The sequence below is a fragment of the Bos mutus genome, chromosome 18, assembly GCF_027580195.1.
Source record: "Bos mutus isolate GX-2022 chromosome 18, NWIPB_WYAK_1.1, whole genome shotgun sequence".
Taxonomy (NCBI): Eukaryota; Metazoa; Chordata; class Mammalia; order Artiodactyla; family Bovidae; genus Bos; species Bos mutus.
In genome coordinates, this window is record NC_091634.1 from 17242786 (window position 1) to 17386964 (window position 144179).

Consider the following 144179-nt stretch of genomic DNA (forward strand, 5'->3'; position numbering starts at 1 on the left):
TGTTCACATCTGCTAATCCCAAACTCCCATTCTACACCCCGCTTCCTCCAGCAACCACAGGTCTCATCTCTGTGACTGTGAGTCTTTGTGTGCCTCTTTCAATACAGCTGGGAACTGAGAGCTGTATGTCCAAGACAGGTTTCTGGGTTTCGTTTACCTCAAACCAGTCTGGTGCACTTGGCCTACTCCTGAAAAATAAAAGTGATGATGATTTCTAACTAACTAGGCTCTGTGAAGATGTAATCATTTGATGCATGAAACTGCTTAGCACCTTGCCTGAGTTACAGTTACAAGCTCAGAAAAAGTCAGTTATTAGGATCTTTCATTTAATAGTGTCAGTCATGATGCATAGTATCTCCCAGATCCTTCTGAACTCAGAAAAAAAAGTTTATGTTACTGTCTCTGTCTCTACTCTGCATCCTACCCTTTTCTATCTGTTCATCCATACTCTCATTTGTCAGATGGAAGCAGTCCCTAGCTGCCTTGTCTTCCTGGCCCTCCTTTACTGTGGAGTCGCAAGGAAGCCTTTGGTTTTGTCAGGCCCACATCTGGGCAGCTGAGAACCGGTGGAGTCACCAAGTGTGTTGACTGTCACCACTGCAGAGTCATGGTCTTGCCCCTCTCCTGCTTCCTTGGCCGTCTTCAGCCAGTTCATGTATGTGTCTAGTCCCTTCCATAGCTCAATGGCATCTCTCCCAAATATTTAACGTTCAGTTGCATTCCACCTGTTCCATCAGATCCTTCATACCTTGGAAGGAAATCATGATCTTGCCCACTCCACTTTCCACAGTGTCAGTGGATGGTCCTGTTATTCAGACAGTTGAGAAGGTGGGAAATGACCTTGTACAAACTGTTGGAGATATGTCTCTGGGACTTGGAAACGGCGAACCTGAAAGAACAACACTTGGACAGTCTCCGCAAGGACTGACAAGTTTATTTCTGCAGTCAAGCCTTTTTATAGGAGCAAGGAACAAAGAGCTTAGAGCATACAGCCAGCAGAACACGTACAAGGCTAGGATATAATCAGTAAAAGATACTTCAAGGAACAGCGCATTCTTAACGACCCATGTATTTATCCATGACCCATTTTCTCAAGCAATGTCTTTAATGTTTAATTGTTAAATCTTGGCGCCGAGCATAGCCAAAGGCAGGAAATGTTTTTCAGCTATCAGTACATAATGCCTGGGTACTTCTGGCCCTTCGCCATTTTCCCATGGACTTTCTCCTTCAAGGCTATTTAGCACTGTACCTCCCAACACAAACATTCCACCTAATCCAGCATTCAGCCACCATCATCTTGTTTATGTTTTTCACTTTGGGTGAATCCATCACCTCCACCACCTCCATGGACTCCAACCACAAACCTCCTGATCTTAGCTCTCATTATCTTTTGCCAAGATGATGCCAAGACATTTCTGACTGGTTAGCCCACATCAACTGTGTCTTTGGTCAGCTTGGTCCCATGTATACAACCACTGATCCAAACATTCACTCCCTGAGCCACTTCATGCCCTTTTTTCTTGCTTTTCAACCTTATAGATTATCTCTGTCTTGTACCTATAGTTTCCTTTCCCAACTTTGTGGAAGAGGTCTTGCCCCCTGCAGTGGCTACTTCCTGCACCAGAGAATAAATCACAAATTCTGCAACTTAGGAGGCGTCTCATGCTTCCTTCTAGAAAGGTAACCAGTACTTAGACTCTGTCATCACAGATTAACTTTGACTGTTCTTGAACTGATACAAATGGAACCCCACAGTTTATTCTGTTATGTCTGTCTTCTGATCTTCATTATACTGTGAGAGTCCTTCTTGTGGTTGTATATAGCTCACCTCTGTTCTTTCTCAGTACTCAGCAGTATCTCATTGTAAGTATGTCCATTCTGCCATGATTGCCATTTTAGTTTTTTCATGTATCTGATTTATGGACAGTCTCTTCATGTTACTTTGGGATACTCATTTCTGTTGGAAGTTACACAAGATAGGCATGACTGGGTCTTAGGGGGTGTGTGTGTGTGTGTGTGTGTGTGTGTGTGTATAGCTTGAACAGAAACTGTCAGACAGTTTTACAGAGTGGCTGCACCCTTTCATGCTCCCACCAGCCATGAATGAGAGTGCTCATTGCTCCATGTTCTCATGAGCACTTGGTATCTTCCCTGTTCCTTTCTGATGCCCAAGGGTGAGGTGGCTCAGAACCATAGCATTGAAACCATTCTTGATGTGGTTGTAGCTTTTATCCTAATTGCCAAATGTCACAGCAATAATGGGCTTCCCAGGTGGCTCACTGATAAAGAATCTGCCTGCCAAGCAGGAGACCTGGATTTGACTCCTGGGTTGGGAAGATCCCCTGGAGAAGGAAATGGCAACCCACTCCAGTATTGTTGCTTGGGAAATCCCATGGACAGAGGAGCCTGGTGGGCTACAGTCCATGGGGTCTTCGCAAAGAGTCAGATATGACTTAGTGACTAAACAATAATAGTAATAACAGTAATGGCCTTCAATTTGCTAAACATTCATCCTGTGCCAGGCACTATGCTGACTATTTTATTAAAAAATATTTTTCTATTTCTTTTTGGCTGTGCTGGGTCTTCGTTGCTGCACATGGGCTTTCTCTAGTTCAGTGTGCCATCTTATTGCAGTGGTTTCTCTTACTGTGGAGCATGGGCTCTAGGCGCACAGGCTTCAGTAGTTGCAGCATGTGGGCTTAGTTGTACATGTGGGATCTTCCTGGACCAGGAATCGAACCTTTGCCCCCTGCATTGGCAGGGGGATTCTTAACCACTGGACCACCAGGGTATTTTACAGATGTTGTCTTGTTAACCCTCATGGCAGCTAGCGAATTAAGAACTGTGCATCTCCCAGTGTTTCAGATTAGGAAGTGGTGATTTAGAGGCAATTAATAATTGTCAGGATGACTGTGCCTGGTACAGGCAGGATCTGAACTAAAGTCACAGCCTACACCACCACGCTGTACTGGTTTCTGATGCAGCAGAAACATGTTTCACTTTCTTTGTCCCTTAGTCCCAGTGGTCCCTCTTCTCCAATTCTGATCAGAGGCCTCTTACTCTGATTGCCTCCTCAGTATTTGCTTTGCTGGGCATCTCATGGCTCTTTCTTCTTTCAACTGTGATTAATTTCCCTTAATGATGCACCTCTACTTAATTCTTCAGTGCATGTATGTTGTGTCCATGTTCATGCTGTAGTGTAGGTGGGATAGTTAGGTATTCATTGCTTTTTGGTGCTTGTATCATACTAAACAGTGTGTATGCACTGTTTCAGTGCACTCTCATGGTGATTTTTGAGACTCTGCTTATACTCTGATTTGTCGTTGAGGGAGCAGAAGCTTGTGGAAGTTGAATGACTTGCTGAAGGGCAGAAGACTAGCAAGGGGTGTTGCTGGGATTTGAGCCCAGGTTGATTCTCCCCAGGTGCTTGACAGTAACCACAACCCCCAGATGCTTGACATTAACCACAATACTGTTCGGCATCTCACATCTCACATAAACCTTGTTTTATGTCACATTCATCACTTGTCATTGTACCATCATGTTTATATTTATACTTTTTCCAGTCATTTATTTATTTCCTCTAAAAGATTACCATTAGCCAATGCAAGAACAGGAAGGAGTATAACTAACCAGTATCCTACCTCAGTCTGTATGTTTCTCCCCTTTTCCATCTTCTCTCTTCTTGTTAATCACTGTCTTGAATTTACCTTAATAATTTCATTACTTTATATGTGGGAGTGTTTTGTATTATAAATTGAATTTCTTTTGTAGATTGTGGTGCCTTTCAGATTTTTTTTTCTTCTGTTGGATTTGTTATTTTGCATTTTTCAAACAATTTGTCTTTTTCATCTGGCTGTCAATTCATTCCTTAGTTTAATTATTATACCTGTTTATAAGCATACTTAAACAATATATTAAATGGTTTTCTGTTTTTTAACTTCTGATAAGTGTTTATCATAGTTCATGCTGCTGCTGGAACGTGTAGCTTTCAAATTCATTTGTTGAAATCCTCACCTCCAAAGATGATGGTGTTAGGAAGTGAGGCCTTTGGGAGGAGAAAAAGTTGTGAGGGTTCAGTGTCTTATCTGGTAGGTTCCCTTCTACCATGTGGGGACACAGCAGGAAGGCACTGACTATGAATCAGAAAGAATGCCCTCACCAGGCACGGGATCATGCTAGCACCTGAATCCTGGACTCCCCAGCCTTCAGAATTGTGAGAAACAAATGTTGCTGTTTGTAAGCAGCCCAGGCTTTGGTATTTTGTTGCAGCAGCCCATATCGACCAAGACGTTAATGTAGTTTTCTGATACATGCTTTTAAAAAATTTAGCGTTATTAAGAATCATGATGTGTGAGCTGTAGATTTTTTTCCTTCTCAAAATATTGTTATATCAGTATATCACAATGTACTTATTGATTTTTGTGGATCACCTGTTTCCATAATTATATCCAAAGATTCTGACCATACTACATTTTTCAATGAAAAGATACTTGTTTCCTATTTTTTTGGTGGTCGCCCACTTTGCTGCCATGAAGATTCTTATATGTATGTAATCATGCACGTGTAATATTGTATGTGTGTAATCATGTAATCTTGTATGTGTGTAATCATGCAGGTGTGTGGGAGTTTTAGCTGTAACTCTTCCTATGAGTGGAGTGACTGGAAGATCGAAAACAGCTTTGCAAGATGTTGCCCAATGTTTTCTAAAGTGACTTTACCAACTTAACTTCACCAGTAATGGATGTGAGATTTCACAGATCTCATGCTCTCCCACACGTGATAGTTTGAGACTATCATAATTTTTGCCAGTTGAATGAGTGCTAACTGGTTTCTCGCTTTGGTTTTCATTTGCATTTACCACATTACTGTTGAGGTTGAACTCCTTTATCACATTTTTTTGGCCAGTGTGTATTTTCTGTGAAATATAAGTTCATGATCTTTTGCCTGTTGTTCTACTAAAGGTTTTGACTTCTGGTTTAGATTTTTAAGAAATTTTTTAATATACTCCTTATATTAATATTCTATTAACTATATATGTTACAGATATGTTCTAGTTTTTTACTGTATCTTTTGTCTTTTGTTTACCTGTCTTTCATTGAATAGAACTTTTTATGAATACTTTTTGACAATTTATGTAGTAATTTCATGCAGCTGTTCAGCTTTGGTGTTGCCACTTCGTTTTTCTCCTGTCTGTTTTGTTTGAGATAAATCATAATTGACATGAGATTTTTTTTTTTTTTTACCCCCCACAAGTTCCCTTTATATTAGCATTAGGAGAATTCATTATTAAGTGCAGTTGCGATGAAGGAGAAAAGAACCAGGTTAACCTGGTCCTTTGACTAAACTGACTCCATTTTAAAAGGAAGGAAACTCCATCTTGCATTCTCAGTGAACTTTGGACTATATATCTGGTAACCATAGAGACAACATACCCATGGCCGAGCAAGCCTCCTGAATGGACAAACACCAGACCAGGCTGACCTCCTACCTAGACTCCCCGGAACCAAGAAGAATGTAATAATCCACTATGTAATCAATCACCTTCTGTAATCTTTGAAATGCCCATTGATGTGGGCTACACTGCATGACTAGATGACCTTTGGAGTGTGTCACGACTGTAACCTGATTGTATCTCTTTCTAACATTTTCAAGAGCAGACTTGAGAAATTTGGGGATGTGGGCTTGGGCACGTATACTTTAGGTATAAAAGGTTGTCACAAATTTTGGTCAGGATCCCTAGCCAAGAGGAAACTCTGCTTTGGACCCGCCGGTGTAATAAACTGCATTTCACTATCCGTTGTCCTTCTGAGTGAGTTTGCTTCCTGAGGTGTTTGGCTACAACATTTGGTGCATGGGCTGGGAAGCTCCTCACTTTGAGGAGACAAGTCCTGTTTGGGGCTACTCGGAGGCCTTGCAACTGGGATCTTCTAGAAGGGGGAAGGCGCCTTGCCCTTCTGGAAAAATCCCACTTCCTGGCACCCGGACCCCTCATGTTAAGTGAATAGTGGACAGCAGTAAAGGGAACTGAACACTCAGGTGAGGAGGTTCCCACCCAGAACGGTGGAAGAGGGGCCCTGATCAACCCCCTGGGAGGGAATGGGAGACACACACTGACCTTGAATGTTATAAAGGAGGTGATGTCCACGTGGTCTGGTGATAAATTGTTACCAGGTGATTGTGAGAGGGCTTTTGAAGGACAGAACTTGGGTGAATGTTACAAAGGAGGTGGTGTCCACGCCCGTGTTGGGGTAAATTGCTACCAAGCAATTGCAAGAGGGCTTTTGGGGGAAGAAACTTGGTCTTTGTGTGCTCATATTCTACCCTCCCCTAGGAGGTGTCCCATTTGCTGTGAAATTCTTAATCCTCTCAGGACTGTCAGGTGAGAGGGAGGGGGATATGCAAATGAATATGCAAATTGGCCTTTCCAGGGGTAGCCTGGGACGTGGGATATTTAATCCATCTATGTTTTCATCCACACCCGATCAAGCCCACTAAGAACGGATTCTTAATATCAGAGGAGAAACACTCTAGGACCACCTGGTGTTCTGGTTTAGCCATGCCGACTGGCAGGTGAAGACACGTGGATCTCCTTTCTCCCTCTGGGATTTGGCAGGTAAGGCTCTTCTCACCCCAATTAGGAAAGAGGCGGAATGGCAATTTAAATGTTTCATTGAGTGGAAATATTAGAAGTACTTAGGATGCCAAGAACTTCGTAAACAGAACAAAAAGGGAAGAAAGAAGATCCAAGAAGGTAAGCGAAATGGGAGAAAGTGAATCTAAGGCAGCTGTATTGGAGTGCATGATTAAGAATTTTAAAAAGGGATTTGGAGGAGATTATGGGGTGAAGATGATGTCTAACTGGCTCCACGTACTCTGTGAAGTTGATTGGCCCTCTATGGGAGTTGGATGGCCATCAGAGGGCACCATGGACTTAAATGTAGTAAAAGCAGTCTATGCAGTGGTCACAGGAGAGCCAGGACACCCGGATCAATATCTGTATATTGATTCATGGTTGTGGTTGACTCATGATCCTCCCCCTTGGGCGAGATTCTATTTCCCTTCAAAAAGGGAAAGGAAAAATATTAATGGCACAAAAATTGATTGATGACAAAAAAGAAATTCTGCAGGATTCAGATGGAGACCATCTGCCCCCTTCCCCATACTGGATAATGAGCCTGCCACCTAATGCTCCACTGGGACCGGAGGCCACCTTAATACCTGATCCAGAGCCTGCTGGGGTCCCAGCAGCTGCTGCTCCCCCGTCAGCTCCCCTGGAGTTCGTAGAGCCACCATCTCGGCAGGCTCCAACCCCGGTGGTAGAAGCCAGTGCTCCCAGGATTCAGCCTCAGCCGAACCTTCTAAGCTATACCCTCCTCTCCTGGTGAGTACTGACCGGAAGAGGGAAGGAGACTGGAATCAGACAGAGGCTGTGCTCCACTAAGGAGCTGGGGGAAAGGGCCCCGCTACAAATGTCCCTCAGAGATTTACCACAACCTCTGGTTCAGGGAGCAAATGGTCACTACCACCAGCCCCCTGTAGCCTATTATTACTAGCCATTTTCCTCTACAGGTATATTAAACTGGCAAAGACATATTCCACCCTACGCAGAAGAGCCACAAGGCATGATCAGGCTGACGGAGACTATTTTTTGAATCCATTGTCCTAAGTGGGACGACATACTTCAACTGCTAGTCTCCCTCTTCAGCACTGAAGAAAGACACAGGATCCGTACTGAGGCTAGAAAGTGGCTACGAGAGATGGCCCTAGAGGGTATCGCAAACCCGCAGAGGTGGGCCGAATTAGCCACTCCTGATGAAAGGCCCAATTGGGACTATAACACAGAAGAAGGAAGGGGCCACCTAGAAAGATATCAGGTGGCTATTTTACAAGGTCTCAAGAGGGGGGGCCCATAAGCCTATGAATGTGGCAAAACCTACTGAGGTGATCCAAAAAGAAACTGAGTTCCATACTGAATTTTCTGAAAGACTATGTGAGACCTATAGACTTTATACACCAATAGATCCAGAGGCCACTGGGTTTCAGATTGTGATAAATACAGCCTTTGTATCTCAAGTCTATTCCAATATTAGACACAAGCTCCAAAAGGCAGATGGTGTATTAGCCATGACCAGCTCACAAATAATTCAGATTGCTGATAAGGTGTTCAGAAACAGAGACATGGAGGCAAAAAGGGAAGCTGAGAAAAAGCGGAGAGAAAATAGTAAGAGAGCAGACCAGAGGATTGCGGTACTGGCTGCGGCTTTGGGAAGGCCCCTGTCTGGGCCTTCCCCCAAACTCCCATCCCCTCCGAGTCAGGGCTGGTCTCCCAGTAAGCCTCCTACAAGAAAGCCCAGGGCCACCCTGCAACCAAAGCAATGTTCTTGATGCCGGGGATTTGGCCACTGGGAAAATGAATGCCCTCAGGGTAATGGGGAAAAGGAACTAGCATCGGCTATTACAGGGCTGGCCGAACTAGAAACTGAATAGGAGTGTTAGGACTCAAAGATGCAAGGTCCCCAAGAGCCCATGGTAAAATTAAAAGTGGGGGACCAAATTATTGACTTTATGGTGGACACTGGAGCAGAAATGTCAGTGGAGACCGAACTGGTGGCACCCCTCTCAGTAAAGGCCACTGCCATAGAAGGAATAACCAAAGAAAAGTTGCTCAGACCATTCTGTCTACCCAGGAAATGCCAGATGAGGTGGGGAATCAAGTGACTCATGAATTCCTGTATATTCCTGAATGCCCAGTAGCTCTGTTGGGGAGAGACTTGTTGTCTAAATTGGGGGCACAAGTGACCTTTTCCCCCCAAGAAAAACCCACTCTCTAGGTGGGTTCAGCCACCTATTTGCTCTCCCTCTCAGTAACCCCTCAAGAGTGGAGGCTACGTGACCCTCTGAAAGGAAATCCAGACGGGCTAGACAGCCAAGTTTGAGTAAACTCGGGGAGTTGGTGATGGACAGGGAGGCCTGGCATGCTGCAGTCCATGGGGTCACAAAGAGTCGGACACGACTTAGTGACTGAACTGAACTAGACAACGGAGGGAGAGAACTGATCTGACAATTCCCTGAGGTTTGGGTGGAAGATAACCCCGCCCCGGGCTCGCCAAACATCAAGCTCTGGTGATAATAGAACTCAAACCTGGTGCCATACCAGTCAGAAAGCATCATTATCCACTCCACTGGAGGCCCGAGTCGGCATCTTGCCACATATAAATAGGCTACAGCAGGTGGGCATCCTGATTGAATGCCAGTCACCCTGGAACACATCCATCCTGCCAGTTAAAAAAGAAGGGGGACAGGACTATAGGCCTGTACAAGACCTCAGACTGGTCAAACAGGCAGCCGTGACTCTACACCCCACTCTTCCTAACCCCTACACCTTGGTCAGCCTTTTCCCACTGAATGCTAAGATCTATACTTGCCTGGATCTGAAAGACGCATTCGTCTGTATCCACATTGCTCTAGTATCTCAACCCATTTTTGCCTTTGACTGGGAAGATCCAGCAGGGGGCACCAAACAACAACTCACTTGGACTCGCCTCCCACAAGGATTTAAGAATTCCCCAAACATTTTCAGGGAAGCCTTGGCTTCTGACTTGGACTCATTCCAACCAGAAAGGTTTAGATATTGGCTGCTACAATACGTGGGTGACTTGCTGTTGGCTGCCGAAAATAAGGAGGACTGCTGGAAAGGAACCAGGCTTTGCTAGAACTGCTGAGGAGTTCTAGCTGTCTGGCTGTCGAGTCTTGAGGAAAAAGACACAGATCTGCAAGGAAGGTATTTGGGGTTCGTCCTAAGAGACAGCAGAAGACTGTTGAATCAGTCCAGAAAAGAAGTAATCTTGAGAATCCCCTGACCAGAAACCTGACAACAGGACCAGAAACCTGACAACAGGTCTGGAATTTTTAGGAGCAGCTGGATTTTGTAGGATTTGGGTCCCAGGATACTCTCAGATGGCCCAGCCCTTATATGAACCCTTCACAGGGCCAGAAGGGGATTCACTAGGTTGAACTGAAAGACAACAAATGGGCCTTTGAAAGATTAAAATTGGCAATCACATTAGCACCCTTGTTGGGTCTGTCAGAACTTACTAAGCCGTTCACTCTTTATGTGCCTGAAAAGGACAAGGTGACTACGGTATTAACCCAGTCTATGGGGACATGGAACAGACTGGTGGCCGACCTCTAGAAATGGCTGGACAATGTTGCCACCGGGTGGCCCCAATGCTTACAGGCGATTGCTGAGGTTGCCTTACTAGTCCAGGAAGTGACCAAGCTGACTTTGTGCCAGAACTTAACCATAAAGGTCTCCCATGAGATCAATGCTCTCCTATGAGGGGACCCCCACAAATGGCTGTCAACATTCCAGATTACTCAATACCAGGGACTTTTATATGAGAACCCCTATGTTACTACTGAGCCTTGTCAGGCCCAGAATCTGGCTACCCTCCTTCCTGTGGGAGAAGGTGGACCCTCACATAAGGGTGGGGAAATCCTGGAAGAAGTCTATTCTAGCAGACCTGACCTGAGACACCAGCCAATCCCAGACCCAGATTGGGTCCTGTACACTGATGGTGCCAACCTGGTGAAACGAGGACAACAGTTGTTGGGGTATCCGGTAGTCACAGAAGAAACTATCATTGAGGCTGGCTCCCTGCCATCACTGGTTTGCTCAGTGGGACGAATTATGGACTCTAATTTGGGCCCTCCAGTTGTCAAAAAGTAAGAAGACAGACATTTACACTGACTCCGGGTATGCCTTTGCTACTTTGCATGTACATGGGGCTTTATATAAAGAAAGAGGGCTCCTGACAGCTAACAGAAAGGACATTAAGAACAGGGAAGAAATCTTGACTCTGCTGTATGGGAGATGCTGTATGGGAACTGGAAAATGTAGCAGTGATGCATTGCTGGGGTCACCAAAAGGAGGACACCCTGCAGGCACAAGGAAACTGACTGGCAGATAAAATCGCAAAGGCATCAGCTGAGGAACTTGGGGCCAGTGGCGGTGGGTTTATTAGAACCTTTGTGCTCTCAAAAATGCTTGAGTTGGTTTCAACTCTCCCGCAGTATACCCTGGCCCAAGATCAACTGGCTGAGACAGAGAGGGCCGCCAAAAATGAAAAAGGTTAGTGGAAACTGCTGGCTGGGATGTTGCTGGTGCCTGAAGCATTGACCCTCTGCTTAGTGTCTCAGGTTCATCAGACAACCCACTTGGGGTATGAAAAAATGGAAGAATTAATTGGAAATATTTCTTAATTCCACGGCTTTCTTCCTTGTGTAGAATGGAACCCCAGAACTGTTCTGCTTGCTTACAGGTCAATGCTGCCCCTGGACATAAGCAGAAATCCCTGGGAATACAGTCAAAGGATACCCTGTCCTTTGAATGTTTAGAGGTGGGCTTTACTGAAATCAAAGCTACTAGCATTATCGCTATCCTACTGGTCATGGTATGTACCTTCTCAGGTTGGGTGGGAGCGTTTCCCACCCGAACTGAAAAAGCAAATGAAGTGGCTTGTTGTCTGATTCGAGAAATAATTCCCAGATTCGGGTTCCTGACTAGCATAGTATCAGACAGTGGCCCTGCTTTCTAGCCGACTTAATTCAACAAGTTTGTAAAGCTGTAAATGTCAAATAGAAATTACACATAGCATATTGGCTCCAGAGTTCCAGAATGGTGGAAAGAACTAACCGAACTCTTAAGGAGACACTCTTAAAATGGATCATAGAGACTGACTGTTCATGGGTGGACTTGCTTCCAGTGGCCTTGATCAAATTAAGAGTGACCCCACATTCCCATGGTTATTCTCCTTATGAAATTGTCTACAGGAGACCCCCTCCCATGTGAGGCAGGTGTCGGAAAATTTGCCACAGGTAAGAGGGGGTGGGATTTCACAGCAAATGGAACAGTTAGGTAAAGTAATAAACCAGGTAACTAAATTTGTCCAAGAGAGGGTGCCGCTCCCTCTTGGGGAACAGATTCAGGAGTTTGTGCCCAGGGATCAGGTGTGGGTCAAGGACTGGAGACATAACTCCTTAGCCCCACATTGGAAAGGTCCATATACTGTTGTTCTAACTACACCTATGGCAGTTAGAGTCACAAGTATTACTCTCTGGATCCATCATACGAGAAGAGGACATACCACACAGACCCAGAGGACGCCGAGTGGACTATACAGAAGGACCCCACTGATCCCCGTGAAACAAAGGTCAACTTAAAAAGGAAGGAAAAAAGACGAGGCTCTACAATCAACTCCTGCTACATGGACTTTCTGGTATCATGTTGGGTCTAGCCATAGTTTTAGCACAAGACAATGTTTTCATTTCATAGGCACGTTCCTATGCTGACTTCCATAACAAATCTCATTGCTGGGTGTATGGACCTATGCCCCTGTCCATCATGGACGGAATTCCATGGGGGATATCACCTCTTCAAAGGGGTGACATGCCTAGTTTATGTGATTTTTTTGCTTCAGACAAAATGACAAAAGCTGAGTGCAGAAACTGTAATTACATCAGCCACTATCCACTGGTGCGATAAAAAGGCTGATGGTCTGACAGAAAGCCATGAGATACATTTTAATTATACTCTTAGCTCAGAAAATGCTTAGCCAGCAGGTCCAACCAATCAAAAGTTAAGAGGTATTTTGGTCAGTTTTACCAGATATGGGATGATTACATGTGGGTTACTCCAGAAAAAGGACAACTTGTTATGATAGCTGACATTTGCTGGGAACAAGATGTACACACTATTGGATATAATAACTGGATGATAGACAAAAAGAACTTAAAGCCAATGGGCTTTCTACAGACAGAACAGTGCTATAAGACCTATAAAGTTACTTATGATCCCAATCAATCCCCCCAATGGCCTGGGAGAGACTAGAAATTCAACCCCAGAATCAGGTGGATTGCCCCTAATGGCACTCATTGATTATGTGGAACCAACCTGTGGCCATGGCTGCCCCCAGGATGGATAGGAAGATGTACTTTAGGTCTGGCCTTTGCCCATGGAAACATTAGGCCAATAATACAGAAGCCTTTAAATCTACCCTCCCTATGGGCCAGATGGTCACGATTGGTTTTCCATTGGTATGATTATTTGGCTGCTATATTTGTTCCTTCATTGGGCACTAAAGATATGATTAGGGTTGAAGCCCTAACTAATTTCACCCAAAGAGCCCTAAATGACAGCCTGAGGGCAATTCAAGCATTAAATACTAAATAAATACAGATGAGAAAAGCAGTAATTCAAAATTGGATGGCTTTAGATGGACATACAGCTGCTCAAGGAGGGACCTGTGCTATAATTAAAGTTAAATGTTGTGTATATATTCCTGATTTATTTGTCAATGTATCAGCCGCTCTAGATGATGAAAAGTCAGGTAAAAGCTATGTCTGATGATAATCCTCCTTTTTGGACTTCTGTTCTATCATGGATAAAGGGTGATCGGTGCAAAACTATATTAACTATTGTTACAGTTGTTGTATTGATTCTGCTATGTGGACCTTGCATTCTCCAATGTATTGTCAACTTTGTTTCACTGAGATTGACTTCATTCACCCAAGTATATGCCAGAAGACCTAAGGTATAATACATTCCGATGAATGATGCGCACCTTGGAAGTAGAGAGCATCAAGAGGGGGGATGAAGGAGGAAAGAACCAGGTTGTCTTGACTAAACTGACTCCATTTTAAAAGGAAGAAAACTCCATCTTGCACTGTAGGCGAGCTTTGGACTACATATTTGGTAACCATGGAGACAACATACCAATAGCTGAGCAGCCTCCCGAACGGACAAACACTAGACCAGGCTGACCTCCTACCTAGACTCCCCGGAACCAAGAAGAATGTAATAATCCACTATGTAATCAATCACCTTCTGTAATCATTGAAATGCCCGTTGATGTGGGCTACACTGCATGACTAGATGACCTTTGGAGTGTGAATCACGACTGTAACCTGATTGTATCTCTTTCTAACATTTTTGAGAGCAGACTTGAGAAATTTGGGGATGTGGGCTTTGGCACGTACACTTTAGATATAAAAGGTTGTCACAAAATTTGGTTGGAGTCCCTGGCTAAGAGGAAACTGCTTTGGACCCGCCGGTGTAATAAACTGCATTTCACTATCTGCGTTGTCCTTCTGAGTGAGTTTGCTTCCTGAGGCGTTTGGCTACAACAGTGATACAGTATTTGGCTCAGACAGTAAAGAATCTGCCTGCAATGCGGAAGACCTAGGTTCGATCCCCAGGTTGGGACGATCTCCTGGAGGAGGGCATGGCAACCCTCCAGTATTCTTGCCTGGAGAATCCCATGGACAGAGGAGCCTGGTGGGCTATATAGTCCATGGGGTTGCAAAGAGACATGACTGAAGTGACTGAGCACAGCACAGCACATATAACAACCACTGTGTAGCTTTTAAAGCCACCTTCAAAAGTTCATTTTTAAGTAAACTTTTAATTTTAAAATTATTTGAGGGTTACAGAAAAGGTCTATTAATAGTACAGGGTTTCCATATACTTCTTTCACATATTACTCCTTATGTTGATATCTTGTATAAATATACCACATATGTAAAATTTCATTTATTAACTAATCCACAGACTTTTGTCCTTGTCTGGTTTTGATATCAGGGCGATGCAGGTCTCATAAATGTGTTTTGAAGCACTCCCTTCTCTTCAATTTTCCAGAAGAGTTAGAGAAGGATGGGTATCAAATATATCACAAATGTGATACTCTTTTGTTGGACTGACCCTTTTATCATTATGTAATTACCTTGTCTCTTATTACAGTCCTTCTCTTAAAGTCTATCTTGTCATATATAAGAAAAGCTACTCCAGCTTTGCTTTGGTTTCCATTTGCAAGAGATATCTTCTTCCATTCCTGTCCTTTTCAGTCTTATTTGTGTCCTTACATTGGAAGTGAGTCTCTTGTAGGCAGCATATAGATGGGTCTTGTTTTTTATTTTTATTTTTTATGTCTTGTTTTTTAACCATTCATTCTCTCTATTTTTATTTTGAGAATTTAGTCTATTTGCATTTAAAGTAATTATTGATATGTATGTATTTGATGACATTTTGTTAACTGTTTTCTGGCTGCTTATAATACCTCTGTTCCTTTCTTCCTCTTTGCCCTCTTCACTTGTGATTTGATGATTTTCTGTAGTTGTATACAATTATTGCTTTCTGTTTATTTTTGCTTAAACTCACTTGTAGTTTAAGTGAGGCTTATATGAAACAACTTATATACCAGTCCATTTTAAGCTGAAAATTATTTGTTTGCATGCATTCTAAAGTTCTACAGTTTTACTTTCCTTCCAACATTTTGTTTTTGATGTTACCATTTACATTTTTTTACCTTGTATACCTATTAACAAACTATTATAGTTATTTTTTCTACTTTTGTCTTTTAATTTTCATACTAGCTTTATAAGTGTTTGACCCACTACCTTAACATTATTCTGAATTTTACTATATATTTATCTGTATCAGTGAGATGTATAGTTTCATATATTTAACTATTACTAACTAGCACACTTCTATTGTAAAGAAGTCCTTTTAGCATTTCTTGTAAGTCCAGTCTAGTGGTGATAAATTCCTTTAGCTTTTACTTGTCTGCAGGACAGTTCTGAAGGACAACCATGCCTGGTAGAATATCATTGGTTTGTTGTTGTTTAGTTACTAAGTTGTGTCTGACTCTTTGTGACCCAGTGGACTGTAGCCCATCAGGCTCCTCTGTCTATGGGATTTCCCAGGCAAGAATACTGGAGTGGGTTGCCATTTCCTTCTCCAGGGATCTTGCCAAGCCAGGGCTCAAACCCACGTATCCTGCTTGTCAGATGGATTCTTTACCATTCAGCTTCCTAGCATGGTTTTTCCTTTCAGTACTTTGTATATACTGTGTCATTCCCTTCTGGCCTGCAAAACTTCTAATGAAAAATCTGCTGATAATCTTATGGGAGTTCACTTATATGTAAGAAATTATTTTTCTCTTGTTGCTTTTAAGGTTCTATCCTTTAACTTTTGACACATACTATAAAATGTCTTGGTGTGGGTCTCTTTTGGTGGTCTTATATGGAATTCTCTGTGTTTCTTGGATCTGAATGTCTGTTTCCTTACTCAGGTTGGGGAAGTTTTCAGTCATTATTCAAATAAATTATCTTTTCCTTTCTGTCTCTTCTTCTGGAATCCCCATAATGAAAATGTTGGTCTGCTTTATGTTGTTCCATAAGTTTCTAATTTGTCTTCACTCTTTTTCATTCTTTTTTTCTTTCCGATGTGCTGACTGTGTGAGTTCCACTGCCTTTATTTCCGATTCACTGATCCTTTCTTCTGCTGCATCTAGTCTACTGTTGAGCCCCATTATTGTATTTCATTTCAGTTACTGTATTCCTCAGTTGTGTGACTTTTGTTTGGTACTTGGGTATGTTAGGTAGGTAGAATAGGGAAAAGGAGTCCAAAATGGTGGTGGCTAAAAGACAAGGAAGGTCCGAGGACCAGAGTGAAGACTTCATGCAGAATAAACAGAACAAACAGCACTCCTGGCTAAGCCCAATTTGCATAGGGCAGGCCCAGGTGGAGGAAAAAACATATAAAAGGAGGAGCCAAAGTGCTTTCTCTCAGACTCTCTCTCCCGCGTGCACGCGCGCTCTCTCTCTCTCTCTCTGTCTCTCTCTCTCTCTCTTCCCCCGCTCCCTCCCCACTCACTCCTCCACTCTCTTCTCTTTGAGTCTTGGATTCTCCTGCTATCTTCTAAATAAAATGGAGCTGTAACACTAATTTGCCTAAGAGCTGTAGCACGGTTTGTCCAAGACCCGAGAGCTGTGACATTAAAGCAGAGGGCTTTAATGTCCGTCACTCCGAATCTTTGTTGTGACGAGACAAAGAACCAAGGAACATACACTCGTGTGACATCTATGGTGCCGTGACTCGGATATAACCTGGCTGAAACAACCTCTGTGCGGAAGAGGCCAAGCACAGCAGGAGCCCAACTCAGCGAAGCTCCCACGCTAGAAGCGGAAGGCGAAGAAACCCAGGGCAAGGGAAGGCCCATCATGCTGGAAACCGGGACAACGAAAAACAAACTCAGCAGAAAGCTCACACGGCCCAGTCTCAGATTCCAGAAGACCTCCGGTTAAGGTAAGAGGTCCTCACTCCTATGGCTGGAGGGACCTTTACAATCTCTGGTTTCTTGTTTCCTCGAACCTCCCACAAACAGGCGGGCAGCAGGGGCACAATTGAGGGACTCTGGAGAGGCTACTCCTCAGCATGTCCCAAAGGTGCTATCTGCTGAGCCCCAGTAGCTGTTACACAAGCCGGTGGGGGTTCTTCTGTCCTTTCTCTTCTCTGTGCCAAAGATTAGACCAATGAAACTGTGAGCACCGGTCAGATATTTAGCAAATTTTCCAGCCGGCTATGAAGGGGATTCCTTGGCATGTTTTCCCCAATGCTTTTTCCTCCTGTCCTTCAGCTCTCTCCCAGGACTCAAGCCTGGCCAAAACTAGTGAAACTCAGGCTCTGATGTCTCATTGCAAAAATTCATTGAAAGACAAAGCGATAAGAGGTAGATTTGTTAGAATCCAGAGAGAAGCCACCCTTCAGGGTGTGAACCATTGCTGAGGGCAAGGGCCATGGTATTAGGCCTGGCTAGGTTTTGTGAGGGGATGGAATTCATATGCTAATGAGTGAGAGGATCATCCCAGCCATTGGGGAACCACCCACTCCTCCCTCTTTTACCTTGTGCCTTGGAGGTGTCCTGCCACCTCTGGGTGTGTCTGTTGGCTTATTGATTGGGGATTAAGGTTTACTTGAAGTTGACTTGTCATCTTGGACCCAACTGATTTTAATTGGTTTACATTATACCCTTGTGCTATGTCATTCTTTCAAATGCCCCCTTCCCTCCTGTTTCATGCTCTTTTCCTGAGCCCCATCGAGACCCACAAGGCTGCCTCTACAATCTTCTGGAGAGACAACCAGAAAATAGTTGGCCTTGGGAGGGAAATACTCTGTAACATTTCCCCCCTCTTGAACCCCCTAATCCTACCCAATACTGGTCACACTGGAGATCTTGGGGATGCCCAAACTCCAGTCCGGGGGATCCCAGGAGGTCATCACGCCTTGACCTGCCTAGGGATCCGTCTTCGAAAGGTTGTCACGCCTCAACCTGTTCGGGGATCCTCTAGTCCCAGGGGTTCCAGGAGGTCATCACACCTCGACCTGCCCAGGGACCCAATCCTCGGGAGGCCGTCACGCCTTGACTTGCCCGGGGATTCGATCTCTAGGAGGCTGTCACGCCTCAGCCTCTCTGGGGTTCTGCACCCTGACCCGGGGACGCCTGGCTCTCAGGTTGCAACAGTTCTGGGTAGGATAAGCTTCAGAAAGACTCACCCCTAAGGAAGTCCACCCATGGAAACATAAAGAAGCCTATTACTTGGGGGACTGTGCCCAGTCTCAGCAATAACTCAGGAGCCCAATGAGAACCCCATTGCCTTTCTGGAGAGGCTAAAAGAGGCACTCCAAAAGTTTACCAACCTGGACTTAGACTCTTATGAGGGACGGGTGATTTTAAAGGACAAATTCCTGTCCCAATGTACATCAGATATCAGAATTAAGTTACAGCAGCTACAACAGCAGGATCCTGCTGCCTCTTTAGATGAGATGGTCCAGACAGCCACTAATACCTTTTATAACAGAGAGCAGGAGAAGGAGGCCAAGGCCCAGGAGAAGGAGAGAAAGAAAGAGACAAGGCATGCCCAGATGCTGGCCGCCCTCCAGAGAAGCCCTATGGCAAACCCCGAGTCCTTGAGGGACAAGGCACTAGACAGATGCCTGATCTGTAGACAGGCGGGGCATTGGGCCAAAGAGTGTCCAAACCGTGACAAGTCTCCTAGAACAGCTTGCCACAAATGCCATCAACTGGGACATTGGGCGGCACTCTGCCCTCGGGACCCAAGAGCCTCAAGGTCAAGTGCTAAGCCTACCCTCACGATGGTTCAAGAGGACTGAAGTGGCCCGCTCCAGCCAGCCGCCTGTCACAGATAACCATCACGGGGCTGGAGCCAAGGGTGCAACTGGATGTGGCAGGTAGGTCCGAGAATTTCTTGGTTGACACAGGGGCTACCTACTCCGTCTTGATCTCCTACTCCGGAGCCTTCTTCTCCCAAACCTGTACTATTTTGGGTGCTATAGGAAAAGCAACTACTAAAAGATTCACCCGAGCACTTCTTTGTTGCTGGGATGGACAAATATTTTCCCACCAGTTTCTGGTGGTCCCTGAGTGTCCTACCCCCTAATTGGGAAGAGATACACTCACTAAACTGGGGGCCACCCTTGTGATGGGAAGTTTTTCAGCCCCTAGAGCTCTACAGCTCCTGGTTACTACTGAAGAACCCATTACACCTTCAATAGGGACCAAAAACTATGGGAAGACAAAATTAACCCCCAGGTGTGGGACCAGGGGATTCCTGGACTAGCCCACCAGGCTGAACCGGTCATCATTGTCCTCCGAGATCCCACTCGGTTTCCTAACCGGAAACAATATCTTCTCAAAAGAGAGGCTTGGGAGGGACTACAGCCTTTAATAAATAAATTCCTTGCTTGTGGGCTATTGGTCCCCACCAGTTCACCATGTAACACCCCAATCCTCTCAGTAAAAAAAAAAGATGGAACCTGGCGAATGGTTCAAGATCTCCAGATCATAAATGAAGCTGTAGTCCCCCTCCATCCCACAGTACCCAATCCCTATGTAATCTTGGGAGAAATCCCACCCAGTGCCAAGTGGTTTACAGTCTTGGATCTCAAAGATGCTTTTTTTTTTTTTTTTGCATACCACTGGCTAAAGAATCCCAATACCTTTTTGCCTTTGAGTGGGAGGCCCCAGGAGAAAAACACCAACAGATGACTTGGACAGTATTACCTCAGGGGTTCAGAGATAGCCCCCACCTGTTTGGACAGACCCTTAGCTGGGATCTCTTAGATCTGGACCTGGGACCTAATGGGAAAATATTACAATATGTAGATGACCTACTAATCTGCTCTCCAGATGAGAAAAGTGCCCAACAACATGCAATTCAGGCTCTAAACTTCTTGGCAGAAAGGGGATATAAAGTCTCCCATGCTAAGGCACAGATGGTCGAGACAAAGGTCACTTACCTGGGAGTTCAGATTACACATGGGTCCAGGAGGCTGTCCTCTGATCGGGTACAAGAAATCCTCCAGTTGCCCTCCCCCATGACTCGAAAACAATTGCGAGCATTCCTGGGGCTAACTGGTTATTGTGGAATCTGGATACCCAACTATGGTCTAATTGCCCAGCTCTTATATGAAAGCTTAAAGGGACGAGATGATTCAATCTCACTAATGTGGGGAACTCCTCAAATGGAGGCAGAGGCTACACTAAAACAGGCCATAACTCAGGTACCTGCCTTGAGGTTGCCAGACCCAGAAAAAGCATTCCAACTTTATGTCCATGAAAGAGAGGGAATAGCCTTGGGAGTGTTAACTCAAAGGTTGGGATCTGAGCCCCAGCCTGTAGCTTACTTATCCAAGAGGCTCGATCCAACTTCCCAAGGTTGGCCCCCCTGCCTTCGAAATCTTGCAGCTATTGCAATCATGACAGAAGATGCTTTAAAACTCTCCTTTGGGGGCAAACTATTTTTACCAGCCACCAAGTAAAACAACTCCTAAATGGGAGAGGCCATTTATGGATGTCTGATCAAAGAATCCTCAGATATCAAGTAATGCTGATGGAAAATCCAGGCCTCACTATATCCCCTTGTGAGGTTCTTAACCCAGTCACCCTCCTACCTACCCCCGAGGGCTGTCTCCCGTTTCACTCTTGTCTAGAAACCTTGGGCCACTGGACAAAACCCTGAGAGGGATTGTCAGAAGATCCTCTGACCAATCCTGAGGAAATCTGGTACACTGATGGAAGCAGCTTTGTCTTGGATGGAAAAAGAAGAGCCGGGTATGCAGTAGTCTCCAATTTTGAGACCATAGAGGCTAAGCCTCTGCCACCAGGTACTTCAGCCCAATTAGCTGAGCTCATAGCCCTGACTTGAACTTTAGAGCTGGGAAAAGGAAAAAGAATAGCCATTTACACTGACTCCAAGTATGCCTTTCTGGTGCTACATGCACATGCGGCTATTTGGAAAGAAAGGGGCCACCTGACCACTCGAGTGTCTCCAATCAAATATGGTGATCAGATTCTTCAATTCTTGGAGGCAGTCCATCTGCCCACTGAGGTTTCAGTCTCCCACTGTAAAGGACACCAAAAAGGGGACACAGAAGTGGCACGAGGGAACCAAGCAGCTGATCAGGCAGGCAAGATTGCAACATTACAGAACCATGACCTAATAGGGATTGCCACCTTAGTTCCACAGACTAATTTGCCAGAAACTCCTTCATATACTGAAGGTGAAACTCTTAAAGCTAAGAGCGAGGGCTTTCAAGAAGATCATATGGGGTGGTTCCAAAAGGAGGGACTCCTTTTTCTTCCTGGAAACCTCCAATGGAAGTTGGTTAACTCCTTACATGCCACTACTCATTTAGGAGAAAAGGCCCTCCAAAGATTACTAGAAAGGTCCTTTAGAGGAACAGGCTTCCAAACAACTATAAGACAGGTGGTCTCCTCTTGTCCCACTTGCCAGTTAAACAACCCCCAAGGAGCTCGAAGACCCCAGCTGGCCAAGCCCGTCCAATGATGTGGGGCCTACCCAGGAAAGGACTGGCAGATGGACTTCGCCCAGATGCCACTTTCTCAAGGGTATAAATACCTATTAGTTAGGATAGATACATTCACAGGATGGATTGAAGGCTTTCCCACCCGGACTGAGAAGGCTGAGGAGGTGGTAAAAAAACCTGCTCCATGAAATCATTCCAAGATTTGGTCTGCCCAGGTCATTACAAAGTGACAATGGGACATCATTGACTTCTAAGGTCACCCAAGGGGTCTCAAAAGCATTGGCCATTACTTATTATCTCCATTGTGCCTGGAGACCTCAATCTTCAGGAAAAGTAGAAAGAGCCAATCACTTCTTAAAATCAGCGATAAAAAAGATAACCCAGGAGGCCTCCCTGGGATGGAAGGAGGCTTTATCAATAGCTCTCCTCCGCACCCTCATTGCCCCTAAGGAACAGGTTGGTCTTAGTCCTTATGAGATGCTATATGGGAGACCTTTTGTTTATGTCAATGACCTCTTCCTAGATCCAGAGGTTCAGACCCTCCAGTCTTATACCATAGCCATTGGGCAATTCCAACAGGATATACGCTTGTGGGGTATGAACCAGGACCCAGAAGATTCTGAAGAGTCACCACTATATGCTCCAGGGACTCAAGTCCTAATTAAAGTCTGGAAAGATGGGTCCCCAAAGGCTCAACTCCAGCCCACATGGAAGGGCCCCTACCCTGTAATACTTTCTACCCCCACAGCAGTCAAGGTACCAGGACATGACTCCTGGATTCACTACTCACGAGTCAAGCCATGGAAGAAAACAGAAGAGGACACTCAATACACATGTGAGCCCCTGGGAGATCTCAGATACCTATTCAGGACTACCAATGAGTGTCATTCTAATGAACACCCCCAAAATCTGGTTTCTGGGGATAAGATTTCTCAAGATAACTCTAAAGAGCCAACACAGCTTGACAGAGACTGTACTCCAAAATAGACAGGAGATAGATCTTCTGATCCCTGAACAAGGAGGGACTTGAGCTATCCTGGCCATGTGAATTTAAAATTGACCGATGTCCCTACTAGTCCTCGTTATGCTATATTGATGATGTCTATGATTATTCCATGTACTGTCAATTGTCTAACCTGTTTTGTCTCTGCCCAGGTCAACCAGCTACAACATGCAGTGCCAGTTCAACAAAGATATAAAACTACAGCTGACCACGGAAAATATCACACACCCTTGGACACTGCTATAAGGACTCTGAGGATTGAGACTAGCAAGAGGGGGAGGCCCAATACCCCTCGCCACCCCAGTTCAGCAGGAAGTAGCCAGAAAGACCTTGACGCCCCTATTTCCAAAGAATTGGGCCTCCCATCTCTTAGGGGAATGTTAGGTAGGTAGAATAGGGAAAAGGAGTCCAAAATGGCGGTGGCTAAAAGACAAGGAAGGTCTGAAGACCAGAGTGAAGACTTCAGGCAGAACAAACAGAACAAACAGCACTCCTGGCTAAGCCCAATTTGCATAGGGCAGGCCCAGGTGGAGGAAAAAAACATACAAAAGGAGGAGCCAAAGTGCTTTCTCTCAGACTCTCTCTCCCGCGTGCACGCGCTCTCTCTCTCTCCCCCCACCCCCTCCCGACTCACTCCTTCACTCTCTTCTCTTTGAGTCTTGGATTCTCCTGCTATCTTCTAAATAAAATGGAGCTGTAACACTGATTTGCCTAAGAGCTGTAGCACAGTTTGTCCAAGACCCGAGAGCTGTGACGCGCAGAGGGCTTTAATGTCCGTCGCTCCAAATCTTTGTTGTGACGAGACAAAGAACCAAGGAACATACACTTGTGTGACAGGTATATTTTCTATTCTTTGTTTAAATTTTATCTATTCTTCTCCTGAGCTCGGTGAACACTGCTATGACCATTATTTTAAACTATTATGTAAAGCACTTACCTCTGTTTCATTAAGATCTTTTCTGAGATTTTATTTTGATCTTTCATTTGGAATACATTCCTGTTTATTCATCTTCCTTGACTTTCTACAAGAGTCATTTTATGCATTAGATAAAATAGTCACCTCTCTCAGTCTTGAAAGAGTGGCCTTGTGGAGATAAGGCTTCCAACTCTGCCCTAATTCTTTGTCCTCTCAAACCTTTGTGATTGTCTAAGCAACCTACTTCATTTTTGGTGGCTTCCAGTAGTTGAGGGTGTGTCAAGACCTATCAGAATCCCAGATGAGAGGACCTCAGTCAGTACCTAGATTCAGGCTGATTGGAAGCCAGACTCCCACACAGCAGCTTTTACAGTTTGGAAATATACCTCCTCCAAAGGAATACTAGAAGATAGGTATTTCTGTCCATTCCTCTACACTGAGCCTGGAGTGATAGCCAATTAAGAACTGTTTATTTTCTACCATCCCATCAAACTCATAAACATAAGCCCTGTTAGCCACCAGAGCCAGGCAATTATGGTACACCCCGTGTGGCAGTCATAAGAACTGGGACACACCAGATGTGTCTACAAGCTCCCTACTGGGTGCATTCTAGAGTACAGGAAGAGCCGAAGATAAGACCCATCTTCTGAGGTTTCTGGAGTGGATTATAGATGCCCTTAGATCTGTGTTTCTGAATGTCAAGTTTTAAGCCAACTTTTTCAATCTCCTCTTTCACTTTCATCAAGAGGCTTTTTTGTTCTTCTTTGCTTTCTGCCATAAGGCTGGTGTCATCTGCATATCTGAGGTTATTGAAATTTCTCCCGGCAATCTTAATTCCAGCTTGTGCTTTGTCCATCCTGGCATTTCACATGATGTACTCTGCATATAAGTTAAATAAGCAGGGTGACAATATACAGCCTTGATGTACTTCTTTCCCAGTTTGGAACCAGTCTTTTGTTCCATGTCCAGTTCTAACTGTTGCTTCTTGACCTGTATAAAGATTTCTCAGGAGGCAGGTAAGGTGGTCTGGTATTCCCATCTCTTTTAGAATTTTCCACAGTTTGTGGTGATTCACACAGTCAAAGGCTTTGGCATAATCAATAAAGCAGAAATAGATGTTTTTCTTGAACTCTCTTGCTTTTTCGATGATCCAACAGATGTTGGCAATTTGATTTCTGGTTTCTCTGCCTTCTCTAAATCCAGCTTGAACACCTAGAATTTCACGGTTCATATGCTGTTGAAGCCTGGCTTGGAGAATTTTGAGCATTAATTTACTAGCGTGTGAGATGAGTGCAATTGTGTGGTAGTCTGAACACTCTTTGGCATTGCCTTTCTTTCAGATTGGAATGAAAACTGACCTTTTCCAGTCCTGTGGCCACTGCTGAGTTTTCCAAATTTGCTGGCATATTGAGTGCATCACTTTCACAGCATCATCTTTCAGGATTTGAAATAGCTCAACTGGAATTCCACAACCTCCACTAGCTTTGTTTGTAGTGATGCTTCTTGAGGCCCACTTGACTTCACATTCCAGGATGTCTGGCTCTAGATGAGTGATCATACCATCATGATTATCTGGGTCGTGAAGATTTTTTTGTATAGTTCTTCTGTGTATTCTTGCCACCTCTTCTTAATATCTTCTGCTTCTGTTAGGTCCATACAATTTCTGTCCTTTATTGTGCCCATCTTTGATGGACTATTCCCTTGGTATCTCTAATTTTCTTGCAGAGATCTCTAGTCTTTCCCATTCTGTTGTTTTCCTCTATTTCTTTGCATTGATCACTGAGGAAGTCTTTCTTATCTCTCCTTGCTATTCTTTGGAACTCTGCATTCAAATGGGTATATCTTTCCTTTGCTCTTTTGCCTTTCACTTTTCTTCTTCTCATAGCTATTCGTAACCCCTATTCAGAGAACCATTTTGCCTTTTTGCGTTTCTTTTTCTTGAGGATGGTCTTGATCCCTGCCTCCTGTACAAGGTCATGAACCTCCATCCATAGTTTTTTTTTTTTAATATAAATTTATTTATTTTAATTGGAAGCTAATTACAGTATTTTATTGGTTTTGCCATACATCAACATGAATCCGCCATGGGTTACATGTGTTCCCCATCCTGAACTCCCCTCCCACCTCCCTCCCCATACCATCCCTCTGGGTAATCCCAGTGCCAAATCGCCAGTCCAGGTTCGATGCATGATACAGGATGCTCGGGTATGGTGCACTGGGACGTCCATAGTTCTTCAGGCACTCTATCAGATCTAAACCCTTGAATGTATTTATCACTTCCACTGTATAATCATAAGGGATTTGTTTAGGTCACACCTGAATGATCTAGTGGTTTTCCTTACTTTCTTCAATTTAAGTCTGAATTTAGCAATAAGGAGTTCATGATCTGAGCCACAGTCATCTCCCAGTCTTGTTTTTGCTGACTGTATAGAGCTTCTCAATCTCTGGCTGCAAAGAATATAATCAGTCTGATTTCGGTGTTGACCATCTGGTGATGTCCATGTGTAGAGTCTTCTCTTGTGTTGTTGGAAGAGGGTATTGCCATGACCAGTGCGTTCTCTTGACAAAACACTCTTAGCCTTTGACCTGCTTTGTTTTATACTCCAAGGCCAAATTTTCCTGTTACTCCAAGTGTTTCTTGACTTCCTACTTTTGCATTCCAATCCCCTATAATGAAAAGGACATATTTTGGGGGTGTTAGTTATAGAAGGTCTTGGAGGTCTTCATAGAACCGTTCAACTTCAGCTTCTTCAGCATTACTGGTTGGGGCATAGACTTGGATTATTGTGATATTGAGTGATTTGCCTTGAAAACGAACAGAGATCATTCTGTCGTTTTTGAGATTGCATCCAAGTACTGCATTTTGGACTCTTTTGTTGACTGTAATGGCTACTCCATTTCTTCCAAGGGATTCTTGCCCACAGTAGTAGATATAATGGTCATCTGAGTTAAATTCACCCATTCCAGTCCATTTTAGTTCACTGATTCCTAAAATGCCGATATTCACTCTTGCCATCTCTTGTTTGACCCTTTCCAATTTTCCTTGATTCATGGACCTAACATTCCAGGTTCCTATGCAATATTGCTATTTACAGCATCAGACTTTGTGTCCATCACCAGTCACATCCACAACTGGGTGTTGTTTTGTCTCCGTCTCTTCATTCTTTCTGGAGTTATTTCTCCACTGATCTCCAGTAGCATATTGGGCACCTACTGACCTGGGGAGTTCACCTTTCAGTGTCCTATCTTTTTGCCTTTTCATACTGTTCATGGGGTTCCCCAGGCAATAATACTGAGTGGTTTGCCATTTACTTCTCCAGTGGACCACATTTTTTCAGAACTCTCCACTATGACCTGTCCATCTTGGGTGGCTCTACATGGCATGGTTCATCGTTTCTTGATGAAAGTAAAAGTGGAGATTGAAAAAGTTGGATTAAAACCTAACATTCAGAAAACTAAGATCATGGCTTCCAGTCCCATCACTTCATGGCAAATAGATGGGGAAACAATGGAAACAGTGAGAGGCTTTATTACTTTGGGCTCCAAAATCACTGCAGATGGTGACTTCAGCCATGAAATTAAAAAATGCTGCTCCTTGGAAGAAATGCTATGACTAACGTAGACAGCATATTAAAAAGCAGAGGCAGTTTGCCAACAAAGGTCTGTCTAGTCAAAGCTATGGTTTTTCCAGTAGTCATGTATGGATATGAGAGTTGGACTATAAAGAAAGTTGAGCACTGAAGAATTGATGCTTTTGTACTGTAGTGTTGGAGAAGACTCTTGGGACTTCCTTGGACTGCAAGGAGATCCAACCAGTCCATCCTAAAGGAAATCAGTCCTGAATATTAATTAGTAGGCCTGATGTTGAAGCTGAACCTCCAGTACTTTGGCCACCTGATGTGAAGAACTGACTCATTGGAAAAGACCCTGATGCTCGGAAAGATTGAAGGCAAGAGAAGGGGATGACAGAGCATGAGATGGTTGGATGGCAGCACTGACTCAATGGACATGAATTTGAGCAAGCTCCAGGAGTTGGTGATGGACAGGGAAGCTTGGTGTGCTGCAGTCCACGAGGTCACAAAGAGTTGAACACAACTGAGCGACGGAACTGAAGTTAGATCTGTGTTTAATTAGAAGCCTTTCCCTTAGGCTACAACTAGAAAGATACGCTAATAGGCCTCTTTCACAGAAAGAGTAGGCTCCTTAATCTGTTGCATCTCTCCTCTGTCTTAGGTAAGGTAGCTGGTTAAGAACTCTTTCTGTTTGTTACAGTCCTGTGGGACCTGAAGTGTATGCCCTTCTGGTGCCAAGGGATCTAGAAATGTCCTCTGGGCTGCAGCCACAAAAACCAGGGTGCCAGATGAATGTACAAATTCCTTTCCTGGAGATACCAGTAAGATGGACGAGGCAGAGGAAGAGCACAAAGATGATTTGCATTGGCCTCTGTGTTTAGAGAATATTTCAGTAGGCCCTTGTGAAAGTGAAAGTCACTCAGTCATGTCTGACTGTTTGCGACCACATGGACTATACAGTCCATGGAATTCTCCAGGCCAGAATACTGGAGTGGGTAGCCTTTCCCTTCTCCAGGGGATCTTCCCAACCCAGGAATGGAACCCAGGTCTCCTGCATTACAGGCAGATTCCTTAACAACTAAGCTGCAGGGGAAGCCCAAGAATACTGGATTGGGTAGCCTATCCCTTCTCCAGCGGATCTTCCCAACTGAGGAATCAAACCAGGATCTCCTGCATTGCAGGCAGATTCTTTACCAACTGAGCTATCAGGGAAGCCCCGAGGTGTGTGGCCCTTAGATGTGTGTTAAATTAGATGCCTGCTCCTGAGGCGAATGCCTTAAGATAAGTAAATAAGCCTCTGTCACGGAAAGTCTGTCCACTTTTCAGTCATGGGCTCTTGTCATGGGCTTTGTGTGGGTGAGTCCGTACTTGCACACCCTTTAAAAACTTTCTGAGCTTGCATTGTGGCTCTCATGGACACAATCCCCATTAGTTTTAAAATATTTATTTATTTACTTGGATGTGTTAGGCTGTAGTTGTAGCATGTGGGATCTTTCATTGTGGTGCATGGGCATCTCTCTAGTTGTGGCCACAGGCTCAGTTGCCCTGCAGCAGGTAAGATCTTAGTTTTCGGACCAGGGATTGAACCCATGGTCCTCTGCTTTGCAAGATGAATTTTTAACCACTGTCTCACTGAGGAAGTCCCCTCTACTTTCAAAGTTAGTTGCTTTGGGGGCTCACCTTTCAGGTGCAGGTGTTAAAAGTTGGGATGTCAGATGTATTTTTCAAATCCTTCCCTGCTCGAGGAAAAGCTCAATGTTTAGAGTTTCTTCCCAATTTTGAGTCACCATGCTGGGGGTGGGGTTTATAACAAGACTTGTCTCAGTCCCTTCTACTCACTGTCATGTAGATATATTTTCTTTCACTCGGTGTGTAGGAGTTGCTCAGGTAGTTTGGAGTTTATTCCAGAGGAAATGGTTTCATACTTAGCTGAAGATATGGTGTATCTGTGGCAGGATATGAGTTCAGGAGCTTCCTAATTTACCATCTTGAACCTCCCACTAGACATATTTTTAAAAATATCTACTATGTATCATTATCCCAATTAGAACAGGTAGATTCTAGAATTCATTTGGAGTTCCATGCTGTGGAAGGAGCTCCCAGAAATGGCTACTGCCAGAGTCTATGTCCCTAGGATGAGTCACAGCCACTTCTTGCCTCTCTGGGAGGCTCTCCAAGACCAACAGATACAAGTAAAAAACCTTAAAAGTTTTATAGCAATTTGGTAAAGTATACCTCAGTTAGCAGAATTGAATCATTTATCTTTTTTTTTTTTTTTCTCCTCTTACCTGATCCATCTAGAATTTAGAAACTCAGAACTAAAATCTCTACTCCCAGAGGAAGATCTCAAGTAAGATATTAGCATCCACACACACCCAGAATTCTTCAAGGTTTAGTGGAATTAGGTAAAGAGACTCCTTTTGCCCAAGCCAAGGAAACTTCTGTGGTGACTACTGAGGTGCTAACTAGTTTTGCTGTGTTCAAAGCTGAACTCTTCCATCTGCCTATTACTGAAAAAGGCCTGAATCTGAGCTATGATAGATTCTCTGAATTTCCTGGCACATAGACTGACCCTCACCCTCCCATCCTGCCAGACCCCTTGTACAAACACCTCAATGTTAAGAGTTTTTTTTACCTTATCCAGAAAATAAACAAACAATGGATCACTATCTTAATACCAAATAAAGAAACAGAAAATTAAAATAGAAGATACAACTTATGGAAATGCAAGGATTCAAAATAGCCAGAAGAAATCTGAAATAGATAACTTCTCTGGTGGCACAGTGGATAAAGAATCCACTTGCCAGTATAGGGGATACAGGTTTGATCTCTGGTCCAGAAAGATTCCACATACCGTGGAACAACTACTGTGCCCTGACTACTGAGCCCACACTCTGTAGCCTGAGAGTCACAACTAATGAGCCCCTGTACCATAACTACTGAAGCCCATGCACCCTAAAGCCAGCACCCTATATGCTGCAACTACTGAAGCCCTCATGCTCTGGAGCCTGCATGCCACAACAAAAGACTCCACGTGATGCAATGAACATCCTGCATGCTGCAACTAGGAGCTGATGCAGCCAAATAAATTAAAAAAATAGACAGAGCACAAACAAAACACTCATACGCAGTGGGTGGGAAGGTAAAATGCTATAACCACCTTGGAACACAGTTTGTCATGTCATAAAAAGATACACATGAACTTCCTGATTCAATGTATTTATCATGTTCTTTATTTTCTGTATTTTCTGATGTTTTGACATCTCAAGAAGCTTGCTGGAAAGATCACCCCTCTCAGGGCTATCCCATTCTGGAGATAGCAATGTGTTTAGCCAGAAATAGGTCTCTTAAACACAAACTAATCCAAATCTATAGCCCCAAACACTGATTAAGTCATACCGCAAGCCAATATTTCCCCTGCCCTAAATCCACACAAGGTCACAGACAATCTGAGACCATTTCTTTAGTCCAAAACTTGCTGTGGTTATTCAAACCAGCCAATCCTAAACTGTTTATTCTGCCATGCCTTGTTTCTCCCATGAAAACCCCAATAAAAGCTGTGGCCTCTGCTTTCTCCACACTTGTTTTCTGCCTTCTGACCAACAGTGATGATCTCCATGTAGCCACAACAACAAAGAACAAACATCCCTCATCATCCAGTTATACAGAGATTAAGCTGTGTAACTGCAGCCACCACCAATGGTGTACCTTGAGGGGAATTCAGGATGAAAAAACAGGATGAGGCATGCTGTGCTTTGGATTAAACAGGCCCTAGATAAGTAGATGCATATCTCAGGAAAAACTTTAGTGACTCCAGATTCCTGCATCTTCTCATACACATAAAAGCACTAAAATCTTTAACTTGAGATACCTATTCTTTGTGTTAACAGTTATCTTTTACCAAGATGTACACTTGACTACATGTATTTCATAGCCAAAAAATTCATATATATACACTGGCTCCTCTATGCTTTTGGAGCAGTTCCTTAGAGCTGTCTCCTAGGCTATAGTCCTCAGTAAGACCTTGAATAAAACTTTAACTCACAACTCTTATGCTATGTTTTTCTTTAAGTCGACAAACCCAACAGAAAGACTAATACATGAATGTCCACAGCAGCATTATTTGCAATAACTCCAAACTAGTATCAATCCAAAGGTCCATTAAAAGATGAATAGAAAAACAAATTGCGATATATACATACAAGCAAATACTAGCATCTAATAAAGCAAATGATGTACCCGTACATGCAATGGGGAGAAATCTGAAAATAATTATGATGTGTGAAGCGAAAAAAAGCAAAAATGAATTTGTTATTTAATGTTAAATGTTAAAACATTTTTAAATTCCATTTGTACAAAAGTCTAGAATTGGAAGTTTTTAGTGAAAGACAGTAAATCAAAGGTCATGGGAACAGGGTGCAAGGGAGGGAGGACAGGAGGGATTATAAAGGAGGATGAGGTAACTTACAGGGTTATGAATTTATTAAATATCATATGTGTACAGATACAGATACTGTGCATGCATGCATGCTAAGCTGCTTCACTTTTGTCCAACTCTTTGTAACTCCATGGACTGTAGCCCACTAGGCTCCTCTGTCCATGGGACTCTCCAGACAAGGATACTGGAGTGGGTTGCCATGCCCTCCTCTAGACGATCCTCACAACCCATGGATTGAAACTGCATCTCTTATGTTTCCTTCATTGGCAGGTGGGTTCTTTACCACTAGTGCCATCTGGGAAGCCCTGTGTATATGTCTATCAGATCAGATCAGATCAGTCACTCAGTCATGTCCGACTCTTTGCGACCCCATGAATCACAACACGCCAGGCCTCCCTGTCCATCACCAACTCCCAGAGTTCACTCAGACTCACGTCCTTCGAGTCAGTGATGCCATCCAGCCATCTCATCCTCTGTCGTCTCCTTCTCCTCTTGCCCCCAATCCCTCCCAGCATCAGAGTCTTTTCCAATGAGTCAACTCTTCGCATGAGGTGGCCAAAGTACTGGAGTTTCAGCTTTAGCATCATTCCTTCCAAAGAAATCCCAGGGCTGATCTCCTTCAGAATGGACTGGTTGGATCTCCTTGCAGTCCAAGGGACTCACAAGAGTCTTCTCCAACACCACAGTTCAAAAGCATCAATTCTTCAGCGCTCAGCCTTCTTCACAGTCCAACTTTCACATCCATACATGACCACTGGAAAAACCATAGCCTTGACTAGATGAACCTTTGTTGGCAAAGTAATGTCTCTGCTTTTCAATATGCTATTTAGGTTGGTCATAACTTTCCTTCCAAGGAGTAAGCGTCTTTTAATTTCATGGCTGCAGTCACCATCTTCAGTGATTTTGGAGCCCCTCAAATAAATTCTGACACTGTTTCCACTGTTTCCCCATCTATTTCCCATGAAGTGGTGGGACTGGATGCCATGATCTTCGTTTTCTGAATGTTGAGCTTTAAGCCAACTTTTTCACTCTCCACTTTCACTTTCATCAAGAGGCTTTTTAGTTCCTCTTCATTTTCTGCCATAAGGGTGGTGTCATCTGCATATCTGAGGTTATTGATATTTCTCCAGGCAATCTTGATTCCAGCTTGTGCTTCTTCCAGTCCAGCGTTTCTCATGATGTACTCTGCATAGAAGTTAAATAAACAGGGTGACAATATACAGCCTTGACGAGCTCCTTTTCCTATTTGGAACCAGTCTGTTGTTCCATGTCCAGTTCTAACTGTTGCTTCCTGACCTGCATACAAATTTCTCAAGAGGCAGATCAGGTGGTCTGGTATTCCCATCTCTTTGAGAATTTTCCACAGTTTATTGTGATCCACACAGTCAAATGCTTTGGCATAGTCAATAAAGCAGAAATAGATGTTTTTCTAGAACTCTCTTGCTTTTTCCATGATCCAGTGGATGTTGGCAATTTCGTCTCTGGTTCCTCTGCCTTTTCTAAAACCAGCTTGAACATCTGGAAGTTCACGGTTCCCATATTGCTGAAGCCTGGCTTGGAGTATTTTGAGCATTACTTTACTAGCGTGTGAGATGAGTGCAATTGTGCAGTAGTTTGAGCATTCTTTGGCATTGCCTTTCTTTGGGATTGGAATGAAAACTGACCTTTTCCAGTCCTGTGGCCACGTCTGAGTTTTCCAAATTTGCTGGCATATTGAGTGCAGCACTTTCACAGCATCATCTTTCAGGATTTGAAATAGCTCAACTGGAATTCTATCACCTCCACTAGCTTTGTTCGTAGTGATGCTTTCTAAGGCCCACTTGACTTCACATTCCAGATATATATATATTCATATTCCACATATATATGCCTATAAATATGATAAAACATCACACTTTATACCTTAAATGTTTGCAGTTTACTGACCACCAATTGTATCAATAGAACTTTCAAAAAATGATTTGACATAAAAACCTGGATCTCCTGCTTCTCTTGAAGAACTGGAAGATTTGACTAACTTATTTACTTGACCATAACTATTCTCATCCCTTTTGTGGGACTCTGTTACTTCAATAAAAGGAAAATAAAAGGAAAGAATGACAAGCAACAAACACTGTGAGTCACAGAAGTCACATTCTTGAACTACAATATGTCTCTTCTTTCAGTCTCCATTTTCTTGCCTACAAAGCCACTTCAAAACAGTGGCTTTGAAGTAAACAGTCCAAGTAACCCCAGGAATCCAGAAAGCTTTAAGAATTTTTGCTTTGCCAGTGACCTTGTCCATAGGAAAAATGTAAATCTAGAACTCTGAGAGCATCTATTAATGCTCATCCCTCACAACTTTAGTGACCAGAATATTTTTGGAAGCACTTTAGATGGGGTATCCTCTTTAGCTGGGTGTGTGAATCTAATCACAACCAGTGTGTGAATGTAATTATGATGGATTCCAGTGACCTTAGAACACTCATGATTTCCTCCAGGGAAGAGGGGAATATAGAGGTGTGCCTTTCCTGGGCATACTGGGTAAACTGATGCACATTTGGATCAGGAAGATCCCCTGGAGAAGGAAATGGCAGCCCACTTCAGTACTCTTGTCTGGAGAATTCCATGGATAGAGGATCCTAGCAGACTACAGTCCACGTGGTTGCAAAGAGCTGGACATGACTTACTGACTGAGCACACCCAGAGGAGAGAAGACTTCTGCCACAAGTACTGGCAGTGATTTAACTCAGGCAAGGGCCTTGGGCAGGTCGAACTGCAATACAGATCTGGGAGTTTCCCACATAATTGGTACTCACAGGGAATCTCCCCACTATGGATGTTCAGATGTATGATATAATTTTTGGTTGATGGCTAATTTATAAAGACTACTCTCAGAAATTCTCCTGCTGTCATTTTCACTGACTAAGCAAAGAGCAAACATCCTGCACTGCAGAGGCCTTTCTCCAGTTTGAACTTTCTGGTTATAAATGAGGAAAGGCCATTAGCTTAAGGCTTTTCTGCAGTGTGACTTCTCTGATATTTAATGAGCTGGTCTTGTGGCTAAAGAATGTCCTACATTCACGGCATTCATAAGGCCATTCTCCAATGTGAATTCTATGGTGTTAAACAAGGCTGAAGGTTTTCCCACACTTGTTGCACTCATGCTTTTCATCAGTGTGAACTCTCTGGTATATGATAAGACTAGACTTATGGCTAAAGATTTTTCCACATTCAATGCACTAATACGGTCTTTCCCTCATGTGAGCTCTGTGGTGTTCAACAAGCCTATTTTTGCAGCTAAAGTCTTTCCTGCATTCACTGAAGCTATAATGCCCTTCTCTAATGTGAAAGTCTCCCTGCATTCAGTGCTTCCAGGTGAATTCCCCTTGCTGTGAGTGGTCTGGTGCTGGAGAAGGCCTAAGTTGGACAGGAGGTCCTTCCCACCAGCCCCACACATAAAGGGATTCTCTGACATGTGGACTCTGCAATTCTTAGCAACAAAAGCCAGACCTCAATCCTTCTGATGCATTTCTCTTCACTGTGCTGGTGAATGCTTACAGTTCAGTTCAGTTGCTCAGTCGTGTCCGACTCTTTGCAACCCTATGGATAGCAGTACACCAGACCTCGCTGTCCATCACCAACTCCCGGAGTTTACTCAAACTCATATCCATTGAGTCGGTGATGCCATCCAACCACCTCATCCTCTGTCGTCCCCTTCTCCTCCTGCTTTCAATCTTTTCCAGCATCAGAGTCTTTTCCAATGAGTCAGTTCTTCACAGGGTCTTTTCCAATGAGTCAGTTCTTCACATCAGGTGGCCCAAGTATTGGAGTTTCAGCTTCAACATCAGTCCCTCCAGCGAATATTCAGGACTGATTTCCTTTAGGATGGAGTGGTTGGATCTCCTTGCAGTCCAAGGGACTCTCAAGAGTCTTATCCAACACCACAGTTCAAAAGCATCAATTCTTTGGCGCTCAGCTTTCTTTATAATCCAACTCTCATCATCCATATATGGTTACTGGAAAAATCATAGCCTTGATTAGACCAACCTTTGTTGGCAAAGTAATATTTCTGCTTCTGTTAGGTCCATACAATTTTTGTTCTTTATTGTGCCCATCTTTGCATGAAATGTTCCCTTGGTATCTCTTATTTTGTTGAGGAGATCTCTACTCTTTCCCATTCTGTTGTTTCTCCCCATTTCTTTGCATTGATCACTGAGGAAATCTTTCTGATCTCTTCTTGCTATTCTTTGGAACTCTGCATTCAAATGGGTATATCTTTCCTTTGCTCCTTTGCCTTTCACTTCTCTTCTTTTCACAGTTATTTGTAAGGCCTCCTCAGACAACCATTTTGCCTTTTTGCATTTCTTTTTCTTGGGGATGGTCTTGATCCCTGCCTCCTGTACAGTGTCATGAACCTCCATCCATAGTACTTCAGGCACTCTGTCTACCAGATCTAAACCCTTGGATCTATTAGTCACTTCCACTGTATAATCGTAAGGGATTTGTTTTAGGTCACATCTGAATGGTCTAGTGATTTTCTCTACTTTCTTCAATTTAAGTCTGAATTTAGCAATAAGGAGTTCATGATCTAAGCCACAGTCAGCTCCCAGTCTTGTTTTTGCTGACTGTATAGAACTTCTCCATCTTTGGCTGCAAAGAATATAATTAATCTGATTTCGGTATTGACCATCTGGTGATGTCCATGTGTGGAGTCTTCTCTTGTGTTGTTGGAAGAGGGTGTTTACTATGAGAAGTGCATTATCTTGGCAAAACTCTATGAGCCTTTGCCCTGCTTCATTTTCTACTTCACGGTCAAATTTGCCCGTTACTCCAGATATTTCTTGACTTCTTACTTTTGCATTCTAATCCCCTGTAATGAAAAGGACATCTTCTTTGGGGTGTTAGTTCTAGAAGGTCTTAGAACCGTTAGTTCTAAGAACTTCAACTTCAGCTTCTTCAGCATTACTGGTTGGGGCATAGACTTGGATTATTGTGATATTGAATGGTTTGCCTTGGAAACAAACAGAGATCATTCTGCCGTTTTTGAAATTGCATCCAAGTATTGCAGTTTGGACTCTTTTGTTGACTATGGTGGCTACTCCATTTCTTGTAAGGGATTCTTGCCCATAGTACTAGATATAATGGTCATCTGAGTTAAATTCATCCATTCCAGTCCATTTTAGTTTGCTGATACCTAAAATGTCAATGTTCACTCTTGCCATCTCCTGTTTGACCACTTGCAGTTTGCCTTGATTCATGGACCTAACATTCCATGTTCTTACGCAATATTGCTGTTTACAGCATCAGACCTTGCTTCCATCACCAGTCACATTCACAACTGGGTGTTGTTTTTGCTTTGTCTCTGTCTCTTCATTCTTTCTGGAGTTATTTCTCCACTGATCTCCAGTAGCATATTGAGCACCTACCAGCCTGGGGAGTTCATCTTTCAATGTCCTATCTTTTTGCCTTTTAATACTGTTCATGGGGTTCTCAAGGCAAGAATACTGAAGTGGTTTACCATTCACTTCTCCAGTGGACCACATTTTTTCAGAACTCTCCACTATGACCCGTCCATCTTGGGTGACCCTACATGGCATGGCTCATAGTTTCATTGAGTTAGACAAGGCTGTGGTCCATGTGATCAGATTGGCTAGTTTTCTGTGATTGTGATTTTCAGATTGTCTGCCCCCTGATGGATCAGGATAAGAGGCTTATGGAAGCTTCCTGATGGGAGAGACTGACTGAGGGGGAAACTGGGTCTTGTTCTGATGGGTGGGGCCCTGCTCAGTAAATCTTTAATCCAATTTTCTTTTGATGGGTGGAGCTGTGTTCCCTCCCTGTTATTTACTTGGGGCCAAACTATGGTGGAGGTAATGAAGATAATGGTGACCTCCTTCAAAAGGTCCCATGCAGGCACTGCTACGCTCAATGCCCCCAACCCTGCCTCAGGCCAGCACCGACCCATGCCTCCTCTGGAGACTCCTGGACACTCATGGGCAAGTCTGGTCAGTCTTTTGTGGGGTCATTACTCTTTTCTCCTGGGTCCTGGTGCACACAAAGTTCTGTTTGTGCCCTCCAAGAGTCTATTTCCCCAGTTCTGTGTAAGTTCTGGCAGCTCTATGGTGGGGTTAATGGCGACCTCCTCCAAGAGGGCTTATGCCATACCCAAGTCTGATGCACCCAGAGCCCCTGCCTCTGCAGCAGTCCACTGCTGACCTGTATCCGCACAGGAGACACTCAAACTCTGTTCTGTCTCCATCTCTGTGGGGTCTTTGGGTCCTGGTGCACACAAGGTTTGCTTGAGAAGGTGCTGGAGAAGGCCTAAGCTGGAGAGAAGGCCCTTCCCACCACTCCCACACATAAAGGGATTCTCTGACATCTGGACTCTGCAATTCTTAGCAACAAAAGCCAGACCTCAATCCTTCTGAGGTATTTCTCTTCACTGTGATGGTGAATGCTTACACTGAACCTGAATTGTTTCCCACATGCTTCACACATATGCAGTTTCTTCATAGGGTATATTCCTTGGTGCTCAGTCAGGTACAAAATGTCTCAAGACTGGGCCACACATCCCACAAGGTTGGACCTACCTTGTGAGCCCGGAGTTAGGGCATGCCTTGAGAAGGTGCCTTCTCATCCTCCATTCAAAACCAACAACCTGAAAGCACAGAAATGTTGGGGAAGCACACATAGACTCTGTGGGAGGGGGCAGTCCTATCACAAATGTACTTCTTACAAACTCAGAAATCAGCACATAGGACTGTAAGGAGGTCAGAGGGCTGAAGTGAGGATGAGAAAGGGTCTGCTGTGCAGTTCCGAGCCTGGCAAGATCATAAAATGGGGAGGTCTACTGTGAGATACAGATACACAGAGGTGAGATACAGTACAGGAAGGAAAGGCTGGGTCTCCAACTCACTTTTCTATGAATGGCTTTTAGCGGGGGCTTGTCTCCTGGTGACAAGAGCACTGAACAACAGAGGAAATTGACAGCAAGCAAGCAGCTGGTGTTCGTGGACTGCTTAGACTATGTCTATAACTCTCATTATGTGTAGCTCAGTGTTGAAGAACACTTCAAAGAGAGCAGTGGAGAGGAACAGGGCAGACATGAAGTTTGGACAGGTGTCAAGTAACCTTGGCCAGAAATCAAAGTAGAAATGATAAACAGGCAAAATGTCAAAAACAGGTTCAATGTAGAAGTTAAGCTATGGCCCCTGACATTGGTATGAAAACAATAGATGCTGGAGAGGTTCTTGGTATGATCTGAAGACAGCCCTGGCATGGAGCTATCCCACTACCCAAGGCCAGTTCCCCTTTAGGGCCCTCTTGCCATGTCTGGAGTCATACCTTCCCTGTCAGGTACCCACATTTCTCCATGCAACTCCAGTTGGGTAACAACATAGAACCTGGAAGATGCAGATCTTAAGGGAAAGAAAAGGCTGGTGAGTATACAGCACTGGTGCAGAGCAACACACTCCATAACCATAAAAACCACCACCACCAACAACAACAAAAACCAACAACCCAAAAAATCAATGTTACAAAAAGAACCTTGGAGGAGTGTCTTACAGGAATAGCACAGTGGTCCTTCCAAGTAGTGACCATATTGGTGCCTCCAATTCTTGGAACAGTCAGGCATGAGGAAATGCCAGCTAGAGGGAAGGGGGCAGAATCTGAGGCAGAGAGGTACAGTGAATTTGGACAGTCACTCTGCCAGGGTGACCAAATCTTCAGGATCCATTGGTTTCACTGCAGACTTCCTACTCCCATAATCTTCCCGGCAAGCCTTCAGGGATGCTGAGGGATCGCCTGGGAGAGGATGAGAATATACACTCAACACTGTGGTCTGGTCTGGTACCCACAGCACCTAAGTAAGAAAAAATTGGAAGGGAGCAATGTCCACAGTCTGGCTGTTAGAAGAAAAGAGGGGTCCATGGAGACACAAGGAAGGAAAGAACTTAGTCAAGGATGCTGAGTTGAGGCCACAAATGCAAAATTCTCCAACATCACATCACAGTACAGGAGTCTCTGAGTCACATCAGGAAGCTCCCACTCCTCCTGAGACAAGTCCACAGCCACATCCTCAAAGGTTACACTGTCCTACCATGATGGGGTGTGCAGTGTCCCTGAGCAGCCTCTCTCACCAGGACAGTTAGTCCCACAAACATCCACTCCCTGCCCATCCTCCTCTACAGCTCCAACACTTAGGATATTACCATGCCCAGAGGCCACTGGTGCCAATGAGAGAGTAACAGGCAGGAAGGCCAGGGGTCTGCAAATGGAGAAAATAGGCTGCATGTGTCAAACATTTTTTTCTCTCTCTTAAGTAGCAGGAGGAAACAAACTACAAGTGTTACACTTTTTTCCCCTTCTCTATACAAATTTAAAAAGAGGTTTCTTTTAAAATTCTGTGTTGCTGTAATGATACCTGGTTCCACCTGAACTTAACTTTTTAAACCTTGAGCTAACCAATGTATTTTTCTCGCAGAAATGTTTGTCTTAAGCTGTGTTAATAAACTATGTATTTACCCTAGACTCTGTCTTCAAGTCGGTTCTGCCTAAGACTTAGAACTAACTTGACAAATCAGTATGTTTTGCTTATGCAAATGTTCTCTTAAGCTATGTTAATAAGACTACCTCTTTGCTTGGGAACCTGCCTTTCTTCAAGATTCATGTCAATCGTTTTTTGGCCTGGGACAGCTCACCTTGTGCCAGTGTTATCCCAAAATGCATGTTGTGGGTGACGGGCCTGGTAACAGTCTCTGAGTTTTGAGACATTTCCTTTCTCTAATAAGCAGCCTGCTGGTAGCTATAGAGAAGGAAATGGCAACCCACTCCGGTGTTCTTGCCTGGAGAATCCCAGGGACGGGGGAGCCTAGTGGGCTGCCGTCTATGGGGTCGCACAGAGACGGACACGACTGAAGCGACTTAGCAGTAGAAGCAGTAACTATATAACATCCAGCTAAAGACTAGCAGGGGGAGGCACTCTTTTTGTCCCCTTCTGATGTCTATGTCAGAAGCTTTCTCTATCTCTTTTATACTTTAATAAAACTTTATTACACAAAAGCTCTGAGTGATGAAGCCTCATCACTGGCCCCGGATTGAATTCCTCTCCTCCAGAGACCAAGAATCCTGGCGTCTTTCACAGCTTAGCAACAACCTTCTATTGAAGACAATAGAGTATAAGGATTAGGCACCACAGGGTATAAAGGAACTACAGCCTCATTTATTATTTGTCAGTCTTGAACTAATCTCCATTTATCATTTGAGATCTTTATACCCAAAATAGGCATGTAGAATGGACTGTTACAGGCAATTAATAGCCCCTGCTCCTTTAAATTCTCAATGATAGGTTTTAACCCTTCCTTAACCTCAGGTTTCAGTGGATACTGCTTCTTATGTGGAAATAAGTGCGGGTCTTTGACCTTGACAACTACAGGAATAGTATTTTGTGGTCAACCCACAGATTTTCCATCAACCCACACTCTAGGATTATTTACATTTTGTTCAACTAAAGGGAGAGAAAGGGAGGGCTCAATATTCATGAAAACAGAGGCATGGACCTTGCTCAGTATATCCCTCCCCAAAATGGGTGAGGGAGACTCTGGCACGATCAGAAACACGTTTGAAAATAGCACAGGGTCCCAGCTGCTGCTTCGAGGATGGCTGAAATAATAACATTTGGCTCACCCAGACAGTCCCATTATGGAAGCGGATGGGGGAGAAAGTGGGACAGGGGCTTCAGTAAGCACAGAGTAAGTTTCCCGAGTTCCAAAAGGAAATCGATGGATTGGCCCCCAACAGTTATTAATACCTGGGGTTCCCCAGGTGTAATTATGCTGGGAGCTTGTGTGGGGACCCCCAGGCAACTTCAGTCCTGATTGTCTTGAGAGTCCAACCCCTGGGTCCTATGCCTCTGGGTGCAGACTCTCCTCCAGTGTGGTCCCTTGCAGACCAGACGTGGAGCCGGGGGTGGCTTGGATGCCTGAGGGCAATCCTGCTTGAGGTGTCCCTTCTTTCCATAGTAATAGCAAGTCCATCTTTTTTCACCTGGATCCCTCCAAGAATTCTTATCAGACTGTTTAAGAACAGTTCTGACAGCCATTACAAAGGCTTCCACTAGTTCCTTTGCCTTTCTCTGCCTTTCTTTCTTTTCCTCATATTCCCTGCCTTAATAGACTGTCTTAGCCAGTTGCAACAGATTATCTAGACTGATTTGGTCCATATAGCTGTTTTAATAGATTATGGCAGGTATCTGGAGCCAACTGAGTGAGAAATCTATCTTTTAAGATCACTCATCCCTCTTCACTTTCAGGATCAATCTCAGTGAATCTGCAAACAGCTTCCCTCAGCCTATCTAGGAATTTACCAGGAGCTTCCTTCTCCTCCTGTTCTATGTTTGCCAATTTGGCATAGTTTAAAGTCTTAGCATGTGCTTGCCCGAGTCCTTCAAGAATACATCTGACAAAATGACTCTGATCCCATCTTCCTTTATTATTCCCAATCTGGTTCTATAGTTGGGACTACCTGATTCCCAGTAGGGAGGGCGGCTGTCTTGTCCTCCCTCTTCCTTACTAATTCATTACCAAGCCATTCATCTCCATAGGCAATGGCTTTCCCAAAACTCAAGTTTTTGAGTCAGGAGTTACTGTTTGTCCCAGGATATACATCACATCCTTCCAAGTAAGGTCATAGAGTAACACCTTAAAACTTCTAATATATTTTTCTGGGTTGTCTAAATAGTCTCCCAGATCCTCCTTGATTATTTGTATTTCTTGATAGGAAATGGGCTTATTAACTCTCATAGACTGATTATTTCCCCTGGTGAGTTCTTCATGAAGAGGCAACAGCTTGTGTGGCTGTTCCTCAGCCTCTCTGGCTGCTCTGTGCATATGATCCCAAGGAAATATATATGCTCTGTGCATATATATCCCAAGGATAGATTGGAGAAATCTGCTTTTCTTTATCTCTTTGTCTCCTGTCCTCCATCTCATCCTGTATTTCACCCTTAGTTTTTTGCTGTCTGAGCTTCTCTTACTTTGATTGTCTGAGTTTCTATTAAAACTAAAGTAGTTTGAGGTTGTACTGAGATGTGTTGTTTGGACCTCTACTTGGGCAGTTTGAATCTTAGTTTGGGTTTTTACCGAGACCAAGGCAGCCCTTCTGGGTGGGATGGGGGTGGGGGGCGGGTTCCCACACTTTCAGTTTGTTCAGTTTGGAGCCCCGGCTACGGGGGCAAAGTAGGAGGACAGGATGGAGCTGAAGATTTAATACCCAAATCTACACCCTTAGGACAAAAGGCTGGCATGTCTCACAGAGAGAAGAAGGGCAACACATTTTCTACTTCTACCCATTTCCCTTGTTTTCTACAGAACCAGTCTAATTGTAAAACAGTATTATAATTAAGAGACCCTCCAACCAGCCACCGTTCGCCATTCTTCGATAGATATTGTGGCCATGCAGTATCACATAGGAAGATCAGATGTGTCTTCTTTAAGCTCTGGGGATCAAATCTACTCGAGTTTTTCAGGATATAGTTCAAAGAGGGCGAGGCTGGAATTGTTAGCTCCCATGTGTAAGAGGAAAAAAGTGACCAGCACCATCTTTCCACTGGAGGCACCCCCCCACCCCCGCCTCCGCCAAGATGGGGGTGTAGACAGACTTTCCACTGAAGCTTTCTTTCCCTGGTCAGACTTAGTCTGTCCCTTACCAATGCAGGCACTGTACTTGTCCTCCTGGTTCTACCACTGAGGCGGGTGGAGATTCTCCAGGGGTAGACCTGATGGCACCCCAGACTAATTAATGTCCAATTCCTCACCATCAAAACATTTATCGCCTCTGATGCCACTTGGGGTGCAAACAGAGTAACCTTCCAGAATGCCTCCCAAGCTAAGACCACTGGGGGAAACATTATTCTCCTGAGTGCCTATACACATCCCTGAGTATATTCCTAACCACAATAAGACTAGTATGAACATAAAACTAAGATGTTCTTTCCAAGCATCACCATATAGATATAAGCGATAGCAAAAGAGATGGTGAAGGGCTGGCCAGTGAGGAAAAAGTGATTTTGTCCTTGAGTTATTAAGGCCAGTCCTTCCAGTTCATTCCCACAGATTCCACAGAAAGAATATCTAAGGAGTTGGGACAAAAGCCACTGCAGAGCCTTCCCTTGTCCACCAAGAACTAGTGTTACCAAAGGAAGAAGGCCACTGTACTTTCTATCTGAGTAACCTTTAACCTGAGAGATGCTCTTGGAGCTAGAGCTCCATCTAGCTTATGAACTTTCGACTCCTAGTGAGGCTAGGCACTTTCTGACTACTATTTCAAGTTTGATAACTAAGTAACAATACACAGTAACAACATAGATCACAAGTCCCTTGAAAGTCTATGATCTGACAGATTAGGTTAGTAGTTCTAATTCCCAGGAAGTTATGAAATGGTCAAAGAGACCACGAAAGGAGAGTTCGGTCCACATGCTTTGTCCATCTCTGGCCATTCCCCAAAGGAGACATTGGGTGCCTCTTGATATTAGCAAGTCGGTATAATCCCCCGACAGGGTTTCTGCCATAAGCCGTATGAGGTCACCATGGAATCACAGATTAGGACCCAGCTCTTGGTTCACACATGTGTGTCTCTTTGAATCAATCACACACACAAGCACACTGTAGAGTTAGTAAAGTACAGTAGAAAATGAGTTTGATAAGAGAAGAAAGCACTAGATCGCCAAGCATCCTTACCTTTCCCTGAAGAGTCCCAGACAAGCCAAGATGAAAGGTTGTTGCTGAGTCACGAAAGACACCAGGATTCTTGGCCTGATTCAAAAAACTATTATTATATCTTAAATTATCTTTGACTCTAGCCATATGTTTTCTGTCACAAACACCAGACTTATAATTTTGTTGAAATAACTGGTGAGAGCAAGTCTCCTTTTACTTCAAGTTTCTTGAAATTTCCTTGGAGGCTACCCTGGTGGCTTCAGTAAAGAATCTGCCTGAAATGCAAGATATCCGGGTTCAATCCCTGGGTCGGGAAGATCCTATGGAAAAGAGAATCACTATCCACTCCAGCATTCTTGCTTGGCAAATTCCATGGACATGGGAGCCTGGCAGGCTATGGACATGAGTGAGCAACTAACAGTTTCACTTTTGGTTGATTTCAAGAATTTAGTTTGGGGGAGTAAACAAAGATAAATGTAGATGAATTTTGGAATTGTTGACATTTCTACAATGTCAATTCATCTCATACAAGGATATGATTTAGCTCTTTATCTATTAAATTTTTATTTTGTACTTTTCAAAAAAGTTTAGACCTTTTTAGTATGACTTGAACACTTTAATACAAGGTCTGGCAGAGCATCCAACACTTGATAGATGTAAAGTCAAGGTGTAGAAAGAGTGAATGGGTGAATTTAAAAACCTAAGTCTAGCCAGCATGTCAAAGAAGAGCCAGGACTCAAGGTCCTGGCCAATTAGCCCCAAGTACCAAGTTCAGCTTTCAGTATGTGATTTTATTATGCCTACCTGGCCAGAAGGTAGAGAGATTTTTACCAGTTATGCCACTGTTTATGTGGGTCATGCTGACTATAGCCTGATATTGCACTAGACCCTAGGAGTCAGATAAAATCTAGGCCCTTTCTTGGAGCCTTACAAATTTCCTGTGGTAATGCAACTACCCATTCATGCTCTTAGAAGTAGGCTGGAGGGTTCAGGATGTGTTCCCATGTGGCACATTCTGCAGTTCGCACTTACAGCATGAGATGTTTCCATGGTAACAACATTCCCACTGGGGTAGCTTCTTCCATCTACTCCCTTCTTCCTGGTTCAACACTTCATGGGGGTCCTGATCCCCATGGCAGGACCAAAAACACCAGTGGTACTAAGTGTTCCTGAAGAAATGATGGCTCCTCAGAAGTCACTCACCTAAGATGTAGAAAATAGTAGATGCCACTGGGAGGGAGAAGGGACCTGTAATGAAGTTGCTTAGTCTTTGCCTGAGACACCTGTCAATAACCAGAGGGACAGTTAAAGGATTAGAGGCTCTGCCACTGTGCTAAAGGTCAGAGTGGGAGACATGCTATCTGTGGCCATGGACAACACTTTAATCCTTCCAGGCTGCTGAAGTAGGGGGGTTGTGTACGTGTTATTTTGCTTAATGTTGATACCCAATCCCCATTCAACAGATGACAGAACGACTTGATAAAGTTGCCACAAACTTGCCTATGGTCCCACAGCTTGTCAGGGACAGGGCCTAGGTTTACTTTGTTTTGTCTGACCCTAGTCCCCATGCTCTCAATGATCACATGTGTCACTTCTCACCATCTCCCAAGACCTCCTGGCTCACATCCTCCCCACAGCACAAACACACACACTGGGTACACTGAGTAATGCTGCAGTTATTTTATTAGAGTCAGACTGATACAGGACACATCAGGTGGGACAGGTGTCTGGATTCCAGCTTCAGATGAGAAGGAAAACATGGTAGGAAGTCCAAGTGCAGGCTGGCATCCCTGGCATAGATTATCTCAGCAAAGATGTCACACTGAGACCTAATCCTAAACCAGTGTTCACCACCGAGGGCAACTTATAGCCAGTGCAGTCTTTACTGAAGATGATGGAAAGCTGGAAGGGAGGAGGAGGGACAGGATATGAGCCCATATCCAGGCTATCCTGTCTCCCCAGAATCACCTCATGCCTCACCCTCAGGGATTCAGCCCCATCCCCAGCAAGAACCTCTGCCCACAGACCCACCACTGGAGAGGGGGTTGCCAGCAGGCACCAGGGGGAGGATGGCTCCCTAACAGCTGAGACACATGCACCAGGAGGGAGACAGAGCCACCAGCCAAGTCAGGAAGGGGAGGAGATGGCAAGGGTCAGCAGGGCACAGCCGGGACTTGTCCTGAGGGAGGAGCAAGGTGCTGGAGTCTGGGTTTGGGTCACATCTCCTGCACCTTGAGCCTCTTCTGTCAGGAGTGCTGCATGGACAGAATGTGCATGCAGGTGCTGTAAACAACTCCATGTGCCCTGTGAGCTTCTATTAGTGATTGAAACTTGGCTCATGGCAAACTTCTCATTTTAAACACTTCATTACAGAAAAATATGCAGAGACAGACTATTCAGAATCTCCAATACTGTCTGACAAGAACAAGAAAGAAAAGATAGGCCATCAGTAGATACATTGCTAGCTCAGGTGAGCAGTCACAGGTACCTAGAAGCTTCCTCAGGAGCCTCAGGCACCAAAACACCACAGTGGAAAATCAGGCTTGTAGACATGGAGCCCATTTCAGTGGAAATGGGGCTCTCAGCCCAAGCAACGGCCAACAGAGTGGGAGCAAAAGGAGGTGACAGGATCACAGGCCAGAAACTTCACAAAGCCGGGGAGTCCCATGCTGGAAAGAGACTCTAAAGACAGGGGCTCCTTTTCAATATTCCTAAAATAGATCTGGGGCTTCTTAGGTGGCTCAGCGGTAAAGAATCTGCCTGCCAAGCGGGAGACATGGGTTTGATCCCTGGGTTGGGAAGATCTGCTGGAAAAAGAAATAGCAACCCATTTCAGGATTCTTGCCTGGAAAATCCCATAGACACAGGAACCTGGGAGGTGACAGTCCATGGGATTGCAAAGAGTTGGACATGACTTAGGGAGTAAATCACCTACACCAAAATAGAGCTGACAAAACTACACATGTGTGAGGTGAATGCTTCCCTTCCTGCCAAAGATTAAAATTCTACTCCTCCAATGCTGGCTCCAAAACCGAAGAGGGGAAAAAAAAAAAAAAAAAAAACACATGAATCAACACACTTGGCCTATTGCACTATTATTCCTCTCTCTGTGACCTGACTGGCATGATACAGACATACTCAGTAACAAGAGTCTGGATGTGCAGGTAGACTGCGCTTGCATATTATAGGTGCTGTGGGGGTGTAAGAGCTCAGTCGCTTCAGTCATATCTGATTCTTTGCAATCCACCAGGCTCCTCTGTCCCTGGGATTTTCTGGGCAAGAATACTGGAATGGGTTGCCATTCCCTACTCCAGAGCATCTAAATGACCCACAGATGGAACCCATGTCTCCTGCATTGCATGTGGATTCTTCAACACTGAGCCACTGGGGAAGCCCATTATAGGTGCTGTAGGGTGGACCAAAGGTTTATGTAGTTCTCTGTTAATAGCTCTTGTCTGTCACACATCCCAAGACAGCAGAATTCATTACCATGTGGCATACTGCACTATGCATACAAGTTCTCAGAGTGAGGGCTGGGGGAGAGTAGATTACCGTGATTCTCAGATGATTCAACCTGTTCACAGGTCCATTCTCAGTGAAGCAATCCTGGATTTTTTCTAGTCCTGCTTTTTCTGCATCAGTAGCTTCAACCAAATCGAGGGTTTTGTTCAACAATGGCGGTGGTAATGCAAGGGTTACAGTGGTAAGGACTCCATAAAAAATAGGGCAGGCTTCGGCTGAAGGCACAACAGAAAACACCTTGTCACAAGAATAACCAAGGTAGAAGGTTCCTGTTTCCCATGATCTGATAGAAACTCACGCATCCAAAGATTCAGACTCACCTCCCCCAGGGACCTGCCCTCTCCCAGGACTGCTTACATCCTAGACAGAAGACCTTCCCTATGAGGCACTCTCAGCAGAGGGAGCAGCAAGAGGAGCTAGGCCTGGAAATCCCTCCACCCTTGACCACCACCCGCAGGTATACCAGCCTACTTCCTCCCTTCCAGTGAGCACCATTACCCTAAACAAACTATCCCCCAGGGTGTGTGCAGATAATGACCCATCCAGCTCCACACCACCCCCTCCATTCAAAGACTGAAAGCCTCAGGGAGTTTGTGCCAGACTCCTGGGCACTGATCTGCCAGCTTCCCTCAGAATCTGCCCCTAGAAGTGACTTGGACAGGACTGGGAAGGATGCAGTGAGACAGCACCGGGCAAGGATCAGGAGGGCCATCCAGACCCTCCTTCCTACCCTCACGAGTCTCAAAAGTCAGCTCTCTGGTCACCAGCAAGGCCAGCACAAGCAGTGCTCCCTTCATTGTGGCGGCAGCTGGAGTGCTCTGCTCAGGGCAGGGTTTCTGTTGCTTTATAAACCACAAGCTTCCTGAGCCCAGCCCACATCCCTCCCAGGAGGACCAAAGGCCTGTGGCCATACTGCTGGCACAGGTGGCTTCCTAGGTCCTTGGGGGTGTTTACTGTCGGAAGCCTTTCCTATTCTGAGAGCAGAGCTTCTGGAGAACATGTGGGGATATCTTTGCCAAAGACCAAATGGAGCTGACATTTCTGACTCCATTTGGAGCCAAGTGCTTTGTTGTCCCAGCCCAACCATCATCTGTTTTCCTGAGCATCCATCCGCCAGTCCATCCTGGTTCCAAGGGCAGCACTCTCTCAAAATGAGCAGATGGAATTACAGGAGGGCCAAAGACAGCTCTACAGCACTGTCAGGTAGAAAAAAGTTCATCCAGAATTCTTCCTTTTTTCCCCAAATTTAAGTCCTGGAGATAAGAATGCTGCACTGGGCCTTATTGAAGCCCCTGAATATCTTAACATCTTACTGAAGCTCCCAAATATCTCTAGACAGGGCCCTGATGACTGGTGGACAGTAGCCTTGGGCTCTGAATCATTCCGATCTAGGAAGTCTCAGGACTTAAGTCCATGTGGGTTTTTTCAGGGGCTGGTAATTCTGCAATTTTGAATCATGCCACCAGCTTTTCTCAAATATTCAAGAGACAAAGTTCCTATGTGCTAGACCCCTAGTGGCTCCAGTCTTTCCCCTTCTACTGGCTGTCCCACCCTCCTCCATCTGTGAACCTGGTCTCAAGAGATGTTTGGACTTCAGTCTATCCAGAGGCATCAGGGAGTAGCTGTGGGGTTGTAGAGTTTATCTCCTGGGGCAGAGGCTCTGAGGTCCACCCGGAGGGCTGGGTCCACCAAAGAGGGCAGTGCATGTGGGCAAACTCTATCAAGAGACAAACTCAACCTTCCACGCTACCAAAGCAGTTTTTTGGGACAAAGAGTTTGAGATAGTCCTTAAAAACTCTAGAAGCAAAGTCTGAGAAACTCCCAGTGGCCAAACCGGAAACAGTTTGGAGACAAAATAAATAAAAGAGAATTAGATGATAACCCAAAGTATAAAGTAATATGTATCAGTCCATACTGATATACATATCAGTTCAGTTCAGTCGCTCAGTTGTGTCTGACTCTTTCTGCCCCCTTGGACTGCAGTACGTCAGGCGTCTCTGTCCATCTCCAACTCCCGGAGTTTACTCAAACTCATGTCCATTGAGTAAGTGATGCCATCCAGCCATCTCATCCTCTGTTTTCCCTTTCTCCTCCCGCCTTCAATCTTTCCCGCATCAGGGTCTTTTCCAATGAGTCAGTTCTTCACATCAGGTGGCCAAAGTACTGGGGTTTCAGCTTTAGCATCAGTCCTTCCAATGAACACCCAGGACTGATTTCCTTTAGGATGGACTGGTTGGATCTCCTTGCAGGCCAAGGGACTCTCAAGAGTCTTCTCCAACACCACAGTTCAAAAGCATCAATTCTTCAGCGCTCAGCTTTCTTCACAGTCCAACTCTCACATCCATACATGACCACTGGAAAAACCATAGCCTTGACTAGACGGACCTTTGTTGGCAAAGTAATGTCTCTACTTTTTAATATGCTGTTTAGGTTGGTCATACTTTCCTTCCAAGGAGTAAGCGTCTTTTAATTTCATAGCTGCAACCACCATCTGCAGTGATTTTGGAGCCCCCCAAAATAAAGTCTGACACTGTTTCCACTGTTTCCCCATCTATTTGCCATGAAGTGATGGGACCAGATGCCATGATCTTCGTTTTCTGAATGTTGAGTTTTAAGCCAACTTTTTCACTCTCCACTTTCACTTTCATCAAGAAGCTTTTGAGTTCCTCTTCACTTTCTGCCATAAGAGTGGTGTCATCTGCATATATGAGGTTATTGATATTTCTCCCAGCAATCTTGATTCCAGCTTGTGCTTCTTCCAGCCTAGCATTTCTCGTGATGTACTCTGCATATAAGTTAAATAAGCTGGGTGACAATATACAGCCTTGACATACTCGTTTTCCCATTTGGAACCAGTCTGTTGTTCCATGTCCAGTTCTAACTGTTGCTTACTGACCTGCATATAGGTTTCTCAAGAGGCAGGTCAGGTGGTCTAGTATTCCTATCTCTTTCAGGATTTTCCACAGTTTGTTGTGATCCACACAGTCAAAGGCTTTGGCATAGTCAATAAAGCAGAAATATATGTTTTTCTGGAACTCTCTTGCTTTTTCAATGATCCAGCGGATGTTGGCTATTTGATCTCTGGTTCCTCTGCCTTTTCTAAAACCAGATTGAACATCTGGAAGTTCACAGTTCGTGTATTGCTGAAGCCTGGCTTGCAGAATTTTGAGCATTAATTTACCAGTATGTGAGATGAATGCAATTGTGTGGCAGTTTGAGCATTGCCTTTCTTTGGGATTGGAATGCAAACTGACCTTTTCCAGTCCTGTGGCCACTGCTGAGTTTTCCAAATTTGCTGGCATATTGAGTGCAGCACTTTCACAGCATCATCTTTCAGGATTTGGAATAGCTCAAATGGAATTCCATCACCTCCACTAGCTTTGTTTGTAGCGATGCTTTCTAAGGCCCACTTGACTTCATATGCCAGGATGTCTTGCTCTAGGTGAGTGATCACACCATTGTGATTATGTGGGTTGTAAAGATCTTTTTGTACAGTTCTGTGTATTCTTGCCACCTCTTCTTAATATCTTCTGCTTCTGTTAGGCAAATTTGGCCTAGGAGTATGGAATGAAGCAGGGCAAAGACTAATAGAGTTTTGCCAAGAGAATGCACTGGTCATAGCAAACACCCTCTTCCAACAACACAAGAGAAGACACGACTGAGCGACTTCACCTTCCAAAGAGAAGAGGAGTGGAAGGGGAAAGTAGTGCAGAAACTTGGCAAACACACAATCAACTAATCAAGGCTGATATTTCCAGTGGTAACACACACTGCTGTCATGTGTACACTGATTAAAGGGCACTTCTCCTGTGTGGTGTCTTCTTCAAAACCCAAAGTCTGAGCCCACTGTACATTATGAGAACCACAGCACACAAATTCAGCTTGAGGGTCCCTCTACCATCCTTGGCCAGTTCCCCTCAAGACTACCAAGGCCATAACAGAGTAGGGGATAATGAGTAATCCACAGAGGAGAGGATACTGGGGACACATGACAATGAATGCATTGTGTGTAGTTGTGGGTTGGATCCTGGAACCCAAAGTGACATTAATGGACACTCCGGTGAAATCCAAATAAAATATGAGGTTCGGTTAGTAGTAAAGTTTCAATGTTTTTTCTCAGGTTCGGCAAATATTTGCAACTACTTTATACATCACAAATTATTCCAAATGTAATGTTATTAATAACAAGTTGACACAAGAAGCTCAATGTGGTACTGTGTGAAAAGCTAAAGGGATGGGGTGGGATGGGAGGTGAGGTAGATTAAAGAGGCAGGAGACATACCTATGCTTACAGCTGAGTCATGTTTTATGGCAGAAGCCAACATAGTATTGTAAAGTAATTATCCTCCAAGTAAAAAGACATTAAAAAAACAATCTGCATTGGGAAATGGCCACATCAGTGGCATTCCTCCATTGACCCTGACCAGCTCTTCACCCTGATGTCACCAAATGTCCCCACGATTTGGGGACATCTCAGAGGATCCTGTAGCACCTTTGGAAGGGCACTTGGCTGGATTTATAGCAGCTACCTGTGTTACTCAGCATTCTAAGCCCTGGCTCCTCTCCTCACAGAGCTGCAGACGGCATCGGGGGCAGTGTCTTCTGAAGGACAGGAGGCATGGGATCCATGGGCAGGGGTCCCACCACATAGAAATCCTGCCCCTACAGACAAAGAGCCAACATGTGCAGCCTGGGCCATGTGGTGTTCACCTTCCTGCCCAGGAACCTCTGAGACACATCTGCAGCCACCTGAGCTCCTGATGGGGTGACCTCCAGAGCAGTGGCCCTAGGCAGCAGGAGCCATGGAGAGGAGGGGCTCCATGAAAATCAGCTGACACTGCAGCTCAGTACTTGGTGACTCTTTGCCAAGAGCAGTTACCGGATGTGAATCCTATTTGGCATAGAGTTCTGACTGTGGTCATACATTGTGTCCCAATTTCAGATCATGTCTTCAGTAAACTTTAATCCATTGCAGGTGACTCACAGAAATAACAGCCAGGTGCCTCCAGCCAAAAGCCATTTGATTCTGACTTATGAAATATTTTAAATCTTTACCTTATTTATTTTCTCCCAGGCAGTATTTATAAGCACATGCTATAGTAAATAAAACTAAAAAATATTCTCATTTATTGAATCCAGAAAAGTGGAATATTACTGTCATTATTCTAACAAACATTGTGCATCATCTACTGAATGCTGGGCCCTCTCCAATCCTGGGGATGCTGCAGCACACAGCACAGCTCTCGCTCTCCTGCAGCTCCTCATCACCTAAGAGGGAGTTAAAGACAGTGACCCCACAGGAAGAAGTGCTCTGGGCGAAGATGAAGCAGGGGGAGAAGACAGAGGGCTGTAGGGGGAGGAGCAGAGGGCAGCACGCTTTGATATGAGGCCTCAATAGTCCAGGGAAATCTGTGCCCTGTGATACTTGAAGACACCTGAAGGATGAGGGAATGAATCATGCAGCCACTGAAGGAAGAGCCTTCCAGGCCAGGAGGGCTCCCCATGCAGAGTCCTTGCTGCAGGAGCATACTTGGTCAGGTAAAGGAGCAGACAGGAGGCACTGAGGGAGGAGAGAAAGGCAGGGATAAGTTCATAGAGGCGGAAGCAGTGCAGGGCTGGTTGTGCAACTGGCCCAGACATTGTGGCCTAGAGTGGGCCTGGCTTTTCCTCAAGTGGTAGCTCTGGAGAGGAGATGGGGGAACAGTGCAGAGACACTCAAGAGTAGAAAGAGGTTGCAGAAAATGGGTGGACCTAGAGACTGTCATACTGAGTGAAGAAAGTCAGACAGAGAAGCAGACACATCTTATGACACCTTTTATATGTGGCATCTAAAAATACATAATATAAATGAAGTTATTTATAAAACAAAAAGAGACTCACAGACTTAAAGAACGAATTTTATAGTTGCCAGGAGAAAGGTGAGAGATAGTGAGGAACTTTGGGATGGACGATGCTGTATTTAAAATGGATGGCCAACAAAGACCTACTATTGCAAGGGAACTCCGCTCAGTGTTATGAGGCAGCGTGGATAGGAGGGGAGTTTGTGAAAGAATGGATACATGTGCATATATATGGCTCAGTCCCTTTGTTGTCCTCCCGAAACTATCATAACCTTCCTAATCGTCTATAATCCAATAAAAAAAAGTCTCAAAAGAAAAGAAGAAAGAAGTTGCAGAAAATATTTCTGTGTAGAATGAGATACTATCAAAGTTGCCAAGTGGAAGGACTTGGTCAAGAGAAAACTAGAAATTTCTGAGCCAGCACTAGAAGAGTTTTCCAGCTTCCAGAAACTGATTCAGGGGAAGTGGCCCAGCAGAGGCCACTGACAAGATCAAGGACACAGTGATAACAGCAGGGCAGGGCAGGAGCCACCAGAGAGCCTGACCAAGGGGTCAGGCCTTGTGCTCTGGCTTGCCTGGCACTTACTCCCTGTGAGACCATTCCTAAGCTCAGAGTCCATACCAGTCTGTTTCTAAGATCAAGTGTCGTTCTGACGGGCTGTCATAGGCCAGCATTCAGGAGGCCTGATTTTTGAGCATTTTTGCCCTATTTAGTCAACCTGGGGATTTTCAGTTGTTAAGTTTCCTGTGTCAGCTGTCCCTCCCACAGAGCCTTCCAGTGGGGAGGAGGCTGAGCCAGTGCCCTCTGTGGACTCAAGGACTAGCATCTTGCCAACACACACAGCTCCTCCTGTGCAGCCTTGGGAAACATCAGGCTGTGGCCTGGCAGAATCTTCCGGAAAAGGAAGCATCCGACACAAGGTCCCTTGGGGTGAGGACAAGCACAGGTATAAAAGGGGTCCAGGTGAGTAGGGAGCACCTGCCCCCAGCACCATGATGCAGGCTGGAGCTGTCCTGCTGCTCTGCGCTGCCTTGCTCCTCATCACGGGCAGAAGTGAGTGGCTGCGACCTGGGCTCCCCCAAGGGTTCTGACACTTTCCCAGGGCAGCACTGAGCATGTCCAGAGGAGAAGGGAAGAGCGTGTTCTGATAAATGCCTTTCAGGGCATGACCCCTTATCTTTCTGTTTAAGACTGTGACATCTGCCCAGCAGTGAGGGAGGATGTTTACCTGTTTGTGAGGGGGACCCCTGAAGAATACATTGCTAAAGTGAAAGAATACAACACAAACAGTGCGATAGTGGCCAATGCCAGGAGGCTGAAAGACAGAGTTGATGAGAAGTTGACAGAAGAGGATAAGCAGAATGCTTTCAGTGTCCTGGTAGGTCAGGCTGTGTGTGGATGTGCCTGTGTGTGGGCACTGGGAGGTGTTGGGGGGAGGGGATCATTTCCTCTCCACCCTGGCTCTTCCCTGAGAACCTGAGAGCAGAAAGAACCTCATGAATGTGGAGGCAGAGAGGATATGGCGGACACCCACAGGGTGGGGAAGGATCCTGCAGGAAAACTCAGTCTAGCCCTGGAGCTCCTGAGTTGGCCCTGAGTGCTCAGCTCTGCCTGGTCACACGCCTGGGACCCTCTAGGCCCTTCTGACTCTGTGGCGCCACCTACCCTTGGAGTTAGGCCCTCAGCACTGACCTCCTTGACTCCAGCCTCTCCAGCAGAGGAACCTGAATCTTCTGTAATCCATTCACATTGAGTCTTTCTTTTCTCCAAACATCAGTTCTTTCCCTCCTGCTTTTAAGTTCCTACTCCACCTCACTTAACCCTACATTTCTCATTGTTCCCTGGACCCCAAAGGGACATTTATGCCTCACATGCCCTAAGAGAAGGCTGCTTCCAAAAGCTACCCTCCTGCTCTCCCCAGGCCTGGGATGCCCAGAATTGAGGATAAGGGTGAATCCTCTCTCTGCTGCCCTAGAGGTGGTGAGACAAGGAGCTATTTCAGCTCTTAAGTATACAAGGGCCAGAGGGAGGAAGCAGACAGGGGTCAGCTCATCCCTGAAGACTCCCAGATGTCACTCCAGAGCTCTGCCAGATGGTCCTCAACAGTGTCCTCCATTCTATCCCAGAAGACTGCCCTCAGCCCTCTAGGGAGACCCCACAGTCTCTGTTCCATTGGAGGAAAATTCCCTGGGACATATCCACCTTTACCTGCTCACATCCAGAAGCCTCCCTCCAAACAAACCTGCAGGCCCCTCCCCTGTGTTCAGTGCAGCTTCACATCTCATCCAACCCTGAGGCCCCACAAGATTTCTGCACTTCCTCTTACATAATAAAATATACTCAAGTTCTCTCTGCTGATGGAACTGTCCCTGCCAGGAGCCCAAGGAAGTCACTTGGCTGATCACTAAGTGGTGTCAGCAACCCACCATGTCCAAGTGTCTGAGTAGGTAATACCAGAAATAAAAGGCCTTGCAATTCACAACAGAGTGCTTACTGGAGATTGGGTTTTGGGGGTTGGGGAGAGGGAGGACATGGCCACAGTGGAGACCACCAGTGTGCCTTCCACCTGCAGCTGGATTTCAATGATGTGAGATGCTGAAAGATAGTGAAAGTGTTAGTTGCTCATTCATGTCCAGTTCTTTGTGACCCCATGGATTGTAGCCCAACAGGCTTCCTTGTCAATGGAATTCTCCAGATAGGAAAGAATACTGAAATGGGAAGACATTCCATTCTCCTGGAGATCTTCTGGACTCATGGATCTCACTTTGCAGGAAGATTCTTTACTGTCTGAGCCACCAAATGTTGACCTTTCACAAATTCAATAGGTGGGGGAGGGTTAATGATCATTACATCAGCCAGAGTGTCTGATCACTTCTGTCAACAGGACCCACAGGTTAAGAGCATCATCCACCAAATTTCTTCCTCCCAGCAATCTCGAGGGGTAGGAATAACCATCCTCATCTTACAAGGGAGAATCTGAGGCTCAGAGGAGGTAAAACATCTGCTGAAGATACATAGCTTCCCCCACCCATCCATGCTGGGGAGATGACGTCTGCTGTGGTCACCCTGTGACTGTGCACATATTATAGTCCTTCTTTGGGCCTCTGGTTTCCATGAACAAAATTGAACTACAACCAAAGTAAAATAATGGGTGAGAAGGGACCCCTCTCCTAAGCTCCTGACAGGAGAGGAAGAACAAAGGCTCAAGGTTCATGTGCTGAAATCCGTCACTCCTTGGGCCTCAGTTTATCCTAAATACAACCCCCAAGTTGTGGACTCAGCTCCTTCCACATAAACACACACTGAGTTGGGTCTCATGCTCAGAGTGGACGTCCAGGTGTCTGGGGCTTCTCGCTCCTCCTATGCCTCTGCTGCCTGCCCGTGAACCTGATCCCATGCTCACGCTGTCTGATTCTTCTTCATCTGGTCCCACCCGCTCTCTAAGAGCTTCTTCCCACCCAACAGCCCCCTCCAGAAAAGAGTCTGCTGGGCTTACCACACAGGGCTGGGTCTAGGATGGGGAATCTCTAAGGTCCTCATAGTTAGAAGGCTTAGGACAGGTCCCCAAGATGATTCAGAGCTACTGCTTCTCCCTGTGGAGGGGACCCTGGGAGGTGCAGGGGAGATCTCCTTGCCTAGAGTGACAGTGGGCCCTTGTCTCTGGCCACCACTCCACCCCCACTAGGCTCTGTCTGGGGGCTCTTCTAAGATGGAGACCTGCCTCTGTGGGAGCTAAGGTGAGTTGAGCTGGTGTGAGCAGGTCCTGGGGCAGGGACCCTTCTCATTATCTGACCCAGGATGTATATTCCACCCCACCCCCAGCCAACTGATGTAAAAGCTCCAGAGCTTCTGAAAGGACAGTTGCCACCCTGATGAATTAAGTGATTCTTATAATGTCTTGAATATAGACTCACCCTGCTCTGCAGTGAGTGTACAGGTGTTATGGGGGATCTATCCAAGGATGCGGCAAAGACAAGGGAGGGGCAATTGGTCCTCCTGGGACAGACAGACAGATAGGTCCTCCTGGCTCTTGCTCAGCTGCACAGAGCTCCCTGGGGCTGCTGAGGAGACACCTCTATATTGCCCATCTGTCCCCTCCCCTCTCCCTGCCTTCCTCCAATCTACAGCACCCTTATCTAATCTGAAGTTAGTAGAAAAGGGAGCATCTGATTTCACCCAAATCCTTTTCTGTCTGACATGCAAACCTCAGATGGGTGGGAAGGTAACACTCAAAACCATGTGGCTTTTGTTCTCTGATTCTCACATGAATTTCCATCTGAGATCATAGAAACCCCACTCATTTCCACCTAGGCCACGCTGAATTCACCAGCAGCTGTGTGAATCATCCTTCACTTTATATAATCTCAGGAAAAATATTATACTGGAAAACTATGGATTGATACCATTCATAAACAAATATACATAAAAAGTTAACACAACCTTAGGATATCAAATCCAGCAGCACATAAAAGAATTGGCACATAAAGACAAAGTGATGTTTCTCTTGGGAATGCATGTTTGGCTTACAATTCGAAGTCAATCAAGTAAGTCCCCATATTAACAGAATACTGGAGAAAAGTCATATGATCATCACAACAGGTGCAGAAAATATGTTTTAGAAATTGAAACATTCACCTAGAGGAGTGGGATGGGGTGGGAGGTGGGAAGGAGGTTCCGAGGGAGGGGACATGTATACACCTATGGTTGATTCATCTAGATGTATGGCAGAAACCAACAAATATTGTAAAGCTATTATGCTAGAATTAAAAGTAAATAAAAATTTAAAATATCAAAACATTCATAATCGCAAGATTCGGGCTTAAACTGAAGAAAATAGGGAAAATCCATAGACCTTTCAGATATGACCTAAATCCAATCCCTAATGATTCATTAAATAGTGGAGGTGACAAATATATTCAAGGGATTAGATCTGGTAGACAGAATGCCTGAAGAAGTATGGATGGAGGTTTTGTAACATTGTACAGGAAGCAGTAATCAAAACCATCCCCAAGAAAAATAAATGCAAGAAGGCAAAGTGGTTGTCTGAGGAGGCTTTACAAATAGCCAAGGAAAGAAGAGATGTGAAAGATAGAGCCAACAAAATCCAGAGAATAACAAGGAGAGAAGAGGATGCCTTCTTTGATGAACAAGTCAAAGAAACAGAGGAAACAATAGAATAGGAAAGACTAGAAATCTCTTCAAAAAATTGGACATATCAAGGGAACATTTCATGCAAGGATGAGCATAATAATGGACAGAAGCAGTAAGAACCTAACAGAAGCAGAAGAGATTAAGAAGAGGTGGCAAGAATACGCAGAACGATAAAAAAAAAAAAAAAAAATCTTAATGACCCGGATAACCAAGATGGTGTGGTCATTCACCTAGAGGCAGACAGCCTTAAGTGTGAAGTCAAGGGGGCTTTAGGAAGCGTTATTCTGAACAAAGCTAGTGGAGGTGATTGAATTCCAGCTGAATATTTAAAATCCTAAATGATACTGTTAAACTGCTGTACTCAATAGGTCAGTAAATTCAGAAAACTCAGTAGATGCCTCAGGACTGGAAAAGGTCAGTTTTCATTCCAATCCCAAAGAAGGGCAATGTCAAAGAATCTTCAGACTATGGTACAATTGCACTCATTTCCCATGCTAGTAAGGTTATGCTCAAAATCCTTCAAGCTAGGCTCCAGAAGTACATGAACTGAGAACTTCCAGATGTATGAGCTGGGTTTAGAAGGGGCAGAGGAACCAGAGATCAAATTGGCAACATATGTTGGCTCATAGAAAAACCAAGGGAATTCCAGAAAAAAATCTGCTTCTTTGACTACGTAAAAAAAAAAAAAAAGCCTTTGACTGTGTAAATCACAACAAACTGTGGAAAATTCTTAAAGAGATTGGAATATCAGCCCACTTTATCAATCTCCTGAGAAACTTGTATGCAGGCCAAGAAGAAACAGAACCACACATGAAACAATGGACTGGGTCAGTAATGATAAAGGAGTTCATCAAGGCTGTATAATGTCACCCTGCTTATTTAACTTTTATGCAGAGGAAATCATTCGAAATGTCCAGGTGGATGAATCACAAGCAGGAATTAAGATTGCCGGGAGAAGTATCAACAACCTCAGATATGCAGATGACATGACTCTAATGGCAGACAGTGAAGAGGAACTAAAGAACCTCTTGATGAAAGAGGAGAGTGAAAAAGCTGGCTTAAAACTCAACATTCAGAAAACTAAAATCATGGCATCCAACCCCATCACTTCATGGCAAATAGAAGGGGAAAAAAAAAAAAAATTTATTTTCTTGGGCTTCACAATCACTGCAGATGGTGACATAGCCTTGAAATTAAAAGACGCCTACTCCTCAGGAATAAAAGCTCTGACAAACCTAGGCAAGATATTTAAAAGCAAAGACATCACTTTGCTGACGAAGGTTCATATAGTCAAAGCTATGGTTTTTCCAGTAGTCATGTACAGATGTGAGAGTTGGACCATAAGGAAGGCTGAGCTCTGAAGAACTGATGCTTTCGAATTGTGGTGCAATGCAGGAGACCCCAATTCTATCTCTGGGTCGGGCACAGGGATAACTCTTCTGGAGAAGGGTTAGGCTACCCACTCCAGTATTCTTGGGCTTCCCTGGTGGCTCAGACAGTAAAGAATCTGCCTTTAGTGTGGGGTCCCAAGTTTGATCCCTGGGTTGGGAAGATTCCCTGGAAGAGGGCATGGCAACCTACTCCAGTATTCTTGCCTGAAGAATTCCCATGAACAGATGAGCCTGGTAGGCTATAGTCCATGGGGTCACAAAGAGCCAGACACCACTGAGTGACTAGGCACAGCACAGTGACTGAACAACAACAACAATGTTATACCTGAATTCTTACTGAATAAATTATTTTGAAGAGACTCAACAGTCCCATTGTTCTTAGTCACCCAGTGGTGTCCAACTCTTTGTGACCCCATGGACTGTAGCCCGCCGGGTTCCTCTGTCCATGGGGTTTCTCCAGGCAAGAATACTGGAGTTGGTTGCCACGCCGTCCTCCAGGGGCTCTTCCCATTACCAAAAACAAAAAAGAAAAATGAACAAAAAAAAACTTACATAGGGAAGAGGAGCTAAGATGGCAGAGGAGTAGGACAGGGAGAACATTTTCTCCCCCACAAATTCATCAAAAGAACATTTAAACGCTGAGTAAATTCCACAAAACAACTTCTGAATGCCGGCAGAGGACATCAGGCACCCAGAAAAGCAACCCAAGTCTTTGAAAGGAAGTAGGAAAAAATATAAAAGACAAAAAAAGAGACAAAAGAGGGAGGGATGGAGTTCCGTCCTGGGAAGGGAGTCTTAAAAAGAAAGAAGTTTCCAAACACCAGGAAACCTTCTCACTGCCAAATCTGTGCCGAGCCTTGGAAGCACAGAGGGCAACATAACAGGGAGGAAAAATAAATAAACAATTAAAACCCGCAGATTGCGAGCCCTACAGTAACTCCCCCAGTGGAGAAGCAGCGCAGATGCCTGCACATGGCACTAGCAAGTGGGGGCTGGGCAGGGAGGCACTGCGCGGGCTGCATCGCTTAGAGTAAGGATCTGACCTGAATACCCCGAGCGCTATCTGAGCAAAATAATTTGGGCTAGTAAACCAAACTGTGAGATATCTACCACGCGAAAAGCCAGCCCTAACCTAAGACACAGCCAGGCCCGCACATGGAATAAAGGACTGAACAGAGATAGCCGGCTGCAGACCATCCCCCTCCAGTGACAGGCAGCCAGAGCCAGAAGGTGGCAATCGCAGCCCCAGAGAGACATTATAAAACTGCAAGCAGGCTTCTTTGCTAACTAAAACTTCTTGGGGGTCTGGACGGTCAACATCCGCCTGAGAAGGTGCGCCAGTTGTACACCTAGATAACGGAGCGCCAGGGAGGCGATAAGTCGCAGCAATCGCGCTCGCCAAACACCTCATCACCTGAGCTGCTCAGACCTGGGAAGGGCACAAAACGCAGGCCCAACCAAGTCTGTGCCTCTGAGGACTACCCGAGTGCCTGAACCTGAGTGGCTTGGACCCAGGAGGTGCAAGAAGCCCAGGGCCGGCCACGGATGGTTCCCGGCGGAGCAACCTAGAGCCTGAGCAGTGTAGGCAGGGAGGCTAGATGCGCCGTGAGCAGGGGCAGACCCAGTGTGGCTGAGGCACTGCGAGCACACGCCAGTGTTATTTGTTTGCAGCATCCCTCCCTCCCCACAGCGCGACTGAACAAGTGAGCCTAAAAAAAAAAAAAAAGTGTCCACCACCATCCCCTTTGTGTCAGGGTGGAAACCAGACACTGAAGAGACCAGCAAACAGAAGAAGCTATAACAAAGGGAACCTCCTTGGAAGCTACAGGCAATAGATTAAAACCCTGTGGTTAGTACCGACTACATAGGAAGGGGCCTATAGATCTTGAGAAATATAAGTCGGACCAAGGAACTAGCCGAAAATGAACTGACCCCACAATACCCACAACAAAACCAGAAAAAGTCCTAGATATATTTTTACTATTTTTACCATCATTTTTTCTTTCTATTTTTTTTAATTAAAAAAATTTTAAGTCCTCTATTATTCCTTTAATTTTCACTTTTATAACCTACTATTACTTAAAAAAAAAAAAAAAAAAAAAGACCCTATTTTTTTTTAAAGCAAACTTCATATATATATTTTTATAATTTTGTGACCTTGTTTTTTTTCTTCTTCTTTCTTTAACATTGTATTTTTGGAATTCCAATCTCTAGATTTTTAATTTTAGCTTTTTGGTATTTGTTATCTATTTTGTACCTATATTTTTTAAAATAATTTTTGTGACTTTTTTCCCTCTTTCTTTCTATTCTTCTTTTATATAACATTGTATATCTGAAATTCCAAACTCTACTCTAGATTTTTAATTTATGCTTTTTAGTATTTGTTATCAATTTTGTACCTATATTTTCTTTATATTTTTGCGACTTTGCTTTTCCCCTCTCTCTTTTTTTTCTTCTTCTTTTTTTTTTTAACAGTGTAATTTTGAAACTCCAAACTCTACTCTAGATTTTTAACTTTTGCTTTTTGGTATTTGTTATCAATTTTGTACCTATATTGTCTTTATAATTTTTGCAACTTTGTTTTTGTTTGTTTTTTTCTATCTTTCTTTTCCTTTTTCTTTTCTTTAAAATTGTATTTTTGAAATTCCAAACTCTACTCTAGATTTTTAATTTTTGCTTTTATATATTTGTTACCAATTTTGTACCTTTAAGAACCCAATCTTCAGTACCCATTTTTCACTAGGGAACGAGATTACTGGCTTGACTGCTCTCTCTCCCTTTGGACTCTCCTTTTCTCCACTGGGTCGCCTGTGTCTCCTCCCTAACCCCTCTCTACTCTACCCAACTCTGTGAATTTCTGTGTGTTCCAGACGGTGGAGAACACTTAGGGAACTGATTACTGGCTGGATCTGTCTCCCTCCTTTTCATTCCCCTCTTCTATCCTCCTGGCCACCGCTGTCTCCTTCCTCCTTCTTCTCTTCTCTGTATAACTCAGTGAACATCTCTGAGCAGTCCAGTTGTGGAGTGCACATAAGGAAGTGATTACTGGCTAACCCACTCTCTCCTCTATTGATTCCACCCCATCTCATTCGGGTCACCTCTAACTCCCTCCTCCCTCTTCTCTTCTCCATGTAATGCTGTGAACCTCTCCGGGTGACCCTCATGGTGGAGAAACTTTTCACCTTTAACGTAGATGTTTTATCAATGGTGCTGTATAGAAGGAGAAGTTTTGAAACTACTGTAAAAATAAGACTGATAACTGGAAGCAGGAGGCTTAAGTCCAAACCCTGACTCCAGGGAACTCCTGACTCCAGGGATCATTAATTGACAGGAGCTCATCAAACGCCTCCATACCTACACTGAAACCAAGCACCACACAAGGTCCAACAAGTTCCAGGGCAAGATATACCAAGCAAATTCTCCAGCAACACAGGAACACAGCCCTGAGCTCCAATATACAGGCTGCCCAAAGTCACCCCCAAACCATAGACATCTCATAACTCATTACTGGACACTTCATTGCACTCCAGAGAGAAGATATCCAGCTCCACCCACCAGAACACCGACACAAGCTTCCCTAACCAAGAAACCTTGACAAGCCACCTGTACAAACCCACACACAGTGAGGAAATGCCACAATAAAGAGAACTCCACAAACTGCCAGTTACAGAGAAGACACCCCAAACTCAGCAATTTAAACAAGATGAAGAGACAGAGGAATACCCAGCAGATAAAGGAACAGGATAAATGCCCACCAAACCAAACAAAAGAGGAAGAGATAGGGAATCTACCTGATAAAGAATTCCAAATAATGATAGTGAAATTGATCCAAAATCTTGAAATCAAAATGGAATCACAGATAAATAGCCTGGAGACAAGGATTTAGAAGATGCAAGAAAGGTTTAACAAGGACCCAGAAGACATAAAAAAGAGTCAATATATAATGAATAATGCAATAAATGAAATAAAAAACACTCTGGAGGCAACAAATAGAATAACAGAGGCAGAAGATAGGATTAGTGAATTAGAAGATAGAATGGTAGAAATAAATGAATCAGAGAGGAAAAAAGAAAAACGAATTAAAAAAAATGACAATCTCAGAGACCTCCAGGACAATATTAAACGCTACAACATTTGAATCATAGGGGTCCCAGAAGAAGAAGACAAAAAGAAAGACCATGAGAAAATACTTGAGAAGATAATAGTTGAAAACTTCCCTAAAATGGGGAAGGAAATAATCACCCAAGTCCAAGAAACTCAGAGAGTCCCAAACAGGATAAACCCAAGGTGAAACACCCCAAGACACATATTAATCAAATTAACAAAGATCAAACACAAAGAACAAATATTAAAACCAGCAAGGGAAAACAACAAATAACACACAAGGGGATTCCCATAAGGATAACAGCTGATCTTTCAATAGAAACTCTCAAGCCAGGAGGGAATGGCAAGACATACTTAAAGTGATGAAAGAAAATAACCTACAGCCCAGATTATTGTACCCAGCAAGGATCTCATTCAAATATGAAGGAAAAATCAAAAGCTTTCCAGACAAGCAAAAGCTGAGAGAATTCAGCACCACCAAACCAGCTCTCCAACAAATACTAAAGGATACTCTCTAGACAGGAAACACAAAAACGGTGTACAAATTTGAACCCAAAACAATAAAGTAAATGGCAACAGGATCATACTTATCAATAATTACCTTAAACATAAATGGGTTGAATGCCCCAACCAAAAGACAAAGACTGGCTGAATGAATACAAAAACAAGACCCCCACATATGCTGTCTACAAGAGACCCACCTCAAAACAGGGGACACATACAGACTGAAAGTGAAGGGCTGGGAAAAGATTTTCCATGCAAATAGGGACCAAAAGAAAGCAGGAGTAGCAATACTCATATCAGATAAAATAGACTTTAAAGCAAAGGCTGAAAAAAAAAAAAATAAAGCAAAGGCTGTGAAAAGAGACAAAGATGGTCACTACATAATGATCAAAGGATCAATCCAAGAAGAAGATATAACAATTATAAATATATATGCACCCAACACGGGAGCACTGCAATATGTAAGACAAATGCTAACAAGTATGAAAGGAGAAATTAACAATAACACAATAATAGTGGGAGACTTTAATACCCCACTCACACCTATGGATAGACCAACTAAACAGAAAATTAACAAGGAAACACAAACTTTAAACGATACAATAGACCAGTTAGACCTAATTGATATCTGTAGGACATTTCATCCCCAAACAATGAATTTCACCTTTTTCTCAAGCGCACATGGAACCTTCTCCAGGATAGATCACATCCTGGGCCATAAATCTAGCCTTGGTAAATTTTAAAAAATTGAAATCTTTCCAAGCATCTTTTCTGACCACAATGCAGTAAGATTAGATCTCAATTACAGGAGAAAAATTATTAAAAATTCCAACATATGGAGGCTGAACAACACACTGCTGAATAACCAACAAATCACAGAAGAAATCAAAAAAGAAATCAAAATTTGCATAGAAACAAATGAAAATGAAAACACAACAACCCAAAACCTGTGGGACACTGTAAAAGCAGTCCTAAGGGGAAAGCTCATAGCAATACTGGCACACCTCAAGAAACAAGAAAAAAGTCAAATAAATAACCTAACTCTACACCTAAAGCAACTAGAAAAGGAAGAAATGAAGAACCCCAGGGTTAGTAGAAAGAAAGAAATCTTAAAAATTAGGGCAGAAATAAATGCAAAAGAAACAAAAGAGACCATAGCATAAATCAACAAAGCCAAAAGCTAGTTCTTTGAAAGGATACATAAAATTGACAAACCATTAGCCAGACTCATCAAGAAACAAAGGGAGAAAAATCGAATCAATAAAATTAGAAATGAAAATGGAGAGATCACAACAGACAACACAGAAATACAAAGGATCATAAGAGACTACCATCAACAATTATATGCCAATAAAATGGACAACTTGGAAGAAATGGACAAATTCTTAGAAAAGTACAACTTTCCAAAACTGAACCAGGAAGCAATAGAAAATCTTAACAGACCCATCACAAGCAAGGAAATTGAAACTGTAATAAAAAATCTTCCAGCAAACAAAAGCCCAGGTCCAGATGGCTTCACAGCTGAATTCTACCAAAAATTTAGAGAAGAGCTAACACCTATCCTACTCAAACCCTTCCAGAAAATTTCAGAGGAAGGTAAACTTCCAAACTCATTCTATGAGGCCACCACCGCCCTAATACCAAAACCTAACAAAGATCCCACAAAAAAAGAAAACCACAGGCCAATATCACTGATGAATATAGATGCAAAAATCCTTAACAAAATTCTAGCAATCAGAATCCAACAACACATTAAAAAGATCATACACCATGACCAAGTGGGCTTTATCCCAGGGATGCAAGGCAAAACACTCTCCGACATACATCACATACATCCTCTATGACCCACCTCCCAGAATATTGGAAATAAAAGCAAAAATAAACAAATGGGACCTAATTAAATTTAAAAGCTTCTGTACAACAAAGGAAACTATAAGCAAGGTGAAAAGACAGCCTTCAGAATGGGAGGAAATAATAGCAAATGAAGCAACTGACAAAGAATGAATCTCAAAAATATACAAACAACTCCTACAGCTCAATTCCAGAAAAATTAATGACCCAATCAAAAAATGGGCCAAAGAACTAAACAGACATTTCTACAAAGAAGACATACAGATGGTGAACAAACACATGAAAAGATGCTCAATATCACTCATTATCAGAGGAATGCAAATCAAAACCACTATGAGGTACCATTTCACGCCAGTCAGAATGGCTGCGATCCAAAAGTCTACAAGCAATAAATGCTGGAGAGGGTGTGGAGAAAAGGGAACCCTCTTATACTGTTGGTGGGATGCAAACTAGTACAGCCACTATGGAGAACAGTGTGGAGATTCCTTAAAAAACTGGAAATAGAACTGCCTTATGATCCAGCATCCCACTGCAGGGCATACACACTGAGGAAACCAGAATTGAAAGAGACACGTGTACCCCAATGTTCATTGCAGCACTGTTTATAATAGCCAGGACATGGAAGCAACCTAGATGTCCATCAGCAGATGAATGGATAAGAAAGCCTTGGTACAATAACACAATGGAGTATTACTCAGCCATTCAAAAGAATACATTTGAATCAGTTCTAATGAGGTGGATGCAACTAGAACCTATTATACAGGGTGAAGTAAGCCAGAAAGAAAAACACCAATACAGTATACTAATGCATATATATGGAATTTAGAAAGATGGTAACAATAACCCTGTATAGGAGACAGCAAAAGAGACACTGATGTATGGAACAGTCTTTTGGACTCTGTGGGAGAGGGAGAGGGTGGGATGATTTGGGAGAATGGCATTGAAATACGTATAATATCATATATGAAACGAGTCGCCAGTCCAGGTTCGATGCACGATACTGGATGCTTGAGGCTGGTGCACTGAGATGACCCAGAGGGATGGTATGGAGAGGGAGGAGGCAGGAGGGTTCAAGATGGGGAACACATGTATACCTGTGGCGTATTCATTTCGATATTTGGCAAAACCAATACAATATTGTAAAGTTTAAAAATAAAATAAAATAAAATAAAAAACTAATATAACAGCACTCAGTCCCATCATTTCATGGCAAATAGATTGGGAAAAAGTAGAAGCAGTGACAGATTTCATATTCTTGGACTCCAAAATCACAGCAGACAGTGACAGCATTCTTTAAACTAAAAGATGTTTGCTCACTGGAAGGAAAGTGATAACAAAACTAGATACAATATGAAAAAGCAGAGATAACATTTTGCTAACAAAGTCTATATGGTTAAAGCTATGGTTTTGCCAGTAGTCATGTATGGATGTGAGAGTTGGATCATAAAGAAGGCTGAACATCGATCAATGGATTCTTTTGAATGGTGGTGCTAGAGAAGAGTCTTGAGAGTCCCTTGGACTGCAAGATCAAACTAGTCAATCCTAAAGGAAATCAAGTCTGAATATTCTTTGGAGGGACAACTGCTGAAGCTCCAAAACTTTGGCCACCTGATGCAAAGAGCCAACTCTTTGGAAAAGACCCTGATGCTGGGAAATATTGAGGGCAGGAGGAGAAGGGGGTGACAGAGGATGAGATGGTTAGATAGCATAAATGACTCAATGGATATGAATTTGAGCAAACTGTGGGATATAGTGGAAGACAGAAGAGCCAGGTGTGCTACAGTCCATGGTGTTACAAAGAGTGGACATGACTTAGTGATTGAACAACAAATGACAAAATAATCCCACTACTGTGCATATACCCTGAGCAAACCACAATTGTAAAAGACACATGTACCCCAATGTCCATTGCAACACTATTTACAATATCCAGGACATAGAAGCAACCTAGATGTCCATCAACAGATGAATGCATAAAGAAGTGGTACATGTATACAATGGAATATTACTCAGCCATTAAAAGAATGAATTTGAGTCAGTTGTAGTGACATGGATGAACCTAGAACCTATAACACAGAGTGAAGTAAGCCAGAAACAGAAAAATAAATATTGTATATTAACTCAGAAATATGGAATATAAAAAAAATGGTAGTAATGAACCTATTTGCAGAGAAGGATAGGAGACTCAAATGTAGAAAACAGACGTGTGGACACAGCAGGGGAAGGAGACCAAGAGATGAAATGAGAAAGTAGCACTGACATATATACACTACCTTGTGTAAAACAGATAGCTAGTGGGAAGTTGCTATATAACACAAGGAGCCCAGCCTGGCACTCTATGATGACCTAGCAGGACATGGGGGGATGGGAGGGAGGCTCAAGTGGGAAGGAATATATATATATATATATATAATATTTATTATATTATATATATATATTATGTATATATATTATATATATATAATTATATATATATATAATTATGACTGATTTGTGTGGTTGTATGGCAGAAAGCAACATAACATTGTAAAGCAATTTTCCTCCAATTAAAAAAATACATTAAAAAAAAAACTTACACAAATATATATACACAATATACATATACACAATACATATATTATAATATGTAATATATTATATGTAAACATATAATATATATGTAAACATATATGTAATATATAATATGTAAACACATGTAAATACATATATTTGTAAAACATATGTAAATACATGTATATGTAAAAACATAATATGTAAACATATGTAATATATCATATGTAAACATATAATATATGTAAACATATATGTAAACATATGTAATATGTAAACATATAATGTATATGTAAACATATAATATATATGTATGTTTACATATATATTTACATAAATATAAACATACATATAATAAAAATATTATATGTAAACATATAATATATATGTAAACATATATATAAACATATGTAATATGTAAACATATAATATATGTAAACATATGTAATATATTATATGTAAACATATAATATATGTTTACATATAATATATATGTAATATGTAAACATATGTGTAAACATATGTAAATACATATATTTGTAAAAACATATGTAAATACATATATATGTAAAACATAATATGTAAACATATGTAAATACATATTATAACATGTAATATATTATGTGTAAACATATAATATATATGTAAACATATATATGTAATATGTAATATATATGTAATATGTAATATGTAAACATATAATATATGTAAACATATAATATATGTAAACATATAATACACACTATATATATTATATATATTATGTATATAATATATATATAATTATATATATATATATAATTATGACTGATTTGTGTGGTTGTATGGCAGAAAGCAACATAACATTGTAAAGCAATTTTCCTCCAATTAAAAAATACATTAAAAAAAAAAAACTTACACAAAAAAGTAACTACAAACATTCAACAACGTAAAAGAGGCCAAATATGAATAAAAAGAATTGCTATTTTAACTGTTCTTAAAATACCTTATTTTTTAAAATTTTACTTAAAAATATACGACTATGTCAACACATCACTATATACTTTTCTAGTAATTGAAACTGTCCCAGGAAGGTGAGTGGCCCTAAAGCTTACAGTTTTATGGTCAAAATGTATCTGGTTGGAGGCTAAAGGAAGAATGGGAAATATTTGGGACCAAAAAATGGAGTAAGATGAGAATCAACACAAAAGTTAAAAGAGATGTTTGAGAAGAAATGTGAAGTAAGCTGAGATTAGATGTCATGAAAGTATAGAGAAGTCATTCAACTCTATTGTCTGACTTTCCTTAACAATGCTCGCAGTTCAGTGAACATGTAGGACTTGTCATGAAATGAGGATGTTCCAAGCAATTGTTGTGAGAGTACAAGAAACAGGTACTTATGAACTTATGGCTTCTCAAAGGATACAGGCTGATTAGGGAGTGAATGATGTCAGCAAAGATAGGATCATGTGTAAACAGGAATCAGGAATGGGTTCCAGGAAGAGCTGACTTTCAGCTGGTTATTTCCAGTGTATTTGTTTTGGTTTGAAAAATGCTGAAATACTTGTACATGTTTGCATAATAATTGCTGCTGTAACATTCTAAGAGTCCCTCCACCACTGTTGTCTCAGGTATTGTAAGTTCCATGCCTCCTGTGCCTGTCAAACCAACTGCTGACTTCTCAACTAAATCTGTACCAAGTAGAACCCTGGGGTGCTTCCAGGACTCTGCAACAGATGACTGTAGTTTTATCACTCTTAATTCAACACACTCACTCCTGTAAAAAATATATGGTACAGGTCTAGTGATTAAGAGTCCACTTTCCAAAATAGGGGACTTGGGTTGGATCCCTGGTAGGGGAATTAAGATCCCACCTGCAATGCAGCAACTAAGCCTACACCCTGTAACTACTAAGCCCACAAAATGTAAGGAAAGATCCTACATACTGCAACGAAGATCCTGCATGCTGAAACTAAGACCCCACACAGCCAATAAATAAATAAATTTATTGTAAAAAATGAAGATGCTATACATATATACAATGTAATATTACTCAGCCATAAAAAGGACCAAATTATGTCATTTGCAGAGATGTGGACTGACCTAGAGACTGCCATACAGATTTAAGTAAGGTAGAGAAAAACAAATATTGTAACACATGTATGTGGAATCTAGAAAAATGGTATAGATGATCATATTGCAAGCAGAAATAAAAAACAGACACAGAGAACAAATTTATGTATACCAAGGAGGGGGTGGGTTGAATCAGGAGATTTGAATTGACATACATTGATACCAGAGATCAAATTGCCAACATCCGCTGGATCATGGGAAAAGCAAGAGAGTTCCAGAAAAACATCTATTTCTGCTTTATTGACTATGCCAAAGCATTTGACTGTGTGGATCACAATAAACTGTGGAAAATTCTCAAAGAGATGGGAATACCAGACCACCTGATCTGCCTCTTGAGAAATTTGTATGCAGGTCGGGAAACAACAGTTAGAACTGGACATGGAACAACAGACTGGTTCCAAATAGGAAAAGGAGTACGTCAAGGCTGTATATTGTCACCCTGTTTATTTAACTTCTATGCAGAGTACATCATGAGAAACGCTGGACTGGAAGAAACACAAGCTGGAATCAAGATTGCCGGGAGAAATATCAATAACTTCAGATATGCAGATGACACCACCCTTATGGCAGAAAGTGAAGAGGAACTCAAAAGCCTCTTGATGAAAGTGAAAGTGGAGAGTGAAAAAGTTGGCTTAAAGCTCAACATTCAGAAAACGAAGATCATGGCATCCGGTCCCACCACTTCATGGGAAATAGATGGGGAAACAGTGGAAACAGTGTCAGACTTTATTTTGGGGGGCCCCAAAATCACTGAAGATGGTGACTGCAGCCATGAAATTAAAAGACACTTACTCCTTGGAAGGAAAGTTATGACCAACCTAGATAGCATATTCAAAAGCAGAGACATTACTTTGCCAACAAAGGTTCGTCTAGTCAAGGCTATGGTTTTTCCTGTGGTCATGTATGGATGTGAGAGTTGGACTGTGAAAAAGGCTGAGTGCTGAAGAATTGATGCTTTTGAACTGTGGTGTTGGAGAAGACTCTTGAGAGTCCCTTGGCCTGCAAGGACATCCAACCAGTCCATTCTGAAGGAGATCAGCCCTGGGATTTCTTTGGAAGGAATGATGCTAAAGCTGAAACTCCAGTACTTTGGCCACCTCATGCGAAGAGTTGACTCACTGCAAAAGACTCTGATGCTGGGAGGGATTTGGGGCAGGAGGAGAAGGGGATGACAGAGGATGAGATGGCTGGATGGCATCACTGACTCGATGGACGTGAGTCTCAGTGAACTCCGGGAGTTGGTGATGGACAGGGAGGCCTGGCGTGCTGCGATTCATGGGGTCGCAAAGAGCTGGATACGACTGAGCGACTGATCTGATCTGACATTGATACTATGTACAAAATACATAACTAATGAGAACGTACTCTATAGCACCTACTGTATACTGTATAGGAACTGTAAGAGTGTTCTGTGGTGACCTAAAAGGGAAGGAAATACAGACGGGGGTGATGTGGTGGTGGAGGATATATTTAAATATACAGCTAATTCCCTCCTCTCTGGTGATGCCAGTGGTAAAGAATCTGCCCTCCAATGCAGGACCCTACTTACAGAGGGTCTTTTCAATGTATCCCGTATTACCTCTTACACACTTTCCCATATTTTATTACATTTTGGTCTCTCTGTTTTATTTGGGATACTTTTCTCTGAGTTAAATTACAATTTACTGATTTTCTCAGCAACTGTAATTAATCTGCTCTTGAATGTACTATTTGAATATTTTAGTCCAAGAAAATGCGCTGTGAATGTATTAAATTCTCTCTAAATTAGAGATAGAGCTAGAGATATAAAAAGATTTGGATACATATCCTCAGACTGACAATCCTCCATGTCTCTCTCCTATAGTACAGTTTTAGATTTCCACCTTGCACCACATCCATTCCTCCTGCAGGCCTTCCCCTAATATTTTCTATAGTGCAGGTATGCTGGTGCTGAATGATTTCAAGCTTTTGCCTCTGTGAAAAAGTGTTTCTTTTTCCTTTATTTTTAAAAGATAGTTTCACCAGGTGGAGAATTAGAGCTTCACAATGTATCTTTTTTTTTTTTTTTTTTACTTGACTAAATTGCATAGTTTCCTAAGAGAAGTGTCCTGTCATTCTTCTCTCTGTTCCAGAGGATAGAGACATTTTACCACTTATGCCACACTTCATATGGGCCATGCTGACTCTAGTCTGACAATACCCTAGACCCTAGGAAACAGGGATAAAACCTTGTCCTGTCCTTGTAATTTCACAAGTCTCCTAAGGTAATGCAACTATCCATTTCATGCTTTTAAAAGTAGGCTGGGGGGTGCGCTTCCAAGATGGCAGAGGAATAGGACAGGGTGTCCAATTTCTCCCCCACAAATTCATCAAAAGATCATTTGAATGATGAGAAACTTCCACAAAACAACTTCTGAAAACTGGCAGAGGACACCAGGTACCCAGAAAGGCAGGTCATTGTCTTCAAAAGGAGGTAGGACAACATATAAAAGACAAAACGAGAGACAAAAGACTTAGGGATGGAGACCCATCCTGGGGAAGCACTAGTGAAGGAGAAGTTTCCAAACAGTAGGAAACCCTCTCACAGGCGGGTCTGTAAGGAATTTAGGAATCTCAGAGGGCATTATAACCGGCGGTGGGCGGGGGCGGGGAACAACCCACAGAATAGATGCCTAACTGCAACTGCCAGTGGAGAAGCAGCCCAGATGCTCGCATCCACCACCAGTGAGTAGGGGCTGGACAGGGAGGCGTGGGCTGCACAATCGGTGCTTAGGGTAAGTACCAGTCCTGAATGTCCTGAGGACAATCTGAGGGAGCTAACATGAGATAGCAACCCAAACTGTGGAATCACCAGAGAGACAGAAAAAAAGAGAACTTTCTCCTGAAAGGCTGTAACATGCAGCCTGGCCTGCTCACAGAACAAAGGATTGAGCAAATACCAAAGGAGAGCTAGCTGGCTGCATAGAGGCCCCTCTCCCCCGCCAAAGGCTGAGAGGCAGGCAAGGACAGCCAGAGCTGGAAGGCAAGGGGCTGCTCCAATCTCGGCCCCAGAGACTGGAATCCTCCACCCAACTGTGAGTAGGCTCCCAATTGCTAATCATGTCTTCCTGGGATCCTGGACGTTTGACATCTGTCAGGAGGGTTGCAGCCTGAGATCAGCTCCCCAGAAGAGACACATGGCACACCTGAGACAGTGCTCTCATGGTGCACCCAGGAAACCAAGTGGCTGGGACCAGGGAGATGATTAAGATGCTCAGCCTACCTGGGACAGTACACTTGCCAAACACCTGGTCTCCTGAGCTGCTCAGACCTGGGAAGGGCGCAAAACGCACGTCTAACTGAGTCTGTGCAGAGTACCTGAGAACCTGAGCGGCTTAGACCTGGGAAGTGCATGAAATGCAGGGCCCACTCTGGACAGTGCCCTAGCAGAACACCCTGGAGCCTGAGCAGTGCAGACCCAGGAAGCGCACACTGCCTTGAGCTGGGGCAAACCCAGTGTGGCTCATACACTGTGAGCACTGCCCACACATGGCCAGTGATATTTGTTTGCAGTGTTCCTCCCTCCCCAAAACACAACTGAAAAAGTGAGCCTAAATAAGTGATCACCTTCACCCCCTTGTGTCAGGGCAGAAATTAGACACTGAAGAGACTTGCAAACAGAGGAAGTCAAAATAAACATAGATTAGGGAACTGCTCTGGAAGTGACAGGTGCAACAGATTAAAAGCCTGTAGTTAACATTGACTAAGCATTGGAGGGGGCCTATAGACCTTGAGAACAACGACCTTGAGTACAAGCTGGAACAATGAACTATGTGAAACTGAACTGACCCCACACTACCTACAACAATTCCAGAGAAATCCCTATATATATTTTTACTATTATCATTTAAAAATTTTTTAAATTTAAGTTCTTTATTACTTGTTTAATTTTCATTTCTATAATCTACTATTACCTTGCAAAAAAGACCCTATTTTTAAAGCAAATTTCATATATATATATTTTTTATAGTTTTTGTGATTTTGCTTTGTATTTTAATATTGCTTTTTTGACAGTCTAACCTGTACACTAGATTTTTAATCTTTGCTTTTTGGTATTTGTTATCAATTTTGTACCTTTAAGAATCTAATCTTCAGTATCCATTTTCACTTATGGGTATGATTCCTGACTTGATTGCTCTCTCCCCTTTTGACTTTCCCTTTTCTCCCCCAGGTCAATTTTATCTCCTCCCTCCCCTTTCTATTCTCTCACTTTTAAAAAAAATACAAATTTATTTTAATTGGAGGCTAATTACTTTACAATATTGTATTGGTTTTGCCATACATTGACATGAATCTGCCATGGGTGTACATGTGTTCCCCATCCTGAACCCTCTTCCACGTCCGTCCCCATTCCATCCCTCTGGGTCATTCTAGTGCACCAGCCCCAAGCAGCCTGTATCATGCATCAAACCTGGACTGGTGATTCGTTTCACTTATGATAATATACATGATTGAATGCTATTCTTCCAAGTCATCCCACCCTCACCCTCTCCCACAGTGTCCAAAAGACTATTCTATACATCTGTGTCTCTTTTGCTATCTCGCACACAGGGTTATCATTACCATCTTTCTAAATTCCATATATATGCATTAGTATAACCTAGATAGCATATTGAAAAGCAGAGACATTACTTTGCCAACAAAGGTCCATCTAGTCAAGGCTATGGTTTTTCCTGTGGTCATGTATGGATGTGAGAGTTGGACTGTGAAGAAAGCTGAGCGCCGAAGAATTGATGCTTTTGAACTGTGGTGTTGGAGAAGACTCTTGAGAGTCCCTTGGCCTGCAAGGACATCCAACCAGTCCATTCTGAAGGAGATCAGCCCTGGGATTTCTTTGGAAGGAATGATGCTAAAGCTGAAACTCCAGTACTTTGGCCACCTCATGCAAAGAGTTGACTCATTGCAAAAGACTCTGATGCTGGGAGGGATTTGGGGCAGGAGGAGAAGGGGATGACAGAGGATGAGATGGCTGGATGGCATCACCGACTCAATGGACGTGGGTTTGGATAAACTTCGGGAGTTGGTGATGGACAGGGAGGCCTGGCATGCTGCGATTCATGGGGTCGCAAAGAGCCGGACACGACTGAGCGACTGAAATGAACTGAACTGATTCTGCATTGTTGTTTTCCTTTCTGGCTCACTTCATTCTGTATAATAGGCTCCAGTTGCATCCACCTCATTAGAACTGATTCAAATGTATTCTTTTTAGTGGCTGAGTAATATTCCATTATGTATATGTAACACAGCTTTCTTATCCATTCATCTGCTGATGGACATCTAGGTTGCTTCCATGTCCTGACTATTATAAACAGTGCTGCGACGAACACTGGGGTACACATGTCTCTTTCAATTCTGCTTTCCTCGCTGTGTATGCTCAGCAGTGGGATTGCTGGGTTGTATGGCAGTTCTATTTCCAGTTTTTTTAAGGAATCTCCACACTGTTCTCCATAGTGGCTGTTCTAGTTTGCATTCCCACCAACACTGTAGGAGGGTTCCCTTTTCTCCACGCCCTCTCCAGCATTTATTGCTTGTAGACTTTTGGATAGCAGCTATTCTGACTGGTGTGAAATGGAACCTCATTGTGGTTTTGATTTGCATTTCTTTGATAATGAGTGATGTTGAGCATCTTTTCATGTGTTTGTTAGCCATCTGTATGTCTTCTTTGGAGAAATGTCTGTTTAGTTCTTTGGCCCATTTTTTGATTGGGTCTTTTATTTTTCTGGAATTGAGCTGCAGGAGTTGCTTGTATATTTTTGAGATTCGTTTTTTGTCAGTTGCTTCATTTGCTATTATTTCCTCCCATTCTGAAGGCTGTCTTTTCACCTTCCTTAGTTTCCTTTGTTGTGCAGAGGCTTTTAATTTTAATTAGGTCCTATTTGTTTATTTTTACTTTTATTTCCGATATTCTGGGAGGTGGGTCATAGAGGATCCTGCTGTGATTTATGTCGGAGAGGGTTTTGCCAAGTTTTCCTCTAGGAGTTGCATAGTTTCTGGTCTTACATTTAGATCTTTAATCTATTTTGAGTTTATTTTTGTGTATGGTGTTAGGAAGTGTTCTAGTTTCATTCTTTTACAAGTGGTTGACCAGTTTTCCCAGCACCACTTGTTAAAGAGATTGTCTTTTCTCCACTGTATATTCTTGCCTCCTTTGTCAAAGATAAGGTGTCCATATGTGCGTGGATTTATCTCTGGGCTTTCTATTTTGTTCCACTGATCTATATTTCTGTCTTTCTGCCAATACCATACTGTCTTGATGACTGTGGCTTTGTAGTAGAGCCTGAAGTCAGGCAGGTTGATTCCTCCAGTTCCATTCTTCTTTCTCAAGATTGTCTTGGATATTCGATTTTTTTGTATTTGCATACAAATTGTGAAATTATTTATTCTAGTTCTCTGAAAAATACCAAGTTGGTAGCTTGCTAGGCATTGCATTAGGGATTGCATTGAATCTATAGATTGCTTTGGGTAGTATACTTATTTTCACTATATTGATTCTTCCGATCCATGAACCCCGTATATTTCTCCATCTATATGTGTCCTCTTTGATTTCTTTCACCAGTGTTTTATCAGATCAGATCAGTTGCTCAGTCATGTCCGACTCTTTGCGACCCCATGAATCGCAGCATGCCAGGCCTCCCTGTCCATCACCAATTCCCTGAGTTCACTGAGACTGATCGAGTCAGTGATGCCATCCAGCCATCTCATCCTCTGTCATCCCCTTCTCCTCCTGCCCCCAATCCCTCCCAGCATCAGAGTCTTTTCCAATGAGTCAACTCTTCGCATGAGGTGGCCAAAGTACTGGAGTTTCAGCTTTAGCATCATTCCTTCCAAAGAACACCCAGGGCTGATCTCCTTCAGAATGGACTGGTTGGATGTCCTTGCAGTCCAAGGGACTCTCAAGAGTCTTCTCCAACACCACAGTTCAAAAGCATCAATTCTTCGGCGCTCAGCTTTCTTCACAGTCCAACTCTCACATCCATACATGACCACAGGAAAAACCATAGCCTTGACTAGATGGACCTTTGTTGGCAAAGTAATGTCTCTGCTTTTGAATATGCTATCTAGGTTGGTCATAACTTTCCTTCCAAGGAGTAAGTGTCTTTTAATTTCATGGCTGCAGTCACCATCTTCAGTGATTTTGGGGCCCCCCAAAATAAAGTCTGACACTGTTTCCACTGTTTCCCCATCTATTTCCCATGAAGTGGTGGGACCGGATGCCACGATCTTCGTTTTCTGAATGTTGAGCTTTAAGCCAACTTTTTCACTCTCCACTTTCACTTTCATCAAGAGGCTTTTGAGTTCCTCTTCACTTTCTGCCATAAGGGTGGTGTCATCTGCATATCTGAAGTTATTGATATTTCTCCCGGCAATCTTGATTCCAGCTTGTGTTTCTTCCAGTCCAGCGTTTCTCATGATGTACTCTGCATAGAAGTTAAATAAACAGGGTGACAATATACAGCCTTGACGAACTCCTTTTCCTATTTGGAACCAGTCTGTTGTTCCATGTCCAGTTCTAACTGTTGCTTCCTGACCTGCATACAAATTTCTCAAGAGGCAGATCAGGTGGTCTGGTATTCCCATCTCTTTGAGAATTTTCCACAGTTTATTGTGATCCACACAGTCAAATGCTTTGGCATAGTCAATAAAGCAGAAATAGATGTTTTTCTGGAACTCTCTTGCTTTTTCCATGATCCAGCAGATGTTGGCAATTTGATCTCTGGTTCCTCTGTCTTTTCTAAAACCAGTTTGAACATCTGGAAGTTCATGGTTCACATATTGCTGAAGCCTGGCTTGGAGAATTTTGAGCATTACTTTAGTAGCGTGTGAGATGAGTGCAATTGTGCGGTAGTTTGAGCATTCTTTGGCATTGCCTTTCTTTTGGATTGGAATGCAAACTGACCTTTTCCAGTCCTGTGGCCACTGCTGAGTTTTCCAAATTTGCTGGCATATTGAGTGCAGCACTTTCACAGCATCATCTTTCAGGATTTGAAATAGCTCAAATGGAATTCCATCACCTCCACTAGCTTTGTTTGTAGTGATGCTTTCTAAGGCCCACTTGACTTCACAAAACTGTACAAAAAGATCTTCACAACCCAGATAATCACAATGGTGTGATCACTGACCTAGAGCCAGACATCCTGGGATGTGAAGTCAGTGTTTTATGGTTTTCTATATATAGGTCTTTTGTTTCTTTAGGTAGGTATATTCCTAAGTATTTTATTCTTTTCATTGCAATGGTGAATGGAATTGTTTCCTTAATTTCTCTTTCTGTTTTCTCATTGTTAGTGTATAAAAATGCAAGGGATTTCTGTGTGTTGATTTTATATCCTGTAACTTTACTATATTCATTGATTCCATTCAGTCCAGTTCAGTTTAGTCACTCAGTCGTGTCTGACTCCTTGCAACCCCTTGGATTGCAGCACGCCATGACTCCCTGTCCATCACCAACTCCCGGAATTCAATCAAACTCACGTCCATCGAGTCGGTGATGCCATCCAGCCATCTCATCCTCTGTCCTTTTCCTCCTGCCCACAATCCCTCACAGAATCAGAGTCTTAGCCCTAGTAATTTTCTGGTGGAGTCTTTAGGGTTTTCTATGTAGAGGATCACGTCATCTGCAAACAGTGAGTGTTTTACTTCGTCTTCTCCAGTTGGATTCCCTTTAATTCTTTTTCTGCTCTGATTGCTGTGGCTATAACTTCCAAAACTATGTTGAATAGTAGTGTTGAGCATGGGCACCCTTGTCTTTTCCCTGACTTCGGGGGAAATGCTTTCAATTTTTCACCATTGAGGATAATGTTTGCTGTGGGTTTGTCATATATAGCTTTTATTACGTTAAAGTATGTTCCTTCTATTCCTACTTTCTGGAGGGTTTTACCATAAATGGATGTTGAATTTTGTCAAAGGTTTTCTCTGTATCTATTGAGATAATTATATTTTTTTATTTTTCAATTTGTTAATGTGGTGTATTACATTGATTGATTTGCAGATATTGAAGAATCCTCGCATCCCTTGGATAAAGCCCACTTGGTCATGATGTATGATTTTTTTAATATGTTGTTGGATTCTGTTTGCTAGAATTTTGTTAAGGATTTTTGCATCTATGTTCATCAGTGATATTGGCCTGTGGTTTTCTTTTTGGGGGGCATCTTTGTCAGGTTTTGGTATTAGGGTGATGGTGGCCTCATAGAATAAGTTTGGAAGTTTACCTTCATCTGAAGTTTTCTGGAAGAGTTTGAGTAGGATAGGTGTTAGCTCTTCTCTAAATTTTTGGTAGAATTCAGTTGTGAAGCCCTCTGGTCCTGGGCTTTTGTTTGCTGGAAGATTTCTGATTACAGTTTCAATTTCCATGCTTGTGATGGGTCTGTTAAGATTTTCCATTTCTTTCTGGTTCAGTTTTGGAAAGTTGTACTTTTTAAAGAATTTGTCCATTTCTTCCATGTTGTCCATTTTATTGGCATATAATTATTGATGGTAGTCTCTTATGATCCTTTGTATTTCTGTGTTGTCTGTTGTGATCTCTCCATTTTCATTTCTAATTTTGTTGATTTGATTTTTATCCCTTTGTTTCTTGATGAGTCTGGCTAATGGTTGGTCAATTTTATCTTCTCAGAGAACCAACTTTTAGCTTTGTTGATTTTTGCTATGGTCTCTTTTGTTTCTTTGCATTTATTTCTGCCTTAATTTTTAAGATTTCTTTCCTTCTACTAACCCTAGGGTTCTTCATTTTTTCCTTTAGGTTTTGGGTTGTTGTGTTTTCATTTTCATTCGTTTCTATGCATATTTTCATTTCTTTTTTGATTTCTTCTGTGATTTGTTGGTTATTCAGCAGTGTGTTGTTCAGCCTCCATATGTTGGGATTTTAAATAGTTTTTTTTTTTCCCCTGTAATTGACATCTAATCTCACTGCATTGTGGTCAGAAAAGATGCTTGGAAAGATTTCAATTTTTTTTAAATTTACCAAGGCTAGATTTATGGCCCAGGATGTGATCTATCCTGGAGAAGGTTCTGTGTGTGCTTGAGGAAAAGGTGAAATTCATTGTTTCGGGGTGAAATGTCCTATAGATATCAGTTAGGTCTAACTGGTCTATTGTATCGTTTAAAGTTTGTGTTGCCTTGTTAATTTTCTGTTTAGTTGGTCTATCCATAGGTGTGAGTGGGGTATTAAAGTCTCCCACTATTATTGTTTATTGTTAACTTCCCCTTTCATACTTGTTAGCATTTGTCTTCCATATTGCGGTGCTCCTATGTTGGGTGCATATATATTTATAATTGTTACCTCTTCTTCTTGGATTGATGCTTTGATCATTATGTAGTGTCCTACTTTATCTCTTTTCACAGGCTTTGTTTTAAAGCCTATTTTATCTGATATGAGTATTGCTACTCCTGCTTTCTTTTGGTCTCTAATTGCGTGGAATATCTTTTTCCAGCCCTTCACTTTCAGTCTATATGTGTCCCTTGTTTTGAGGTGGGTCTCTTGTAGACAACATATATAGGGTTCTTGTTTTGGTATCCATTCAGCCAGTCTTTGTCTTTTGGTTGGGGCATTCAACCTATTTACATTTAAGGTAATTATTGATAAGTATGATCCAACCAGTCCATTCTAAATGAGATCAGTCCTGGGTGTTCTTTGGAAGTTATGATGCTAAAGCTGAAACTCCAGTACTTTGGCCACCTCATGCAAAGAGTTGACTCATTGGAAAAGACTCTGATCCTGGGAGGGATTGGGGGCAGGAGAAGAAGGGGATGACAGAGGATGAGATGGCTGGATGGCATCACTGACTCGATGGACATGAGTCTCAGTGAACTCCGGGAGTTGGTGATGGACAGGGAGGTCTGGTGTGCTGCAATTCATGGGGCCGCAAAGAGTCGGACACAACTGAGTGACTGAATTGAACTGAACTGAACTGATGATCCCGTTGCCATTTACTTTATTGTTTTGGATTCGAGTTTATATACCTTTTCTGTGTTTCCTGTCTAGAGAAGATCCTTTAGTATTTGTTGGAAAGCTGGTTTGGTGGTGCTGAATTCTCTCAGCTTTTGCTTGTCTGTAAAGCTTTTGATTTCTCCTTCATGTTTGAATGAGATCCTTGCTGGGTGCAGTAATCTGGGCTGTAGGTTATTTTCTTTCATCACTTTAAGTATGTCCTGCCATTCCCTCCTGGACTGAAGAGTTTCTATTGAAAGATCAGCTGTTATCCTTATGGAAATCCCCTTGTGTGTTATTTGTTGTTTTCCCTTGCTGGTTTTAATATTTGTTCTTTGTGTTCGATCTTTGTTAATTTGATTATTATGTGTCTTGGGGTGTTTCACCTGGACTCTCTGGGTTTCTTGGACTTGGGTGATTTCCTTCCCCATTTTAGGGAAGTTTTCAACTATTATCTCCTCAAGTATTTTCTCATGGTCTTTCTTTTTATCTTCTTCTTCTAGGACTCCTATGATTTGAATATTGGTGCATTTAACATTGTTCCAGAGGTCTCTGATGTCCTCATTTCTTTTAATTCTTTTTTCTTCTCTATTTCATTTATTTCTACCATTCTACCTTCTACTTCATTTATCCTCTCTTCTGTCTCCGTTATTCTACTGTTGGTTCCCTCCAGAGTGTTTTTTATATCATTTATTGCATTATTCATTATTGAGTGACTCTTTTTTATTTCTTCTAGGTCCTTGTTAAACATTTCTTGCATCTTTTTGATCCTTGTCTCCAGGCGCTTTATCTGTAATTCCATTTTGTTTTCAAGATTTTGGATCATTTTCACTATCATTATTCGGAATTCTTTACCAGGTAGATTCCCTATCTCTTCCTCTTTTGTTTGGTTTGGTCGGCATTTATCCTGTTCCTTTACCTGCTGGGTATTTCTCTGCCTTTTCATTTTGTTTATATTGCTGTTTTTGAGGTGGCCTTTGCATATTCTGGCAGTTTGTGGTTCCTCTTTATTGTGGAGGTTCCTCATTGTGGATGGGGTTGTACGGGTGGCTTGTGAAGGTTTCCTGATTAGGGAATCTTGTCTAGGTGTTCTGGTGGGTGAAGCTGGATTTCTTCTCTCTGAAGTGCAATGAAGTGTCCAGTAATGAGTTTTGAGGTGTCAGTGGGTTTGGTGTGACTTTGGGCAGCCTGTATATTGGAGCTCAGGGCTATGTTCCTGTTTTGCTGGAGAATTTGCGTGATATGTCTTTCTCTGGAACTTGTTGGGCCTTGGGTGGTGCTTGGTTTCAGTGTAGGTATGGAGGCATTTGTTGAGCTCCTATAAATTAATGTTCCCTGGAGTCAGTTCTCTGATGTTCTCAGGATTTGGACTAAAGCTTCCTGCCTCTGGTTTTCAGTCTTATTCTTACAGTATCCTCAAGACCTCTCCATCTACACAGCACCGATGATAAAACCTCTAGGTTAAAGATGAAAAGTTTCTCCACAGTGAGGGACACCCAGAGAGGTACACAGAGTTACATGGAGAAGAGAAGGGGGAGGAGGGGAATAGAAGTGACCAGGCGGAGAAGAGGGGGAATCAAAAGGGGAGAGAGCAAGCTAGCCAGTAATCACTTCCATATGTGCTCTCCACAGTCTGGATCCCTCAGAGATGTTCACAGAGTTACACAGAGAAGAGAAGAGAAGAGGGAGGAAGAAGACAGAGGTGGCCAGAAGGAGAAAGCGGGGAATCAAAAGCAGAGAGATAGATCCAGCCAGTAATCAGTTCCCTAAGTGTTCTCCACAGTCCGGAACACACAAAGAGATTCACAGAGTTGGGTAGAGAAGAGAAGGGGGAGGGAGGAGATAGAGGTGACCTGGTGGAGTAAAAGGACAGTCCAAGCAAGATAGAGCAATCCAGCCAGTAATCTCGCTCCAAGGTAAAAATGGATACTGAAGATTGGGTTCTTAAAGGTACAACGTTGATAACAAATACCAAAAAACAAAGATTAAAAATCTAGAGTAGAGGTTAGATTCTCAAAAATACAATATCAAAGAAAAAAACAAAGTCACAAAACTTATAAAATATATATATATACATGAAGTTTGCTTTAAAAATAGGGTCTTTCTTTTTTTTTTTTTTGCAAAGTAGTAGGTTATACAAATGAAAATTAAAGGAGTAATAATTAAAGGACTGAGAGGTTAAAATTTTTTTTTTAATTTAGAAAATGATAATAGCAAAAATATATCTAGGACTTTCCCTGGTGTTGTTGTGGACAGTGTGGGGTCAGTTCATGTTCAGAAATTTCCTTGATCTGGCTTACACTTCTTAAGATCTATAGGTCCCTTTCTATGTAGTTTGTGCTAACTGCAGGGTTTTAATCTATTGCACCTGTCACTTCCAAAGCGGTTCCCTCTGTTTATTTTAGCTTCTTCTGTTTGCTGGCCTCTTCAGTGTCTAATTTCTGCCCTGACACAAGAGGGTAGTGGTGGTCACTTTTTTAGGCTTACTTGTTCAGTTGTGCTGTGGGGAGGGAGGAACATTGAAAACAAATATCACTGGCATGTGTGGAGAGTGCTCACAGTGTTTCGGCCACACTGGGTTTGTCCCCGCTCACGGCGTGTGTGCTTTCCCAGTCTACCCTGTTCAGGCTCTAGGTTGCTCTGCCAGAAACTGTCTGAGGTGCACCCTGGGTTGCATGCACTTCCCAGTTCTAAACCACTCAGGTTCAGGTTCTTGGATACTCCACAAAGGGCAGACTTGGTTGGGCCTGCGTTTTGTGCCCTTCCCAGGTCCGAGCAGGTCAGGTGACCAGGTGCTTGGCGAGCACGGTCACCCCCAGGTGAGGGCTGCAACTTATCGCCTCCCCCGTCCCTGCCACTCAGTTTTCTGGGTGTACAACTGGTGCGCCTTCTCAGGTGTGCCGTGTGTCTCTTCTGGGGAGCTGGTCTCTGGCTGCAACCCTCCTGACTGATGTCGACCGTCCAGAGTCCCAAGAAGTCTTGGTTAGCTACAAAGCCTGCTTGCAGTTTGGTAGATGATGCCTCTCTGGGGCTGTGATTGCCCCCTTGCAGCTCTGGCTGCCTTAGCCTGCCTGTCTCCGGTGGGGGATAGGCTGATCTGCAGCTGGCTAGCTTTGTTCATTTCTTTGTTCTGTGAGCAGGCCTGGTGGTGTCTTCTGTTAGGGCTTTTTGCGGGATAGCTATCCCACAATCTGGGTTGCTATCTCTAGCTAGTTCCCTCAGATTGCCCTCGGGGCATTCAGGCCCGTTCCTTACCCTAAGCAATGCAGCCAGCGCCTCCCTGTCCAGTCCCAGCCTGCTAGTGGTGGACGTGAGCGTCTGTGCTGCTTCTCCGCTGGGAGTTGCCTAGGCACGTAATCTGTGGGGTTTTATTATTTATTTGTTTTTCCTCCCGGTTATGTTGTCCTCTGAGGTTCCAAGGCTTGCCACAGACTCACTGGTGAGAGTGTTTCCTGGTGTTTGGAAACTTTTCACTTTTTTAAGACTCCCTTCCCAGGATGGATTTCTGTCCCTACCTCTTTTGTCTCTCTTTTTTATCTTTTATATTTTTTCCTACCTCCTTTCAAAGACAATGGGCTGCCTTTCTGGGTGCCTGATGTCCTCTGCCAGCATTCGGAAGTGTTTTGTGGAATTTGCTCAGCGTTCAAATGTTCTTTCAATGAATTTGTGGGGGACAAAGTGGTCTCCCCGTCCTATTCCTCTGCCATCTTAGGACCACCCTCCTCTTCTCTACTTAACTCTATGGCTCTCTCTGGGTGTTCTGGGCTGTGGAGAACACTTAGGGAACTGATTACTGGCTATATTGCTCTCTCCCCCTCTTCTCCTCCTGGTCACCTCTATCTCCCTCCTCACTCTTCTCTTCTCTATGTAACTCTGTGAATCTCTCTGGATGTTCCATACTGTTTACAGCACTTAGGGAACTGATTACTGGCTAGATGGCTCTCTCCCTTTTTGACTCCCCCTCCTCTCCTCCTGGTCACCTCTATCTCCTACCTTCCTCTTCTCTTCTCCATGTAACTCTGTGAACCTATCTGGGTGTCCCTCGCTGTGGAGAATTGTTTCACCATTAACCTAGATGGTTATCATCTGTGCTGTGTGGATGGAGAAGTCTGGAGGCTACTATAAGAATAAGACACAAACCCAGAGGCAGGAGGCTTAACTTCAAAACTTGAGAACATCAGAGAACTACTGATTTCAGGGAACATAATTTCAGGGAGGCTTTTCACCCAAAAGACTCCATACCTACACTGAAACCAAGCTCCACCCAAGAGCCAACAAGTTCCAGAGCAAGACATACCATGCTAATTCTCCAGCAAAGGAGGAACAAAGCTCTGAACATTAAAAGACAGGCTTCCCAAAGCCATGCCAAACCTATAGACACCCCAAAACTTACTACTGGACACGTCATTGCACTCCAGAGAGAAGAGATCCATTAACACCCATCAGAACACAGACGCAAGCTCCCCTAACCAGGAAGCCCTGACAAGCCACTAGTCCAACCCCACCCACAGGGAGCAGGCTCCACAATATACAGAGGAACCACGAAATTCCAGCCTACAGAAAGGGCACCCCAAACACAGCAATCTAAACAAAATGAAAAGGCAGAGGAATGTTCAGCAGATAAAGGAACATGATAAATGCCCACCAAGCCAAACAAAAGAGGAGGAGATAGGGAGTCTACCTGAAAAATAATTCAGAATAATCATAGTACAGATGATCCAAAACCTTGAAAACAAAACGGAGTTATGGACTAGGGACAAGGATTGAGAAGATGCAAGAAATGTCTAACAAGGACCTAGAAAAAAATAAAGAAGGATCAATAAATAATGAATAATGTGATAAATGAGATCAAAAGCACTCTGGAGGGAACCAAAAGTAGAATAACTGAGGCAAAAGATAGGATAAGTGAGATGGAAGATAGAATAGTGGGAATAAATGAAGCAGAGAGGAGGAAAGAAAAAAGAATTAAAAGAAATGATGACAACCTCAGAGACCTCTGAGACAATGTTAAACGCTTGAACATGTGAATCATAGGAGTCCCAGAAGAAGAAGACAAAAAGAAAGGGCATGAGAAAATACTTGAGGAGATAATAGTTGCAAATTTGCCAAAAATGGGGAAGGAAATAGCCACCCAAGTCCAAGAAACCCAGAGTCCCAAACAGGATAAACCAAGGCAAAACATGCCAAGACATATATTAATCAAATTAACAAAGATCAAACACAAAGAACAAATATTAAAACCAGCAAGGGAAAAGCAGCAAAGAACAAAGGGATCCCCATAAGGACAACAGCTGATCTTTCAATAGAAACTCTTCAGGCCAGAAGGGAATGACAGGACATACTTAAAGTGATGAAAGAGAAAAACCTACAACCCAGATTACTGTACCCAGCAAGGATCTCATTCTAATATGAAAGAGAAACCAAAAGCTCTACAGACAAGCAAAAGCTGAGAGAATTCAGCATCACCAAACCAGCTCTTCAACAAATGCTAAAGGATCTTCTCTAGACAGGAAACACAGAAAGGGTGTATAAACTCGAACCCAAACCAACAAAGTAAATGGCAATGGGATCATACTTATCACTAATTACCTTAAACTTAAATGGGCTGAATGCCCCAACCAAAAGGCAAAGGCTGGCTGAATGGATACAAAAACAAGACCCATATATATGTTGTCTACAAGAGACCCACCTCAAAACAAGGGACACATACAGACTGAAAGTTAAGGTGTGCAGAAAGATATTTCATGCAAATGGAGACCAAAAGAAAGCAGAAATAACAATACTCACATAAAATAGACTTTGAAATAAAGCCTGTGAAAAGAGACAAAGAAGGGGACTACATAATGATCAAAGGATCAATCCAAAAGGAAGATACAACAATTATAAATATATATGCACCCAGCATAGGAGCACCACAATATGTAAGACAAATGCTAACAAGTATGAAAGGGGAAATTAACAGCAACACAATAATAGTGGGAGACTTTAATACCCCACTCACACCTATGGATAGATCAACTAAACAGAAAATTAACAAGCCAACACAAACTTTAAATGATACAATATACCGGTTAGACCTAATTGATATCTATAGGACGTTTCACCACAAAACAATGAATTTCACCTTTTTCTCAAGTGCACATGGAACCTTCTACAGGATAGATCACATCCTGGGTCATAAATCTAGCCTTGGTAAATTCAAAAAAATTGAATTAATTCCAAGCATCTTTTCTGATCACAATGCAGTAAGATTAGATGTCAACTACAGGAAACGAAAACTGTTAAAAATACAAACATATGGAGGCTGAACAACACACTTCTGAGTAACCAAAAAATCACAGAAGAAATAAAAAAAAGAAACCAAAATATACATAGAAACAAATGAAGATGAAAACACAGCAACCCAAAACCTTATGGGACTCAGTAAAAGCAGTGCTAAGGGGAAGGTTCATAGCAATATGAGCTTACCTCATGAAACAAGAGAAAAATCAAATAAATAACCTAACCTTACATGTGAAGCAACTAGACAAAGGAGACATGAAGAATTCTAAGATTAGTAGAAGGAAAGAAATAATAAAAATTAGAGCAGAAATAAGTGAAAAAGAAACAAAGGAGACTATAGAAAAAATCCGTAAAAGCTAATTCTTTGAGAAGATAAATAAAATAAACAAACCATTAGCCAGACTCATCAAGAAACAAAGGTAGAAAAATCAAATCAACAAAATTAGAAATGGAAATAGAGAAATCACAACAGACAACACAGAAATACAAAGGATCATAAGAGACTACTATCAGCAACTATACGCCAATAAAATGGACAACTTTGAAGAAATGGACAGATTCTTAGAAAAGTATAACCTTCCAAAACTGAACCAGGAAGAGGTAGAAAATCTTAACAGTCCCATTACAAACACAGAAATAAAAACTGTAATCAGAAATCTTCCAACAAACAAAATCCCAGGACCAGATGGCTTCATGCCTGAATTCTACCAAAAATTTAGAGAAGAGCTAACGCCTGTCCTACTCAAAGTCTTCCAGAAAATTTCAAAGGAAGGTAAATTGCCAAAATCATTCTATGAGGCCACCATCACCCTAATATCAAAACCAGACAAAGATGCCCCCCCCCAAAAGAAAAGTACAGGCCAATATCACACAGATGCAAAAATCCTCAACAAAATTCTAGAAAACAGAATCCAACAGTGTATTAAAAAGATCATATATCGTGACCAAGTGGGTTTTATCCCAGGGATGCAAGGATTCTTCAATATTCACAAATCAATCAGTGTAATACACCACATTAAGAAATTGAAAGATAAAAATCCATATGATTATCTCAATAGATGCAGAGAACGCCTTTGACAAAATTCAACACTCATTTATGAAAAAAAAAAAAAAGCCCTCCAGAAGCAGGCATAGAAGGAACATACCTCAACACAATAAAAGCCATATATGATAAACCCACAGCAAACATTATCTTTTCAATGAAAAATTGAAAGCATTTCCCCTAAAGTCAGGAACAAGACAAGAGTGCCCACTCTCACCACTACTGTTCAACATAGTTTTGGAAGTTTTACCCACAGCAATCAGAGAAGAAAAAGAAATAAAAGGAATCCAGATTGGAAAAGAAGGAGTGAAAGTCTCACTTTTTGCAGATGACATGATCCTCTACATAGAAAATCCTAAAGACACTATCAGAAAATTACTAGAGCTAATCAATGAATATAGTAAAGTTTCAGGTATAAAATTAATATACAGAAATCCCTTGCATTCCTATACACTAATAATGAGAAAATAGAGAAATTAAGGAAACAATCCTACTCTCCATTGTGACAAAAAGAATAAAATACTTAGGAATGAATCTACTTAGGAATGAAAATACTTAGGAATGAAGGAAACAAAAGACCTATATATAGAAAACTGTAAAACACTGGTGAAAGAAATCAAAGAGGACACAAATAGATGGAGAGATATACCATGTTCATGGGTCAGAAGACTCAATATAGTGAATATGAATATGCTATCCAAAGCAATCTATGGATTCAGTGCAATCTCTTTCAAGCTACCAATGGTATTTTTTCAGAGAACTAAAACAAATAATTTCACATGTTGTATGGAAAAAAATAAAAACTCGAATAGCCAAAGAAATCTTGAGAAATGGAACTGGAGGAGTCAACCTGCCTGATTTCAGACTGCACTACAAAGCGGCAGTCATCAAGACAGTATGGTACAGGCACAAAGACAGAAATAAAGATCAATGGAAAAAAATAGAAAGTCCAGAGATAAATCCATGCACCCATGGATACCTTTCTTTGACAAAGGAGACAAGAATATACAATGGAGAAAAGACAATCTCTTTAACAAGTGATGCTGGGAAAACTGGTCAACCACCATAAAATAATGACACTAGAACCTTTCTAACACCATACACAAAAATAAACTAAAAATGGATTAAATATCTAAGTGTAAGACCCCAAACTATAAAACTCCTAGAGGAAAACATAGGCAGAACACTCTCTGACATATATCACAGCAGGATCCTCTATGACCCACCTCCCAGAATATTGGAAATAAAAGCAAAAATAAACAAATTGGAACTAAATAAACTTAAAAGCTTTTGCACAATGAAGGAAACTATAAGCAAGGTGAAATGACAAGCTTTCAGAATGGGAGAAAATAATAGCAAATGAAGGAACTGACAAAGAATTAATCTCAAAAATATACAAGCAGCTCATGCAGCTCAATACCAGAAAAATAAGCAACTCAATCAAAAAATGGGCCAAAGAACTAAACAGATATTTCTCCACAGAAGACATACAAATGGCTAACAAACATGAAAAGATGCTCAACATCACGCATTATTAAAGAAATGCAAATCAAAACCACTATGAGGTACTGTCTCATGCTGGTCAGAATGGATGCCATCAAAAAGTCTACAAACAATAAAAGCTGGAGAGGGTTTGGAGAAAAGGGAACTCTCTTACACTGTTGGTGGGAATACAAGCTAGTACAGACACTGTGGAGACCAGTGTGGAGATTCCTTTAAAAACTGGAAAAAGAACTGCCATACGACCCAGCAATCCCACTGCTGGGCATACATACTGAGGAAACCAGAATTGAAAGAGACACGTGTACCCCAATGTTCATTGCAGCACTGCTTATAATAGCTAGGACATGGAAGCAACCTAGATGTCCATCGGCAGATGAATGAATAAGAAAGCTGTGGTACATATACACAATGGAATATTACTCAGCTATTAAAAAGAAGGTATTTGAATCAGTTCTAATGAGGTGGATGAAACTGGAGCCTATTATACAGAGTGAAATAAGCCAGAAAGAAAAATACCAAAACAGTATATTAACACATATATATGGAATTTAGAAAGATGGTAACAAAGACCCTATATATGCAAGACAGCAAAAAAGACACAGATATAAAGAACAGCCTTTTGGACTCTGGGAGAAGGTGAGGGTGGGATGATTTGAGGGGATAGCTTTGAAACATGTATATTACCATATTGATTTGAGGGGATAGCTTTGAAACATGTATATTACCATATGTGAAATAGATTACCAGTTCAAATTTCATGCATGAAACAGGGCACTTAAAGCCAGTGCACTGGGACAAACCAGAAGGATAGGATGAGGAGGGAGATCGGAGAGGGGTTCTGGATGGGGGACACATGTACACCCGTGGCTGATTCATGTCAGTTCAGTTCAGTTCAGTTCAGTCGCTCAGTCGTGTCTGACTCTTTGTGACCCCATGAATTGCAGCACACCAGGCCTCCCTGTCCATCATCAACTCCCGGAGTTCACTCAAACTCACATTCATCGAGTAGATGATGCCATCCAGCCATCTCATCCTCTGTTGTCCCCTTGTCCTCCTGTCCCCAATCCCTCCCAGCATCAGAGTCTTTTCCAATGAGTCAACTCTTTTCATGAGGTGGCATTTCAGCTGGAGTTTCAGCTTTAGCATCATTCCTTCCAAGAAACACCCAGGACTGATCTGCTTTAGAATGGACTGGTTGGATCTCCTTGCAGTGCAAGGGACTCTCAAGAGTCTTCTCCAACACCACAGTTCAAAAGCATCAATTCTTCGGTGCTCAGCTTTATTCACAGTCCAACACTCACATCCATACATGACCACTGGAAAAAGCATAGCCTTGACTAGATGGACCTTTGTTGGCAAAGTAATGTCTCTTCTTTTGAATATGCTATCTAGGTTGGTCATAACTTTCCTTCCAAGGAGTAAGTGTCTTTTAATTTCATGGCTGAAATCACCATCTGCAGTGATTTTGGAGCCCCCCAAAATAAAGTCTGACACTGTTTCCATTGTATGGCAAAAAGCACCACAATATTGTAAAGTAATTAGCCTCCAATTAAAATAGATAAATAAATTTTAAAAAAGCAGTAGGCTGGAGGGTTCAGGACATGTGCTTGTGTGGCACATTCTGCAATTCACACTTCAGAGCATGAGGTGTTTCCATGGAAACAACATCTCCAATGGGGTAACTTCTTCCATTCACTTCCTTCTTCCTGGTCAAGACTTAACTGGGGGTCCTGGTTCCCGTGGCAGAACCCAAGGACAGCAGTGGTACTAAGTGTCCCTGAGAAAAGGTCTGGCTCCTCAGAAGTCACCCTCCTAAGGGGCAGGAAATTTTGAATACCACTGGGATGATCAGGGGCCCTCTGACGAGCCTGTTCAGGTCACATCCTGAGTCACCTGTCAATAACTAGAAGGACATTTAAAGGACTGGAAGCTCTGCCATTGTGCTAAAGGCCAGAGTGAGATATGCTATCTGTGCCCACAAAAAACAGCCTCATCCAGGTAGGCTGGTAAAGTCCAGGGTTACTTATACATTATTGGCTCAGTCTTGACACACAATCCACACTTAGCAGATGACAATTCTTTGAGAAATCTACAAAAAACTTGTCCATGGTCCCACAGCTTTCCAGGGACAGGTTTACCTCATTCTGTCTCATCCTGGTCACCATGCTCACAATAACCACATAGGTCACTTATCATCATCACACACACACTTCTCACCATCACGCATAGACACTGGGCACACTGAACATGCTGCAGTTATTTTATTAGAGTCAGCCTGACAGAGACCACATCAGGTGGGAAAGGTGTCTGGATTCCAGTTTCAGTTGAGAATGAGAACAGGGAAGATTTGCACTCACCAGCAAAGACACTGAATATTTGATGCAATCCTTGCTGAAGTTGATGGAAGCCTGAAAGGAAGGATGCACAGGACCTGAGCCCACAGCTGGGCTATCCTGTCTCCCCAGGATCACCTCACACCTCACCCCCAGGAATTCAGCCCCATCCCCAGCAAGAACCTCTGCCCACAGACCCACCACTGGAGAAGGGGCTGCCAGCAGGCACCAGGGGTAAGATGGCTCTCTAACATCCCAGGCACAGGCATCAGGAGAGAAACAGAGACACTGGCCATGCCAGGGAGGGGATTAAAAGCGTCATCAGGACACAGCCAGGGCTGGTCCTGAGGGAGGAGCAAGGTTCTAGAGTCTGGGTTTGGGTCACACCTCCTGCACCCGAGCCTCTTCTGTTATGTGTGTTGGGTGGACAGAATGTACATGCAGTAAATGTGCCTGTTGTAAATGACCCCATGTGTCCTGTGAGGTCCTATTAGTGCATGAAACTCTGTTCGTGGAAAACCTCTCATTTTGAAAAATCAACAACTTGAGGAAAATTTGCTGAGACAGACTATTCACAATCTCCAATACTGTATGACAAGAACAAGAAAGAAAAGACAGGCCTTCGGGAGATACACTGTTAGCCTAGGTGAGCAGCCACAGGTACTAGAAGCCTCCTCAGGAGCTTCAGGCACCAAAACAACACAGTGGAAAATCAGGCTTGTAGATACAGAGACTATGTTGATGGAAATGGGGCTCTGAGCCAGTGCAATGGCCAATAGAGTGGGAACAAGAGGAGGTGACATTGACTATGGGCCAGAAACTTCACAAAGCCAAGGAGTCCCATGCTGGAAAGAGATTCAAAAGACAGGAGCTCCTTTTCAATATTCTTAAAGTAGAGCTGACAGGACTCCTACAGGTGTGGGAGCTGAATGCTGTCTTTCCTGCCAACGATTAAAATTCTAGTCCTCCGATGCTATCATCTCTCACTTAGGGGGACAAAAACAAAACAAAACAAAACAAAACAAAAAACACACGCACACACGCATGAGTCGACACACTTGGCGTATTGCATTGATATCAGTCCCCTACTCTGTGTGAGTTAATTGGCATGATATGAAGAGGGTTGGTAACAGGACACGGGATATACAGGTGGATTGTGCTTGCATGTTATAGGTGATGCACGCTGGAACAAAGGTTTTATTATGCTTCTTTGTTCTTAGCTCTTCTCTGTCATATATCCCATGACTGCATGATATATTACCATGTATATATTGCACTGTGGGGCATGTGAATTCTCAGGGTGGGGGTCAAGGGAGAGTAAATTACTGTGAGTTTCAGATCTGACACTTAGGCATCAAATCCCACCTCATTGGAGCAATCTTGGATTTTTCTTAGAGCTGTTTTTTTCTGCATCAGTAGCATCAACCAAATCGAGTGTTGTGTTTAACAGTGTTTTGTTTCCAAGGCCCACTGTGCCAAACATTCCATAAAATATAGGGCAGGCTTCTGCTGAAGGCACAACAGAAAACACTTCATCAAAAGTATTCCCAGGTCATAAGAATCCTGTTTCCCACCACTTGATAGGAACTCACACATCCAAAGCTTCCAGATTCACCTCCCACAGGGACGTGCCCTCTCCCAGGACTTCTTACATCCCAGAGAGAAAACCTTATCTATGGGCACTCACAGCAGAAGGGAACAGCAAGAGGGGCTAGGCCTGGAGACCCTGCTGCCCTTGACCACCACCCCCAGGCATACCATCCTGCTTCCTCCCTCCCAACGAGCACTACTACCCCCAACAAACTATCCCCCAGGATGTGCGCAGATAATGACCTTTCCAGCTCCACAGCACCCCCTCCATTCAAAGGCTGAAAGCCTCAGGGAGTTTGTGCAGGATTCCTGGGCACGGATCAGACAACTGCCCTCAGAATCTGCCCCCAGAAGCAGCTTGGACAGGACTGGGAAGGATGCAGTGAGACGGCACTGGGCAAGGATCATGAGGGCCATCTGGACCCTCTTTCCTACCCTCAAACATCTCAAAGGTCAACTCTCTGGTCACTAGCAAGGCCAGCAGAAGCAGTGCTCCCTTCCTTGTGGTGGTAGCTGAAACGCTCTGCTCAGGGCAGGATTTTTGTTGCTATATAAACCACTAGCTCCCTAAGCCAGCCCACATCCCTCGCAGGAGAACCACAGGCCTGTGGCCAGGCGTGGCTCCCTCGGACCTCGGGGTGTTTATAGTGGAAGCCCATCGTACTCTGAGATCAGAGCTACTGGAGAACATGTAGGGGTACCTTTGCCAAAAACCAACTGGAGCTGACATTTCCAAATGCTCTGTTGTCTGGGTCCCAACCATCTCCTGTTTTCCTGATCATTCTTCCCCCAGCCTATCCAGGTTCTGAGGTCAGCACTCTCCCAAACTGAGAAGATGGAATCATGGGAGGATCAACAACAAGTCTACACCACTATCAGGTAGAAAAAAAGGTGATTGGGCATCCTTCCTTTTTCCCCAAGGTTAAGTCCTGGAGATAAGAATGTGGAGCTAGGTCTTACTGAAGCCCCCAAATATCTTAATGGTTAAAGTCTCTAGACTGGACCCTGAGGACTGGTGGACAGCAAACTTGGGCTCCAAATCATCCCAACCTGGAAACTAGAAGGACTTGAGGCCTCATGGGTTTTCTCAGGTGCTAGTAATTCTGTAATTTTGTATCATGCCACCAGCTTTTCTCAGGTACTTAAGGAAGCAAGTCCCTGGGCACTTTCTGGACCCCCAGTGACTCCAGCCTTACCCCTTCACACCCTCCTCCATCAGTAAACCTGGTCTCAAAAGTGTTTGGACTGCAGTCTATGCAGAAACACCAGAGAGAAGCTGCTGGGTTTGGGCGTGTCCTGTGTCAGATACTCTGAGGTCCACGGCCCTATAGGACACTGAGGACAGGAGTTCTAAGGTCCACTGGGTTGAGTTCACCAGAGTTGGCACTCCATGTGTGAAAACTCTCTGAAGAGAAAACTCAACCTTCCAGGATGGGAAAGCAGTTTGTTAGCACAACAAGATGAGATGGTCCTTGAAAACTCTAGAAGGAAGTGTTAGAAACTTCCCAAAGGCCAAACTGAAAATAGTTTGACAAACAAAATAAATAAGAGTATTAGATGATAACTCAAAGCATAAAGTAATACTTGTGAGTCCATATTGATATAAATAAATGATTAAATAAATGCAGACTTCCTTGGTTGTCCAGTGGTTAAGAACCCACCATTCACTGCAGTAGACACTGGTTCAAGCCCTGGTCAGGGAAGTAAGAATCCACATGCCCTGGGGCACTATAAAACCCTCACACACCAACTAGAGAGAACGTGCTCTGCAAACAGAGGGTCCTTGTGCTGAAACATAGAGCTGACACAGCAAGACAAAGACCCAGCACCCCTAAACTAACCTGAAGTAATGTGGGAGAGGAGACAACAATTCCTTATAGAAACATCCCAAATAACAGACAGAGATTATTCCCTCCAGGACAGGTAACTGACAGCTCTCCCCCTCTGGAATATCAGTAGACAGAGTAACTTATTTTCAAAGAGAAGAGGAGGGGAGGGGGAAAACAGTGCAGAAACCTGGCAAACACAACATAATCAACTAATCAAGGCTGAAATCCCCAGTGGTAAGACACACAGCTGTCAATGTGTACCCTGAGTGAGTGAAGCAACAGTTAGAACTGGACATGGAATTACAAACTGGTTCAAAATTTGGAAAGGAGTACATCAAGGGTATATATCGTCACCCTGCTTATTTAACTTATATGTAGAGTACATCATGCAATATGCTGGGCTGGATGAAGCACAAGCTGGAATCAAGATAGCCAGGAGAAAGGTCAATAAACTCAGTTATGCAGATGACACCAATCTTATGGCAGAAAATGAAGAGGAACTAAAGAGCCTCTGATGAAAGTGAAAGAAGAGAATGAAAAGCTTGGCTTAAAACTCAACATCCTGTCCCATGACTTCATGACAAATAAGTTCATTTCAGTTGCACAGTTCAGTTCAGTTCAGTTCAGTCGGTCAGTCGTTTCCGACTCTTTGCGACCCCATGAATCTCAGCACGCCAGGCCTCCCTGTCCATCACCAACTCCCGGAGTTCACCCAGACTCATGTCCATCGAGTCGGTGATGCCATCCAGCCATCTCATCCTCTGTCATCCCCTTCTCCTCCTGCCCCAAATCCCTCCCAGCATCAGAGTCTTTGCCAATGAGTCAACTCTTCGCATGAGGTGGCCAAAGTACTAGAGTTTCAGCTTTAGCATCAGTCCTTCCAAAGAAATCCCAGGGCTGATCTCTTTCAGAATGGACCGGTTGGATCTCCTTGCAGTCCAAGGGACTCTCAAGAGTCTTCTCCAACACCACAGTTCAAAAGCATCAATTCTTTGGCGCTCAGCCTTCTTCACAGTCGAACTCTCACATCCATACATGACCGCATGAAAAACCATAGCCTTGACTAGACGAACCTTTGTTGGCAAAGTAATGTCTCTGCTTTTGAATATGCTATCTAGGTTGGTCATAACTTTCCTTCCAAGGAGTAAGCGTCTTTTAATTTCATGGCTGCAATCACCATCTGCAGTGATTTTGGAACCCCCCAAAAATAAAGTCTGACACTGTTTCCACTGTTTCCCCATCTATTTCCCATGAAGTGATGGGACCGGATGCCATGATCTTCGTTTTCTGAATGTTGAGCTTTAAGCCAACTTTTTCGCTCTCCACTTTCACTTTCATCAAGAGGCTTTTGAGTTCCTCTTCACTTTCTGCCATAAGGGTGGTGTCATCTGCATATCTGAGGTTATTGAGATTTCTCCCGGCAATCATGATTCCAGCTTGTGTTTCTTCCAGTCCAGCGTTTCTCATGATGTACTCTGCATAGAAGTTAAATAAACAGGGTGACAATATACAGCCTTGACGAACTCCTTTTCCTATTTGGAACCAGTCTGTTGTTCCATGTCCAGTTCTAACTGTTGCTTCCTGACCTGCATACAGATTTCTCAAGAGGCAGATCAGGTGGTCTGGTATTCCCATCTCTTGAAAAATTTTCCACAATTTATTGTGATCCACACAGTCAAAGGGTTTGGCATAATCAATAAAGCAGAAATAGATGTTTTTCTGAAACTCTCTTGCTTTTTCCATGATCCAGTGGATGTTGGCAATTTGATCTCTGGTTCCTTTGCCTTTTCTCAAACCAGCTTGAACATCTGGAAGATCATGGTTTAAATATTGCTGAAGCCTGGCTTGAAGAATTTTGAGCATTATTTTACTAGCGTGTGAGATGAGAGCAATTGTGCGGTAGTTTGAGCATTCTTTGGCATTGCCTTTCTTTGGGATTGGAATGAAAACTGACCTTTTCCAGTCCTGTGGCCACTGCTGAGTTTTCCAAATTTGCTGGCATATTGAGTGCAGCACTTTCACAGCATCATCTTTCAGGATTTGAAATAGCTCCACTGGAATTCCATCACCTCCACTAGCTTTGTTCGTAGTGATGCTTTCTAAGGCCCACTTGACTTCACATTCCAGGATGTCTGGCTCTAGGTCAGTGATCACACCATCGTGATTATCTTGGTCGTGAAGATCTTTTTTTGTACCGGTCTTCTGTGTATTCTTGTCATCTCTTCTTAATATCTTCTGCTTCTGTTAGATCCATACCATTTCTGTCCTTTATTGAGCTCATCTTTGCATGAAATGTCCCCTTGGTATCTCTAATTTTCCTGAAGAGATCTCTAGTCTTTCCCATTCTGTTGTTTTCCTCTATGTCTTTGCATTGATCGCTGAAGAAGGCTTTCTTATCTCTTCTTGCTATTCTTTGGAACTCTGCGTTCAAATGGGTATATCTTTCCTTTTTTCCTTTGCTTTTCGCTTCTCTTCTTTTCACAGCTATTTGTAAGGCCTCCCCAGACAGCCATTTTGATTTTTTGCATTTCTTTTCCATGGGGATGGTCTTGATCCCTGTCTCCTGTACAATGTCATGAACCTCATTCCATAGTTCATCAGGCACTCTATCTATCAGATCTAGTCGTGTCCAAAACTTTACAATCCCATAGATGGCAGCACTTCAGGTTTTCCTGTCCATCACAACTCCCAGAGCTTGCTCAAACTCAGGTCCATTGAGTCAGTAATGCCATCTAACCATCTAATCCTCTGTTGTCTCCTGCTCCTTCTGCCTTCCATCTTTCCCAGCATCAGGATCTTTTCTAATGAGTCAGGTTTTCGCGTCAGGTGACCAAAGTGTTGGAGCTTTAGCTTCAGGACTGATGATGAATCACAAGCAGGAATCAAGATTGCTGGGATAAATATCAATTGCCTCAGATATGAGGTAAATAGATGGCAAATAGATGAGGAAAAAATTGAAACAGTGACTGACTTTATTTTCTTGGGCCTCAAAATCACAGTGCATGGTGACTGCAGCCATGAAATCAAAAGATGCTTGCTCCATGGAAGAAAAGCCATGGCAAACATAGACAGAGTATTAAAAAGCACAGACAACACTGCTGACAAAGGTCCATATATTCAAAGGTATGGTTTTGCCAGTAGTCACTTATGGATATGAGAGTTGGACCGGAAAGAAGGCTGAAAGCCAAAAAATTGATGCTTTCAAACTGTGGTGCTGGAGAAGACTCTTGAGAGTCCCTTGGATACAAGGAGATCAAACCAGTCGATCCTAAAGAAAATCAACCCTGGACATTGATTGGAAGGACTGATACTGAAACTGAAGATCTAATACTTTGGTGATCTGATGTGAAGAGCTGACTATCGGAAAAGACTCCGAAGCTAGGAAAGACTGAGGGCAGCGGGAGAAGGGAGCAACAGAGGATGAGATGGTTGGATGGCATCATTGACTCCATGGACATGAGTTTGAGCAAACTCCAGGAGATAGTGAAAGACAGGGAAGCCTAGCAGGCTGCAGTCCATGGGGTCACAAAGAGTAGGACATGGCTGAGTGACTGAACAACAACAATAACAACAAGATCAATTTTATAAGAGTACCACTTAAAAAAATTTTTTTGGACTGCTCTGATGGTCCCTTAGTTAAGATTCCATGCTTCCACTGCAGCAGGCTAGAGTTCGATCCCTGGTTTAGGGAACTAAGATTCTGCATGCTGCACAGTGGGACCAATAATGAATTAATAAATAAATGACATGCAAAGACAAACATAGACTCTTATGTGAAACCACTTCAAAAAAAAATCTTGCTTTTTAAAATTGGGATTACATTAAACTAACTGCTGTTTGTATGTTTCTGGCTAGGGACAATACAGGATACTAGTTCTCTACCAGGCATTGAATCTGTGTGCCCTGTAGTGGAAGCTCAGAGTCATAAACACTGAACCATCAGGGAAGTGCAAACTACCTGCTACTTGTAAGGGAAAACATTATTTGCTTGAAAATTTCCTTTGAATAATCTATCCGTTTATATAAATTGTGTGTATATTTGGCCCTCATGAAAATTTTAGAAGTTTAAAAAGATCCATTAAGTAAATAAATATTAAGCAAAGATCAATTCTGTGCTTTTCAATGTTTTAGTTTTGGGACTGGAGATTTAAATTCAAATGTTACGACTAAGGTTAAAATGAGGCTGGATGATATCACTAACAAACTGAACACATATACAGAAGGAAAGACATGCAGAGACTGATCCCTAGTATAGGACTCAACCATACAGACCTGAGAAGGATCTTCCAGTAAAGCAGGAGGAAAACAAACTGTGATGTCATGAAAGTCAAAGTGAAAGAGTGGGGTGGGGGTGGAGGAGAAATGAGCTGTGAAAAATGAATAATTAATTACTGGGATGATGGCAATTAAATAATTACTCCACATAAATCCAGAGGAAAATGCTTGGGAGATCGATCTAGATTGTTTTAACTTTTGGTCATTTTTCTCAATGTCATTTTTTAAAAGGCCACTCCATGATTCAATAAACTTATTATTATATGTTAAACTATCTTTGATTCTATCTATGTGTTTTGTCTTCTGTCACAATGACCAGATATCTATTATTCCACTAAAATTAGATTATTTATGGAGACAAACTTTTATTGTAATATTTGGTGAAAACAATCCTCCTTACAGTTCCTATTTACCTCAATTTTCTTGGCTGACTTGAAGAATTTAGTTTTGGAGGTAAACTTTAAGTCAAATTTCATTAGAACAAAAATTTATTTATGGGGAGGTGAGTCAGAGGCTTCCTTGGTGGCTCAGATAGTAAAGAATCTGCCCAAAATGCAGGAGACCTGGAGTGATATGTGGGTTGGGAAGATCCCCTGAAGGACGGCACAGCAACCCACTTGAGTATTCTTGACTGGAGAATCCCATGACAGAGGTGCCTGGCAGGATACAGCCCATAAAGTCACAGAATAAGATACAACTGAAGCAACCGAGCTGCACAAACACAAAATACTCAATCTAGCAGAGCACACAGAACTTGGTACATGCAAAATCAAGGTGTAGAAGAGTGATTCAGTATATTTAATACCTAATTTCACACAGCAGGTCAGAGAAGAGCTGAGACTCAAGGCCCTAGCCACTAGTCCCAAGTCCCAAGTTTAGTTCCCAGTGTGTAAACTTATGCCTGCTGGTTAGAAGGTAGACATATCTTACCAGTTATGCCACTCTTTATGTGGGTCATGCTGACTGTAGCCTGACTTTGTGCTAGACCCTAGAACACAGGGCTAAAATCTAGTCCCCTCCCTTTTAGCCTCATAAATCTCCTATGGTAATGCAACTACCCATTTTATGCTTTTAGAAGTGGGTGGAGGATTTGGGACAGGAGACCATGTGGACATATCTGCATTTCACACTTCACAGCATGAGCTATTTCCAGTGAAACAAATTTCTCACTGGGGTAGCTTCTTCCAGCCACTCCCTTCATCCTGGTTCAACACATCTTGGGTTCCTGGTCCTCAGTGCAGGACCAAGAACATCAGTGGCACTAAGTGTCCCTGAAGAAATGCTGGCTCCTCAGAAGACACCCACCTAAGAAGCATAAAATGGCAAATGCCATTGGGAGAAAAAGGGGACCAGTGATGACCCTCTTAGGTCATCTCTGAAGTCACCTGTCAACAACCAGAGGGACTGGAGACTTTGAAACTGTGCTGAAGGCCAGAGTGAGACATATATTATCTGTGCCCCAAAACAACAATTTTATCCAGCCAGGCTGGTGATGTCACAGGTTACACATTTGTTATTTTGCTTAATCTTCACACAAAATCCCCATGTAGCAGATGACAGAATGACTTGGAAAGTTACAACAACCTTGCTCATACTCCCACAGTTTGCCAGGGATGGGGTGTAGGTTCTGTCTGACCCTGGTCCCAAGCTCTCAATGACCACGTGTGTCACTTTTCACCATCACTGAAGACCTCCTGCCTCACATCCTCCCTGCACAGAACACAGACACTGGGCACAATGAACAATGCTGCAGTGATTTTATTTCAGCCTGAGAGAGGCCACATCAGGTGGGGAAGGTGTCTGGATTCCAGCTTTGGGAACAGAAGGAGAACTGGGCAGGAAGATCAAGTGCAGACCTGGCACAACTGGCAGAGCTTATCACAACAAAGATAGCAGATTGGAAGCCAATCCTCTAACACCATTCACCACCAAGGACAATTTATAGCCAATGCAATCATTACTGAAGATGATGGACAGCTGCAAGAGAAAAGGAGGCAGAGGGACACTTGAGGCTACAGTTGGGCTATCCTGTCTCCCCAGGATCAACTCACACCTCACTCTCAGGGATTCAGCCCCATCCCCAACAAGAACCTCTACCCACAGACCCACCACTGGAAAGGGGTTGCCAGCAGGCACCAGGATGAGGATGGCTCTCTATTAGACCAGGCACAGGTGTCAGGAGGGAGACAGATCCACCAGTCACACCAGGGAGGGGAGGAGATGACAAGGGTCAGCAGGGAACAGCTGGGGCTGGTCCTGAAGGAGGAATATGGTGCTGAGGACTGGGTTTGGGTCACACCTCCTGCACCTGAGCCTATTCTTTCAGGTGTCCTGGGTGGATGGAATGTGCATGCAGGTGTCATAAACAACCCCTTGTGCCCTGGGGGCTTCATTTAGTGCATGATATTCTGGATTGTGGCAAACCTCTCTTTTCTGAATGATTAACAATTTGTGGAAAATATGCAGAGACTGTTCAAAATCTCAAATACTAAATCACAAGAAAAACAACCACAGCAAAAAGATGGTTCTTCAAGAGATACTGTTTGCCCAAGTGAGTGGTTGCATGTACCTAGAAACTGCCCCAGGATATTAGGCACCAAAACCCCAGAGTGGAAATTCTGGCCTGTAGGCACTGGGAACACGTCAGTGGAAATGGGGCTCTGAGCCAGAGCAATGGCCATCAAAAAGGGATAAAGAGGAGGTGATGTGACCACAGGTCAGAAAGATCATAAGCCAGGGAGTCCCATGCTGGAAGAAGACCTAAAACCTGGGGTTCCTTTTAAATATTCTAAAGTAGAGATGACAGGACTGCTACACGTGTGTGAGCTGAATGCTTCTTTTCCTGCAAAGATTAAAATGTTACTCCTCCCATGCTACTTCCTCTCAGTGAGAAAAAAAAATTACAGGACTCAACACACTTGTCCTAGTGCACTGACAGTAGTCCCCTATTCTGTGTGAGCTGATTGACATGATATGGACATATTTGGTAACAAGAGGCTGGGGGTGCAGGTGGACTGTGCTTGCATATTACAGGTGCTGCAGGTTGGGGCAAATGTTTTATGTGCTTCTCTGTTTATAGCTCTATCACACATTCCATGATTGAATGATCTATTACCATGTGGCATACTGAACTATGCTGCATGTGAGTTCTCAAGGTAACTGTGGGTAAAGGTAAGTTACCTTATATTTCAGATCAATTAAAGCCTGTTCTCAGGTTCTGCTTCAACAAAGCACTCCCAGATTTTTTCAGCAGCTGCTTTTTCAGCTTCATTGATGCTAAATCAATCGAATCCAAGGTTTCATTCAATGCTTTACTTGGGAGTGCAAGGATCACAGCAAAAAGGGTTTCATAAAACACAGGGCAGGCTTCCGCTACAGGCAGAGACAAAACATCTCATTGAAAGAATCACTAGGTCAGAGGTTCCTGGTTCCCACCACTTGGTAAGAACTCACACATCCAAAGCTTCCAGATTCACATTCCACAGAGACTCTGCCTCTCCCAGGACTGCTTACATATCCCAAGAAATCTTCCCTATGAGGAACTCCCAGCAGAGGGAGCAGCAAGAGGGGCTAGGCCTGGAGACCCCTCTGTCCTTGACCACTGCCCCCAGGCATACCAGCCTGCTAACGAGCACCACTACCCCCAAGAAACTATCCCCCAGGGTGTGTGCAGATAATGACCCTTCCAGCTCCATGCCATCCCCCAGCCCCATTCAAAGACTGAAAGCCCCAGGGAGTTTGTGCAGGACTCCTGACCACTGATCTGCCACCTGCCCTCAGAATCTGTCCCAGAATCAGCTTGGACAGGACTGGGAAGGATGCAGTGAGATGGCAATGGGCATGGATCAGGAGGGCCATCTGGACCCTCCTTCCTACCCTCACTTGTCTTGAAGGTCAGCTCTCTGGTCACCATCAAGGCCAGCACAAGCAGTGCTCCCTTCATCATGGTGGCAGCTGGAGTGCTCTGCTCAGGGCAGGGTTTTGCCTGCTTTATAAACCATTAGCTCCCCAAGTCCAGCCCACTTCCCTCCCAGTTGGACCACAGGCCTGTGGCCAGGTTCCAGGCACATGTGACTCCCTTGGCCCTTGGGATGTTTGCTGTGGAAAACCATCCTATTCTGAGAGCAGAACTCTTGGAGGACATGTTGGGGTATCTTTGCCAAAGGACAAGTGGAACTAAATGACTCCATTTGGAGCCAAAGGCTCTATTTTCTGGTCCATAACCATCACCTGTTTTCCTGATCATCCTTCCCCCAACCTAACCTGGCTCTGAGGAAAGCACTGCCCAAACTGAGCAGATGGAATCACAAAAATGTCAAGGACATATCTACGCCACTGTAAGGTAGAAAAAAGGTCATCCAGAATTCTGGCTTTTCTCCCACACTTTAATTCCTGTAAATAAGAACATGGAGCTGGACCTTACTGAAGCCCCCAGATGTCTTAACATCTGCAGTCTCTAGACAGGGCCTGACACTGCTGGTCAGCAGCCTTGGGCTCTGATTCATGCCCAACAAAGAACTCGCAGGATTTAAGGCCATGTGGCTTTTCTCAGGTGCTGATAATTCTGTACTTTTGGGTCATGCCACCAGCTTTCCTCAGACCCTTCAGCCTGCTGGTTCCTGAGCAGGCTCCAGCCTTGTGCCTTCTCCTGGCTTTCCTTCCTCCTCCACAGTGAGCCTGGTCTCAGGAGGTGCTTGCACTGTGCAGTCTATCCAGGAACATCAGGAAGAAGCTGTGGGTTTGAGGGTTTATCTCCTGGGGCAGAGACTCTGAGGTGCACAGCCCTACAGGCCACTGTGGACGGGAGTTCTAAGGCCCAGAGGGCTGGGTTGATCAGAGTTGGCAGTCTGTATGTGAAAACTCTTTCAGAGTCAAACTCAACCTTCCACGTTAGGAAAGCAGTTTGTTGGGACAAACCATTTGAGACGGCCATTGAAAACACTAGAAGGAAGCCTGAGAATCTCCTAATGGCCAAACTGGAAAGGGTTTGACAGACAAAATAAGTAACAGAGTATTCGATGATAAACCAATGTAAAAAGTAATATGTGTGAATCCATACTGATATAAATTACTGTCTAAATAAATAAATGTGGGAGAGGAGACAACCATTCCTTACAGAAACATCCTAAATAATAGACATAGACTATCCCCTTCAGGAGGAAGAACCTACTGCCCTGCCCTCCCTGAGTGTGGGCTAGACTTAGGAACTCGTCTCCAAAGAAAAGAGGAGGAGAAGAAAGCACTGCAAAAACCTGGCTACTCAAATGATCAGCTACTCAAGGCTGATTAGGAGAAGGCAATGGCACCCCCCCTCCAGTACTCTTGCCTGGAAAATCCCATGGATGGAGGAGCCTGGTGGGCTTCAGTCCATGGGGTCGCTAAGAGTCGGATATGACTGAGCGACTTCACTTTCACTTTTCACTTTCATCCATTGGAGAAGGAAATGGCGACCCACTCCAGTGTTCTTGCCTGGAGAATCCCAGGGACGGGGGAGCCTGGTGGGCTGCCTTCTATGGGGTTGCACAGAATCGGACACGACTGAAGTGACTTAGCAAGGCTGATTATTCCCAGTGGTAAGGCACACTGCTGTCACATGTACCCTGATGTAAGGGGACTGGAAGGGAGCTTCACCTGTGTGGTGTCTTCCTCGAAACCCAAAGTCTGAACCCCACTCGACAGTATCAGAACAACAGCAGCTAAACTTAGCTTGGGGGCCTTCTACCGTCCCTGGTCCCTGATAGTTCTCCTCAAGACTCTTAAGGCCATGACAGACCAGGAGAGAATGAGTAACTCGACAGAGCAGAGAACACCAGGGACACATGACAGGGAATGCAGTGAGTTTCAGGTCTGGATAGGATCCTGGAATCCAAGATTAATGGACAAGCTGCTGAAATTCAGATAAATTTAACATTTATTTAGCAGTAAAGTTCCAATGTTGTCTCTCAGTTTTGAAAAATATTTGCACTTTTTCTATAAAACTAAAATTATTCCAACTTAAAATTTTCCTAATAACAAGTTGAAACAGGAAGCTCAACTCTGTACTCTGTGACAACCTACGGGGGTGAGATGTGGTGGAGGATGGGGATTATCCAAGATAGAACGGATATATGTTTATTTATGGCTGAGTCCTGTTGTTGTATGGCAGAAAGCAATACACTATTGCAAAGTAATATCCTCCAATTTAAAATACATTAAAAACAACAACAACGACCTGCATTAGGACAGGGCTACAGCAGCAGCATTTCTACATTGACCCTAACCAGCTCTTCACTCTGATGTCACCAAATGTTCCCATGATTGGGGATGCCTCAGAGGACCCTGTGGCACCCTTGAAAGGGCACTGGGCTGGATCCATAGTAGCCACCTGTGTTACTCAGCACTCCAGGCCATGGTTCCTCTCCTCATAGAGCTGCAGAGGGCATTTGGGGGCAGTGTCTTCTCAAGGACAGGAGGCATGGGATCCATGGGCAGCTGTCTCACCACACAGAAGTCCTGCCACCACAGACAAAGAGCCAACATGTGCAGCCTGGGCCATGTGGTGTTCACCTTCCTGCCCAGGAAACCTTAACTCACACCTGCAGCCACTTGAGGCCCTCCTGGGGAGACCTTCAGAGGGGTGGACCCCAGGCAGCAGGAGCCATGGTGAGGAAGGTCTCCACGGAGGTCAGCTGACACTGCAGCTCAGTACTTGGTGCCTCTTTGCCAAGAGCAGTTACCGGATGTGAATCCTATTTGGCACAAGGTTCTGCCTATTATCACACCACGTGTCAGAACCTCTGTCACAGAACCTGTGTCAGATTAGCTCTTCAGCAAACATTAATCTGCCACAGGTGGCTCAGAGAAGGGACAGCCAGGTGCCTCCAGCAAAAAGTTAGTTGATTCTGACTTATCAAACATTTTAAACATTTACCTTATTCAGCTCAGCTCAGTTCAGGTCAGTTCAGTCACTGAGTCATGTCAGACTCTTTGTGACCCCAATTACTGCAGTACGCCAGGCCTCCCTGACCATCACCAACTCCCAGAATTTACTCAACCTCATGTCCATTGAGTTGGTGATGCCATCCAACCACCTCATCCTTTGTTGTCCCCTTCTCCTCTCGCCTTCAATCTTTTCCAGCATCAGGGTCTTTTCAAATGAGTCAGCTCATTGTGTCACATGGCCAAAATATTGGAATTTCTGCTTCAACATCAGTCATTCCAATGAATATTCAGGACTGATTTCCTTTAGGATGGACTGGTTGGATCTCCTTGCAGTCCAAGGGACTCTCAGGAGTCTTCTCCAACACCACAGTTCAAAAGCATCAATTCTTTTGCACTCAGCTTTCTTTATAGTCCAACTCTTAAATCCATACATGATTACTGGACAATCCATAGCCTTGACTAGATGGACGTTTGTTGGCAAAGTAATGTCTCTGCTTTTTAATATGTTGTCTAAGGTTGGTCATAAGTTTTCTTTCAAGAAGTAAGCATCTTTTTATTTTATGGCTGCAGTCACCATCTGAAGTGACTGTGGAGCCCACAAAAGTAAACTCTGCCACTGTTTCCACTGTTTCTCCACCTGTTTGCCATGAAGTGATGGGACTGGATGCCATGATCTTTGTTTTCTGAATGTTGAGGTTAAAGCCAATTTTTTCACTATCCTCTTTCACTTTCATCAAGAGGCTCTTTAGTTTTTCTTCACTTTCTTCCATAAGGGTGGTGTCATCTGCATATCTGAGGTTATTGATATTTCTCCCAGAAATCTTGATTCCAGCGTGTGCTCAATCCTGGCCAGCATTTCTCATTAATTCCAGGCAATATTCATAAACACATCAACAGTAAGTAGCATGAAAGATATTCCTGCTTATCGACTCCAGAGAAAGGCAATATTTCTGCCATTATTCTAACAAACACTGTGCAACATCTACCGAATGCTGGACCCTCTCTTAGTCCTGGGATGCAGCAGCACACAGCACAGCTTTTGCTCTCCTGCTGCTCTTCATCACCTAAGAGGGAGTGAAAGAGAGTGACCCCACAAGTAGAAGTGGTCTGGGCGAAGATGAAGCAGGGGGACAAGACAGATGGCTGTGGGGGGAGAAGACGGGCAGAAGGCTTTGATATTAGAGCTCAGTAGTTTGGGAAATCTGTGCTTTGTGATACCTGAAGACACCTGAGGATGAGGGAGCAAATCATGGAGCCACTGGAGGAAGAGCCTTCCAGGCCAGGAGGGCTCTACATGCAGAGGCCCTACTGCAGGAACACACTTGGTCAGGATAGATAAGTCTTATGGACTCTGTGGGAGAGGGAGAGGGTGGGGAGATTTGGGAGAATGAAATTGAAACATGTATAATATCATGTATGAAACGAGTTGCCAGTCCAGGTTTGATGCACGATACTGGATGCTTGGGGCTGGTGCACTGGGACAACCCAGAGGGAGGGTATGGGGAGGGAGGAGGGAGGAGGGTTCAGGATGGGGAACACAAGTATACCTGTGACAGATTCATTTCAATATTTGGCAAAACTAATACAATATTGTAAAGTTAAAAAAAAAAAAAAAAGAAGCAGACAGGAGACACTGAGGGAGAGAGAAAGGCAAGGATAACTTCATAGAGGCAGCAACAGTGCAGGGCTGGTTGTGCAACTGGCCCAGAGATTGTGGCCCAGAAAGGGCTTGGCTTTACGTCAAGAGGAGAGGTCTGGTGGGAACAGTACAGAGACACTCAAGAGGTGAAAGAGTTTGCAAAAACTGAGGGACCTAAAGACTGTCATGCTGACTGAAATGTCAGACAGAGAAGCAGAAATGTCCTAGGACATCTCTTATATGCAGAACCTAAAAAGACAAGATACAGAGGAATTTATTTACAAGCCAGAAAGTGATGACAGACTTAGAGAACAAACTTATGATTGCTAGAGGGAACAATAAATGCTGGAGAGGGTGTGAAGAAAAGGGAACCCTCTTACAGTGTTGGTGGGAATGCAAACTAGTACAGCCACTATGGAGAACAGTGTGGAGATTCCTTAAAAAACTGGAAATAGAACTGCCATATGACCCATCAATCCCACTGCTAGGCATACACACCGAGGAAACCAGAATTGAAAGGGACACATGTACCCCAATGTTCATTGCAGTACTGTTTATAATAGCCAGGACATGGATGCAACCTAGATGTCCATTGGCAGACGAATGGATAAGAAAGCCATGGTACATGTACACAATGGGATATTACTCAGCCATTCAAAAGAATAGATTGGAATCAGTTCTAATGAGGTGGATGAAACTGGAGCCTATTATACAGAGTGAAGTAAGCCAGAAAGAAAAACACCAATACAGCATACTAACTGGAAGAAGCACAAGCTGGAATCAAGATTGCCAGGAGAAATATCAATAACCTCAGATATGCAGACGACACCACCATTATGGCAGAAAGTGAAGAGGAACTCAAAAGCCTCTTGATGAAAGTAAAGAGGAGAGTGCAAAAGTTGGCTTAAAGCTCAACATTCAGAAAACAAAGATCATGGCATCTGGTCCCAATACTTCATGGGAAATAGATGGAGAAACAGTGGAAACAGTGTCAGACTTTATTTCGGGGGGCTCCAAAATCACTGCAGATGGTGATTGCAGCCATGAAATTAAAAGACGCTTACTCCTTGGAAGGAAAGTTATGACCAACCTAGATACCATATTCAAAAGCAGAGACATTACTTTGCCAACAAAGGTCCGTCTAGTCAAGGCTATGGTTTTTCCGGTAGTCATGTATGGATGTGAGAGTTGGACCGTGTAGAAAGTTGAGTGCTGAAGAATTGATGCTTTTGAACTGTGGTGTTGGAGAAGACTCTTGAGAGTCCCTTGGACTGCAAGGAGATCCAACCAGTCCATTCTGAAGGAGATCAGTCCTGAGTGGTCTTTGGAAGGAATGATGCTAAAGCTGAAACTCCAGTACTTTGGCCACCTCATGCGAAGAGTTGACTCATTAGAAAAGACTCTGATGCTGGGAGGGATTGGGGGCAGGAGGAGAAGGGGATGACAGACGATGAGATGGCTGAATGGCATCACCGACTCGACAGACGTGGGTTTGGGTGAACTCCGGGAGTTGGTAATGGACAGGGGAGCCTGGAGTGCTCTGATTCATGGGGTCGCAAAGAGTCGGACACGACTGAGCGACTGAACTGAACTGAACTGAACGCATATCTATGGAATTTAGAAAGATGTTAATGATAATCCTATATGAAAGACAGCAAAAGAGACACAGATGTATAGAACAGTCTTTTGGACTCTGTGGGAGAAGGCGAGGGTGGGATGATTTGAGAGAATAGCATTGAAACATGTATATTATCGTATGTGAAACATATCGCCAGTCCAGGTTCAGTGCATGAGACAGGGTGCTCGGGGCTGGTGCATGGGATGATCCAGACGGATGGGATGGGGAGGGAGGTGGGAGGGGATTCTGGATGGGGAACACATGTACACCCATGGCTGATTCATTTCGGTGTATAGCAAACCCACTACAATTCTGTAAAGTGATTAACCTCCAATTCAAGTAAATAAATTTTAAAAAAAGAAAGGGAAGGATGAGGGTAGGAACAGTTATGGAGTTTGGGATGCTCATGTACACACTGTGATATTGAAAATAGATAAGGATCATATGCCATGATCAAGTCAGGTAATTTTAAGCAATGCAAAGATTCTTGAATATATTCAAATCAATCAATGTGATGCATCATATTAACAAATTAAAACATAAAATTAATGATAATTTCCATAAAGGCAATAAAACTTTCCAACAAAGTTCAGCACCCATTTATGATAGAAATTCTCAAGAAAATTGGCATAGAAGGAATCTATCTGAACATAATAAAACTCATGTACCATAATCCCACAGGAAATATTGTTCTCAATGGTGAAAAACAGAAAGCATTTCCTTCAAGATCAGGAACAAGACAAGGGTGCCCACTCTGACCACTACTATTCAGCATAGTTTTGGAAGTCCAGCCATGGCAATCAGAGAAGAAAAAGAAATACAGAAACACACACTGGAAAGGAAGAAGTAAAACTCACTGTTTGCAGATGACATGATATTATACATAGCAAACATTAAAGATACTATCAAAAAATTACTACACCTAAACAGTGAATTTATTTTTATAATCATAGGAAGGAATTACTTGTATTTTATAGTTATATAAAGGAATTACTTGAAAAAATTACTCACTGTTTTCAGCTGACATGATATTATACATAGAAAATATTAAAGATAGTATCAAAAAATTACTAGACCTAAACAGTAAATTTATTTTTATACTCATATAAAGGAATTCTATACACTAACAATGAATATTCAGAAAGATAAATTAAGGAATCAATTCCATTCACCATTGACATAAAAAGAATAAAATACCTAGCAATAAACCTACCTAAGGAGACAAAAGAGCTGTATACAGAAATCTATAAGACACTGATGAAAGAAATTAAAGATGACATAAACAGATGGAAAGATATACCATGTTCTTGGAAGGGAAGAATCATTAATGTGAAAATGACTATACTACTCAATGCAATCTATATAAATTTACCAATGGGATTTTTCACACAATTAGAACAAAAAAATTCACAATTCATACGGAAACACAAAGACCCCTTATAGGTAAAGTGATCTTGCAAAAGAAGAATGGAGCTGGAGGAATCAATCTTCTTGATTTCAGACTATACTACAAAGTTACACTCATCAAGACAGTATGGAACAGGCAGAAAAACAGAAACATAGACTAACAGAACAAGATAGAAAACCAGAAAAAACACACACACACACACCTATGGGCATTTTATCTTTAACAAGGGAGGCAAGACTACGTGAACGTGAACATTGCTCAGTCATGTGCAAGTCTTTGCACTATACACCCCATGCACTATACAGTACGTGGAATTCTCCAGGCCAGAATACTGGAGTGGGTAGCCTGTCCCTTCTCCACGGGATCTTCCCAACCCAGGGGTTGAACCCAGGTCTCCCACAATGCAGCAGGTTCTTTACTAGCTGAGCCACAAGGAAAGCCCAAGAATACTGGACTGGGTAGCCTATCCATTCTTCAGCAGATCTTCCCAACCCAGGTATCAAACTGGGGTCTTGTGCATTGCAGGTGGATTCTTTACCAACTGACCTATGAGGGAAGCTACAATGGAGAAAAGACAGTCTTTTAAGACTGATGTTAGGGAAACTGGACAGCTACATGTATCACATAAAATGAAATTAGAACACTGCCTAGCACCATACACAAAGATAAAAAAATGAATTAAAAACTTAAATGTAAGATCAGAAATTACAAAAGTCTTAAAGGAAAACACAGGCAGAACACTTTTTAAAATAAATCACAAAAAGATCCTCTATGACCCACGTCCTAGAGTAACAGAAATAAAAACAAAAATAAACAAATGAGAACCAATCAAACTTAAGAGCTCTTGCACAGCAAAAGAAACCACAAACAAGATGAAAGGACAGCCCTCAGAATGGGACAAAATAAGTGCAAATGAAGCAAATGACAAAGTATTAATCTCCAAAATATACAAGCAACTCATGCAGCTCAACATCAGAGAAAAAAAATTTTAATGGGTAAAAGATCTAAACAGATATTTTTCCAAAGAAGGCATCCTAATGGCTAATCAATACATGAAAGAATGGTCAACATTGCTTATTATTAGAGAAATGCAAATCAAAACTACAATGAGGTATCACCTCACATCAGTCAGAATGGATATCATCAATAAATCTACAAACAATAAATGCTGGAGAAGATGTGGAGAAAAGGGAACCCTCTGGCACTGTTGGTGGGAATGTAAATTGGCATAGCCACTATGGACATTCCTTAAAAAACTAGAAATAAAACTATTCTATGACCAAACAATCCCACTACTGGACATATACACTAAGGAAATTATAATTGAACAAGACACATGTACCCCAAGTGTTCATTGCAGCACTATTCACAATAACTAGGACATAGAAGCAACTTAGATGTCCATCGACAGATCAATGGATAAACAAATGGTAGCACCCATATACAATGGAATACAAGGAACCCATATAGAAAGGAATGTATTTGAGTTAGTTTTAATTAGGTGGGTGAAACTAGAGCCTATTATACAGAGTGAAATAAGTCAGAAAGTCAAAAACAAATGTTGTGTATTAATGCATATATATGAAATCTAGAAAAATGGTACTGATGAACCTATATGCTGGGCAGAACAGAGATGTGGACATACACAACAGACTTATGGACACAGTGGGGGAAGGAGAGGGCAGGATGATTGAGAGAGCAGCATGGAAATACATACATTATCATGTGAAAAGAAATAGCTAATGGGAAGTTGTTGCATAGAGCAGGTAGTTCAGCCTGGTGCTCGTGAAACCTACAGGATGGGATGGGTTGGGAAGTAGGACAGAGGTACAAGAGGGAGGGGACATGTGTATACCTCTGACTGATTCATTTAGATGTATGGTAGAAACTGACATAACACTGGAAAGCATTTATTCTTCAATTTAAAATAAATAAATTTAAATAAATAGATAACCAACAAGGATAACTGTAGAGCCCAGGGAACTCTACTAATTGTTTTGTGTTAGACTAGATGAGAGGGGACTAGAGGAAAGAATGGATGATGTGCACACATATGGAAGAGTCCATTCATTGTCTACCTGGAAATATCATAATATTCTTAACTGGCTATAATCCCAATCCAAAAAAAAAGTTTAATTAAAAAGAAGAAGAAGAGGCTGCATAAAATGTTCCTGTGTAGAACATGGTACTATCAAAGTCACCAGGTGTCAGGTCCAGATCAAGAGAAAACTAGAAACCTGGGCAGAGCATACAAGAGATTTCAGGACTCTATAAACTGATTTGAGAAAGTGGTCCAACAGAGGCCACTGATGAGATCAAGGACAGTGATAACAGCAGGGTGGGAGCCACCAGAGAGCCTGACAAGGGACTCAGGGCTCATGCTCTGGCCTGCCTGGCACTTACTCCCTGTGAGACCATTCCTAAGCATGACCTTCCCAAAAACCCATGAGTCCACACTAATCTTTCTTCAAGGTCACATGTTCTAACAGGCTCCTACTGGCCATCATTCAGGAGGCATGATAGGGAACATTTTTGTCCTTTTTGGTCAACCTGGGGATTTTCAGTTGTTAATATTCCTGAGTCAGCTGCCCCTCCCACAGAGTCCTCCAGGGGCAGGAGGCTGAGCCAGTGCCCTCTGTGGACTCAAGGACTAGCATCTTGCCAACACACACAGCTCCTCCTGTGCAGCCCCTGGCACCTTCACACTGTGGCCTGGCAGAATCTCCTGATAAAAGAAAGCATGCAACACAGTCCCTGGGGTGAGGACAAGCACAGGCATAAAAGGGCTCCAGGTGAGCAGGGAGCACCTGCCACCGGCACCATGACGCGGGCTGGAGCTCTCCTGCTGCTCTGTGCTGCCTTGCTCTTCATCGTGGGCAGAAGTGAGTGGCTGCGACCTGGGCTCCCCAAGGGTTCTGACACCTCCCCAAGGCAGCACTGAGCCTCTCGGGAGCAGGAAGGGAATAGGGTGTTCTGATGAGTGCCTTACAGGGAATGTCCCGTTATCTTTCTGTTTCAGAGTGTGATGACATCTGCCCAGCCTTGAGGGACACTGTTGACCTGTTCATATCAGAAAGCCATGAGGCCTATATTGAACAAGTTGAAAAGTATAACCAAAACTCTGAGGCACTGGAAACATCCGATACCCTGAAGAGCTGTGTTGATGAGAAGTTGACAGTAGAGGATAAGCAGCATGCTCTCAGTGCTCTGGTGGGTCAGGCTGTGTGTGAATGTGCCTGTGGGGCCTGTGTAGGGGATGTCAGGGCCGATTCAGGGCACTGGGAGGTGGGGAGATCATATCCTCCCACCTGGCCCTTCCCTGGAAACCTGGGAGGAAAAAGATCCTCATGAATGAGCAGGTAGAGAGGATGTGGCTGACACCCACAGGGTGGGGAAGGATCATGGAGGGAGATTCAGTCCAGCACTGGAGCTCTTGAGCTGGCCCTGGCTGCTCAGCTCTGCCTGGTCAGAGGCCTGGGACCCTCCAGGCCCTCCTGATTCTGTGGTGCCACCTGCCTTTGGAGTCAGGGCCTCAGTGCTGGCCTCCCTGACACCAGCCTCTCCAGCACAGGAACCTGACTCTGCTGCAATCCATTCCTACTGAGACCTTCTCTTGTCCAAACATCAGTTTTTTCCCCAGTGCCTCAAGGACCTACTCCATTCCACCAAACACCCACATATGTCCTTGGTCCCTGGATGCCAAAGGGCCATTAAGCCACACATGCCCTAAGAGGAGGCTGTTCCAAAAGCTGCTCTCCTGCCCTCCCCAGGCCTGGGATGCCCAGAGTCGAGGGTCAGGGTGTATCTTTTCTCTGCTGCCATAGAGGTGGTGGGACAAGCAGCTGTTTCACCTCTAAGTGTCCAAGGGCCAGAGGGAGGAAGCAGAGAGGAATCAACTCACCCCTGATGACTTCCAGGAGTCACTCCTGAGCCCTGCCAGGTGGTCTTCAGCAGTGTCCCCCATTCTATCCCAGGAGACTGCCCTCAGCCCTCCAGGGAGACCACACAGTCTCTATCCCATTGGAGGAAGACTCTTTGGGATGTATCCACGTTTACCCACTCATTCAGAGGCCTCTCTCCACAGACCCTTCCTTTGTGTTCAGTGCAGCTTCATGTCTCTTGGAACCCTGAAGCCTCACCAGGTTTATGCATCTTCTCTTACAGAATAAAATATACTCAAGTTCTCTCTGCTGATGGAACTGTCCCTGCCAGGCACCCAAGGAAGCCACTTGCCTGATCCCTAAGTCATGTCAGCAACCTGCCACATCCAGGTGTCTGATTATAGAGGATTCCAGCAATAAAAAGCCTTGCAATTCACAGGAGAGTGCTTACTCTTTGACTTCAGAGAGGGGTGGGGAGGGAACACAGCCACAGTGGAGACCATCAGTGTGCCTTCCCACTGCAGCTGGATTTCCCAGTGAGCTGTCAGATGCTCCTCCAAACATTCAACAGGTGGAGCCTGGGTAATGATCATTACATCAGCTAGAGGGTCTGATCCTTCTGTTCACATCTGCTAGAGTGTGTTTTCAATTCTGTCACCAAGACCCACAGGTCATGAGCATATTCCATCAAATTTCAGACTTGCAGCAACCTTGAGGCGTAGGAAGTAATAATCCTCATCTTACAAGGGAGAATCTGAGGCTCAGAGAGGGTAAAGCTCCTGCTGAAGAGACACAGCCTTCCCCACCCATCCATGCTTGGGAGATGAGCTCAGCTAAATCACCCCATGACTGTTCACATATTACAGTCTTTCTTTGGGCCCCTGATTTGCATTTAAAAAATCAAACTCCCTCCATTCTCCAAGTCTGGTGTAAGGCCAAACTAAAATAATGACTGACAAATGGCCCTTGTCCTAAGTGCCTGACAGGAGAGGAAGAACAAAGGATCAAGGTCCACGTGCTGAACTCTGTCACTCTTTGGGCCTCAGTTTACCCTAATGCCAACCCCCCAGTTGTGGACTCAGCTCCTTCTACCTAAACACACTGTGAGTTGAGTCTCACATTCAGAGTGGACATCCAGCGACCTGGGGTTTCTTGGTCCTCCTGTGTCTCTGCTGCCTGCCCAGTAACAGGGCCCCATGCTCCCACTGTCTCATTTATTTTTGCCTGATCCCATCCCATCTCTAAGAGCTTCTTCCCACCCAACAGCTCCCTCTAAAGGTCAAATCTGCTGGGCTTACCCCACAGGTCTGGGTTTAGGACAGGGAATCTCTAAGGTCCTCATGCTGAGAGGCTTAGGACAGGTCCCCAAGGTGATCCAGAGCTGCTGCTTCTCCCTGTGGAGGGAGCCTGGGGACATGGGGAGGTATCCCTTACCCATAGTGACATCTGTCTCTTGTCTCTGCCCACCACTACATCCCCTCAGGGTCTGTCTGGGGGCACTTCTAAGATGGAGACCTGCCTCTGTGGGAGTTAACGTGTGTTGAGCCTGTATGAACAGGTCCTGGAGCAGGGACCCTTCTCCTCATCTGACCCAGGATGTGTATTCCATCCCACCCCCACCCAACTGATGTGAAAGCTCCAGGCCTTCAGGAAGGAGGAGAGGCCAACCTGATAAGTAAGGTGCCTCTTACAATGTCTTGGATATAAACTCACCCTGCTCTGCAGTGAGTGTACAAATGTGATGGGACCTGTCCAAAGATTCAGTGGAGATGAGTGAGGGGCAGTTGGTCCTCCTGGGACAGACACAATCCATCTCCTGGCTCTTGCTCAGCTGCACAGAACTCCTGGATCTGCTGGAGAGGCATCTGCATATTGCCCACTGCCCCCTCCCCTCTCCCTGCCTTCCTCTAATCTATAGCACCCTTATCTAATCTGGGATTAGTAGAAAAGGCAGCATCTGATTTCTCCCAAATCCTTTTCTGTCTGACATCCAAACCTCAGATCTGCCAAGGTAACTGTCAAAAACCTGTGGCTTTGGATCTTCTGATTCTCCCATGAGCCTCCTTTGAGATCCTAGGGCCCTGTTTCATTTTCCCTAGGCCAACCTGAGTTCACCTGCAGCTGTGGGATAATCCCCCACTGCAGACACTCCCCTCCTCAAACTCCTGCATCTCCCCTACCTGCTTGGTGGATTTCTCCAGCAACTGGGAGCTCTCTGAACTACTGGTGCTTGTGTGCTCAGTTGCTTCAGCTGTGTCTGATTCTTTGCATCCCTGTGGACTGGAGCCCAGTAGGTACTGCTGTCCATGGGACCCTTCTGGAAAGAATACTAGAGTGGGTTTCCCTGCCCTCCCTCAAACCACTGGGAGGCCCACTGGGAGGTTCCTCAAAGGCACCTGACATCACCTTCCTCATTACCTCCCTGCTCCCAAGTCCCTGTGTCTGGGTCACCTTTGTTGGGAACACAAATCTCATGGTGTCCTCTGTCCATCTCCCTAATCAGGAAAGCCAGGAATTCAAGTGAAAGATACCCAGTAAAGACAGAAGGAGGAAGGAAGAGGGATACCATAGTTGAAGCTTTAGAGGCATTACAGAGAACAGGAACATCCCTGCACAGAGAAGAGAAACCTGTTTGGCAGAGGGAGATGCTCTCTGAGGCCATGTATTTCTCTGTGGACTTTGCAATGAGATATTCTCAGTCAGCTGGGACAAGGTGTTTTGAGGGTGTACCCCAACCCTAGACCATAGGAATCGAGGGGGAATTCAGGCTGAAGCACACACTGCTCCATGGATCAAGACCTGGGAACCAGAAAGTCATAGAGAGATAAGAGCAAGATCTGGGTGGCAGGATAGAGGCTACAAAACTGAGACAAGCCTCCAACAAGGAAAAGGCCAGAAGCAGTCCATAGTTGAGGACAGGGCTTGCCTTCATGGTTGCAATATGAAGATCTGAAGAGATACATCCACTGCTTCAGTGTTACCATCATACCCTGAAGTTTCCTTAAAAATACTTTTAAAATATATTCTACTATATTGAATATAGGTCCAATGGTATAACATATTTACACTCAACTTTATGCTGGCATGCTCATGGATTCAGAACACAGGATACCCAGCTGGGGCTTCAAACTCAGGCTTCTGAAGGGGTTCACATGGAAGGGTCAGGTGTTCTTTCATGTGCCCCAAGCAGGTACCTGAGGAAGCCACAGAGCTCAGCAGATCCTAAGCAGACAGACAAGATAGATGACACAAATCACATCTTCTACTCAGAAGGACATGATAGAAAAACACACATGTATTCATCTTGTCCATTTCCAGATTACTCAGGTAACAGCAAACTCAATGCTTAATAGACAAATAGGCCCCCTTGTAAAGCCTGCAGAGCTGCACAGAGGCCTGTATATCTGGGCATTCGGGGCACAGAAACTATCATGGTCAACACAACACAGTCAGGTGAAGAGGCCCTGAAGATGAGAGCAGGACAAGCCCAGCTTCACATCATCACCAGTTCTACCACAGAGGCAGCTCTGAGCAAACACACAGGGCTGGCCCAGTCTCAGCAGCATCTTCCATGCTCAATCTGAGGGTTTAGCCCATTCTACAGTCCTTCAGGACAGGCATGGAAGGAATAATAATAAGTCACAGAACTATCTAAATGATTTTCATTAGTTGTCTGAGAGAAAAAATTAGAGCAAAGTCCAAGATAACTAATAAAGCTCCAAATGAAAGCAGACCCTGATGAGACTTTCCTGGTGATCTAGTGGTTAAGAATCTGTCTTCCAATGCAGAGGATGCTGGTGTGACCCCTGATAAAGGAACTTAGATACCACTTTCCATGGGACATGACAGAGACTTTGTGCCACAGCTATAGAAAACCCTGCAGGCTACAAGGATCTTTCCTACATCTGCCACAAGAAGACCCCACATCCACTGCATTGGAAGACAGACTGTTAAACAACATCATCAACATTGTAAAGCAATTATCCTCCAATTAAAAATTAAGTTTAATTTTAAAATATTTTTTAAAATTTCAAAAAGAAGTAGAGAGAAAGACCCTGAGAAGAGGCCAGAAAGAATAAATCAACACAGGATTCAGGTTGATAATCCAAGTTCTGGGGGACTTCACACAGTGGGGTGATATGGTATACTGCTATGTGGTTGCAATACAGGCTTACAAAACATTCTACTCCTGAACCATCTGATTGCTTTGGAGTGGAAATTAAAAAGTGAAAAATAAATGACTCATTCTCCTCTCCTCAATATGCTATGAAAAAGATAGTAATGGAATTTTAAACTATGACCCCATAAGGACAAAAAGAACAATATGGGATTATCAGCTAATGATGAAATAGAACAGATATTCAGAAAAGAGAAAACATAGAAATGTGGGGTGACCGTGGGCAGAGAAAGTCATATCTAACAAATAAGCAGAGCCTGTTTTTCCTACTTAATTCCAAGGAGCTCTGGGCTACATAGACATGAGCACTGCAGTGGGTAAGTGTAAATATGGCTGCAGAACTGAAAAGAGGTAACCGATAAAAAGAGGTAAGTGATATCTACGTGGAATCACTGAAACCTCTAACCCTACTCCCCACCTCTTTCATGCACAGAATACATGCATTCAGGTAAACATCCTCCAAGTAGAAAGCTGGAGAGCCAGCTTGATATAATGGTTAAGATCAGGGACTCTGAAGTTGCACTTCATGGTTCCAAATTGTTTGCATTCAAAACGTGCACTTTCAATGGCACCACTGCAAGCTAGAACATAACAGAGGAGTGTCTTCAAATTTCTAAAGCAAATTTAGATTTCCATCCTGAAGAAGGTATCAATCCAAATACATAACAATCAAATAATTCTCCTTCCTTGCATCTTCTCTCAGGAATGTACAAGAGGATGTACTTCACTAACACAAGAGAAAAGACTGAGAAAGAGGAAGACGTCTGAATCCCCAAGATGAACTGAGGGAAATTCGGGACAACCACTGCACTGGGCTTGGAAAGTCATCATTCCAGACTGGAGTCTAGAGGGAGGGGCGGCTCTAGGTACTATCGCTCTAGACAGGGCAAAGGCAGATCAATACATTGTTTTATGTGTCCAGTCATGGGAAGAAGAGCTTTCATTTTTTCTTAAATGAGATTTTTCGTAAAAAGAGCTTTTCATTTTCTCTTGGAATAATTTGGATACTTGCAAATAAAAACAAAGTATGAGCAAGGCTAATATATTACCAACAAAGTACAAAAAATATATATTTTATTTTTAAAAGTTTATTTTATTCTAAGAATGCAAACATAGCTATAAAAAACTGCATAAATACAACTGAGCAGGACCCTAAGAGGTCTCCTCACAACAGATCAACCCCCAACCATGTCCTTCACATGCCTTTTGTCTGTAGAAACACTTTTGTCTTCTAGGCCTTTCCCAAGTTCCAAAGAGTACATTGGATCAGATACATGAGAAAATGCAGAAAGAAAAAATAGTCAATCAAAAAATATAATAATATTTGAGTCATTAAATAATGCCAAGGGCCTTCAGTTACTCTTCAAGTGCCATACATAATATTCTGAACCATATCCTTGGAGGTTTTTTGAAGATACTGAAACCCCCATTAGGTGGAAAAAGTTATATTGAAGCTCAGGGCTATGTTCCTTTGTTGCTGGAGAATTTGTGTGGTATGTCTTGCTCTGGAACTTGTTGGCTCTTGGGTGGTGCTCAGTTTTGGTGTAGGTATGGAGCCTTGTGATGAGCTCTTATCAATTAATGTTGCCTGGAGTCAGGAGTTCTCTGATGTTCTCAGGTTTTGGACTTAAGCCTCCTACCTCTGGTTTTCAGTCTTATACTTATAGTAGCCTCAAGACTTCTCCATCTATACAGCACCGATGATAAAACATCTAGGTTAATGATGAAAAGTTTATCCACAGTGAGGGACACCCAGAGAGGCTCACAGAGTTACATGGAGAAGAGAAGAGGGAAGAGGGAGATAGGGTGACCAGGTGGAGAAGAGGGGGAATCAAAAGGGGAGGGAGCAAGCTAGCCAGTAATCACTTTCTTATGTGCTCTCCACAGTCTGGACCCCTCAGAGATGTTCACTGAGTTACACAGAGAAGAGAAGAAGGAGGAAGGAGACAGAAGTGGTCAGGAGGAGAAAAGGGGAAATCAAAAGGAGAGAGATAAATCCAGGCAGTAATCAGTTCCTTAAGTGTTCTCCACAGCCCAGAACACACAAAGAGATTCACAGAGTTGGGTAGAGAAGAGAAGGGGGAGGGAGGAGATAGAGGCAATCTGGTGGAGAAAAAGGAGAGTCAAAAGGGGTATAGAGCAATCAAGCCAGTAATCTCACTCCTAAGTGAAAATGGGTACTGAAGATTGGGTTCTTAAAGGTACAAAATTGATAACAAATATCAAAAAGCAAAGATTAAAAATCTAGACTAGAGGTTAGATTCTCAAAAATACAATAAAAAAACCAAAACAAAGTAACAAAAATTATAATATATATATATATATATATATAAAATATATATATAAACTTTAAAAATAGGGTCTTTTTTTGCAGGGTAATAGGTTATAAAAACAAAAATTTAAGGAGTAATAGAGGTCTTAAGTTTTTTAAAAAAAATTTAAAAAACGATAATAGTAAAAATATATCTAGGAATTTCTCTCGAGCTTTTGTAGACAGTGTGTGGTCAGTTCATTTTCAGATAGTTCCTTGATCCGGCTTATACTTCTTATCAAGATCTATAGGCCCCTTCCAATGTAGTCAGTGCTAACTACAGGGTTTTAATCTGTTGCACCTGTCACTTCCAAAGCGGTTCCCTCTGTTTATTTTAGCTTCTTCTGTTTACTGGTCTCTTCAGTGTCTAATTTCTGCCCTGACACAAAAGGGTGACGGGGGTCACTTTTTTAGGCTCACTTGTTCAGTCGTGCTGTGGGGAGGGAGGAACACTGCAAACAAATCACTGGCGTGTGTGGGGAGTGCTCTCAGTGTTTCAATAGACTGGGTTTATCCCTGCTCACAGCGTGGGCAAACTGGTCTACACTTCTCAGGCTCAGGTTGCTCTGCAGAGACTGTCTGAGGTGAAAAACTGCATGATTTCCCATAACTGATGAAGAAAAAGGTTCAGGTTCTCAGGTACTACAAAGCGCGCAGACAGTTATTTTGATTTTGCCCTGCCAAGGTGGGAAAAGCAGCTCAGGTGACCAGGTGCTTGGTGAGCACAAAACCCCCAACAAACGGGTGCATATTTATCGTCTCCCCATCCCAGCAGTCCTTTTTAAAATGAAAAAGACCTTCTCGGGGTGCCATGTGTCTCTTCTGGGGCTGATTTCTGGCTAAACATTGGCTATATTTGTCAACCATTCAGAATCAAAAGAAAGTCTTGGTGATATCAATGAAGCCTGTTTGCAGTTTGGTAGAGATGCCTCTCTGTTGGTCGTGATTGCCCCTTTCCGGCTCTGGCTGCCCCGACCTGCCTGTCTCCAGTGGGGGGTGCGCCAATACGTAGCTGGCTAGCTCTGCTCAATCCTATGTCTGTGAGCGGGCCTGGCAGTGTCTTAGGTTAGGGCTTTTCACCAGATAGTTCTCTCTCTCTCTCTCTCTTTTTCCTCTCTCTCTCTGGCTATCCCACAGTCTGGATTATATCTCTCGTTAGTTCCCTCATATTGCCCTCAGGGCATTCAGGCTCGGTCCTTACCCTAAGCAATGCAGCCCGCGCCTTCCTGTCCAGCCCTTGCTTGCTAGTGGCAGATGCGAACATCTGGGCTGCTTCTCCACTGGGAGTTGCCGTTAGGAATGTAATCTGTGGGTTTTAATTATTTTTTTTTCCTCCTGATTATGTTGCCTTCTGAGATTCCAAGACTTGCCACAGACCCTCTGGTGAGTGTGTTTCCTGGTGTTTGGAAATCTCTTTTTTAAGACTCCCTTCCTGGGACGGATCTCTGTCCCTACCTCTTTTGTCTGTCTTTTTATATTTTGTCCTACCTCCATTTGAAGACAATGGGCTGCCTTTCGGGGTGCCTGATGTCCTCTGCCAGCATTCAGTCATTGTTTTCTGGAATTTTCTCAGCATTCAAATGTTCTTTTGATGAATTTGTTGGGTAGAAGTGGTCTCCCCGTCCTATTCCTCTGCCATCTTAGGACCGACCCCACCCCCCTGCCAGCAGTCCATTTAAAATGAGAAACAAGGTAATGATGTTTTAATGACTGTTTGTACTAAACATTTGCTATATTTATTAACCAATGCAGTACAAAAATAAAGTTTGATGATATCAAAGTAGACAACAGATAAACAGGAATATCAGACTTCCCTGTGGTCCTGTCGGTTGGGAATCCACTTGCCAATGCAGAGAACCTGGGTTTGACCCTGTATGGAGAAGATCCCATATGTTGCAGGACAACTAAGCATGTGCATCACAACTACTGAGCCTGCACTCTAGAGCATGGGAGCTGCAAATACTGAAGCCCGCACACCCTAGAGCCCACATGCTGCAACTACTGAAGCCCGCAGATCCTAGGGCCCATCTTGTTCAAGTAGACAGCTCCCACTTGCTGAAACTAGAGAAAGCCCACATGCAGTGAAAAAACACAGCCCAGCAAAAAAAAAAAAAGAGGAAAATCAATGACCATCCAAACCATGATCTTTGAAAAAAAAAAAAAAAAAAAAGATAAATCTCTATTACTTATTTGAAAAGCAGTAAGACACAAATTATCACAATAAATAAAAGAAAGGATGACTTTATAGATTTATGTAAAAAATATAAGAAAGCATGAAGAACTAATTATGCCAATTAGCTGTATAGCTTAGATGAAGCATACACCTTTCTTGAAGACAAAAATTACACAAAGTGAATCAATACAAAAGAGAATACCTGAATAGCTCTATATCTGTTAAGAAAGATAAACTTTAATTAAACCATAATTCATAGAAAATTTCAGGCCCATAGATATAAAGTTGAATTTTATCAAATATGTAAAGAAGAAATAATATCAATCCTATATAAATGCTTTAAGAAAACAGGACAAATGAATCTTCCCAACTCATCTCTTGAGGCCAGGAGTTTCTCATATATTTTCAGGAAAAAGTATTACCAGAAAACCATGGACTGATACCATTCATAAACATATACCCACAAAAACTAACATAACATTAGCAAATAAAATCTGGACACACACAAAAGAAGTGGCACGTAAACACAAGTGATGTTTATCCTGGGACTGCAGGTTTGGTTTAACATTCAAAGTCAATCAATGTAATTCATCACATTAACAGAATAATGGGGAAAACTCATATGATCCTCATAACAGATGCAGAAAATACGTTTTAAAAATCAAAACATTCACTTGGGGAGGGGGAATGGGGTGGGAGTCGGGAAGGAGGTTCAAGAGGGAGGGGACATGTGTACATCTATGGATGATTCATATTGGTATGGCAGAAACCAACAAATATTGTAAAGCAATTATCCTCCAATTAAAATTAAATTTTTAAAAATAAAAACATTCATAATAAAACACATCAATAAACTAAGAGAAAAGTATACTTCATAACGTTATGAGTTACACCTACATAGCCACCTACAACTGACTATACCTAATGGGGAAAGATTGTATGCTTTCCTTCTAAAATGGAGCAGAAGGCAAAGATGCCCATTTACATGATGAAAACATCATGGAAACATTTTTCTGGTAGTTCTGACCAGTAAAGGAAAAGAATAGAAAAGAAATACAGACTGGAAAGGAAGAGGTAAAACTATATATCAAAACATGCAGGGAAAAAAAATGAAAAAGTTAAACATCCATTACATTTTTCAGTACAATAGTAATAGAAGAACAGGGATACAATCTAATAATTGGCATCAAAAATAACAAAGAAGACTTCAGCTACACTACATTTAATGAACAAAGGCTGAATTGTTTCTCCTAAGATCAAGGATAAGGGAAAGGTGCCTACTCTTTCTATTTCTCTTCAACATTGGACTGGAAGCTCTCACAAGTGAAATAAGGCAAGAAATGATGTAAAAAAAAAACTACAGTTGGAAGGGAAAAACTCAAACTCTCTTCAGAGTAAATTATAATATACAGAGAAAAACCTAAGGAATCTATAAAAACACCACTAGTGCATATAAGTCTGTGTGTTAGTCACTTAGTCATGTCCAACTCTTTGTGACCTCATGGACTAAAGCCTGCGTGGCTCCTCTATTCTTGGAATTCTCCTGGCAAGAATATTGGAGTGGGTTGCCATTTCCTTCTCTCAGGGACATATAAGTGAGGTTAGCATATTTGTAAAATACAAGTCAATTTATAAAACGTCAAGTGTATTCTACATAGAGACAACAAACAATCCAAAATTGAAGTAAAATGTCATTCATAATAGCACCAGAAACAAAATACTTTGACAGGGAATTAATAAAATATGTGTAAGACCTGTAAAATGGAAACTTTGCAATTTAATTTCTGATAAAAGTAAAAGTCATAATTAAATGGAGACATGTACTAGGCTTACATATTTAAAGACTCAATAATGATAAGATCAATTCTATCGATCTTTAGATTCAAGGCAATCCTTGTTCACATCCCAGCAGGAGGTATGTTGAAAGTGAGAAACTGATTCAAAAACGTATACAGAGTAGTGTCAGGAGGATAGTTTAGTAGGATATCCCAGTCTCTAAGCCACCAACGAGAAAAACAACATAGTTCTGACACAGCTCAGGAGTCCACTTAAGAAGCTGAAGCAACACAGTAGTGTTGCAGGAAGGGGACCCCTTCCAGGGTTCAAAGGGGGTTCTTGTCTAACACTCAGAAATGAATTGTCTGAGGAGACACACATGCCAATAAAGCAAGAGACTTTATTGATAAAGGGTGGCAGGGTAGAAAGCAGTAGGTAAAGGGACCCAAGAGAACTGCTCTGCCACCTGGCTCACAGTCTTCGATTTTATGGTGATTGCATTAGTTTCCATTCCAGTCCATCTTAGTTCGCTGATTGCTAGAATGTCGATGTTCACTCTTGTCATTTCCTGTTTGCCCACTTCCAATTTGCCTTGATTCATGGACCTAACATTCCAGGTTCCTATGCAATATTGCTATTGACAGCATCGAACCTTGCTTCTATTACCAGTCCCATCCACAACTGGGTGTTGTTTTTGCTTTGGCTCCATCTCTTCATTCTTTCTGGAGTTATTTCTCCACTGCTCTCCAGTAGCATATTGGGCACCTACCGACCTGGGGAGTTCATCTTTCAGTGTCCTATCTTTTTGCCTGTTCATACTGTTCATGGGGTTCTCAAGACAAGAATACTGAAGTGGTTTGCCATTCCCTTCTCCAGTGGACCACATTCTGTCAGACCTCTCCACCATGACATGTCCATCTTGGGTGGCCCCACACAGCATGGCTTAGTTTCACTGAGTTAGACATGGCTGTGGCCCATGTGATCAGATTGGCTAGTTGTCTGTGTGTGTGGTTTCAGTTTGTCTGCCCTCTGATGCCCTCTCTCAGTGCCTACCATCTTACTTGGGTTTCTCTTACCTTGGACGTGGGGTATCTCTTCACAGCTGCTCAAGCAAAGCACAGCCACTGCTCCTTACCTTGGAAGTGGGATAACTCCTCTCAGCTGCTGCCCCTGACTTTGGACGTGAGGTAGCTCCTCTCGGCCAAAGTGTGGAGGAAGGACCTTGCAGCCACTATGGTTTTTCCAGTGGTCATGTATGGATGTGAGAGTTGGACGACTGAGCACCGAAGGATTGATGCTTTTGAACTGTGGTGTTGGAGAAGACTCTTGAGAGTTCCTTGAACTGCAAGGAGATCCAACCAGTCCATCCTAAAGGAAATCAGTCCTGAATGTTCATTGAAAGAACGGATGTTGAAGCTGAAAGTCCAATACTTTGGCCACCTGATGTGAAGAGCTGACTCATTTGAAAAGACCCTAATGCTGGGAAAGATTGAGGGAAGGAGGAGAAAGGGACGACAGAGGATAAGATGGTTGGATGGCATCACCGATTCAATGGATATGGGTTTGGGTGAACTCCAGGAGTTGGTGATGGACAGGAAGGCTTAGTGTGCTGCGGTTCATGAGGTGGCAAAGAGTCGGACATGACTGAGCAACCGAACTAGAACTGAAACTGGATTAGTTTCCAGGTTGTCTTTGGCCAATCATTCTGTCCGTGTGTTTCCTGTAACAGTACCACAAATTAAAATGACCTAAAGCTGTGGATGAAACTAACAGCCAGCACAACCACTGCATGAGCCCAGCGCTTTCAGCACAAAAGGTCTCACAGGATTTTATGTCTCAGACTCCTGGTGCTGAGTCCCTCCATCCTCCCTAACAGGACCCATCACAACTAGTGCCTCCCTGGAACTTGGTACATCCATAGTACATGCAGCAAAGCTAGTCCTGGTCCTGCAGTCACGCATATACATGCCCCCAGCTCTGATTTCAGCAACTGAACTTGTGCCTGCAATCCACCCCAGATCCTATCACAGGCCCTGTCCTTGCCACTGTGCATATACCGCTGTCCTGTGCATTCACCTACAGACCCACAGCTGAGCATGTGCACATTTCTGGCACTAGCAATCACCACTACCTGCCCTAGTCCCTCACTGCTGTACCCAGAGTCAATGCTGAGGACCACAACAGTTGTGTTTCTGTACACTAAAAATGAAAGCTCCAAAAAGAAATTAAGAAAAGATAAAAAACATAGGAATAGAATGAATCACGGAGGGGAAAGCCTTCTACCCTGAAAACTACAAAATACTGACGAAAAACATTAAAGAAGACACAAAGAAGTAGAACAACATCCCGTATTCATCAACTGAAAGACTAATATTTTAAAGATATCCATACCATCCAAAATGATATAAACAGTCAATGAAGTCCCTGTGTAAATCCCAAGGAATTCTTTACAGAACTAGAAAAAATGGTCATAAAAATCATATGCAACTACTAAGGACTCTGAATAGCTAAAACAACCTTGAGAAAGAAAAACAAACCTGGAGACACTACTCCTTCTCACTTCAAAACATATTTTAAAGTTGAAGTCATTAAAATAGTATGATGCCGACATGTGGACTCATAGATCAATGGAACATAATAGAGAGCCCAGAACACACACACACATACATACATGCAGTCAATTGACCTTTGACATGGTTTGTAGGAATACAAAATGGAGAAAGATGGTCTCTTCCATAAATGGTGTGGGAACCACCAGATATAGAGAGGGAAAAGAATGAAATTTGATACTTATCTTACACCACACACACAAAACATTTCAAAATAGGTTAAACCCTGAAACATAATGCCTAAAAATATAAAATTACTTGAAGGAAATATAGGGGGAAAACAGTATGACATGGGTTTTGGTAATGTCACGCGAGTGTATGTTCCTTAGTTCTTTGTCTCATCACAACAAAGATTTGGAGCGACGGACATTAAAGCCCTCGGCGCGTCACAGCTCTTGGGTCTTGGACAAACCGTGCTACAGCTGTTAGGCAAATCAGTGTTACAGCTCTATTTTATTTAGAAGATAGCAGGAGAATCCAAGACTTGAAGAGCAAAGAGTGGAGGAGTGCGTGGGGAGGGAGAGAGAGAGAGTGAGAGAGAGAAAGAGAGAGAAAGACAGAACGCATGCACGTGGAAGAGTCCGAGAGAAAGCGCTTTGGCTCCTCCTTTTATATGTTTTTTCCTCCACCTGGGCCTGCCCTATGCAAATTGGGCTTAGCCAGGAGTGCTGTTTGTTCTGCCTGAAGTCTTCACTCTGGTCCTCGGACCTTCCTTGTCTTTTAGCCACCGCCATTTTGGATTCCTTTTCCCTATTCTACCTACCTAACAGTAATAATTTCTTGGATATTAAATCCAAAGCACAGCAACAAAAAAGAAGACAAGTGGGACAACATAAAATAAAAGGCTTCCAAATAGCAAAGGAAATCATCAACAGAGTAAAAGGCCATCTATATAATGGGAGAATATTTTCAAACCACATATCTGATAAAGAGTTAATATCCAAAACAAACAAGGATTCCTACACAAGGCTTCTCAGGGGATGCTAGTGGTAAAGAACCCACCTGCCAATGCAGGAAAGATAATGAGATGTGGGTTCGATAGCTGGGTCAGGAATATCCTCTGGAGGGGAGGGCATGGCAACCCACCCCACTATTCTTCTCTGGGGAGTCCCATGAACAGGAGAGCCAGGCACACTGTAGTCTATAGGGTGTCAAAGATTCCAACATGACTGAAGCAACTTAGCTTGCAAGCACATGTACCAACATCTCCATCAGATCAGATCAGATCAGTCACTCAGTTGTGTCCATTTAAACCCACAAGCACGCCAGGCCTCTCTGTCCATCACCAACTCCCGGAGTTTCAGAATGTCCATCAATCAGTGATGCCATCCAGCCATCTCATCCTCTGTTGTCCCCTTCTCCTAAGATAAAAATCCTCCCAGCATCAGAGTCTTTTCCAATGAGTCAACTCTTCGCATGAGGTGGCCAAAGTACTGGAGTTTCAGCTTTAGCATCATTCCTTCCAAAGAAATCCCAGGGCTGATCTCCATATATAAACACAAATATCTTATTCAAAAATAAGATATTATTTTTATTTAAATTGGACCTAAACTGACAATGTCCAAAGATAAACATACAGCCAACAGGTATATAAAAGGTGCTCAATATCAATAATTATCAGGGAAATACAAAGCAAAACCACACTGAGATATCACTATCACTTTATACCTATTATAAAGGCCATTTAAAATAAAATACTCAAGTACTGGCATGGATGTTGAGAAATTTGGAAATGAAGCTGGTACTGCCATTATAGATAACAGCATGGGGTGTTCTCAAAAGCCAAAAAATGCAATTGCCATATGATCCACCAAACCTAATTCTGGGTCTTTATCTTAAAGAATTAAAATCAAGATTTCAAATAGATATTTTAATCCCAGGGTCACTGTAGCATTATTCACAAGGGCAAAGACAACAGGATAAGCCAAATATCCAACAACAGATATATACCTAAAAAAATGTGATATATACACAAATATACATAGTGGAATGTTGTTCAGTCTTTTCAAAAAAAAAAAATCTTACTATATACAATAAAATGGATAAACATTAAACATTATTACATGTAAACTAAGCCAGTTACAGAAAGACAGTTTCTGCACGATTCCACTCATATGAGGAAATATCTAAGTTAGGTAGTTAAACCCAGGTGGTACAGTGGTTAGGACTCTATTTCTCATTGCTGAGGGTCCGGATTTAATCCATGGTCAGGGAACTAAGAACTCAGAGGCTACATGGGTTGATCAAAATATTTTTAAAAATCTTTGAAGTATTTTTTAAGAACTATTTGAATCCATAGAAACAGAAAGAAGAATGGTGATTACCAGGGGCAGATAGTCCTTGTTTTTGTTGTTCAGTCACTCAGTCATGTCCAGCTCTTTGCAACCCCATGGACTGCAGAATGCCAGGCTTTCCTATTCTTCACTACCTCCTGCAGTTTGCTCAAACTCATATCCATTGAGTCGGTGATGCCATCCAACCATTTCACCCTCCATCACTCCCTCTTCCAGCTAAGAGTCAGTTTCTAGACAGGTTGATAAGAAGTCCGGGTGTCCTCAAGGAGAGAGGAGTCTGGGGTTCTCAAGGAGGAGGAAAGGACAAACGTTTTTTTCCCTCTACATTCCTTAGTCTTAGTCACATAAAAGGTTTTTATCTTTAAGCCTCAAACTGATGATTACACAAAAAGCAACTCAGTTTAAACTCTGTACTAAGGGTTATATAACAACAATGTATCCTACTTGAGGACAGTTTCTCTTTCCTGAAAACCTTCTGGCTAATCCTGTTATTTTAAAATGTAAATTATGGGAATGGGTCTGGTAAGATCTTCACAATCTCCAGACATTCTTCCAATTCATTGTAATAACTAATTAAAAAGTATCTAACTCCCTTGCTAACACTAGCAAAGGGGCCACTTTTTCTGCTCCCTTCTGATGTCTATTTCAGAAGCTTTCTATATCTCTTTTATACTTTAATAAACAGCCCTGGGATTTCTTTGGAAGCATCATTTCTGATGCTAAAGCTGAAACCCCAGTACTTTGGCCACCCCATGCGAAGTGTTGACTCATTGGAAAAGACTCTGATGCTGGGAGGGATTGAGGGCAGGAGGAGAAGGGGATGACAAAGGATGAGATGGCTGGATGGCATCACTGACTTGATGGACATGAGTCTGAGTGAACTCCGGGAGTTGGTGATGGACAGGAAGGCCTGGTGTGCTGTGATTCATGGGGTCGCAAAGAGTTGGACATGACTGAGTGACTGAACTGAACTGAACTGAACTGAAAACTTTATTACACAAAAGCTCTGAGTGATCAAGCCTCATCTCTGGCCCCAGATTGAATTCTTCTCCTCCAGAGGCCAAGAATCCCAGCGTCTTTTGTGTCGGCAGCAACCTTTTGTCTTGGGGGCTCATCCAGGATTCTTCAGGACAAGGTAAGGATGCTTGGATACTAGTTCTTTGTTCTTCTAGTGAACACGTTTTCTGCTGTACTCTACTAACTCTACAGTGTGCTTGTGTGAATGAATGACACACCCTGCATGAAGCAAATGAGGAGCCCTGCTCTGCAGTTCCACGGTGACCTTATATGGCTTATGGCAGAAACCTGTCAGGGGTTTATACTGACCTGTCAATGCCAAGAGGCACCCAATGTCTCCCTCAAGGAACGGACCAGAAATTGGCAAAGCATGTGGACCGAACTCTCCTTTCTCAGTCAAACCTTCCAGTCTCTTTGACCATTTCATAACTTCTTGGGAACTAGAACTACTAACCTATCTGTTGGATCAAAGACTTTCAAGGGACTTGTGGTCTATGCTGTTACTGTGTATTGTTATTTATTTATTTATTTATTTTAGGCTTTTTATTTTTATTTTTTATTTTTTCTAATTTTATTTTATTTTTAAACTTTACATAATTGTATTAGTTTTGCCAAATATCAAAATGAATCCGCCACAGGTATACATGTGTTCCCCATCCCGAACCCTCCTCCCTCCTCCCTCCCCATACCATCCCTCTGGGCCGTCCCAGTGCACCAGCCCCAAGCATCCAGCATCGTGCATCGAACCTGGACTGGCAACTCGTTTCCTACATGATATTTTACATGTTTCATTGCCATTCTCCCAAATCTTCCCACCCTCTCCCTCTCCCACAGAGTCCATAAGACTGTTCTATACATCAGTGTCTCTTTTGCTGTCTCGTACACCGGGTTATTGTTACCATCATATTAGATCCCAAACTTGGATTGGTAGTCAGGAAGTGCCTAGCCTTGCTAGGAGTCAAAAGTTCAGAAGCTAGATGGAGCTCTAGCTCCAAGAGCATCTCTGAGGTTAATGAGTACAATGAGTTTCTTTCTTTGGTAATGCTAGCTCTTAGTGGACCAGAGGAAGCTTTCCAGTGGCTTTTGTCCCAACTCCTTAGATATTCTTTCTGTGGAATCTGTGGGAATGAAACGGAAGGACTGGCCCATATTAGGACAAAAATCACTTTTTCCTCACTGGCCAGCCCTTCACCATCTCTTTTGCTATCGCTTATACTGGTGTGGCAACACTTGGAAGGAACATCTCAGTTTTATGTTCGTACCAGTCTTATTGTGGTCAGGAATATACTCAGCATCATGCACAGGCACTCAGGTGACAAATGTTGCCCCCAACGGTCTTAGCTTGGGAGGCATTCCGGAAGGTTACTCTGATTGCACCCTGGGTGGCATCAGAGGCAAGCAAGGTTTTAATGGTGAGGACATCAGTCTGGGGTGCCATCAGGTCTACCCCTGGTGCATCTCCACCCTGCCTCGGTGGTAGAACTGGGAGGGACATGTATGGCGCCTGCATTGGTAAGAAGCAGACTAAGTCTGACAAGGGAAGAAAAGGTTTGATGGAAAGTCTGTCTACACCCCGTCTAATGCAGGAAGGGATGCTTCCAGTAGAAAGATGGCACTGGTTGCTTTTTTTCTCTCTTACAGATGGAAGCTAACAATTCCAGCCTCCCTCCTTTGAACTGTATCCGAAAAACTGGGATAGATTTGATCCCCAGTGCTTAAAGAAGACACATCTGATCTTCCTATGTGATACTGCATGGCTACGTTATCCACTGGAGGATGGTGAATGGTGGCCAGTTGGAGGATCTCATAATTATAATACCGTTTTACAATTAGACTGTTTCTGTAGAAATCAAGGGAAATGGGTAGAAATAGCATATTTGTTACCCTTTTTCTCTCTGTGAGATATGCCAGACTTATGTCCTAAGGGTATAGATTTGGGTGTGAAACCTTCAGCTCCCTCCTGTCCTCCTACTTTGCCCCTGGACCTGGGGCTCCAAATGGAGCATACTGAAAGTCTGGGAAGCACTCCCCTCCAGGAAGTGTTGCCTTGGTCTCAGTAAAAACCCAAACTGAGATTCAGACAGCCCAAGTAGAGGTCCAAACAACCCCTGTCTCAGTACAACCTCAGACTACTCTGGTTTCAATAGAAACTCAGACAATCAAAGTAAGAGAAGCTCAGGCAGCAAAAACTAAGGGTGAAATACAGGATGAGATGGAGAATAGGAAATAGAGAGATAAGGAAAAGCAGGTTTCTCCAATCTATCCCTGGGATCATATGTGCAGAGCAGCCAGAGAGGCTGAGGAAGAGCCATACAAGCTGTTGCCTCTTAATGAAGCACCCACCGGGAGAAATTAATCAGTCTATGAGAGTTAATAAGCCCTTTTCTTATCAAGAAATACAAAGTGTCAAGGAGGAATTGGGAGACTATTTAGAGGATCCAAAAAGTACATTGAAGCCTTTACGGTACCAACTGCCTTATGATCTTATGTGGAAGGATGTGATGTATATCTTGGGACAAACGCTGAATTCTGACTCAAAAAACTCGAGTTTGCGGGGAAGCTGTTGCTTATGGAGATGAATGGCTTGGTAATGAAACAGTAGGGAAGAGGGAGGACAAGACAGCCACCTTCCCCACTAGGAATCAGGCAGTCCCAACTATAGAACCAGACTGGGATTATAACATGCCTAAAGAAAGATAGGATCAGAGTCATTTTGCCAGATGTATTCTTGAAGGACTCAGGCAAGTGCATGCTAAGACTTTAAACTGTGCCAAATTGGCAAACATAGAACAGGAGGAGAAGGAAGCTCCTGGTAAATTCCTAGATAGACTGAGAGTGAAGGAGGAAACATACAGAACAGGCTCCATCTTGAAAGCAGGATTCCATCTTGGGTCGGACTATGGACTTTGAGCTATATGCCCAGTATCTATGGAAACAACATACCAACTAGAAAACCAGACCCCTGGATGGAAGGGACCAAGGGCTCATACCTAGACTCTCCATTGCCTAAAAGAATACCTTAATTATCTGCGTAACCAAATAGAATCATAAATTCTATTATGCTTATTGGGGTATGACCACAGGCCTATTGATAATTGTCCACTGTTAACTACTTAGGCTTAAGGCATATGAATCACACGTTAACTTTGATTGTATTTTTATTTTCCTTTGTTCAGACTAATTTCAGGGAATTTGGGGAGGTGGGTTTGGACACCTACACATAGGGTATATAAGGTTTTCACAAAAAGTTGTCAGGGTCCTTAGCTAAGAGGAGACTCTGCCTTGGGCCCACCAGGGTAATAAACTGCACTCCACTATCTGCATTGTCCTTCTGAGTGAGTTTGTTTCCCAGAACGGATGGCTACAAAATTTGGTGCATTGGCTGGGAAACTCCGACAAGTCCCATTTGGGACTACTCCGAGGCCTTGCTGCTTGAATCTTCTAAGGGGGGGAAGATGCCTTGCCCTTCTGGAAGGATTCTGCTTCTCAACGCCTGGACCTATCACTTTAGCAGGTAGTGGATGGCAGCAGGGGAACTGAGCACTCAGGTGAGGAGGAACCCACCTGGCAGGGTGGAAGAGGCGGCCTGATCACCCCCCTGGGTGGGACTAGAAGGACCAACATGAGCCTGGAATAGGCAGGTGGTGGTGATTGCTTGGTCCACAGGTAGACAAGCATGTTAGGGCTTTGGAAGAAAATTTGTGAAGATCACTTAGGAGGTGGTGTCCACACTGCCTTGTGGAAAATTATTACCAAGTAATCGTCAGGGGGTTGTTAGGAGAAGAAACTTGGTCTTTATGTGTTCGTATTCTGCCCTCCACAAGGAGGTGTCCCATCTACTGTGAAATTCTTGACCCCCTTGGAATTTTCAGGATAGAAGGAGGGGGATATATAAGTGAGTACGAATTGACTTTTCCTGAGATGGCCTGAGATGTGGGATATTTAACCCATCTGTGTTTTCATTTGCACCCAATCAAGCCCACCAAGCCAGAATGGACTTTTAAAGTTAAAGGAGAAACACTCTTGGACCATGTGGTGTTCTGGTTCAGTTGTGCCAACTGGCAGGTGAAGACATGCTGATCCTCCTTCTCCCTCTGGGATCTGGCAGGTAAGGCTCTTCTCACCCCAATTAGGAAGGAGGTGGAATGGCAATATAAGTGTTTCATTGAGTGGAAATATCAGAAGTACATAGGGTACTGAGAACTTTGTAGACAGAATGAAAAGGAAAAGTAGAAGAAGATCCTAGAAGGTAAGCAAGATGGGAGGAAATTAATTTAAGGCAACTGTATTGGAGTGTGTGATTAAAATTTTAAAGAAGGGATTTGGAGAAGACTATGAGTTCAAAATGATGCCTAACTGCCTCCACATACTCTGTGAGGTCGAATGGCCCCCTAGGGGAGTAAGAAGGCCACCAGAGGACACCGTGAACTTAAAAATAGTGGAAGCAGTCTATACAGTAGTCACAGGAGAGCTGGGACATCCGGGTCAATATCCATATATTGACTCATGGCTAGGGTTAGCTCAAGACCCTCCTCCTTAGACAAGGTTCTGTATCCAGAAGGGAAAGGGAACAATATTAATGGCACGAAAGTTGACTGATGATAAAAAATAAATTCTACAGGATTTAGACGGGGATGACCTGTACAAAAAAGATCTTCACGACCCAGATAATCACGATGGTGTGATCACTGACCTAGAGCCAGACATCCTGGAATGTGAAGTCAAGTGGGCCTTAGAAAGCATCACTACGAACAAAGCTAGTGGAGGTGATGGAATTCCAGTTGAACTATTCCAAATCCTGAAAGATGATGCTGTGAAAGTGCTGCATTCAATATGCCAGCAAATTTGGAAAGCTCAGCAGTGGCCACAGGACTGGAAAAGGTCAGTTTTCATTCCAATCCCGAAGAAAGGCAATGCCAAAGAATGCTCAAACTACTGCACAATTGCACTCATCTCACACGCTAGTAAAGTAATGCTCAAAATTCTCCAAGCCAGGCTTCAGCAATATGCGAACCGTGAACGTCCAGATGTTCAAGCTGGTTTTAGAAAAGGCAGAGGAACCAGAGATCAAATTGCCAACATCTGCTGGATCATGGAAAAAGCAAGAGAGTTCCAGAAAAACATCTATTTCTGCTTTATTGACTATGCCAAAGTCTTTGACTGTGTGGATCACAATAAACTGTGGAAAATTCTTCAAGAGATGGGAATACCAGACCACCTGAACTGCCTCTTGAGAAATTTGTATGCAGATCAGGAAGCAACAGTTAGAACTGGACACGGAACAGCAGACTGGTTCCAAATAGGAAAAGGAGTATGTCAAGGCTGTATATTGTCACCCTGCTTATTTAACTTCTATGCAGAATACATCATGAGAAACGCTGGACTGGAAGAAGCACAAGCTGGAATCAAGATTGCCGGGAGAAATCTCAATAACCTCAGATATGCAGATGACACCACCCTTATGGCAGAAAGTGAAGAGGAACTCAAAAGCCTCTTGATGAAAGTGAAAGTGGAGAGTGAAAAAGTTGGCTTAAAGCTCAACATTCAGAAAACGAAGGTCATGGCATCTGGTCCCACCACTTCATGGGGAATAGATGGGGAAACAGTGGAAACAGTGTCAGACTTTATTTTTCTGGGCTCCAAAATCACTACAGATGTGACTGCAGCCATGAAATTAAAAGAAGCTTACTCCTTGGAAGGAAGGTTATGACCAACCTAGATAGCATATTCAAAAGCAGAGACATTACTTTGCCAACAAAGGTTCGTCTAGTCAAGGCTATGGTTTTTCCTGAGGTCATGTATGGATGTGAGAGTTGGACTGTGAAGAAGGCTGAGTGCCGAAGAATTGATGCTTTTGAACTGTGGTGTTGGAGAAGACTCTTGAGAGTCCCTTGGACTGCAAGGAGATCCAACCAGTCCATTCTGAAGGAGATCAGCCCTGGGATTTCTTTGGAAGGAATGATGCTGAAGCTGAAACTCCAGTACTTTGGCCACCTCATGCAAAGAGTTGACTCATTGGAAAAGACTCTGATGCTGGGAGGGATTGGGGGCAGGAGGAGAAGAGGACGACAGAGGATGAGATGGCTGGATGGCATCACTGACTCGATGGACGTGAGTCTGAGTGAACTCTGGGAGTTGGTGATGGACAGGGAGGACTGGCGTGCTGTGATTCATGGGGTTGCAAAGAGTCGGACACGACCGAGCGACTGATCTGATCTGTGGCTCATACAAGGTAAAGAATCTCCCTGCAATGCAGGAGACCTGGGTTCGATCCCTGGGTTGGGAAGATCCCCCAGAGAAGGGAACAACTACCCATTCCTGTATTCTTGTCTAGAGAATTCCATGGACAGAGAAGCCTGGCAGGCTACATGGAGTCAGAAAGAGTCAGACAGAACTGCTCGATTTTCACTTTCACTTTCACAGTATGACCTTAACACTTAATACTAACTACAGCAGAGTGTCCAGCACTTGGTAGATTAAATCAAGGTATAGGAAGAACAAACAGTGAATTTAAATACCTAATTTAGGAAGTAGGTCAAAGAAGATCCAGGACTCAAGGCCCTGGCTACTTAGCATCAAGTCCCAAGTTCAGCTCCTGGTATGTGACCTTAGTACATCTGCCTGGCCAGAAGGTATAGAGATTTTTGTCAGTTATGCCACTCCTTCTGTGGGTCATACTGGGAGTAGCCTGACAATGACCTAGACCCTAAGAAACTGGAATAAAACCTACTCCCATTCTGGTAGCTTCACAAATCTCCTATTGTAATGCAATACATTACAATTGTATTGCATCTATCTATTTCATGCCTTTACAAGTAGGTTGGAGGGTTCAGGACACGTGCCCCATATGGCACATCCTTCAATTCACACTTCATAGCATGAGCTGCTTCCACAGAAACAACATTCTCACTAGGGTAGTTTCTTCTATACACTTCTTTCTTCCTGGTCCAACACTTCATAGAGGTCCTGGTCCCCATGGCAGGACCAAGAACAGCAGTGGCACTTAGTGTCCCTGAAGAAATGTCAGGCCAGAAGTAGAAGATGGCAAATACCACTAGGAGGAAGAGGGTACCTGTGATGACCCTCTCAGGTCATCTCAGGAGTCACCATTCAATAACCAGAGGGATATTTAAAGGACTGGAAGTTCTGCCTCTGTGCTGAAGGCCAGAGTAGGAGATATTCCATCTGTGTCCACAAACAATTTTATCCTTAAAAGCTATTGTCTATAATCTTGTTATAAACTATGTTACTGGCTTAATCTTGGCACACAATCCCCATTTAGCAGATAACAAAATGACTTGAAAAAGTTAAACAAACTTGCCCAAGTTTCCACAGCTTGCCAGGGACAGGGCTTAGGTTTACCATCATTCTGTCTCACTCTGGTTCCCATGCTCTCAATGATCACATGTGTCACTTCTCACCATCTCCCAAGACCTCCTGCCTCACATCCTCCCCAGAGCACACACACACACGTGGCACACAGAGCAATATTGCAGTCATTTTATTAGAGTCAGCCTCATAGAGATCACATCAGGTGGGACAGGTATTTGGATTCCAGCTTCAGTTGAGGAGAACAGGGCAGGAAGCTTGAGTGCACTCTGGCATCTATGGGAAAGATCATCTCACCAAAGACGTCACACTGAGAAGTAATCCTGAAACAGCATTCACCACTGTGGACACTCTATAGCCAGAGCAATCCTTATTGATAATGATGGAACTCTTGAAGGGAATAGGAGGAGAAAAGACAGGACCTGAGCCCACAGCCAGGCTATCCTGTCTCCCCAGGATCACCTCACCCTCAGGGATTCAGCCTCATTCCCAGCAAGAACCTCTGCCCACAGACCCACCACTGGACAGGGGGCTGCCAGCAGGCACCAGGGGAAGGATGGCTCCCTAACAGCCCAAGCACAGGTGTCAGGAGGAAGACAGAGTCACCAACCATGCCAGGGAAGGGAGGAGATGACAGAGTCAGCAGGGCACAGCCGGGACTAGTCCTGAGGGAGGAGCAAGGTGCTGGAGTCTGGGTTTGGGTCACACTTCTTGCACCTTAGCCTCTTCTGTCAGGTGTGCTTGGTGGACTAATGTGCATGCAGGAGTCGTAAACAAACCCATGTGCTCTGTGTGCTCCTATTAGTGCATGAAACTCTCTCTGCAGAACCTCTCATTTTGAACAATCAACAATTTGAGGAAAATATGTTGAGAAAGACTATTCACAATCTCCAGTATTACTTAACAATAACAAAAAAGGAAAGATGGTTCTTTGGGAGATACACTGCTTGCTCAGATGAGCAGTCACAGATACCTAGAATCCTCCTCAGGAGCCTCAGGCACCTAAACACCACAGTGAAAATTCTGGCTTGTAGACACGGAGACCATGTGGATAGAAATGGGGTTCTGAGCCAGAGCAATGGCCATCAGAGTGGGAACAAGAGGTGACGAGATCACAGGCCAGAAACTTCACAAAGCCAGGGAGTCTCATGCTGGAAAGAGACTCTAAAGCCAGGGGCTCCTTTTCAATATTCCTAAAATAGAGCTGACAAGACTCTTACATATGTGTGAGCTGAATGCTTCCTTTCCTGCCAAACATTAAAATTCTACTCCTCCAATACTAGCTCCTCTCACTGAGGCAAAAAAATAATGACTCAAGACACTTGGCCTACTGCATTGATATTACAGCCCTATTCTGTGTGTGAGTTGACTGGCATGATACAGGCATATTCAGTAATAAGAGGGTGGATGTGCAGATGGACTGTACTTGCATATTACATGTGTTGCAGGGTGAATCAAAGGGTTTATGTGCTTCTTTGTTTATAGCTCTTATCTGTCACATATCCCATGACTGCATGATCTATTCCCATGTGGCATACTGCACTATGCATGTGAGTGGGCAGGGCAGGGTAGGGTAGGGGATGAAGAGAGCAAATTACCACAAGTTCTATAATGAAAAGCTTGGCAGGAAGTCCATTCTCATTGAAGCAATCCTGGAGTTTTCCAATAGCTTCCTTTTCCTCATCAGTAGCATCAACCAAATCGAACGTTGAGTTCAACAATGTTTTGCTTCCAATAAAAATTGTACCAAGTGCTCCATAAAACACAGGGCAGGCTTCCACTGAAAACACAGACAGAAAGCACCTTTTCAAGAGGATTATCAGAGTAGGAGGTTCCTGTTTCTCACCACTTGATAGAACTCACATCCAAAACTTCCAGACTCACTCCCACAGAGACCTGCCCTCTCCCAGGACTGCTTACATTCCAGACAGAAAACCACCCAGCAGAAGGGAGCAGTAAGAGGGGGTAGGCCTGGAGACCCCCTTGCCCTTGACCACTGCCCCAGGCATACCAGCCTGCTTCCTCCCTTCCAATGAGCACCACTACCCCCAAACTAACTATCCCCCAGTGTGTGCATAGCTAATGACCCTTCCAACTCCATACCACTCCTTCCATTCAAAGGCTGAAAGCCTCAAGGAGTTTGTGCAGGGTTCCTGGGCACTGATCAGACAGCTGCCCTCAGAATCTGCCCCAGAAGTGGTGTGGACAGGACTAGGAAGAATTCAGTGAGACGGCATTGGGCAAGGATCAGATGGGCCATCTGGACCCTCCTTCCTACCCTCATGTGTCTCAAAGTTCAGCTCTCTGGTCACCAACAAGGCCACCAAAAGCAGTGCTCCTTTCATTGTGGTGGCAGCTGGAGTGCTCTGCTCAGGGCAGGGTTTTGTCACTTTAAAAACCCCTAGCTCCCTGAGCTCAGCCCAAACCCCTCCCAGGAGGAACACAGTCCTGTGGTCAGGCTCCTGGAACATGTGGTTCCCTTGTCCTTGGGGTGTTTACTGTGGGAAGCCCTTTCCTCTCTGAGAGCAGAGCTTCTGGAGAACATGTTGGGGTGTCTTTGCCAAAGACCAAGTGGAGCTGATGAAACCATGTACAAGCCCCTGTGACCTTGTCTTTTGAAGTAAAATGCTGACTCAGGAGTTAATGACTGGGAAATGTGAAGATGTAGAAACAAAGAATAGCTGTTGGGCTGGGGAACTGGTAACAATTTAGACTATAATTCTGCAACATAACAGAATAGCCAAACTCCAAGTTTCCTAAAACATACAAAGGCCTGACACACATTCCTAAGTTGTTTTTACAGAAAGTAGACCCCCCTCCAGATGAAATCTGCTGACCACAAGAACATAGACCATAAACTGGTTGAAACCAAAAGGTTGATGATGCTTAAAAATTCACCTTGATGCCAACCTATCCAAGAACTGTTCACCAGCTGATCACGCCCTCCCCCTGAAATACCCTAAAACTCCTCATTTACCTGCCCCAAGGTGGTTCACATGGTCTTCAGGACATTAGCCCACTGTGTTCACCTTTGCCTGGCAAAGCAATAAAAGCTACTCTTTTCTACTTCACCCAATACACTGTTTCTGTGTTTCTATTCGGTACCAGAGAACAGAGGCTGTGATTACGGCAACACTGACATTTCTAAGTGATTCCATTTGCAGCCAAGTGCTCTGTTGTCCCAGCCCCAATGATCACCTGTTTTCCTGATCAACCTTCCCCCAACCTATCCTGTTTCCAAGGGCAGCATTCTCCCAAACTGAGCAGACAGAATCACAAAAGAGCCAAGGACAGGTCTACACCACTGTCAGGTAGAAAAAAGGTCACAGAATCCTTTCTTTTTCCCCAAGGTTAAGCCCTGGAGATAAGAATGCATAAAACTGTGCATTGGGGCCTTGCTGAAGGGGCCTTACTGAAGCCCTCGAATTTCTTAACATCTTCAATCTCTAGACTGGGCCCCAAGCAATGGTGGACAACCAACCTTGGGCTCCAAAGTATTCCCAACAAGGAACTCATAGGACTTACAGCCATGTAGGTTTTCACTGGGCTTATAATTCTGTTAATTTCACATCATGCTACCAGTCTTTCTCAAACCCTTAAGAGAACAAGTTCCTGGGCACATTCTTCACCCCTAGCAGTCTAGCTTTGCCCTTTTTGGCTGTCTCATTCTCTTCCATCAGTGAACTTGATCTCAAGAGGTACCTAAACTGCACAGTTTGTCCAGAAACATCAGCAAGCAACTGTGGAGTTGAAAGGTTTGTCTCCTGCATCAGAGACTCTGAGGTCCACAGTCCTACAGGCCACTGGGGATGGGAGTTCTAAGGCCAAGAGTGCTGGGTTCACCAGAGGCAGCACTCCATGTGTGAAAACTCTGTCAAGAGTCAAACTC

The 144179-nt window shown here is 43.3% G+C and overlaps 1 long non-coding RNA gene across 1 annotated transcript; it reads right to left on the bottom strand.

Moving 5' to 3' along the window:
• Window positions 1–46014: 46014 nt before the first annotated feature.
• LOC106700847 (uncharacterized) lies at window positions 46015–105085 on the bottom strand. Its single transcript, XR_011467561.1, has 3 exons — window positions 105014–105085; window positions 47868–48052; window positions 46015–46217 (listed from the first exon to the last, which is right to left on the bottom strand). It is a non-coding gene; the product is annotated as an uncharacterized lncRNA (long non-coding RNA).
• Window positions 105086–144179: the final 39094 nt, after the last annotated feature.